The 123,276-nt window shown below is 42.0% G+C and overlaps 5 protein-coding genes across 11 annotated transcripts; all 5 read right to left on the bottom strand.

Moving 5' to 3' along the window:
- Nucleotides 1-2,064: 2,064 nt before the first annotated feature.
- Nucleotides 2,065-7,358, bottom strand: LOC308397493 (potassium voltage-gated channel subfamily V member 2-like). Of its 2 annotated transcripts, XM_080883422.1 has the most exons (3): nucleotides 6,883-7,358; nucleotides 5,801-6,710; nucleotides 2,065-2,903 (listed from the first exon to the last, which is right to left on the bottom strand). In XM_080883422.1, the coding sequence occupies exons 2-3, from the start codon at nucleotides 6,620-6,622 to the stop codon at nucleotides 2,622-2,624; spliced, it is 1,104 nt and encodes a 367-aa protein (XP_080739548.1). In that variant the 5' UTR covers nucleotides 6,623-6,710; nucleotides 6,883-7,358; the 3' UTR covers nucleotides 2,065-2,621. The 2 variants fall into 2 exon arrangements, with proteins under 2 accessions (XP_080739548.1, XP_080739547.1); XM_080883421.1 differs by having other exon boundaries at nucleotides 5,801-7,358.
- Nucleotides 4,035-5,477, bottom strand: LOC308397494 (piggyBac transposable element-derived protein 4-like). The gene is made up of 2 exons (XM_080883423.1): nucleotides 4,767-5,477; nucleotides 4,035-4,677 (listed from the first exon to the last, which is right to left on the bottom strand). The coding sequence occupies exons 1-2, from the start codon at nucleotides 5,229-5,231 to the stop codon at nucleotides 4,138-4,140; spliced, it is 1,005 nt and encodes a 334-aa protein (XP_080739549.1). The 5' UTR covers nucleotides 5,232-5,477; the 3' UTR covers nucleotides 4,035-4,137.
- Nucleotides 7,359-18,785: 11,427 nt separating the features above from the next.
- Nucleotides 18,786-42,220, bottom strand: LOC308397627 (low-density lipoprotein receptor-related protein 8-like). Of its 4 annotated transcripts, none has more exons than XR_013971822.1 (13): nucleotides 42,102-42,220; nucleotides 41,364-41,498; nucleotides 40,084-40,461; nucleotides 36,256-36,375; nucleotides 35,967-36,092; nucleotides 34,552-34,717; nucleotides 28,139-28,354; nucleotides 27,512-27,630; nucleotides 27,163-27,302; nucleotides 26,441-26,582; nucleotides 26,170-26,367; nucleotides 21,404-24,041; nucleotides 18,786-20,287 (listed from the first exon to the last, which is right to left on the bottom strand). XR_013971822.1 is itself a non-coding variant. In XM_080883626.1 (13 exons), the coding sequence occupies exons 1-13, from the start codon at nucleotides 42,157-42,159 to the stop codon at nucleotides 23,712-23,714; spliced, it is 1,998 nt and encodes a 665-aa protein (XP_080739752.1). In that variant the 5' UTR covers nucleotides 42,160-42,220; the 3' UTR covers nucleotides 18,786-23,711. The 4 variants fall into 4 exon arrangements, 3 of the variants coding, with proteins under 3 accessions (XP_080739752.1, XP_080739753.1, XP_080739751.1); XM_080883626.1 differs by having other exon boundaries at nucleotides 18,786-23,750; nucleotides 23,881-24,041; XM_080883627.1 differs by having other exon boundaries at nucleotides 23,881-24,041.
- Nucleotides 42,221-43,726: 1,506 nt separating this feature from the next.
- ndufa7 (NADH:ubiquinone oxidoreductase subunit A7) lies at nucleotides 43,727-45,523 on the bottom strand. Its single transcript, XM_080883628.1, has 4 exons — nucleotides 45,416-45,523; nucleotides 45,124-45,173; nucleotides 44,152-44,289; nucleotides 43,727-43,926 (listed from the first exon to the last, which is right to left on the bottom strand). Exons 1-4 carry the CDS (start codon nucleotides 45,464-45,466, stop codon nucleotides 43,839-43,841), a joined length of 327 nt encoding a protein of 108 aa, XP_080739754.1. The 5' UTR covers nucleotides 45,467-45,523; the 3' UTR covers nucleotides 43,727-43,838.
- Nucleotides 45,524-46,498: 975 nt separating this feature from the next.
- Nucleotides 46,499-83,997, bottom strand: mast3b (microtubule associated serine/threonine kinase 3b). 3 transcript variants are annotated; one of them, XM_080882438.1, is made up of 27 exons: nucleotides 83,675-83,997; nucleotides 81,175-81,264; nucleotides 71,252-71,340; nucleotides 68,703-68,775; nucleotides 66,093-66,171; nucleotides 63,591-63,748; nucleotides 62,191-62,266; nucleotides 61,706-61,915; nucleotides 56,755-56,856; nucleotides 56,404-56,536; nucleotides 56,079-56,158; nucleotides 55,350-55,447; nucleotides 54,849-55,057; nucleotides 54,502-54,640; nucleotides 54,170-54,302; nucleotides 53,899-54,064; nucleotides 53,460-53,561; nucleotides 53,146-53,268; nucleotides 52,790-52,902; nucleotides 52,528-52,694; nucleotides 52,220-52,341; nucleotides 51,925-52,122; nucleotides 51,481-51,707; nucleotides 51,181-51,303; nucleotides 50,946-51,082; nucleotides 50,612-50,796; nucleotides 46,499-50,253 (listed from the first exon to the last, which is right to left on the bottom strand). In XM_080882438.1, exons 1-27 carry the CDS (start codon nucleotides 83,719-83,721, stop codon nucleotides 49,199-49,201), a joined length of 4,434 nt encoding a protein of 1,477 aa, XP_080738564.1. In that variant the 5' UTR covers nucleotides 83,722-83,997; the 3' UTR covers nucleotides 46,499-49,198. The 3 variants fall into 3 exon arrangements, with proteins under 3 accessions (XP_080738564.1, XP_080738563.1, XP_080738565.1); XM_080882437.1 differs by having other exon boundaries at nucleotides 51,925-52,125; nucleotides 83,675-83,996; XM_080882439.1 differs by lacking the exons at nucleotides 81,175-81,264; nucleotides 83,675-83,997 and adding an exon at nucleotides 75,342-75,818 and having other exon boundaries at nucleotides 51,925-52,125.
- Nucleotides 83,998-123,276: the final 39,279 nt, after the last annotated feature.

Genomic DNA, 123,276 nt, shown 5'->3' with positions numbered 1-123,276 from the left:
AGGAAGTTCTTTCTGAAAGCCTGTTCTTCCTCGTTGGAGTGCTGCCATGACCATTATTATGACCATTATTACTCTTCCAGTGACCTTCGTTGTTTAAGCGCTCATGGTCTTAAATTTCCTCTATTTTGCACACAGTTTTTTGACCGGGGCTAGAAGGACTCCAAACGCTTTCAAGGACCTTTTGTACATTTTAAAACTCATTTTCCACGCTGCCAAGCATCAACAATGATAAGTCAAACATCTTCAAGAGTTGAATACTAAAAGTGTTCGCACTCCCTGCTGATTCCTGACAGAAAACACCTGATCCCAAGTTCCCCTTCAAGTTTATGTTTAATCCCAGAGGCTGTCCTACTTTGCTATCCCCACACGTTGAATGATTTTTAATTGAATAATTTTGCAATTTTCAATTGATCGAGCATGTTTGCCTCGCGTGTTCAACCTTTAGCACTTGGGTGAAAAAATTACAAATATTTCAGTTCATATTTACACTGAAATGTACATGTTTACGTGAAGCTTAACAACTAAACATAGAACGTGAACCTCAAGGTTTAGTTGCCATCGGCCTTGGGATTTTTTTTTTAGTCAAGGGTTAAAAGTGCTGAGTTAAGCATAGCATAAAAATACTGCTGAAGTATATGGAAATATAAATGCGGTTATAGTTTCTGCTGTCATGACACTAAAGCAATTTGGAGAAATGAAAGAGAAAGACAGGGAAGGGGAAGAATCTAAAGCTTAATCTTACCAGACTAACTGCATTTCACTGTGAAATATGGATTAAAAAGTCACCAGTGCTAGGACTGAATGTATTATGCTCTGTGTGAGTTTGCAATACCTGATGTAATATGCTGTGTAATCTCTTTTAAAGACTGAAACCATGCACAGCTCAGTTGACTACGAATCTGGAAAAATATGTGGCTGTAAGGTGATATGCAGCTTTTTAGTCACCAGATGTCAACTCGGGTGAATACCTGCTGGAGAATTCGGACCTGTATACTAAACAGCGCACTCCACCAAATGAAGTGATATCTTATGGAATAGTGGGGTCTACCCCTACAGCAGACTATCAAAGTCATTTAAATATAATGGGCAAGTATCAACTTTAAATCTCCCCAATTACATACAGACCAATTGTCTGTATCATCAACTCGGTCCCCTATAACATGTCAAAGTTTCTGGCTTCAATCCTCAATCCGTTAGCAGGCAGCTCTAAACACCATATCCAGAACACCTTGGATTTTTTTGAGAAGGTGTTGTGTTCTGTAAACACACATGGATCAGTGTAATCAGTCTGACTCTCATCATCCATTGGAGCATAAACTGGGTGTCATCAGGACACTACAACACAGAGCAAATTACATCCCCACAGACCGAGTGGCCAGGAAAGCAGAAGAACATCACATCAAGAAGGCCCTGAGTAGGCCCAGCTGAACATTTGTCAAAGCCTTCCCAGCTTTGGCAAAAAGAAAGCTCCAAGGTATCCAGGAGAGAAGGACAACTGCTGCCTAAGCACTTTAGTGATCCCTTGTGTGTCAGGAGTACGGGAACAGCTAGGACGCATTTGAAACTGATCTCACAGCCCATTGCTGTTATATCTTTTACTATTTTACTTGCTATGATTGAGCATGCATCAAGACTTTAAAAAAATGGAATTTCCACAGGACACACAAGGCAAAATAAAAGTAACATATAGAAATGTTTACAGTAAACACTGTTAAGAACTGGGAGCACCGGTCTAATGACAGGAACTGTTGTGAAGTCCTCCCCCCAGACATTAAATGTGAAAATGACCTTTTATTTTCCTGGTACAGAGCTCAGATAAGGCCATATAAACATTTTCTTTTATCAGGCATCAAGCAGTGACATGAGTGTAAAGAAACTGCACAGAAAATGCAACTCTCTTTCAATAAACATCTATTTTAAGGACAGTTTTTAAAAATTGTTGGTAATTTATTACTTAACCTTTGAGGCTAACATACTGCAACATAATAGATGCAAGTTTTGTTGTATTCATTTGTTTTTATTAATCCCAAGTCATTTGGGAACAGAGAGAATACATTTTCCTCTTGGCACATGTCAAAACCTGCTCACATTTTATCCAGAAACGTTTGATTTGACCTTCACCAAAACATCGTGTCAAGGTCGTTATTCCTTAGTACAATTTTGCTTTAGCGGGAAATCTACAGTGTAACCTATATGGTAACCAGAAACCCCTTTTAGCCCTGTTTGGTATGTCGCAGTCGCATGTGACACATACTTAAAAAAGAAGGTGTCATTGGCAGGCATTCATTATTTATAATTCACTGGTGTCAGGTGGAAGATAAGCATCACGATGGATTCACCTGAGGTTAAAATACCTGGGTTGGACATCCAGGCTCCTTTTCAATCGCATGAATTACTTACATACAAGATACATACAAAATGAAAAAGAAACAGTGGTGCATGTGGTAGTTGTGAAACTACCAGGCCTGAAATTGCATCAGTACAAAGAAACTTTCCACTTCCTCTTCCTGCCCTCGTTCACATGTGCTAGGTTTAATTTTTTTGCACCACATTTTAACTTTTGAAGGCAGCTTGAGGCTGCAGCACGTTCACAGTACACAGTGGTCATGTATGAGATGCACTTAGCATGGGGATTGGGCTGTGGTGTCATCTTCTTCAAAGGGATGGAACCATGCATCCATTTTACGCTTGAGTCTCTTCTTAAGCTGAAAGCGGCGCTGGACTGAGGTAGAATTGTAAGCTTGGGTCTTTAGTTTGCTGTAGTAATCAGAGAACTTGTTAAACAGGAAAGAAATCGGCATGCCGTTGAGGATTATCCCAAAAGTAATGCATCCAAAGGCCACGATGCGGCCCAGGATAGTTACAGGAACCACATCCCCGTAGCCCACAGTGGAGATACTGACCTGAGAGAGAAAAGGGGAAACAAAATCCTATGTTCAGTTTCCAGGAATGTTTCCTTTAATCAGAGTTATTTTTGATTCTAAGAATGAATTAAAAGTTTACACTAACAAGTAGTACAGCTGGCCTTGAAAATGTCTGCTGAATCGACACTTACTTGTTTAATTTCACTTCAAAAGCAACACAAAGACATTATCTGAACTGCAGTGCAAGTATAAACATTAAAATGTGTAACTTTATTGGACAGTTCTGTACAATCAGGCTGCTGCTTCCATCAAAACCTACACCCTAGCCTCTTTGTGGCTCTAGCAGGTGTCAAAATACTTAAGAAAAAGCACAGACAGCAGACCACTTCCGTTGACCAGTGTTAGGATTGCCATCTTCTAATTCTTTATGAGAAAACAGTTTGGGCAGGGTTTGCCTTTCATGAAATGACATTTAAGAAATTTATGCAAATAGACTAAAAAAATGCTGAGAAGAATTTAGTTTTTTAAGCCAAACATAAGTACAGATCACTGCATGTTACATTTGTGAAAATCAATTAATTTCTGTGTTTGACTAATAAGTAGTGGAATAATAACCTTTGATCTAGAGAGTATTTACATTTCTAGACAGGTGAAAGTCACACTTGTAGGTGTTAGAACGTTCAACTTATTGCTCAGGGGAAGAGTAGGTAGGTGAAAAAAGACTGCAAAAGGAAATAAGCGGCTGGTTTGGGTTAGGTGCTGTAGTACACATTTCTTTGACACTTAGAGCCCCCGAGAGCAGCCAGTTGGCTTTTCTACCTTTAAAACCTACCTTTAAAACCCGCCTACCAGTCAAATGGCTTTTAGCTAGGCTTTAGCTTCAGCCAAGTGGAAGCTAAATTGGCTAGTCATTCATATGTAAATTAGGTTGTTACCTGAGAATTCTGGAGGGGAGTGGGTGTGTGAGAATGATTGCTAATTTCTAACTGCCAACTGCCTCCTTGTTTGTCCGGGGGAGCTGCTAAAAGCTGTGAATTTCCTTTTGTGTTCGTCTTGATGCATTCTCAATCATCCAGGGAAATAAATCTCCAAAAGTCACCAACTTGGAGTGTTTCAGTTTGCCATCTTAGGGAGAAATCAACAGACATGGGTGTATGTCCTTTGTTGCTGAGATTTATTGATAAAAACAGTACAAAAAACCAACCATTTGTACACATATTTACAAATAATAATAAAAAGTGAGTAAGTACATTTCAACATTTTCAGCAATCACTCACAATCCTGGCACTGCCATGGTATCTCTGCATTTACCACATGTGTATCTGTAGCAGTGAACACATCGCACAGTGGCATGATTGTTCTTGCATTTGTGTTTGACCTGACACATGGCTCTCTTTCCAGGGCTAGGTGTGGAGGGTTGTGTCCAAAGCAACTGTTCTTTTCTTGCCTTCTTCCCAGCTACATGAGAGTGAGCCAACTCTCTTGCAAGCTCCACCAGGAAGTCCACCCGTCTTTCCTTCATCCCGGTGCATGCTTGATACAGCACATGTGCATTCAGTGCTGCCATGTCAATCATGTTATAAAACACGGCAACTGGCCAGCGCCGTGTTCCTCTGCGGACAGTGTACTCCCGAACCATCTGGTCCATCACATCCACGCCACACTTTGTTTTGTTGTAAAGGGAGACAGTGTTTGGCTTCCTTTTGGTAGTGTTATCAGTCTGAACCACGCTGTGCATGCTGCTAAGAATATAGACTGTCTTCTTCCGTTTGGCTGCATACGCCGTCAGCGTGGCAGCAGAGGTTGAAAACACCTAAGAAATAAGATAAATGGTTATTTCCATAGCCCTTTTACACACAATGAAACACATAAACATAGAACCACAAAAGACCTGCAACATACCTGAGTGGTGAATTCATTGCGATCTGTCTGTCTAGTGGATTGAGGAATTTCCCTGCGAATCTTGTTGACTGTGCCGAGGATGGTGGTTTTCCGTCTAAGAAGTTTTTGTGCCAGTGAAAGCGATGTGAAAAAATTGTCCGTGGTAACATTTCTGCCCTTGTCTAGGAATGGTTCCATCAGCCTCATTACTACATTTTCAGAAAGTCTCTCCCCACTGGGACGATTGGGGTCCTTGCCAAGATATGGGAAGACATTGCAAATGTACTTGGATTTTAGGTCGCAAGCCACCCAAAACTTGATCCCAAACTTGTCAGGTTTACTTGCAATATACTGCAGGAAACAACACCGAGTCTTTGATGGGAAAAGCTGTTCATCAACGGTGATATGTAGACCAGGGTTGTAGCACGTGATGCAGTTGGTGACAAATGATCCCCACACACTGGAAATGCAGACTACAGATACCATGGCAGTGCCAGGATTGTGAGTGATTGCTGAAAATGTTGAAATGTACTCACTCACTTTTTATTATTATTTGTAAATATGTGTACAAATGGTTGGTTTTTTGTACTGTTTTTATCAATAAATCTCAGCAACAAAGGACATACACCCATGTCTGTTGATTTCTCCCTAAGATGGCAAACTGAAACACTCCAAGTTGGTGACTTTTGGAGATTTATTTCCCTGGATGATTGAGAATGCATCAAGACGAACACAAAAGGAAGTTCACAGCTTTTAGCAGCTCCCCCACCCCCTCATTCACACACCCCCACTCCCCTCCAGAATTCCCAGATAACAACCTAATTTACATATGAATGACTAGCCAATTTAGCTTCCACTTGGCTGAAGCTAAAGCCTAGCTAAAAGCCATTTGGCTGGAAGGCGGGTTTTTAAAGGTAGAAAGGTAGAAGCCTGGCCGGCTGGTGTTGAACCTTCCTTTTATTAGCGCACATAATAGGCAGATGTTTGCTTAGAAAGAAAAAGTCAAAGGCAGACGTGGAGATGTGGAGTTTATAGCTACAGACAGTGATACTTACTGCTGCCCACCACCAGGCGTACGGGATACTGCTGATGGGAGAGCCTTCGGTTTCCCTTTCTGCTGAATGCAGAAGAGCAGAGAATGTGAAGATTCCCAAGGCGATAAAGAAAAAAATGCAATAGGCCTCCTGGTAGCACCTCCGCAGAGTAAATGCAAAGGCCCTCATGCCGGTCGAGTGGCGGGCTAGCTTCAAAATCCGAAAGATCCGCAGCAACTTGACAATTTTGAGGACGTGGCTGAGCTTACTGACCCGGGCCATGGCCCTGAGGTCTTCTTGTGCACTCACATCCTCGGAGTCAGTAAAGGCTTCAAAGATGATCTGGACAAAATAAGGCATGACTGAAACCATGTCCACAAAGTTAAGTCCGCTCTTCAAAAATAATACAATGTCAGGAGTGGTGATGAGACGAATCAAATACTCAAAGGTGAAGAACACAATGGTGACGATCTCTCCCCACTCCATGTAGGTTTTGTCATCGATTCTGTACGACTGTAGTTCTTCCACAGTGTTGAGACACATTGAAGCGATGGACAAGAGCACGAAAAGGTTAGAGAGCAGAGTGAAAGTCTTCGCAAGAGTTGACGAGTACGGATTCTCCACAATGTTCCACATAGTCATCCGAACGTCCCCAAACATCATGTCCTTGAAATAATCATCATTGTACTTTACCTCGACCTCAGCCATTAGTTCTCTTTCCACCTCCAGGTTCTCCTTCAACTCATCTACCTTCTCCTGAAACACCATCCAACAGCAGAGCTGTGTGTCCTTCAGGCTCAGGCCCCAGTATGCAATTTCTTCCTCAAAGCTGATGGGACACATTTCCACTATGATCCAAAGCACTCCGGTTGCATAGAAATGGCAGATGTGGTGAAAGAAGGCAGGATCCCGGTCAAAGAAGAACTCGTTGCTGCACACAGAGTAGTCATCACAGAGGGTGAGGAGTTTTGCCTGGTCCCGGCAGAGAGCTAAGGAACCTATTCGAGTGTTAGGATATCTAACTGCACACATTCTTGGAATGTAAAACACTTTCCCTCCTACATTTAAGTTCATGTTTTGCTGGGGTTTGGGTGTCTTCTCACCTTTAGGGCAGTCATCTTTAATCCCAGGATAGTCCAGATTCTTCAGTGAGCTCCACGCTTTGGCTGTTTTTTCCTGAGAAAATGGAAATGTTTTATTACCCTTTGTGCACTTTGAGAGAGAGCTGACACTATAGCAGGAGCTCTGCAAACATGTTTGCAGCTGAGCGTTCTCTGAGCAAGCCATATCAGCTGTGGTCCAAGACAGGAAATGCAACAGAACAGAAAGAGGAAAACAACCATTAAAAGAAAGACTCTGAGAAAGGGATGTAATCAACACATGGTAAATCCACAAATATCTGATCCTGCAGCCACTTCTGACATCCCAGGGAAAACGGGGTTTTCCTGTTTGATGGCTCAGCTGTGGCTGATATGGTGACTCCTGGAAGTTAGGGGACAGAAGGAATTTCCTCTGTTTGTTACAGCAAAGACAACACATTGGACTTTACGACCAGAAGATCAGGACAAGCAGCAGGGATTTTATCCATTTAATCTCATTGGGACCTTTCCAGGTGCCTTTAAGTAGTTGTATATTTAGGTGGGAGGGGCATGGAGGGCAGGATTAGTAAACAAAGTTGCTTTAAGGATTTTGAACCTACGCAGGTACGGGGAAAACAAGCAAACCTCACGCAGTAAGGCCTCAGCCAACCAGGAAGTGTAAAATCAGAACCTCCTTGACGTGTAGACAACAATACTAAACACTGCACCACTGTGCCACCCTCAGTGGTCATTTTTTTTTAAATTAATATTGAAATCACAGCATCTAAATTTTATACACATAAAATACAGGATAAAATGAAATGGAATGAATACTACAGAATGTACATAAGGTGCAGTTGCAGTCTGGCAGTGTGAGCAGTGTGACAGTTCAACTGTTTAAGAGGGAGATGGTGAGGGGAAAGAAACTGTTCCTATGTCGGGTGGTCCTGGTCTGCAGGCTTCTGTACTGTCTGCCAGAGGGCAGCAGGTAGAGAAAGTCTGTGTCCAGGGTGTGAGGGGTCTGTGATGATTTTCCCCGTTTCCTGGTTCTTGAGAGGTACAGATCCTGGATGGAGGGCAGGGGGGCGGCGATGATCCTTTCTGCTGCCCGTACAGTCCGCTACAGTCTGCTCCTGTCCTGTTTAGTGGCTGCTCCATACCAGACTGTGATGGAGCACAAGACAGACTCAATGACTGCAGTGTAGAACTGGATAAGCAGCTCCTGTGGAAGACTGTACTTCCCCAGTTGTATCAGGAAGTACATCCTCTGCTGGGTGTTTTTGAGGATGGAGGAGATGTTGGTCTCCCACTTCAGGTCCTGGGAGATGGTGGTACCCAAGAACTTGAAGATCGCCACAATTGACACCGGGCTGTCTGATATGGTTAGGGGGAGCAGTGTTGAAGGATGTCTCCTGAAGTCCACTGTCATCTCTACAGTCTTCAGCACAGATGGCAGAAATGTGGAGTTTTACATAAATAACTTAGAGTTAACCTGACATCAAAACTTCAGTATCTTTGTCTTGAACCCAACAAGGTTTATCAGCCTTAATAAAATGCAGTCCAATTCTTCAATTTCTGCAAAACAAGTAAGTAAAGTTGTATTTATATAGCACCCTTCAAGACAAAAATCACAAAGTGCTTCACAGAAGCTAAAACAAAAATAAAAATCAACCAAAAGCAAGTTTAAAAAGATGAGTTTTTGTAACTAATTAGGTTAATCAAAAACACATCAGTAACACGACTGGGTATAAAAGGAGCATCTTAGAGATGTAGAGTTTATCAGAAACAAATATCAGCAGAGGCTCACCAATCTGCAAAAAAGAACAACAACAAATCAGAGAGCAATTTCAGATTAAGAGAGACTTTGAATATCTCTTTTACAGTGCATACGTACTGTTGTCAATAAGTCCAGAGAATCTGGAGAAATCTCTGTCCACAAGGGACAAGGCTAATACTTGTGATCTTTGGGCCCTCAGGTGGCATTGCATTAAATGAGAGAGATTACTGTCTGTGAACACAGTTCATAGTGCCATTCAGATACAGGTTAAAACTCTATAATGCAAAGAAGAAGCTATCAGTTCTATTTGTATGGCGCCAAATCACAACTACGGTTGACTCAGGGTGCTTTATATTGTAAAGCAAAGACCCTACAAAAATACAGAGAAAACCCAACAATTCAATGAACCCCTGTGAGGAGCCACTTGGTGAGAGTGGAAAGGAAAAACACCCTTTTAACAGGAAGAAACCTCCAGCAGAACCACACTCAGACAGAGTCAACCAACCATTGTCATATACGTGTGCACTTACAGTTAAACTGCACATCAGTCCACTGAAGCAGAAAAAAATCTTCCCACACAAAATGAGCACAATGCAGCACGGTTATCAGGATAGACTGTGGGTGGTTACATTCTCTGCATGCTACACTGATTAGGTTTGAACTAGTTCACTGACTTAGTAAATTATTTATGAATGTAAGTGGATGTGAAACTTAAAACATGCTTTGACTACACTAGGAATAAGTCTCTTCTACATTTGTCATGAGACAGCTGTGTTGCTACCAACACACACTCGTTGGTTAGATAAAAAAGGGTGTGTAAATCCTGTATATGTGTAAGACAGATTGTGTAAAATGTAATCCATTGGTGAATAGTTCACTTGGCTATCTGAAAAAACCCACCCAACCACACACAAAAAAAAAAACAGCTGGGTGTTGCCCTAGATTGATGGCTTATGTGCTGTGTTGTGTTGAGGTGGCTATAAAAATGAGATTACACAAACTGCTGAGGACCTGAAATCCTACATCAGAGCTGCAGGAACTGCTGTCCTCACTTCACAGACACTTAAAGAATAGTTTTAAAATACTGACTTCTAATAAATCCCTCATATTAAAGAGACACTACCAAGCTATTCTGTTTTGCCTCTGCACTCTCTACCACTCACTGTGACACAGAGTAATCTCTCAGCTTAATTAACTAAGCGTGATCTTCTCCTTCTCCTGCTAACCTACTTATCTCACTTCAGTGAACTGATCACAAGATGAAATCTGCAAGGGACAGAGGGGGATTGGGCAGCTTTATCGGAATACTACAAACATAACACAAACTGGAAACATGGAGTTGGTAGTGGTGCAGTGAGTGATGATGTTTCTAAACGTACTGACAGGTGTGTTTGATGTGCTGGCCAACCAGAAGCTTGAAACATACAATTTCACTAAGGTAACAATGTTTCATAAGCGACATCACTTCACAATACTTTCTGCAAGACCTCGAATGGCGTGAGCCTCTTCAGCTGGATGAAGATAAAATAGAAACAGTTCCATCAAAGGTTTTTTTTTATTTAGGCAAGGCAAGGCAAGGCAAGTTTATTTGTATAGCACAATTCAACAACAAGGTGATTCAAAGTGCTTTACAGAGACATTAGAAACAAGAACAAATAAAAAGCATGATTTAAAATTGAATAAAACAAGCAAATAAACTAACTAACTAATTAACAAACAAACAAACAACAGTATATAAAATCAAAACAGATAAAATCAGAACAGTAGATAAAATCAGTAGTTAAATGTAAGTTTTGAAATTTAAGCTTAAAGTGTGGATTTGGTGCTTTATTCAAATGCAGCTGAGAACAGGTGAGTCTTCAACCTGGATTTAAATAAACTGAGTGTTTCAGCTGATCTGAGGCTTTCTGGGAGTTTGTTCCAGATATAAGGAGCATAAAAGCTGAATGCAGCTTCTCCGTGTCTGGTTCTGACTCTGGGAACTGATAAAAGACCGGATCCAGATGACCTGAGGGATCTGGATGGTTCATACTGGGTCAGGAGGTCATTGATGTATTTTGGTCCTAAACCATTCAGAGCTTTATAGGCCAGCATCAGAACTTTAAAGTCTATCCTCTGACGGACAGGCAGCCAGTGTAAGGACCTCAGAGCTGGACTGATGTGGTCCACTTTTTTGGTCTTAGTGAGGACTCGAGCAGCAGAGTTCTGAATGAGCTGTAGTTGTCTGACTGATTTTTTAGGTAGACCTGTAAAGATGCTGTTACAGTAATCAAGCCTACTAAAGATGAATGCATGGACTAGTTTTTCCAGGTCCTGTTGAGACATCAGATCTTTTATCCTTGATATATTCTTGAGGTGATAGTAAGCTGACTTTGTTATTGTCTTAATGTGTTTTTCTAAGTTTAGGTCTGCATCCATCACTACACCCAAATTTCTCGCCTGGTTTGTGGTTTTTAGATGTATAGATTGAAGTTCTCTGGTGACCTGTAATCGTTTTTCTTTGGCGCCAAAGACTATTACCTCAGTTTTGTTTTTGTTTAGCTGGAGAAAATTGTGGCACAACCAGTCATTGATTTCCTCAATGCATTTACCAAGAGCCTGTACAGGGCCTCGGTCTCCTGGTGACATTGTGATATATATTTATGTGTCATCTGCATAGCTGTGATAGTTTATTTTGTTGTTGTTTATAATCTGTGCCAGTGGGAGCATGTAGATGTTAAACAGAAGGGGTCCCAAGATGGAACCTTGGGGAACTCCACATGTGATACTTGTCTGCTCAGATGTGAAGTTACCTATTGATACAAAGTATTTCCTGTTTTCTACGTATGTTTTGAACCAGTTTAGTACAGTTCCTGAAAGACCTGTCCAGTTCTCCAGTCGTTTGAGTAATATGTTGTGGTCAACTGTATCAAATGCTGCACTGAGATCCAGTAAAACTAGGACTGACATTTTTCCACTGTCTGTATTCAGACATATGTCATTAAACACTTTGGTCAGAGCAGTTTCAGTGCTGTGGTTCTGTCTAAAACCTGACTGGAAGGCATCGTAGCAATTATTCTGTTTTAAGAAGTAACTGAGCTGTTGGGAAACTGCTTTTTCAATGATCTTACTTAAAAACGGGAGATTTGAGATCGGCCTGTAGTTGTTCATTTGTGTCTTGTCAAGATTGTCCTTTTTCAGTATAGGTTTGATTACAGCAGTTTTTAGTGATTCTGGAAACACACCTGATAATAAAGAAAAGTTGACGATCTGTAACAGGTCTGACTCTAAAGTCTTTGAGACCTTTTTGAAAAAACTTGTTGGCAGGACATCTAAACAGCAGGAGGAGGAGTTCAGTTGACCTAAGATGTCCTCCAGGTCTTTGCTGTTAATAGGTTGAAACTGTTTCATGGTGTTTAAACAGTTTTTTGGTGGACACAGTACATATCCTGGATCTGCTGTTGATGTACCAATTGCTTGTCTAATTTTTTGGATTTTTTCAGTGAAGAATTTGGCAAAGTCATTGCAGGCCATGGTCGAATGAAGTTCAGCTGCCACTGACACAGGGGGGTTTGTTAGCCTGTCAACTGTAGAAAATAAGACCCGAGCATTATGGCTGTTTTTAGTGATGATGTCAGAGAAGTAGGACCTCCTTGCATTCCTCAGTTGTAAATTATAATTGTGAAGTTTCTCTTTATAAATGTCATAATGAACCTGGAGGTTTGTTTTTCTCCATCTGCGCTCAGCTTTCCTACACTCTCTTTTTTCATTTTTCACCAGTGTGGAGTTTCTCCATGGAGACTTTTTCCTTCCAGAGATAACCTTCACCTTAATGGGAGCAATAGTGTCCATTACATTTAACATGTTAGCATTGAAGCTATTGACGAGCTCATTGACTGACCCTCTGGGCAGGTCAGGTGTTAATGGGAAGACCTGGTTAAAAATTGCACTACTGTGTTCAGTTATACACCGTTTTGTGATCACTGTTGTTGATATATTTGTGTGGGCTGAGATTTTACTTTCAAAGAAAACACAGTAATGATCAGACAGGCCCACATCAGACACAGTAACCTTTGAAATGCTCAGGCCTTTGGAGATCAGTAGGTCAAGAGTGTGTCCTCTATTATGTGTGGCCTCTGTTACATGCTGAGTCAGCCCAAAGTTGCCCAGAGTGTTACTCAGGTCTTTAGTCCCTTTGTCCTGAGGGTTGTCCACATGAATGTTAAAATCCCCAGCAATAATTACACAGTCAAAATCAACACAGATCACAGACAGCAGTTCACTGAGGTCATTAAAAAAGTCTGTGCAGTATTTGGGAGGCCTGTAAACATTAAGAAACACAACTTTGGATGGGGCCTTCAGCTGTAAAGCCACATATTCAAAAGACTGAAAACTTCCAGGAGATAGCTGCTTACATTGAAATGATTCATTAAATAAGACAGCAACCCCTCCTCCTCTCCTGCTCGCCCTGACCTCACTGATAAAACTGTAGTTAGGAGGGGTCGTCTCGATGAGAACAGCTCCACTGTTACTTTGGTCCAACCAAGTTTCAGTTAAAAACATAAAATCAAGGCTGTGCTCAGTGATTAAATCATTAATTAAAAATGTTTTCCCAGCTAGAGATCTAATGTTTAATAAAGCCAACTTAAGTGTTTTAGAGGTATTACTTGTCCCCTCGTGTTTGGGAGCAGTCTGTGGCACACAAGGTATGTTTACTATGTTTAAAGATCTTTTAGAGTGCAGCTCTCTGTGTTTTGACCAGGCCACATGTCTCCTGTCACCTAAAAGTACAGAAATTTTAAAACCTTCTAGTAAACAGGGTCCCAGCTTCTCCTGGGAAAAGTCATCACTGCCATAATCCTCACAGCCCGGACCCTTCACACATCACGCATCAGACTGCGGAGACAGGGCATGAAGAGGAACTAAGGGGGGCGAGGCTGGGCAATGTGACTTCGATTGCTCTGTTGAGGGTGGGGCTCGATGGCGAACCTTTGGCCGCTCTGGTGGGGGGTTTATGGGGGACAAAAAGGGATTGGGACGGGGGGTAGATCTGAGCCCAGCATTGACCCGCTCCATCATCTCCTCAGTGAATTTCAGGTGTGGGGAGGAGGGAGAAAGGGAGGGGGAGGAGGGTGATGGCCTGTCAGGGGTTTGGGGGACTGGGGAAGGTCGTGGTCCCTTGTCCTGGTCGTTGGTGTTGTTGAGAGAGTTGGAGGCAAATAGGGACCCCTCTTCTTGCCTTAGATGTCTCTCCTTTCTGAGGCTCTTCCTCAGATGCCATGGATGTCTCTCCTTTCTGAGGCTCTTCCCGGGTGGGGGCAAATGGAGCTCCTCCTCAAGGTTTCTGCTGGGCTTTGTCTGTTCTTGGAGTACTGTTTGTTCCTCTTTATGAGATAACTCCTCGTTTATCTCAGCCTTGGCACCAAGCACAGATGGATGACGTATGGAATAAAACAAGTTGGAGGTGAACAGTTTCACCCCTGACTTGTTAAAATTAAATCCATTTGCTTTGAACAGATGCCTGCGTTCCCAAAAAATATTAAAGTTGTCGATAAAATGCACTGAGTGGTCAGCACATGCTGATATAAGCCATTTATTCAGTGTAAACAACCTGCTGAATCTCTCGTCTCCTCCTCTGACCGGCGGTACAGGTCCACTGATGAATACAGCTGCATTCAGAGAGTTTACAGTATTTAATAATCCAGTAAAGTCCCGTTTCAGAACCTCCGACTGTTGTTTGGACACATCGTTTGACCCTGTATGCAGAACAATGTTTGTCACAGTTGGATATTCATCTGCAATTTGAAGAATTCTCTCCTTCAGGTTGTTGACCATATCGTTAGGAAAGCAGAGGACTTTAGTGTTCTTACCGCACATCCTTTGTACATCCTTTACGGCAGAGTCACCCACAATCAGAGTTTCAGGCCTAGCCTTTAGCTTTCCCTGTGGCCTTTCACTTTTCAACAGATTTTCAGACCTTATTTCGCTGCTTTTAGATGGATGGTTGTCCGATATAGATCCAGGGTCCTTTGATAGTGGAGCAAATCTGTTCTGCAGTTTCACATTCAGTTGTTTTGGAGGTTTGTTGTTAACCTTCCTATTCACGGTTGTCCAGTCCTGTTTCCTCCCGTATACAGGGGTAGAAGAGCTTCTCTGTCTCGTAGGAAGTGAAGGCCAGTCGGTTTCAGAGATTTCAGCTCGCTGTGCCCTGCCTGTGATACGTCCTCCCCCTTCCAGGAGACATGATTTATGTCTTGGTTTTGCACCAAGACAGTCTAAGGGGGGATTATCACTTGAGGATTTATAATAATGCACAGTCTACTTTCTTGGTCATGTTATCTGTGCTCCTTAGCTGTGTACTAGCTTGCTCATCGCCATTGTTTTGAATCAAAGGCAAGGTTGTTTCATTTCCACACAGTCCATTTACCTCCACGTTTACTTCTAAGCGATGAATTTTTGTCTCCAGTACTGCAATCTTCTGCAGGAGGCTGTGGTAGTCATCTGTGGAGAGGGAAGGCATCTTGTTGCTAGTTAGCCTAGCGGTTAGCACCTTTCCAGGCTATTGAGGCTGCTCGGTGCCCAGACGCTGTAATCAGACTTCAGCTGTGTCTAGGCCACAGACACACGGAGCGCTGAGGATAAGGTAACCATAAAATGTTGCTGTTTCTGTTAAGAACACTCTAGTCCTAATGATCTACAAGTGTCCAGAAGTTATCGCAGGTAAGCTCACACGGAAAAAAGGGAAAAAATCAGCATAAAAATCAATATAAGAAGCAAAGCATTCAAGAGCAAAGAGATGAAGTGTCCACACTCACAAAGGGGAGGAGCAAAAAAGGATAGACTTTAAAGTTCTGATGCTGGCCTATAAAGCTCTGAATGGTTTAGGACCAAAATACATCAATGACCTCCTGACCCAGTATGAACCATCCAGATCCCTCAGGTCATCTGGATCCGGTCTTTTATCAGTTCCCAGAGTCAGAACCAGACACGGAGAAGCTTAAGATTTCAGAATAACTCACGCTCAGTTCATTTTACACTGGTTCCTGTCAGTCTCTGTCCCCCATCTCAAGATATTACTGCTAGGTCTCTCACATGCGCCCGAATAAAGAGATCATATCGTATCTGTTTTAGCTTCTCTCCACTGGTTTCCAGTGAGGTTTAAAATTGATTTCAAGGTCCTCCTGTTTGTATACCACTACAGGATGTATGTCTACAGAATGTGGTCCTGTAGACCTAAAACTAAAGATGACTCACTCACATTTTTGCTCATCCTAGCCTCGGTGCCTTTTTCTGTTTAGCACCTACTAACATGTGCTTTACTTATTTCTTATCTATTCCCTTGCTTTGTTTTTCTCTATTCATTCTAATTTTTGTACAGCATTTCTTTTTTTTTTAATAGATATTCTTTATAAATAAAATTTAAGTCGAGTCATGTTTTACAGTCTTGATACATGCTGGAATTACTGAAAGAGCATCTCAACCTCTGACCTCATTAAAATCGAGAAAAACTCTTAAAGCTGGAGGCAAAAATCAGTTTTTTTCAAGTGTGTAATAAGAAACTACAACGAGATTTTATGAATGATTGTGACGTGTTGATTCCATCTCTAATTTATACATAATGTCTGTGACATCACGAGCCTCATTTTGCTAAAATGCAAATTGTTGTAATGTTACGGACATTAGACACCAACAGTTATTATATTTTCAGTTACTGCCAGTTAATAAGGCAGAACATGCTGCATGCTGCATGAGTGAACGGTAAGAGCGACATTTAAGACAGCAGCCATTTCCACTTATGTTTGGCATGCTAAAGATGAGCTGCCGAAGTTCAGACTGAGCGTCAGAACGGGGAAGATGCTGATCTGCTGTGGTTTTCCCACAAAATCAGCTCTAGGGTTTACAGAGGATGGTCCAAATAAAGAGAAAACATCCATTGAGCGGCAGTTCTCTGAGAATGTTTGCTAATGCCAGAGGTAATAATATAATCAGACTGCTTCAAGCTGCTGGGATGGAAATAGTCACACAGGATGCCACTCCTATGAGTCAATAACAGGAAATTGATGCTATTGTACCACAGAGGCTTTATCTAGTTTCTATTTCTGCTGCAAAATAATAATAATAATAATGATGGATTAGATTTATATAGCGCTTTTCAAGGCACCCAAAGCGCTTTACAATGCCACTATTCATTCACTCTTGCATTCAGTGCTAGGACCAATTCTGTTTACATTATACATGCTTCCCTTAGGCAGCATCATTAGAAGACATAGCATACATTTTCACTGCTATGCCGATGACACCCAGCTCTATCTGTCCATGAAGCCAGATAACACACACCAATTAGTTAAACTGCAGGAATGTCTTAAAGACATAAAGACCTGGATGGCCGCTAACTTTCTGCTTCTTAATTCAGATAAAACTGAGGTTATTGTACTCGGCCCTGAAAATCTTAGAAATATGGTATCTAACCAGATTCTTACTCTGGATGGCATTACCTTGGCCTCCAGTAACACTGTGAGGAACCTTGGAGTCATTTTTGACCAGGACATGTCCTTCAACGCACATATTAAACAAATATGTAAGACTGCTTTCTTCCATTTGCGCAACATCTCTAAAATTAGAAATATCCTGTCTCAGAGTGACGCTGAAAAACTAGTTCATGCATTTATTACTTCCAGGCTGGACGACTGTAATTCATTATTATCAGGATGTCCAAAAAACTCACTGAAAAGCCTTCAGCTGATCCAAAATGCTGCAGCAAGAGTCCTGACAGGGACTAGAAAGAGAGAGCATATTTCTCCTGTTTTGGCTTCCCTTCATTGGCTTCCTGTTAAATCCAGAATTGAATTCAAAATCCTGCTCCTCACATACAAGGTCTTAAATAATCAGGCCCCATCTTATCTTAATGACCTTGTAGTACCATATCACCCTATTAGAGCACTTCGCTCTTGCTCTGCAGGCCTACTTGTTGTTCCTAGAGTATTTAAAAGTAGAATGGGAGGCAGAGCCTTCAGTTTTCAGGCCCCTCTTCTGTGGAACCAGCTTCCAGTTTGGATTCGGGAGACAGACACTATCTCTACTTTTAAGATTAGGCTTAAAACTTTCCTTTTTGCTAAAGCATATAGTTAGGGCTGGACCAGGTGACCCTGAATCCTCCCTTAGTTATGCTGCAATAGACGTAGGCTGCCGGGGGATTCCCATGATGCATTGAGTTTTTCCTTTCCAGTCACCTTTCTCACTCACTATGTATTAATAGACCTCTCTGCATTGAATCATATCTGTTATTAACCTCTGTCTCTCTTCCACAGCATGTCTTTTATCCTGTCTTCCTTCTCTCACCCCTTCTCTCACCGCAGGAGATGGCCCCGCCCCTCCCTGAGCCTGGTTCTGCCAGAGGTTTCTTCCTGTTAAAAGGGAGTTTTTCCTTCCCACTGTCGCCAAAGTGCTTGGTCATAGGGGGTCATATGATTGTTGGGTTTTTCTCTGTATCTATGAAGCGCCTTGAGGCGACTTTTGTTGTGATTTGGCGCTATATAAATAAAATTGAATTGAATTGAATTCACACACTGGTGGAGGCAAGCTACGGCAGTTGGTAGAGTCACTTTGGTGTGAACAAAACAAAAGCATAGATCCATCCTGCTCTGTATCACCAGTTTAGGCTGGTGGTTTTGGTGTAATGGTGTGAGGCAGACCTTCCTGGCACACATTGGACACCTTAGTCCCAACTGAGCATCATTTACAACACCAAAGCCTACCCGAGTATTGTTGCTTCTTATGTTGTAGCTTCTTGGGATGTGCACAAACTGTGTGATGCTGTTGTATCAACATGGATCAAAATCTGAGGAAAGTTTCCAGCACCTTGTTGAATCTGTACCATGAAGAATTAAAGCAGTTCTGAAAGCAACAAGTTGTCCAACTCGGTACTAGCTAGGTGTAACTAATGAAGTGGCCAGCGAGTGTATAGTTAAAAGAGGCAAACATAAACGCACAAACACAGTGAACTCAGGTCTGTTTGGAGTTATTACTTAAAACAGATCATTGCAGTGCAGACAGAGGTGCAGGAGGCTCCTGACATATAGTACAACTGGTGGTTTTTCACAATTGGATTAGCTAACATTTTCATATTTTCCATGCAGAGAGCAATGAAGCCAAAATGCAAAAACATCAAATGTAGGAAAACATAAAATTCTTTATTTGACTCATTTACAGCAATTAACAGAATTATGTAAAGTACAGAGACAGCACTAAAGCAGCTACAATACTACTGCAAAATAAATAAACCCACCAAAATAAATACTAACCATACAAGTCAGCAGTTTGTACCAACAGATATTTTTTTTAAGGTCCAACAGAAAAAACAAATCAAGAGACTGAAATCAGATAAGGCATGTCAACCATTCAACAGCATCAACCATAACCGCATCAACACACAAACAAAAACATGAAGAAACCCCCAAACCAGTTATAGGTTTTCTAACAGTTGGTAATAGACTAAGAAAAAAAGCCCTTTATGTATTTATTTAAGGTCACTTTAAACTGAATTGAGATTCCAAATGATGCCATGAGCTGGGTTAGGAATGTTGAAATATTTAACTCAGCCAGCTTCTGAACTGGTAATAAAACGTGTGCTGCACAAAAGTGGCTGCTAGATAGTTGATGTTATATTGTAGAAAATAGGAAAGCGGTCTAACACTGAGGAAAGCTCTCAAAAGTTTATCGAACTAAGACGAAGAAAAAAAAAGGTGACCATTTAAAAACAAAAAACAAACATCCTGGTAGGGATGGATTTTTTAGATCAATATTTAACTTTCAGCTTTAATCCAGTCTGTGAAAACACACAAGAGTGACCTTCTGCACTTTGTACCCTGCAGGATTCACACCAAGTGTGTAAACAGGACCATGCATACATTTGGTGATGCTCTTTAAAATGTGCCAAACTAAATGTCTATTAAATTAACGCATTTTGCTCGCTTGATTCCTGATTGATGTGAGGAAGTAAAACTTGTAGTACTGCTGGAGTTAAGTTTGGTGAATTGAACACGAGGCAAAAAGTATTCAAAACATTCAGTAAAACGATGCAACTAAACTAAAATACAAATATGAACAAATATTAGTGACTAAATAATTTAATCTGTGAAACCTCATCCTACAGTTTGCTCATTCTCTTTGATCAAAAGTGCAAAACATATCAAAGAAACCAGCAAACTGTGTTGTCAATTATCAGAACGATCTCACTGCCAGTGTCCTTCATACACATATTTTCACCTCGTCTTCAGTTCACATGGAAATGTGAAGACCTTAACAGTTAACCTGATGAACATTTCTTAGACATACTTAAAGAAAAAGAAACTGGATGTGCTTGTTCACCATTAAGTAAATAAACTATGACTTTAACAAAAACAAAGTGAGTTGCGAGAGCTATGTGAAAAATATCCTGAAAAGTGAAGGACTTTCCTCCTCTTCAAATGCAGATATTTATCCCAGATCACAGATTTAAACTTCCAGGGGAGTTGGAACTCTCAGCCGGGCCTGCTTGCAGCCTTGATGTCCTGTCAGCTCTGAGGTCTTTGCCAGGGGTTAAAACACCACCAGGTTCACCGGGAGAAACCCAGTCAGCTGATCACTTGTGTCAAACCTTCACTCACCGTCCAAGTCCCGCTTAAGCAAAGTTTCCTGGCAGCAAAGAAAACACGACTTAGTCAACCTGCTGCATGGGATAAGCCTCTAACTTGTGACTCAAACTGTGTTTCTATATATTATAGGATAAATTCCACATAAACAAACAAAAGAAACTCATTGATGGGACAGCCTGTTTGTTTATATTGTGATTGTGTCAGTTTAAAGTCTAGACAGGAGGAAGAAACTGTAGCTTAACGGATGTATTCTGTAAGCCTTTCAAACAGCCCACATTTGCAGTTCTTTCTAACTATTTTAAAAGCTGAGATGCAAATTAGAAAATCTGAGGTTGCTGGCTTCAAATCTTAATAGTAAGACATGCGTGTGTGCGTGTTTTTCCTGAGGAGGAAACACCTGTTGATTGCGTCGCTTCAGAAGCACGAGGCTGTTTTTTTTAAACTACCAAAAGAGAAAGTTGCTGCACTTACCACAGCTTAATTCAAGGACAACACACACATGAAACATTTAGGAGCAAGGAGCAATATTTAGAAGCACTAGGTTTTTTGTCATCCGTCCCAATTTTACCCTCAAAGAAATCCACTCTTCTTCACCAGAACTGCTTACAGTGGCTTTTTCTTTTATTTTTTTATTTTTATTTTTATTTTTTTATTCTGCAATAAAACCAAAAGTCACATTATGCAACTCTAGGATGTTCATAAGGTCACAATAAACTGTTGTTTATACCAGACGAAGCTAATCTTTAAGGTTCAAAGTGTACTCAAGTGAATGAATGAAATGGATCCATTTGAAAGTGGAATACTGTGTTATTTTCTTTTTTCAAATGTTAAAAATGTCTCACTTCTCAAGATGAAACAGTAAAAAAAATCTGACAAATAAAGCATAAATATACTAATGGTCATGCACAGGAGTAACCTCTGGAGATGATGGGTTGCAGTAATTTCATAATCATTAGTATTTCTGTATACTAATGATAAAGCAACATACTAAACACAACACCATCGCATTAATCTAGCTAAGTGTAAACAGCAGTAAATACTAAATATTCGATGTTGTTGTGCAACACGCAGGACAGACAGCGCACAATGTGTTTTGAAGTAGCAGCCAAGAAAGGTGTAATTTAAGTCTACGAGCAGTAAACACCCGTGTGCATACCTGTGTGGATCAGCGCGCTTGTATTCAAATGGTTTCCACATGTAATGGTCTGCAAGAGGATGTAGCGAGCCATAGCCCCATCCCCCAGGGCATGAAGCAGGCATGGAGGAGATCCAGGCCCCAGACATCCAGAGGCCTTAGAGTGCGAGAGCCCAAGGAGGACCACCGGAGGGGCATCCGTGCCACCCTCATGGGAAGGGCTGAGGATCCCCAGACAAGGCGTCACCCAGTAGCCACCGAGCAGAAGCTAGAGGGGGCTGCACCGGCGTGCCCGCCGGCTCTGCCGGCAGCCAGCTGTGCCAGAGTGAGCCGAGCCGCAGGCCCAGAGGCCGGAGGCCCCCCGCACCCCGGAGGAGGCCTGACCGAGCAACAGGCGCCAGGCCCCGCCAGGTAGCCACCGGGAGTGAGCTGGTACATACCTGAGTGCCCAGCCCTGGACACCAAGAACCACCAATGCACTGACCCCTGAGGGCATCAGTCACCGGCAGGGAGTGTGGTGAGGGGAGATAGGCCTTGGAGGGCCTGGGAGTTCCCAGAGAGGTGGAGTCTAAGACCCAACCTGACATATAGACACAGACAAACTGGCACACACAGACACACACATGCATTCCCACCCTCATGCACACATATACAGTGGCTTGATAAGATTTGACTGACTGTAATGAAATAACTGAAGAAGGATCACCAGGTTTCAATCCACATTAACCCAACCCCTGATCTGTGTATCACTACTGAACGCGGCTCGAGTCAAAGCAGCAAGCAGAGCCCAGCCAAAAACAAACAAATGCATAAATGTATAATGGGGGGGACTCCAATAAATGGGATGATCTTAGCCAGCCTCCTTATAGTGAAAACATTGTTCAGGGCTACTAAAGGCTGAGTCAGGGACCTTATGATAACACATTGTGCTGTTTGACAATCCTGTTTCCTCTAATAAGAGAAGCCTGCACATTAGCCACAATATACTCCCTCACATCTACTAATTCGCTCCTTCGAGCATGCAAAGCAGGCCTCTTTAGACGTTAATGCAAGCCTAAGCTCTACTTCTTTGCTCTCAGACTGCAGGCTTGCTTGTGGTTCTCAGGGCATTTAAAAGTAGCTTTCAGGCCTCCTCTCCTGTGGAACCAGCTCTCTCTTTGATAATCCAGCCCTAACTATGTGCTTTAAGTGACTCTGTTGGAGGTTTCTTCCTGTTAAAAGGGAGTTTTTCCATCCCACTGTCACAAAGTGCTTGCTTATAGGAGGTCATCTGATTTTTGGTCTTCTCTGTAACATTGTAGTCTTGACCTTACAATATAAAGCGCCTTGAGGGGACTGTTGTTGTGATACGGGGCTGTATAGCTAAACTTCAATTGAACTGCTAGATTAGATAGCACCCCTCCGTGAATCGCTACTTTATCGTGGTGGAGGGGTTTGTGTGTCCCAGGGATCCCAGGGGCTATGCTGTCCGGGGGCTTTTGCCCCCTGGTAGGGTCTCCCATGGCAAATTGGTCCTGTGAGGGACCAGACAAAGAGCGATTCAGAAGTACCCTATGAAAAGACCATCGAGGGAACAGTTCACCCTGCCCGGGATAGGGTTACTGGGTCCCCACCCTGGAGCCAGACCCGGGGAGGGTGCTCGAGGGCGAGCGTCTGGTGGCCGGGTGCGCCGAGTGGCAGTTCAGAGTACCCAGCCTTCTTAGAGTCCTTGGGTAGGGTGCTGGAAGGTGCTCCACCTGGAGACTCTGTTGTCCTACTGGAAGACTTCAATGCTCACGTGGGTAACGACAGCGAGACCTAGAGGGGCGTGATTGGGAGGAACGGCCTCCCTGATCTGAACCAGAGCGGTGTTTTGTTATTGGACTTCTGTGCAAATCACAGTTTGGCCATAACAAACACCTTGTTTGAACATAAGAGTGTGCATAAGTGCACGTGGCACCAGGACGCTGTAGGCTGCAGGTCGATGATCGATTTTGTAATCGTATCACCAGAACTGCGACCATATGTTCTGGACACTTGGGTAAAGATCAGGGATGTAAAGCACTGGGGGAAATGCCGGTTTTTGTTTGGCGTTTTCTTTAAGGAATAGTCCAATAAACGCAATGAACAGTTTGTTTTTGTGTGCAGGAAAAAAATGGGAATGACAAAAACATTTGAAAATACGACTTATATGGCTTAACGCACGTGCATGTGGGTCCAGGTTCAGTTTGCAGTTGCATGCTACCTGCCCAATAGCTATGGTTTCCCTTTATTGTTTATTATGTAGTTTCCTTCTTTGGATGTGTTTTTGCAGGATTATTAAATCACTGGGAGCAGTGAAAAAGAAATTTTAAAACATTTTTGCTAGTGAGGGTTGCATCTTATTGTCCTAAAAAAGATAAAACAGAGGGTGTAAGATAGCCATGAAGTGGGAAAACAACATGTAAAGCAGTTAGCTGTATCTCTCACATGTGCACACAAACACAAACTACTGGTTTTACCTTCAAAACTCCTCTCACCTTGACTATACGTGTGTCTGAACCCATTGGTGGCTCTTGAATGACGAGGGGGTCCTGGGATTCCTTCAGGGAGAAGCTCTGCACAGTGAGAGATCTGTAAGGTTGGAATTCTTTCCTCCACCACCATGCAGCCATTCCCAACAGCAGGACACTGAGGAACACTTGGAAACACACACAGGAAATTCATCAGTTTTTTGGAGTTCCAGACATGACATAGAAGCTGAAGTCATGCATGATGTCACTTCTATTACCTCCACTGAGTGGACAAATGGGTGGCTGCATGAATGGAAAAACACTTGTGGAAAAAGCCCTTTGGATTAACAACGCTTCATAAAAACTTGAAAACATTTACTTATGTGTGGTAAATGAAATGCTTCTTATTTTGCTTTTCTACTAAATTTGGGCATTTTTATAAAACAGGTCTCGTTCACGCACATTCATATAAGCATTTTTTGCAAAGATATTCATTTGCAAGCTTGACTTCATACATGTAATCAAGCATTATATTATGACCACACAGGTGATGTGAATAACACTGATTATCTCTTTATTATGGCATCTGGTAGAGGTGGGATATTATCAGGGAACAAGTGAACATTTCGTCATGGTGGCCCGGGTCTGCTGTGGTTAGTATCTATCAAAAGTGGTCCAAGCAAGGAACAATGGTAAAACCAGTGACAGGGTCATGGGCGGCCAAGCCCCATCAATGCACGTAGGAAGCAAAGGCTTCCCCGTGTCGTCCAAACCAACAGATGAGCTACCGTAGCTCGAATTGTCAAAAAAGTTCATGCTGGTTCTGATAGAAAGGTGTCAGAATACACAGTGCATTAGTTAGGTGCATATGAGGCTGCAGAGACACAAACCAGTCACGGTACCCATGCTGACCCCTGTCCACCCTTTCATGGAAACCGTATTGCCTAATGGCTGTGGCTGCTTTCAGCAGGATAATGCACCCTGCCACAAAGCAAAAAATAAAAAATAAAAAAATGTTTCAGCAATGGTTTGAGGAGCACAACAAACAATTTGAGGTTTTGATTTGGTCTCCAAATTCCACTGATCTCAATCCAATCGAGCATCTCTCAGATTTGCTGGACAAGTCTGATCCATGGAGGTCATACCTCGCAACTTACAGGATAAATACAACAAAACAAAATGACACGACCAAGACAAAAACTGTGGTATTTTTAAAATATAATAATAAATGCCAAATCACTCTGTAATTGTGTAACTTTATTAGCAGTGTCCTCCTGAAATGCATCAACAGCATCGAGAGTAGCTCTCTGCCCCTTAATGCTCTCTGGTCGCTATGGTAACGCGTAAATATTTATTTCAAAATAAGACACACAACTACAACACGGGAAAAGACCCAGGGAAAGAGAGTTAACAATAACAAAAAACAAAACAAACAACAAACCCTGAAAACCATAAATTTCACACCCGGGCCTCAACTCTCGCGGCCTGGTACCGGCCTGTGGCGCAGGGGTTGGGGACCGTAGAGTCCATTCCTCGATGGGTCAGGGCTGTTTTGGCAGCAAAACGGGGACCAACACAATATTAGGCAGGTGGTCATAATGTTAGGCCTGATCGGTGCATCTCCCTGTGATGACCAATGGAGACCTGTTGCATGTTTATTGGATTACTAATTACTCTGGTAAACTGTAACTAAAAGAAAATCAATGATCCATTCATTTTTGCACTTTATATAGCCTCTGTAGAAACTATCTACACCCTCACTTATCTTAACTGCACTACTGTATAGCTCTGTGTAAATAATCATTCTGTACATTCAATAATCTTTAATCCTACAACTGTTTACAACTTGCATAGTTCCCATTTCTGTATAGCTGTATATCCCAGATTCTGTAAAGTTATTTATTTCATATTCTGTATAGTTTTTCATATTTATATCCTGTTCATATCCTGTACATAGCTTGTACTCACTACAGCCTGTACATACTTATAGTTATAGAATATTCACAACATACTTCATACCGTGTACATTATAACATACCATAATAGACCCATTTCTGTAATATACTCACATATCTATATTATTGCTAATATATATTGTAATATATCTATATCACTAAAGCACTTCTGGATGGATGCAAACTGCATTTCGTTGCCCTGTACCTGTGCATGTGCAATGACAATAAAGTTGAATTCTATTCTATTCTATTTTATTGACTCTGGTGGAAAAATTTGTGCCGCTACTAATGAAAGACGACCTTTCATGTGCAGTATGGATCTGATTTGTTTAAATGTTTTGAGACTTTGACAGGTTCTTACCAATCAGAGAAAGGATTCCCAAAAATGTAGGATCCGATAAAGCTGTTGCAGGAACTGAACGGGAGATTGCAGGAATTTCCTCTGTTTTGTTTCTTCCTATTTCTGGAGAAACACAGCTGAACTTTGGACCCTGGGTCAGCAAGTCAATGACACACTTGTGATGGCAAACTGCCCTTGGACGTCCACAAACAGAGGGTCCTTAGAAGAAATCAGCAACAGTTATCAGTCTGGGACCTACAGTGTGAAGAAGTCCCTTTTTGATTGGGCATACCTTTCGGTTGGAGAACAGGCTGTATGATGAGCACACCACCTGGCGAGGTGACGTTAGACAGAAGTGCTTGGAGGTCTCTGCCGTTGTGTTTGTTTGCTCGGCAAATGGACCGCGTAACTTCGTCACTCCAATATACAAATCCCTGAAACCCAGTGAGGGAAAGCTTTAGCAGCACACAGCAGAAATCGGGCTTTGCATGCAAGAAGAAAGCTCCATATCTCATCATGAAGTGATTTTCTTGTATACAGTATATCCAGGAAGTATTCACACTTCAATTCAGCAAGTGGTGCAGGCCAAATATTCTCTTTCGTTTTAAGCTGCAGCTGCTGCTGCTGCTGAACTCTTTAACTCAGCTGTGATGAAATTATAAAAGGGGAATGATCAAGCACCGGTGAAATGTGCAAGCAGCATGTCTTCTCAGTGATAGCCAATGGCACAAGTAATAGATCTTTTAGTGGAAATTTAGGCACTTTTGTCGCATGCGTGTTGTGTTAGGAGTATTGTGTGTTGGGTTTTAAGGTGAAAAATGAATTGAATGCACTTTGAATAAGCCTACAAAATAACAAAAAGTGGAAGAAGTGAAGCACTGTAAATCCTTTCTGGATGCACTGCATTTAGTTTCCTTGCATATAGCTGCCTTCAGTATTAAAATGCATTTGTTGTTGCCCCCCGGGTCTGACACAGGATGTCAGGCAGCACAGACCATAATGTAATTCTTGTACCTCGAACACAGACAGTCCAAACGCTCGGTCTAGATAGCCGTTAGACTCCACCACCGTTTTACGCTGACGACCGTCTAGATTTACTCTTGAGATTCTTCTCATTCCCTCATCAAACCAGTACAGCAGCTGCCGAGGCATATCTAAGGGAACGTGCAACATGAATACCAGCACTAAGTGACTCAACATAAATATATTCAAATGCTCCGAACTGAAGGTCTGACTTCTGCCTGAAGTACAGAAAAATGAACTCATGTTGTTCCTAATTTAAGGACGAAGATGTTTTTCCTCTCCTCTGATTTCTCTAAATAATGCCAGTTTGACAGCAATTAATTTGAATGTCAGAACGTACCTAGAGAGATGGCTACAGGCTGGCGTATTGAGGAAGTGACCAGAGCTTTTCTGTCGCAGCCGTCCAAACCGGCACTTTCGATCTTTGGGGAGACACCACAATCTGCCCAGAAAAGCAGCCTGAGAAAATAAAAGCACCCATGTTTTGATCTTCTGTAGCTTTGATTTTTAAGACTTATTTTACCTTTTGGTGATGTCTTTTTTTAATTTAGGAGACAAGCTATTTGCCAACAAATAACACTTCAATAAAGACGAAACAAGCAAAAAGAAATATGCAAAACTAAAGGAAGTGGTTGGACCTACTAGCATAAAGCAAGGAAGAGAATGTATTATTTGAATAATTCAGTGCCTTCAAGCATGACATGGACACAGTCATGCTTAAACACCATTTAAACTGTATTAATGTAGGGTTTTGTAATGTGCTGCCCTTCCCTGGACAAGTAAAGGTGTAAATGTTTAACCAGCTCCAGCGTGACGTGCTGGCTTTTAGCTTCTTTGCTTTGAAATGCAATCATTGCTATTTAACAACCATGATGCAACAGCCCCTTATCACAGGTGAAGCATTTTTTTTTCCTTATCTTGTGCTGTTAACCATTAAAATGAAATGCAAAATCCCAGAGCCTCGTACCCTCGGAGAGGATCCACGGCCACTGCGGAGGGCTTGTCGAGCCCTGCGATGAGCCGACGATGAGCTGAACCATCCAGAAAGGCCACGCTAACCCACCCCATCTCTATACTGGTCCAGTAGAGAAGTTGGTGGATCCAATCCACCACCATGCTGGTTACCGAATCTTGAACTTTCAGCACCAACACAGCTTCCTGTGGCTTTCTATCCAAGGAGATCCTAAAAAAAAACAATGCAAGAGTGAAAATAAGAAGCCCAGACAACACATTAAAAAAACAAAAAAAACAAAAAAAAACCCACCACAACAACCACAACAACGACAGTGTGTTTATTGAAATTTCAGCTCTAACAAATCCAATCAGACTCCATCCATGCCACTGGTGCCATCCCACAACAGGCTAATTCATCAGAACTCGGCCTAAACATTATTTTAGCCACATTAGCAACAGTAATGTTAGTGTTAGCACGTCTCAGACTGATGCATCACCACAGTCACCCCCACCACAGAACAATTCATGACCAACATTTCCTTCCCCTCCACTATCAGGCTGATGTTTCCAGTTCTGTCTCAGTGAAATATTTTAGCAGTTACTCAAAACACTTTTTTAAAATTATTATCTTATATCGTATATCTTATATCGTGGCTCAAGAGTTGGACGTTCGCCTTGTAATTGGAAGGTTGCCGGTTCGAGCCCCGGCTTGGACACTTCACCCGTTGCCTACTGGTGGTGGTCAGAGGGCCCGGTGGCGCCAGTGTCCGGCAGCCTCGCCTCTGTCAGTGCGCCCCAGGGTGGCTGTGGCTACAATGTAGCTTGCCATCACCAGTGTGTGAATGTGTGCGTGAATGGGTGGATGACTGGATATGTAAAGCGCTATATAAATACAGGCCATTTACCATTTACCATTATATATACACACATTTTATTTTTTTCAAGTCAAATTTTTTATTTTACTTTTTAATCCACTACTAGAGGCCAGTACTTGTGCACTTTAACAGCCTTAGCTGTACTTTCTATATAGGAGCAACTGGCATAATTTAGCATTCAAAGATTCTGTGTTGTGATTTTGGAGTTACATAATGAGAAAAGAGAAAAAAAAAAAAAAAAACAAGAACAAAAAATATAGACAAACACAAACAAATATTCACAATATGGAAACGGCACACACACATAAAAAAGGGAATACTATTAAAAAGTGGTATTGTAAAGTGCAGTGGCCTTGTGCATGTCTTCAGGTGTGTGTGCAGGGGGTGTTAGATTTCAGAGCTGTAGGAAAGAAACTGTCCCTATACCTCCTGGGAGACAGAGGGGCAGTTTATTAGCCAGGGGGGTGGAGACCGTGTAATAAGTTCCCTTTCAGTCGATTCACTCGGTACAACACATGTATGGGATATCATGCCCTCGCGTGTCCTGGCTGAAGAGACCTTTATTCACGCCTTTAAGGCAGATGACGTGTGATGACACACGCACAGCCCCACCTGCACTTATAGCCGCTGTCATCACAGTTGTGGAATACGGGAAATATTTTACTGCTACTCATACTTATCATTATTACCATTGGATTAATTCACTTTGCATTAAGACATAATCAAATTAATCATCATTTCATTAAAGCATTTGTTGAAGCTGTTGGCATTACATTGACATTTTTATTACAGGTGCAGCTATAACCATTTTATACACATTGCATTTTGTGCTTATTAAAGAGTTGAAGCTCAGTCAATTAATTAAAGGTTGTAAGCTTTGTTTGGCGCGATGTCCAGACAATCTATTGTGTAAGTGACTTGGAGCTATAGAAGGTTAAAACTGCATACACGCCTACAAAACACATATATTACATATAATCTAGAAACAGGCTTGAGTGAAGGCCTGAATGTATTCAGCTTCTTGTTGTTTTGGTTCTCAACATCGCGAATCGGGACACAGTCATCCCTCAGTTGTTACGTTCTTCACCTCGCTGAGAACACCTCTGCTGAGTTGGGCTAGCTAGCTGCTGCTAGTTAGCTCCGTTGTCTGCTGACTTGAACTTAGCTTAACTGCCCCTGTTGGTGTTAGCCTCCATTGCGCAGTTGGTGCGTGGGCTGCCCGCAGAGCACTAATTTCGAGTTTTAACTGTGCAGCGTTTTGCTTTGCTTTTTAAAATGGACTCCAAACTGAAGCTAGCAAAGCAGAAATCTTCCGTTCTCCCGTCCTCTCTTTGCATGATAGCGACCAGCACGATGCCTGCACTGTCTGCCTGGGGATCGTTCACGCTTAATATGCACCAATGGCCAGACGTGCTTCTGTATCATTTCCACTGGGGGAAATGCACATCCAAATCCAAATAGAGGTAGAGCTCTGTCCAAACAGAGGCTGTCCCACTGGATTATAGAAGCTATCTCACTGGCATACGGCACCAAGGTCTTGCTTTGCCCCACGGGGTGAGAGCTCATTCCACCAGGGGGATGGCAACCTCATGGGCTCTTTTCAAAGGGGTGCCTGTAGGTGATATTTGTGCGGCAGCTAGTTGGGCATCACCGCACACTTTTGTGCGGTTTTATCGGTTGGATGTTACAGCCCCATCGGTGGCTCATACTGTCCTTTCTGCTAGGTCTACCGCTCACTAAGGTGGTGGTGGTCCGATTCCGGTTTGGTGGCTGCTCTGCGGGGAGTGTATATATGTCCCATACCTATATGTTGTACCGAGTGAATCAACTGAAAGAGAACGAATAGTTATGTCTATAACTTCTGTTCCCTGAAGGAGAGGAACGAGGTACAACACAAGGTGGCCCCACTGAGCAGTTTGGCTCGTTGAAGCGCGGCTATCAAACTGAGGAATGACTGTGATGACAGCGGTGAATAAAGGTTTCTTCAGCCAGGGCACACGAGGTCGTGATATCCCATACTTATATGTTGTACCTCGTTCCTCTCCTTCAGGGAACAGAAGTTATAGACATAACTAGAGATGGCACGATACCACTTTTTTATGTCCGATACCGATATCATAAATTTGAATATCTGCCGATACCGATGTGAATCCGATATAGTGTTTTTTAATCAACAAAACTGTTTTTTTAAATATCTTGCTGCATTTTGTATAAGTTCATACTCAAGTTTAAAACAACAACTACACTAAAGCTATTCTGTTATACCTGTATGCAAAAAAAAATATTTCATAGTTCAGCAATACTGATCAATCTAATAAACTTAAACCTACACCATCCTCCCTATTCTGGTATTTTAAAGAGTACCTAGCATAAATATTAAGCAACCTAACTAATAGGGTTCCAACTCCCAGCAACAACAAAAATAAATAAATAAAAAATAGGAAACCACCCCTCACGCGCCACCTCATGATGCTTAATCGACGTAAGCAACCTTAATTTGATGCAGTGTGAAAAAAAATGCACAGAAATCAATTATTTTTCAAGAAATATTAAATAGATTCAACATCTTTCTTCAACAAAATTGCAGACTGCACAGATGGTACCTTCCCAAAGGAAAAAGTACTATAGCTTACTAGGGTATATTAGACTTAATAGTTACTATATACAGTAATTGACTTCTATTCATTTTACATCAAATTAAAACTTTGGGTGTCAGATAATTATTTATTAAAAGCTAGACATTTTAAATGAGAATAAGAAAGAAAAGTATGTCTTTGTGCCCCCTTTTCCCTGTTAATGCCCTATCGGCCCCCCTGGCTAAACTTTGCTAGATCCGCCCCTGCACAGTTACCAGCGTCAGCTACGTAGAAAAAGATCCTGGTGTAGAAAGTAATATTAAATAAATTCTAACAACAGCTGATCAAGCTTAAACGTGCTGCTGTTGTTCAGCCACTGGTTTCCTCTTTCTTGTGCAAAGTGGGCCAAAAGCAAACTAGAGACACGACTCGCGACAGAAAAGCCGATCAGCTGATCATTAAGCAGTTTCATGATTGAAGTAGCAGCAAGAAGAGGCAGTCGCTCCATATATCGTTTGTTAAGCTTAACGCAGGAATGCTTTACAAACATTCAGAGATGGACTTACACACGTGCTTTACTTCTCTCGGGGATAACTTTGTCGGAGATGAAATGCCGGGTTGCTAGCGAAGCTCCAAATGCTATCCAGACCACCGACAGGTCCCGCATGCCACAGCCGCTCTATCACGTGATGCATACTGCTCCGACATGCTAACGTTCTGAGGTGAGTTACGGCGTGTTGCAAGTTTTGTGAGGTGCTTTCGTGATATTTAATGGATCGGATTACATTTTTTATTTTTCTCCGATATCCGATCCAGTAATTTAGGTCAGTATCGGACTGATACCGATACGTAATATCGGATCGGTCCATCTCTAGACATAACTATTCATTACTCCACTAAAAAAAACAAACAAAAAAAAAAAAAACTATGGTAAACGATATATGTCATTGTATCAAGTTTTTTTAAACTAGCTAGCACACAAGCTATACAACATCACTGCATAGGTTGCACCGTAAGGTGAAAACATACGTATACTCTTTGTTTGATCTCTACAGTCAATAACTTCAACAGGAACAACAGGCTACAATCGTGGGAACTGTGACTAACCTTTGCGAAATACAGTATCACTTCTGTTATGTTATGCTGATGATACACAGATCTACTTTGAACTAGCTGATGATTCCACTCTGTCTCTGCACTGCTTTCAAGAGTGCATGTGTGAGGTCAAATCATGGCTTTGTTTCCCTTTGTTTTCATGTGTGGCTAAGGCTACGTCCACACGTACATGGGTATTTTTTTGTATTATCGTTTAAAAAAATAATCCCATCCACACGTAAATGCAGAAATGAAGGAAATGTATTATATCAGTCACACATGGGCAACCATTTATTTTTTAAGAAGCATCCGAGCACTAATCGCTTTATAGGAGAAAGCAATCTGCAAGATAAAGTCTTCACTTATACAACAGTAGTTTCTCAAAACTTAACACTAAGTACATGACATAGGTGATATGTGATTTTCTCTCCATAACTTGAAGAGCTTGTTTGAGATGTGGAATTTGACTCTCTTGTTTGCCTGTGATCAGTCATTTAAATGAATCAGCATAAAGTAAAACTTCCCTTATAGCCGTATCAGCAGACTCATGTCACTCTTTGATGCTTCTCAGAATCACTTTTATTCTGAAATGCTTTGCATAATGAAGGCTGTTGAACTAGAAACATTTCCCCATAAATTGCATTTCCTTATATCAACAACACCGACACACTTGTATGCGGATTATTATCACTGTGTGCCATGAGAGAGAGAAGATATTTGATACTGACACAACTAAATTACCTATTACCCAAATAATCTGGTCAGGTGAAGGTTATTAGCTTTCTGTTGCCCTAATCTGAGTCAAAGCTGTCTAAGAAACACTCTTTGAGAATCAGAACATATATTGTTTGGTTTGAATCTGGAGTTCAGTGACGGCGGTAGTCACACTGATATAGTGGCGCCGCAGCATGTGGCTGTTTTCACCGTCCCATAGCGTTTTTGTGTTTGGGTCACGTTTCAGACCATGATGCTGTACCGTTTCTATTTATACTGCAAGCATTGGTGGACAAGTAAGAGTGTGTGAGCACAGAGTTTATTTTAACACCTAACCAAAATGAGCTATGGGCCACTGCTGACACTGTCATCTCGCTTGAGGGCCATTTTGGTGTTCAGGTAATGCAAAAAACGAAACAAGAAAACACACAGAAATATGTCCTAAAATGCGGGGGGGGGGGGGGGGGGGGGGGGGGGTTGTTTTTTTTTTTTTTACAGACACATGGCAGCACTTCTGCTATCATTTTGTTTGTATTTAACAAAATAAAACTGCAGACATAATTGTACACGTTAGTTTTTGACTCTCTCACTGAACTAACACAGCCAATTACTCAGCGTGTTTGTGCTCTCTGCTCACATTAAATTGCGGTATACAGGCCGCAAGTAGGGATGACATGGCCCGCAAGTTGTGCCCGGGCCACGAGTTTGAAACAACTACCTGACACATTACTGTAGTCCAGTGAATGTGTGTTTATGAAAAGAGACCAGTCAGGTTTGGATACAGATAGGAATATTAAAATCCAGTCTCTCTGCTCTGCAGCTAATCAGTTTTGGTCCACAGACAGGAAACAATTTCCAGATTATCAAAGTACCCTTTTTTATCTGATCAGATCATATTTTGTATATCTTTAATAATAAGGAAGTTGCTAATAATACTTACGAAACTAAAACTGATACTCTGAAAATGGGTATGGGCTATCTCACTTATCCTGCTGCCACACAGATCCACATCAGCGTTAGGGGAAAAAATTTATTAATAAATAATAAATTAAAAACAAAACAAAACAGGTAAACATCCATGTGTATATATTTTTTGGACCTCAGATTTTCTTGCAACTGTCACATGTGACTTTGGAAAGCAGGTCATATTGAAACGTGCTGGTTACCTGTAAATGGAGCCTCTTCCTTGTTGGGCCCAGTACAGTGTGCGATTAGAAATCATGACAGCCAGGGGACCCGGCACATGCGGTGCCAGTTCCATGTACTCAGACCTGCTGATGTTTTTCAGCTGGATCCCTTTGGAACTGGTGAAGACCAGCTGAGCTTCATCTCCTGAAAAGACACACATTATTTACTGTGTACAGCAACCACTTATAAACAGTAGAAATTATTCTGTATTCATCTCCATTTTCATTGTGCTGCTGTAACAAGTGAATTTCCCCTGTCTATGTCTACTTATCTTCAATTTACTCATTCATTTAAACCAGATGTGCCATCACTATTTATTTTTTAATGACTTTTCTAAATGTCCTTGAAGACGTGTGGAAAAAGTGACAATGTCAGCGGGCCTGCTTTAAACTCTTTGACCTTGTTTTTTTTTCCAGTGGCAGCGAATTAAGTTTCAGGGTCATTTTACAATAGTTTGCACAACAGGAACATTGTAAGTCACATAATAACAAAATGGAATGGAAAATGCCATTGACTACGGTAAGTGTATCTATGCTAAAGTTACGGATTTGAGCAATATGTTTGTACAGTTGTGTCAACCTATATAGTGTGACTGAGTCAATATTTGTTAAGGTGTAACCTTTGTGAACGTGACATAAAAGTTTGATTGTACTTACAGATAGTGTTGATAAACGAGAAATACTGGCAACAGCCAACGCTACCCCTCACCCCTCCAGTAAACACGCCTGTGGTATCTATTTGAAAATCCTAGCTGACTTCCTTCTTTTGGACCACAGCACTAACAAGTCTTTGTGCAAAAGATGAATTCAGTCATCCACTTGGGGTTTGCCTATTAGTGGGATCTGAGCCAGACTTCATAAAAAAACAAAAAAACAAAACCAAACACCTTATCTCAGATAAAAAGGAACAAATATAAAAACAAATAGACTTTTTACAGACTAACTCAGTGAATGTGTCTGTGGCTATTCAGCCTACAGTCAAATCGTGTTGGAAAACCATCTTCAGCTGCTCAAAACATCATAAATCGCAGATTATTTGCAAATACTTGCTGCTGGCATTCTTTAACTTGGTATCAAACACTGGAAACTCTGCTCTGACATGATCTGCTCTACGTGTTAGTGTGAAACCAAACGGAAGACGTGACCACTAAGTAGAGACTCGAAGCCAGTTGATAGCCTGCGGTCATCTTTGTGAGCCCTTCTGTGAAAACAGCACTGAAACAGGGCAGAAGAGTTTTCATTTTTACGAATTGCAACTGCGACAACTTTCTATGGTATGATAGTAAATTTAAGGTGGAAGGGGGAACAAAATGTCTAATAAAAACTGTTTAAAAATCTAGCAGCTCCACTGATGGCACACATCTGAAATTGTTGTGAGATAATTTGTTGTTCACCTTCAGCTTTGCACTCTCCAGTTGTTGCATTCGTCCTGTAGCCCTCCTGGCACTCACAGGTAAGGCTGCCGTTATTGTGAAAACACAGCTGATCACATGTGTCCCTCTCTAGGCACACATCCACCTCTAAAGAATCAAAGAGATAATTTACTAGAGTAAATAGTCATAGCTTGCATTGTATTATAATATGTATGTAAGACGAATGGTACAACCCTGACTTATGAATACAAAATAAATAAATCTTCGGGCGGGGTTGTTTTTGCAGCTGCTCCATCAGGCTGCCACTCACCCTCACACTGGCTGTCCCTGACCAGCTTCATGTTGTCGGGGCAGCGGCAAAAGAAACCCATCGGCTGATCCACGCAATGATGAGAACAGCCGCCATTATTGACCAGACACTCGTCCTGATCTGCAACAAGAAGAAAACACACACACACACACACACACACACACACACACACACAAAAAAGAGCACATCAGCAGTGGTTTCACACCAAAAAGCACCCTTTTATCTAGATATGACTAATAATAGTCGGGTAATGCCAGCATGATTAAACTTGCTTAAAATCAGCACAATGTTTAGCACATTCATTTTGCTTTAGTGTCTTCATATGCCAACATTCGCTTACTATTTCTAAACATATCTGAAGCTAACCGAGCAATTTGAAGGAGTCATTAATGAAAATGAGACGCTCGACATTTTATCTCGGCAGCTGAACTTGAGAAAAAGTAAAACATGAGAGTCTGCAACGAGAACATGATAATCCAAACGGGTGTGTCAACCACAGGGGTGGATATCACTCGAGCTGCACTGTGGTTAAAACGTAAAGTAACCACACCAAAACACAATGACCCACTGAGCCTCTACCCAGCTGTTCATGCAGATGATGAGCGACAATTATGAAAAACATTCAGAAGCCACAACTCTCAAACTTCCTCCAAACATTAATATGTGAGACTATGGACTGCACCAGCTTAACTGAGCTGAAGTGCTTCTACCACGAGGCAGCGAAATGAAGTTTACTGAATGCATTTGCAACTCTAATTTCAAAGAAGCATATCGTCAACCTTCTGGAAGTTTTCCAAGACAAACTCACGCGCCCTTCTCTTGAAACTACAACACCCTTGGTGTCCAATTATTGGGCATGCCATCCTCCAAAAATTAAAATTAAAACCCCCCAAACACCTCTCTCTGAGTTCAACCCAGTAAAAAAAATAAACAGTTACATTTTTCTCATTATCTTTTTCTGACTTTTTCACAAGTCGTTGCTGTAACAGATCCTGTGTGAATCATTACCCAGCGCCACTGGTGTGTAAAGAGTAATGTAAAGAGTAACATGAGCAGGTATAAAAAAGAGCATCTTGGAGAGGCAGGGTTTCTCAGAAATAAAGATGGGCAGAGGTTCAACCAGTCTGCAAAACTGTGGACTTTGAATAATGTTCCTCAATGTCCAGCTACAAAGACTCATAACATATCATCAAAAGACTCTCTGGAGAAATTTCTGTGCGCAAGGTACAAGGCTGGAAATCAACACCGGATGGCTGTGATCTTTGTGCATTTAAAAAAAAAAGAAAAAAAAAAAAAAGAAAAAAAAAAAAAGAACAAAAAGAACAAAAAGAACAAAAACACACACACACACACACACACACACACACACACACACACACAAATACAATGTGCCATGATACTTCAAAGGAAATTACTACATGAGCTCAGGAACACTTACAGAAGTCACCGTCTGTGAACATAGCTCACAGTATGATAGACTAAATCTCTATCACACTGATCAAATACAAAAGAAATTTCATCTCCCTGCACATCACTCCTTCAGATACCGTCAGGTTCAGGACTTCATAAACAAAACAAAACAAAACAAAAAAAAAACATACAGAAAAAAAGTACTTTTTAAGACATATCATGTTTTTATAATGTGCTGAATTGATCTATGTTGAACGTGACCAACATTCATTGACATTTCACAGGATATATGGACCCTGTGTCTCTCCTGTTGGAACAGCTGAGTCAGGATAATATCACTGATGCCAGCTTGAACAAACGTTATCATATCCTTGCATAGGTTGCAAGGAAAAACATTTTTATGTCTCAGATAAATGACGAAAACCCCACAGAGACATCTTGGCACAGAATTCTTATTCTTTTCAATCATCTTTGGGGCCTGTACTCCACTACTGGGCACATCTGTCACTACTGGTTTGCTCTTTGTTTTAAGCCTCATCTTAGTATCCAGAGTGTTCCCCGGCTTCTACCCCATGACAGCTGGGATAGCTTCCAGCACATTTTCTCAGTTCCGACATTTTAATGTTGGAAACATCTCAACTTTTGTGGAATTTTTTTGTACACTTAAGGAGGTGCAATAATTCATCAGCACGCCATATTTTATCCCATCACAGAAGCTGAGAAATTTTAGCACCTTGTTATTATATTTGATAACAAACTGAAAGCGCAATTCTGCTGATTAACTCAGCTTTCCCACACACGCATTAGTAAGACGCTTGCGTTGTGTTTAGTCTCCTAACTGTACAGGTGACCAACAACTCAGACACTGATGAAGGTGCAGCAATTTTTATCAACTCTAGTCTGAACAGAGCCTTCAGCTAAAATGTTTGGCTGTTCTAACTTCAGTACACCAACTCTGCAATACAGAGCAGTACAGTGCTGCCCTCTGCTGGATGACGCTGTGACACGTCACCGTTTTGTGACTCAAAACTGTGAGACCTGTCTATCTGTTTGAAAGTTCGGAAATTCTGAAAACCCCTCAGGGAGTAGAGAGATCGTCTGTGTGACAATTTTTCTTTCCGTGACACCAACATTTCAAACATTACACCCACTTTCTGGACATCTGTGTAAAAGCTCTTCCCAGCTACCATCATTCTACCCACCTTCAACTTCAGGCATCAAACGTCACCAGTTACAAGAACATTATCTTGTATTACAGTAGTGTTAACATGCACATTATTAAAAATGAATCAGACGTGATTGCTGCAGGCCTGCACAAATTGGATTAGCCTGTATTCTTTTTGGCTTGTAGAACTCGAGTATCACCATACAATATTTATTCTACTTCCCATTATCATCAGTGTGCAGCAGCATCCAATATGGCTTCATTCTGGGTGGCAGCTGGAACACTAGAGGTCAAACGCATTGGTTAACTTTTAAAACTACAAACTTTATACACTTACCAGCTATATTGTTAGCTAATGCAAATATCTAATCAGCCAATCACATGGCTGATTAGATATTTCAGTGCATCTATGCACAAGGACATGAACCTGCTATGAAAGACAGAAAATATCCAGAGAGCAGCAGTTCTTTAGGAGAAAATGCCTTGCTGATTGGAGACGAATAATTAGACTGCTTCAAGCTGCTGGGAAGGTTGTTAAGGTGTGTACTGGTTAACCTGTCATTCAAGCATTCTTGTGGGATGACACATCCAGGTGCCAGCAGCACCTGGATGTGGAATTGGTCTTAAGAGGTTTGATTTCTGCTGCAAAATTCAGTGGAAATGTGAAACATGAAAGAATGGTAAATGGCCTGTATTTGTATAGTGCTTTACTGCATCAGCCTTGCATCAACAGTTTAGGCTGGTGGTTTTGGTGTAATGGTGTAGACATTATTTTCTTGGTCCACTTTGGGCCTACCTCATGGTCATGATCAGCTATTACAGTATTGTTGCTGACCATGTTCAATCCTTTATGACCACAGTGCATTACCCAGGAAGATATTGTGCCACGTCACAAAGCTCACATCCTCTCAAACAAGTTTCCCCTCAATATGCCCCCAGCAGTCACCAGAATTCAATCCAATAGAGCAACTTTTTACTTTAATATCACATCATGGATACGCTGCAATTATGTGACGCTATCAAGTCAATATGGACCAAAATCTGATCTGCAAAAAATTAGGGTTGTTCTGAAGGCAAAACTGGGTCTAGGTGTTCCTAACAAAAAGGTAGATAGAATCGCATTTTTCTATTCTGCGCTATGCCTTAAAAAAAAAACAAAAAAAAAACCAAGTTCAACAGAGCCACTATAGCTTTGCTACTGACAACTTCAACATTTTATCCAAGGAAGTGGAGCTGCACATCACATCACTCACCGCAGTTTTCCTCGTCGCTGCCGTCAGAGCAGTCTTTTGAGTGGTCACACCTCCAGGCGTGACGGATGCAGTGGCCGTTCTTGCACGGAAACTCTGACGCAGCACATCTCGGTGACGCCTGCGGGAGGGTTTGAGCTAAACCACACAACTCCTCGGTCTCATCACGTCCATCTCTGCAATCAGTCTGCCTGTCGCAGACCCTGTTTCTGGGCAGGCAGGCATCAGACGGCCCACAGGAAAAGAAACCAGCAGTGCAGTTCATGCAGGAAGCCTCGTCGCTCCCATCGGCACAGTCATCCACACCATTGCATAAGAAATCCATTGATATGCACCTTCTGCTCTGGCAGGCAAATTCACCTTTGGTGCACCACACATGGCCTGTGAAGAGTCACAGCTAAAAGTTAAAACTAAAATTCAAGCATGCATGTCTATTGTGCGTGTGTAATTTATCTGAAACAGACAAGAAAACAAGAGCGTGATCCGACATAGTAAATGTGTCTAATGCTCCTAGTTATACTGGATTAACCTGGACTGGATTAGTCTCTTTAAAGTCTCCTGGCCTAACTGATGAACCCTGCATTTCTTAGTAGGACAGTGAGAATAAATTACTCACTTTTTTAGTTTTCCTGGCCAGCAGTCAAACCAAAACCTTTCAGGTTGGACTCACACATCCCCAAGCTCTAAACAAATATTCCAACCTGCTGGCTTCATTCACGTCAGCAAAGTTTATGTTTAACCTAAAATCACACCTAATCCTTTCAGAAGTACTCCCTCCTGCAGGGTTCTGTTTGGCAAACCCGCAGGCTGATGTACGTGATGAACACTAAATCTCTCTGGAATTCGATATCAAAGACTCTCATGACTTCAGCAGGATTAGAAAAACAGAATCTCAAATGGCATATTCCCACGCAGCAAGAGAACAGAAGATAATCTGTTCTGCAAAAGAAGTCCAAAAGGTGCAACAGTATACAATATGCCATAAATCTTGAGTAGGACAATTATTAACAGTGCAGATTTAGATTTATTAACATTATTAAAGTATCAGTCATGCATGGAACATAACATCTCAACTATGCTGCCTTATTAAAATTAAAATAAATAAATGGATAAAATGTTCAATTTTATTTTTAAAAAAATCATATTTAGAAAAAAAGTAAATTCTGCATAAGTTGCTGAGAAAGTTGTCCTAATGTTGTAATAGGCCAAACAGATTACACCATCTGTGTTGCTAAACACAAAGCAATGAGCATGTGTGTGATGAAGCGCATGTGTGCACTCACTGCAGTGGAGTTCGTCCGATCGGTCCTCACAGTCTGCATGTCCATCACACACCTTCAGGGTGGAGATGCATGCGCCATCGCTGCACGTGAATTCTCGCTGCTGGTGACAAGCGGGCACAAAGTGACCTGCAGCGCCTGGAAACGAGGCACATTGAGTGTTTTACTGCTGTGGGAAAGAGCTGATAAATTAATGAATTATTAAAAATAAGAAAGGACTTGTTCATTACATTGCTGACAAAAGAGGTATTTTAATAATATCCAAGAGTACTATATTTAATTTTTAAAAACCCATTCATTAACCTGCTAAAATCAACCGGCAACACGCACATTTTCCAAAAAGTTTCCCCCCAAAAAAATCACATTAAATCAATCACAATGTGACAGGCTCTCGTACCAGGTTTGTTTCGTGCAAATACATCATAATGATTCATTCTGCCCTAACAGACTGTGACTGTGCAAACATCGCATAATATAATTTTGTTTTTAGTGTTTTATGTTGACAGACTCGCGCACGCAACAACCCGAACATAAAACGCCTCGGCTTCTGAAGCACTGTTTGTCTATGGTTTAGTAACAGTAAAAGCATAAACACGTCATGAGTAACAGACCAAGAACAACCCCGCTCGCGCTGCAAGCACGCTTCATTCAAAGTAACAGGCGCTCTGCACGCGCCCCGAAAACGACATGCCGGTTCATTTCACACACACGCAGAAGCAGCTTTTTCTTTCCACAACATACCCCAAATATAGAAGGAGAGACCCACGACCAGAAGAAATACAGCTCCAAGGTGTCCCATGTTCAACGTCCTCCACAGAAACGAGGCAGATGGCGCGCAAATATGACGCAAGAGCCGAGCCTGTCAACCTGTCAGGTCTCCGAGTTGGTACTTGTTTCGTCCGCCGTTCATACTTCGTTTCTTCGTTTAGTTGTGTTATTTTTATGCTCGTGAACTGGCTCGTGTTGAGTAGAAACTGCTGTATGTTTTGTACTTGTTTATCTTTATATCGTCGCAGGTTTTAACATGGAAATGCCTCAAACGGTCCAATTTGCTTTTCCAAGCTTCTCTGCCTTTTTCTGTATATTCAACATGTTTGATTATATTGATAAACAAACTTTAATAGAATTTGTGAAAAGGTTGGTTATATAGAAAATAAAGAAATTACATATATGACTCTGATTAATGTGTCTACATTATAATCAGTCCACGTCTTTGTGGACATTTACAGTATCTTCATGCAGCTGTGATATTTGTTGAGATCTCTCCTCGACGTTCACGTGAAATAACACCTTATAAAGTGCTTCCAGCTGAAATGATGACAAAATCCGTGCTGCTTGTTATGTGAAAAATCTGAAAGATGTGGCTGAATTGGACACAGTGAAAATCTTCTGAATTCTCAGTGTTTCCCTGTGTGTTCACGCAGTCTGCGCGCACACAAAAGACTTAGTGTTAGTTATCTATTTATTTATTTATTTGTTTTTTGCACTGCATTAGATAAGGTCAAAGTAGGGGTTTCAAAAATGACAATGTTCTCATTTGTGTTATTTGTGTGTTATAATCTTTATGAAAAAGTAAAAACAAAATGTAAAAATAAAAATTGGCATATGGATTTGTGAATGCAATAACTCAAGAACGAGGCAACGTATAATTTTCAAATCAATACCATGGTTGCATTTACTGAAACTCTCTGTAAGGTTTAAATCTTAGGGACCTTGACTTCAAGGCTAGAGCTCAACTTTTCTAAAAACAAAAAAACCCAACCAATTATTTAATAAAATCAATTTATTTCCAATTTGTATCAAATTAGGTCTGATTAAAGGACTGATGTGATGGTAAGTTGTCCGCTGCTCCGCTTTGAATATTGTTAAGAACTTGACACAGAGATTACTTAATGGATTTTAAGCAAAATGGTGCCTAAATTCAATGGCATATTTTGGCAGCTGTTTTTTTTTTTTTTGGGGATTTTCACAAGAATTGCTAGTTCTCCTAGAGTTTTGGCCACCCCAACAATCAAGTGATTCCCTATGAGCAAGCAATTAGCGACTCTGGGAAGGAAAAATTCCCTTCTAAGAGGAAGAAACTTCGAAAGAACCAGGCTCAGAAAGAGACAGCATTCTGCCGCGACTGGTAGGGACGGGCCTGTGCCTTTATCCATTTCCAGGTAATGGATTGCCGAAATGTGATTTCCAATATTTAGACTATTGCAAATGGCTCGCCTGTGTACGAGTTTTCATTTTGAGGGACATTGAGCGGTCACTTGGAGAGGATGAGCAGAGCTTCAGCTGGATGTTTAGCTCATCGCTTCCCCCACTTACTCTCACATCTGTTCAGTACACGGTTGACCAAAACAATGAGCAGAAAGAGATAAACATAATATTTTATTCACGTCTTCTATTGTACAAGATACAACCAACACTTGCTGTAGTCAGGGCAGGATGGAGACATAATGTTGACCCTGCAGAGTCTTGTCTTGCTGCTCAGAGGTAGGGCTGGTCTGTGGAGATTGGTGGCTCTTTATATACAGTGCCGGGAGTCACTGGAAGCTTTGAGGTCTCAGCAACTTGACTAAAAAAAAAAAAAAGGAACAACAACAGAGAAAGAAGGGGGAAAAAAAAGACCACAATATTTCAGCTAAAAACTACAAATAGCAAACTTCCATTGTCAGTCACAAGAAGATGTTTTGACAGGTGACATCAAATAGATGGATTACACTATTATTATTATGTATATGGCGCAAAAAACAAACACCTGAACTTGAAATACATGAAAATGCAGTGATCATTAACAAACCTGCCAGCAGTAAGAGCTTTCTGTGAGGACATCACGAGTGTGGGAGGGGCTGATTCTCTCCGTCCATCTCTGCTGTAGTAGTAGTTGTTGGCATACCTGTGGCTCGGGCCTACTGGCAGTTTGGGTGGTGGTTGTGTCCTGTTGGGATGAAGAAAAAAAAAATCTATTTTAACAGACTTTAACAATGTTGGTGACTTCCACATTTGCAGGCAAAATGGAAAATAGGTGCAGTTTACTGAAACGTGCAAAGATACCTGGAAATATAGAATTTAAAACAAAAACAGAGTTTTTGCTTTAAAGTCAATATTTTGTATGACCACCTTTATTCCTCCACACATCAAGAAACTCTTAGTCAAACTTTCTTGTCATTTCTTTATGTAGTCCTCAGGAATAGTTCTCCAGGCTTCTTGAAGCTCTGGAGAACTCTTCTTTGGATGTCGGCTGGCTTTTGTTCTGTTCTCTGTCAACATGATTCCACGCCATCTAAATAATATTGTGGTTCGGGCTTCAGGGAGGCCAATCCAAGCCTGATAGTGTTACATTGTGTGTTTTTCTAACCAGATTTGTTAATACTACATTGGTAGTGTGTTTGGGATCATTGTGAAGCTGTTGCCAGTCAGACACTGGCAGTGATGATGCTTTTTGTGCAATCATAACTCTAGCATTTTTGAGAAAATCTCAAAATACAGCCCCAAACCAGCACAAAGCTTTGATTTTTCTTTTACAGATGGCTGTAGACATTCACTGTGGTACTTCTCTCGTCCATATACATTGACAGCGATTTATACAACAAATTTGAATTCTTCGTTAGTTTTAAGTGGTTTAACAAACAAAATACAAACAAAAACAAAAAGCAAGTCTGGCAACCCACAGAGTCATTGCATCTCTCTGTTAACGGGGTTTTAGTCGTTGTTTCTAATATGTGAACACTTTCATTCGTGAGCGGTACGAGGGTAGCGCCTGTGGTCTTACCTCTTTGCAATCTCCTCATATCGCAGCTGCAGTTTGGCTTGCAGGTCATGCTGAAAAGGAAAAGGAAAGTCAATTTTCGACGAGTGCAAATCCCACACTGGTGAACTTCACCTCCTTCATAGTGTTTAGCTACCCCACAACGCTACTGCTAGCTAACGTCAGTAAGGGTTAGCTGGCTGTTAAACGTTTCCTTTGATAAAGTTTATTGCGACAAATCGTCCGGAGGGCTATTACATCATATTTAGAGCAGAAAACTACTCCGTTTTAAAGTGTGACGAATGTTGTTGCTTACCCCTGATAAAAAATTTCGCAGCCTCTGAATGAATTTAGTAGCAGTAGCCATGTTAGCTGTTGTGAAGGACACGGGTCTTCTTCGTTCCTTTTCCCAGGTTTCTCAACACATTGCTGACACCTGCCGACCAGCAGGGGAAACTGCAGCGTAAAAACGTGCATTTTAGAGACTTTTGTTGTTTTACAATTTATTTATGTACTCCGAGGGCCAAATTAACTTAGATAAAGTGGATGAACACAGACACTCTGTACAACTAATCTTTATCTTCTTTAGTAAAGGCCTGGCAGAGCAGCTCATAATTTTTTTTAAAAATTACAGTATTTTGTCCAATTACTTTTGAGCCTTTAAAAAAACAGGACGTGTGTATAAAAATGACTGTAATTCATTTTTATACACACAATTTTCAAATCCCTGTATTTAAAAGATGATAATCTGCATATTGATTACATCTTGATTTACAGTCCACTGTGATGGTGTACAAATCCCCAACTACAAACATTGGTGTCTTTGTTCAACAAATTTTGGCCCTAACTATTGCTATGCCAGTATGGACAGTAGTAAATTTTGACCGAATTCAAGTATTACCTGCTTGAAACTGCAGAACTCCTACGGATTTTAAAGTAAAACATTTTTGTTACTAGGTTAACCTCTGGACCCTTTATCCTACAAGTGATTGGTCTATCTTGGACAGACATGCATACATTTTTATTGGTATGCATACAATACACAGCTTGATCTATTATCAGTAGGTAAAGTTGTAAAACTTATGAAAAAATTCAAAGTCCAGAATTTATGGCCTCCTTCAGATTTTCCAAAGTGATCTGTGAGCTGGATCAGAGTCCAATTCTAGACCCTGGCCCTTACGTTTGAGACACCTGCCTTAAAGGGAAGCCTTAATAACCTTCACAGTGTAATTTTGCTTCATCACATTTGTCTATTGATGAAGTATTTATATAGTGATATAGTGGAATGGTTGCTTGTAGAATTACAACACCTATACTGATGAAAAGGATTTGAATGGTCTGATCTGGTACATCAATGTAACAATAAGGCAGATAACTGTACGCAACACTCAGAGAAGAATCAAAGGGAAATACAAAGTTTATTTGTTGCACAAGAAAACACAGTAGAGGGCGACATCGCCGGTATACCATGCAGTCAAGTATTACAGCTGTGTGCTTGTCTCATGCAGCATGCACTGGACAGAAGAGTCCACAGGAGAACAAATGCACTTGTACGACACTTTGACCTGCCAAACTTGTTCTTTAAGAGTACGCTCAACAGAGGCTGAAAAATCCCTGTGGTGGACTTCAGCAAAGCATTTTTTTTTAACACATACAAGGTTATTAAAAAGCAACCAAAACATTATCCCTCATCATGTTTACATATTTAAATTGGCTTTTCCTGTATGCAAAAAGAAACCTCTAATGTAAATATATGTTTTATTACTCATCTTTAACACTTTTACTTTTGGTGTAAAGCATTTTTCTCATGCACATAAGAACAAATATGCATGTTTCCATCCATCCCTTTTCCCCCCACCTCCAATTAATTAATATTTAAAGCTTCTTTTTGAAGTCTGAACAACAAGTCCCAATGATCTCGTTCTGCAGGTACATGCAAATATCGAAAATGCTTCTGAGCTTGGTGCCAAACTACTCATTAAGAACAGTGTCTTTAAAACTAAACATAAAAAACAAACGGATATGCAGCTTCTATGAATGTCGTTTCCTTTGAGAGTATCAAAGAGGATAGTTTCATCGTGTACAGCCACAGAATATAAAATGTTTGTACAGTACACAGCATGTTTGTTCATTGTAAACGATTCTGTCAGACTGCAAAAATAACTGAGTGGTCCGTCTGTTTGCGTCACTAACACAACAACATCATCCCGTAAGGTTTTCATCACAAGATTTAAGGTTTTTTTTTTCCCCTCTATGGTTTTTAAGGAAGAAGAGGGGTTGAAGTAACACAACAGCTGTTTAGAAAGAGAAGACTCAGAGTAAAGTTAGTACAAAAGCCAGGAACAGCCACTTACAAAGAGGACGACAACTCTCCAAACGTCATGTCTGTTGTGGAGAAAATGTGATGTGCAGCCAGTCTGTGCAGCTGTCAAATACTGCCTGAATTGAAAAGACAGAATTCCCAAAAACTCCCTCTTGCCAGAAATTGTCTTCGTGCATATTATGTCCTTCAGTACACTTGGAATTATACACACTCTTGTTACCAAAATATACATCAAAATTTGCACAATACAAAGACAAAAAACCAAAAACACTTGTTCAAAGAAGCCCTGATTTCACTGTAAATATGTTTATCTCAGTTTACCTTTCACATTCGGTTACAAAAAACTTATGTCTAAATGTCATTAGTGCACTTTTCCCCTTTGGATGTAAACAGCACTGCACAGCACATGAATTAGGACCAGGGCGTTTACGGATGGTCTCTTTCACATGCACATGTGGGGAAAAAATAATGATTAAAATGGAAAAACGCTACAGCTTCTGGAAAAGGTGAAAACAACAACAACCCCATAACGCACTTGTATGTACTTGTGTTTGCAAAAGTCCAACACGTGTCAGAGTAAGTAAGGAAACCTGGCCAAAAAACGAAAGTCAAATAAAATGAGTGTTTTAAACGCTCCCTTCCATGTTCTGAAGTAAAACGGCGTGCTGTGAGATGAACGCGCCCGATCAAAGAGTTCGACTGATAAACTCACAGCACACAGAAAGGTGGACGTGGATCATCCGGAGCTTCAGGCTCGGCATCTTTTTCCACAATAGCAGTGGAAACGAACAAACAAAAACCCCAAACAAATCTTCCTAGTGACTGAAAATTACAAGTAACATTTCTGCCTTCAATGATATGGCTTAGAGGACATTGCACAAGATGCCATGGCACATAAAAACCCTTCGGCTCCGTATCTTCATAAGAGAAGACAAAGGTGGGTAGTGTCTCACCGCGTTTGCAACATTATTCTCAGCAAGAATAAAAAAAAAAAACAATGCCGTTCCCGTGAATTCACACTGTGAGGAACATGACCAACACAACAAGCTGTGCAAGATTAAAGTACATGAAGGGATAAAGCCATCAAGGAAACATGGACCAAACATCTTCAGAGCCTCTTCTTTGATACGACCGTTTTATTAACAGTTGTTTTTCTCCCCTGCATTCTAGTTTGAGCGTAGTAGCTTCAGTTTTACTCCTTCTAAAGGATGCATCAATACAAATCCATGCAGTACTGTAGCCATCAGCTGCAGAGATAGATCCAATGACGTGTCAGTCATGTTGCTCACAGTGTGAACCAGAGATCGTTTTAGGTTCAGGAAGACCTACAGCAGTACTACAAACACACACAGACACTGAAGAAGAAAAAAAAGCGACCTTGACTCCTCGTACCTTTTGGTCCAACAGTTTTACGCAGCATTAACACTTCTACTCTGTACCAGAATTTATTTAAAAAATAGACAACTTTTGTTTGTTTTTTTAGAAAACAATCCATTCAGAAGACATAAAACCACATTTTATGGATACAAAAATGTTGAGCCTTGGCTGGTCAACCCATGAGAACTTCTTTCTTTTCCCCTGTTACAAACGCATCATGAAATGTAATAAATAAGACCAGAAAGGTCAGCGATGCCTGAAGGCAACTGTTTTTTTTACAAAACAAAATTCAAGTAAAAGTTTCTCCCGCTCTTTCAGCCCGACAACTTTGAGAATGACTTAACATCTTCGTCACCCTTGAAAGACAAGAGCAGGTTTTAGGAGTACAACGGCGAGCTGTCACTTTCTCAGGTGCCCTTTTTGTGTTTGCTCTCTGCACTCTGGTGTCTTCTCTGGTGCAATTTTAGGACCCGTGGAAGTGGTTTCTGCTCCCTGCCTGCAGCTCATGTTGGTGAGAAGACATCCTGTTTGTTCCCGCGGAGATGCTGTGACGTCCACCTCCACCTCGGGCTTCTCACCAGAGTCCTCTCCATCTGAACACGGCTCCCACTCGTCTTGCTCCTCGCTCTCCGTAGAGCCCTGCACAGCTATCTGCGGCACAAGCGTGAACCTCCTCACCACGGGGACGTCCATCTCGATGTCCTGACTGCTTTGGGGTCGTGTCACAGTCCAGGCCGCTCTGTGCTGCGTTTGAGCCCCTGGAGGTGTGCTGCTCCCCGCTGCATTACTGCTGCTTTTCTCCTCTGGCTCGTCGAAGCTCACTTCCTGCACTGCCTCCTGCTTCTTAAAGGAGTCTCTCCGCTCTGACAGGTTCAGCTTCCGCATCACAACCAGCTGCTCTGATCGTTCAATCCTTTGGCTGCTAATGTACGGCCCAAGTCTGCTGTGGTCAACCCCAATGTAAGCGATGCCACAGGCTGCGTCCATCTCTGAGTCGCCCAGCAGGTCAGCCTCACCGTAAAACGGCACTTCCAGCGTGTGCCTGCGGGGGGCTTTTGACTTCTTGTCAGCGTGATATACTCCAGACAGTTTCTCCGCTGACTGCACCCTCTTAAGCAACGGTGAACGAGGCGGCTCTGCACTGCGTGGCCGGACGACATGCCTAACGATGGTGGGGGGAGACAGGGTTTTTCCGTGGTACGTGTGAAGGTTTTTGACGAAGCCTGGCAGAGGAGAGGGCGAGCGCTGTGGGGAAAGCGGCTGATTAGAGGATGAGGAGCTGCTGCAGGCCAGAGGCGAGGGGGGGATGTTGCTGGTGGATTTGCGGCGGCCCACTTTGCTGTAGCGTTGCGGGCTGAGTTTAGAGCCCAGGCCGAGCGTGATGGGCCGGCTGTGTGTGGCGGGAGAGCTTGGAGAGCTGGAGCAAGGCGACGTACTCTGTGGTGAGTTATTCTCTGGAAAGTAGAGGCAGGACTGTTGAAATACTCACACTACAAGCTGCAGTTTGCAGCAGGGCAAACAACACTTTTAAATTTCAATTCTATTTCAGTTCAGTTTTATTTATGTAGCACCAAATCACAATAACAGTCACCTCAAGGTGTTTAATATTTTAAGGTAAAGACCCCACAAAAATACAGAGAAACCTCAACAATCAGACGACTGCCTATCACAAAGCACTTTGGCAACAGTGGGAAGGAAAAACCCCCTTTTAACAGGAAGGATCCTTTAGGCTGAGGGAGGGGCAGCCATCTGGGTATTATAAGACCTTCAGTGTACCTGCAGAATCTCAAATGACTACATTTCCTTAATTACCGTGGCCCTGATGGTCAGGTGCGGGGCTCCGGCAGGGTGTGGAGGGCCCCGGGGAGAGGCTGTGGGTCGGGGAGCCTGGAAGACTCTCACTGGAGGAAACAGAGTGATGAAGACCTGAGGAGAAGCTGCGACTGCAGTGCATCACTGTGCTCTGCTTGGACAGCTTCTTAAAGATGGTCCGTCGCCTAGAAGGGACGATATATAATTCACTGTTGTAGCTTACACTTGAAGGAGAAAGAGCCTCCCAGAGTAAACAGATGATGAGTAACACAGCAGAGCTGCAAAGACAGAGAGAGAGAAAAAAAAGAAACCCAGAACCCAGTCAGATGCTCACCTGTCATAATTATCTCTCCTCTTGCTCTTCTTGCTGCGGCGAGCCATCTTCCCTTTGTGTTTGGTCTTTCGTGCAGGACCGACTTTAATAGAAGTGTTCTCGAGCGCTATGGTCTGAAGGGCCACCTTGTTGCCGCTCTGCACGTTTCGTGAGAATGAAAGAATTTTTACAGACCTTTCAACACAGAAGCAACTTAAAAAGCAAAGTTCAAGTGCCACGCAGCTCCGAGCTGTACCTTCAGCAGCAGTTCGATCATCTCTGTGTGGACCAGGCCTTGGACAGACTCTCCGTTCACGTGGGTGATGAGGTCTCCAGTGCAGAGGCCTGCCTGGTGAGCCGGGCTGCCCTCCTCCACACTCTGTTGCGATGGTGAAGTGAGTGAGTTTCAAACTGAGCATTACATAACAACCTTTTTATATCACTACCTTCTAGTTTTGGATCACCAAAGCAAAGCAAAATATTTGGAACACGCTACAGTTTACAAACACAGGTTTCAGATCTTTGATCTGTTTTAAGGCTTGTGGTTAAAACCTACCGACACCATGTGATGCACGGTGTAGACGTCGCTGTCGCCCATGTACACACGGATGGCCTGCAGGGTGAAGCCGAACTTCTTCCCTGAGGTGTGGATGATGATTGGTGGCCTCAGGCTGCCGGGGCTGAATGACAGATCCCGGTTTGGGGACGAGTCGCGGGATGAGGGGTTGGAAGACAGTGAGCGTGGGGAGATGGGACCGGGGTGGAGGCCACTGGGTGAATCGTCTGAAACAAACACACAGTTTAGAGATAAATAGACTCATAATCTCACATTTTATGACTCAAATTAGAAGGCCAGTTTTAATTCCACAATTAGAAACAAAAACTGCTGTCTATGGATTACATGTTTAGACTATATCTGCAGAGGCTCTCTGTCAAAGCGGAGCAATAAAAACCAAACTGATTCTGCTGGATTTAAAGTAGTTATGATAACCTTCTGCACCTGTAGTGATGATGAGAGACAGGGCTGAGACAGAGGCAGACTTGGGAACCTTTCCTCCGCAGGGAACCCTCTGCCTGTCTGGCGTCTCCAGCTGGTTACCGAAGCGCCGAGGGCCTGCCGTGTCCTTAGGGGATGACTGCTTCCCGCCGGTACTGTTGCTGCGAATCCTGATCCGCCGAAGATTTGACACCACCACCTCTGCTGCGGACAGAAGGTGTTAAGTGTGAATGTTTCTGGCAGAAGCACCTGGACGTGTTATGAAGAGATGTGTTAAAATAAAAAAAAGTGGATTTACCTTCATCATCAGTGGAGAGGGCAAACCGGGGCATCGTCTCCAGGCTGTGAGTGCTGCTCATTACCAGAGGACTGGTGCTTCTGTCAGACTGGGAGGAACTGGAGGAGGCCCGGGGGCGAAGACTAAAAACAGTAAAAGCACACAAAAAAATGTTGAACTCATAGATCAGCTGATTGAGGATCTGTTTTCATGCAGACCCACAAACTCAGCCACCTGTTTATTATATTATGAATACTATGAAACGTGCAAAAATACGAAAAAGAAACAAGAATAAAGAGGAATAGCAGGTGTCCACATCTTCTGTTTACCTGGCCATGCGTCCAGACTGCCTGTGCTCAGCACTGCCATCTGCTGGGCTTGGCGAGGCTCCGAGCCCTGCCGCATCCCCGTGGTCCTCTTTGTCCTCGCTGTGGCTGCGGTCGGAGGAGAAACTCAGGTTGGACGGTGTTGCCAGGTGTTCTGTGCTGCTGTAAACCTTGATGACAAACAGGTGAAAAGGTGTCAGTTAAGATCTGACTTTTCAAATTTTTTGGCACTCTTACAGCAGATTCTTACTGCAGCAGTCTTTACCTTGCTGAAGCGATGAGACCAGGAAGCAAACTGTCGGATTTCCAAGGAAGACTCTTCGTCGTTAGTTTCGTCGTCTTCGTCAGAGGCCAAATGATGATAGCGATCCAAACGAGCTGAATATGGCAAAAAGGGAAGATGCTCTCATTTAAGAGAAAGTCAAACTTCATGGTATAATCCCGAGAAAAACTCATCACTCTGCAGTTTTATCTTAGCTCGCCCGTATTATATTCCAGCTAAATTTAACCTGCATCCCATCTCCAACACCCACAATTATGGACAACGTTTTGCTCTCACTACCATGTGAAGTCAAGATTACACAGAAAAATAAACCACAAAGAGACTCAGCAGGAACTCACTGTCAAAGTAGCTGGTATCATCCTCGGCCTCCAGCTGAGGGATGAACTCGGCTTTCTGTCGGAGGAGTCCGTTCCAGTCCAGCCCCAAGAAGAAGGGGTGCTGCTTCACCTCTGAGGCTCCACCTAAAAACATTCAGTTAAACACTGGATTAGGATCAGGGTGAAACTCCTCTTGCAAACATGTTTACTTCATTCTTAGTTTCACTTTTTTAAAATTATTAAAATGTAATGTCCCCCTTGCTATAAACCTTGTTTTTCTGATTTAGCTGTACAGACCTGTATAAAAGATCCCTGCTGTAATTTATCAGCATTACCTGTTCCCAGCCGGTCCAAAGGGTTCTGCCTCAGCAGGCGGGTGATCAAATCCTGTGCATCAACAGGTAAGGCATCCTCTCCTTCAGGCCAAATGATTTCATCTGACAATCAGAGAAGATAATAAATAAAAGTACAAAATTAAATATTAATTAAAACCAAATTTACAGTCTTACAAAGACATTAAACAGCAAGTCAGAATGTTTGTGTTTGCCAAAGCATAAGCTTGCCCAGGACTGATGTGGTTAAGATTCTGAGAGTGAAGCAAAGTTGTAGACTTCTGTGCCTACGTCACTGCTTGTGTTTTCAATTCAAATAAAAGGAAAAAGAAACTAGTTTAACATAAAGATTTGATCTCAGTGGCTATTCTATGCTGTGATTCTATTTTTTAAACCTGATGCTCGATTTTTAAGTAGAGAATTCATTCATTTCAAGACGTACCACTGACAACTTGTCCAAAAAGCTCTTCGGGAGTGTCTCCAAAAAACGGGACGCAGCCGACCAGAAATTCATAAAGGATGATCCCCATCGCCCACCAGTCCACTGGCTTCCCATAGCCCTGTCTGAGGATCACCTCTGGGGCAATGTACTCTGGAGTCCCACACACCTGAGGAAGTAAACCAGCAAACATCAGTTTGGATCAAGTGCCTCTACAATCACTGCTGTCCAAAAGTGACAGGTGATTCATCTCTTACACCTGAAGTTGTCTCACCTGCTTGTCAACAAACTCTCTTGTGTCTTTCTCTATGTGACCTTCATACAGGTTGGTCGTCATGTTCATCAGGCCGATTTTAGAGAGACCAAAGTCAGTCAGCTTGATGTGGCCCATAGATGTAATCAACAAACTGTTGGGGGAAAGAAGACGTCAGTGTAAGCGGCGCATTTTACAATTTGTCAAGAAAATGAGGATAAGGGCTGAATTACAGAAAAATCAAGACTCTACATGTGCCCGCTCACAGACCCAACTATGTCAACGGATCCTAATGAAAGCAAGAAAAGCAAGACGGAAGAGCTGAGTGAAGGTGATGTTGGAGATGTCCTTACTTGTCAGGTTTAAGATCCCGATGCACGATGCCGTAGTTGTGAAGGTACTCCAGAGCCAGGACCGTCTCAGCAAAATACATCCTGGACATTTCCACAGGCAGTGGGCCCATGTTTTTCAGCAGGTTGGCACAATCTCCACCTTAAAAGAACAGAACACCTTAAAAAACAACTAAAATCCCAGTAACAGCAGTGATCCTAACACACCAACTGTCCGAGGCAGTAATGCACAGACTCTTATTCTCAGACTCTCTGCATTGGCACTCACTGAAACCGGGTCTTGTTTAAGCTAAGCTAAAATGTTAGAGACATAAAACTGTAACAGCCCCCGCAGCCTCTCCCTTCTTTACCTTCTACATACTCCATGACCATGCAGAGGTGACGTCGTGTCTCAAACGAGCAGAACATGGAGACAACAAAGGGGTTCTCAGCAAAAGTTAGGATGTCCCGCTCCACAAACGCCTGCTGGATCTGGTTCCTCAGCACCAGGTTCTGACGGTTTATCTTTTTCATGGCAAAGCGCTGACGGGTCTCCTTGTGGCGAACCAGATACACCGCCCTGCCAAAAACCAAACAAACCTCATTAGCTCAATTACCTGGAAACGGGTAAAAGGCACAGTCACAGTGGCTCACAAAAAAGTGCACAAAAAAGGTTGAAATTGAGGCAAACTGCATCAGAATAACAACAATAAAAACTACTTCCAACTAAATGTATTTTCCGCTTCCTGACACCATTTAATCTTTCATCTTAGCTTTGCGACACTTTGCAAATAAACAAAGTGTCGCAAACAAACAAACATCATTTCTAAGATGAAGCAGTGAAATGCAGTTAAACAGACTTGTGCTCTTACCCATAAGCTCCGTTACTTATGAGTTTGATGGTCTCAAAATCACTCTCAAGAGGTTTCCTTCGAGTTGGAGTCAGCGTCTGTGGGCTCTTATTCTGTGGCTGTTTACGCCCATGTGAAAAATTAAATAAGCAGACAGAAGCAATGCTGTGATTAATGCTGATTGCAGATTAAAAGCCAACTACTACTCCAAATACTAATTACACCTGCAATCTACTTAACCAAAATAACATTGATTTTAAATATTTTTGGCATCCTTTCACAATAAAAAGAGTCACCGTTTCCTGATCCGCTTTAAACACATTCAGCACAGCACGGTGGGCAGATCTGAAGAAGCGTGTGCACTTTTCATCTTTGGTAAATGGACTGATTCTACTTTACCTGAGCACTCAACATTAAATCATCTCCTCTCCCAGTATAAACACACTAAAATATAAATAATGGCTCCTAATAAATGTACAGCAGGGAACAGCGGCAGTGTGAACTCTTCCCTGCCACACACTGTCCAATACTGTACATTTATTAAGATCCATTATTTGAATTTTAGCATATTTCAATACTTGGTTTTTGTATTTATTCTAGTTATTTATACTGTTTTAGCTATTGTTTAATAGCATGCTGCATATACTGAGACCTAAGATGCTGTGTTTAATTTCTAACATGTCAAATGGTTGAATAAAGCTCAGCCTGAGTCTGTAATATTATTTGAACTTATTGAATTAGTCAGTTCACCTCCACAGAAGCATCTGTTTCCACTGACACTGACGCTGAGGGCGAGGGACTGGCATCATACTGTTCAAGCTGTACCATGTCTAGAAATAAAAGAAGAAGAGGCTTTAATTTGGGTTTCCAACATTTCTGCACCGATCACTTAAAAATGCAGTCTGCTCTTCATCTAAGTCAGGACTGTGTATTTGTTGCAGTATCATAAAGCATAATAATAATAATCACCTACCCGGGGCAGCATGTTACTTAACCCATGTCTGAAACAGGCTTTAAAAAAAACATCACATATGAGCCACATCACAGGCTTCGCTCGATAACTGATTAAATTTACCTTCTAATGGGTCGCGTGTGAGGCCCAGCTGGCTGATGATGTACCGCGGGATGTCGGTCTTGATTCCCTGGCCGACTTTGGCGTGGCCTTCTGCCGCTTCGAGTAGGTGGTAAAACTCTTCTGGATCAAACTCCTGTCACCAGCATCCAACAGCAGTGTAATTAATGCAGAGTGTCGGGAAACTGAAAGGCATCCAAGATGCCATTTGATTTACTACTAAAAATCCTAAACAAAGCTATGCGCAGAGCTGTCGGGGTAAGGTTGCCGACTCAGATCAGATTTGTGTTAATAAATGGCTGATTGTTGGAGATGACAAACTTGGTATTCGATTGACAAATTTAGGTAGCTTACCAGACATTCGAGGAGCCGAGCCGGTCGAGAGATTATGATGAGGATCTTTCTGACTAGCTGGGTGATGACGGTTACCTCTTCACTTTCAGAGCGCTCGTAGGCCTGGAAAACACAAGGAGCCATCAGGAGACTCAACTCAACAGATTTCCAGTTTCAGAGAGGGACTGCAGACGGTTTGGGTCTGAGCGGCAAAAACATGGCTTACATTTATGATAAAGTTTGACCAGTTATTTGTGTGAACATGAGGCGACTGTGATTAAAATGGCTTTAATTTAAAAATGTTAAAATCGCTGAACGAGCGTCTACATTTTAGTCACAACTTGATCTCTGTGCTTTTAATCCACCGTGGAGGTGCACAAAAGCAAAAACTGTGTCACTGTCATTTAATATTGAGAAACTGCATGTGCCAAAAGGATCATCAGGGATTATACAGTGGGGCAAAAAAGTATTTAGTCAGCCACCGATTGTGCAAGTGCCCCCACCTAAAATGATGACAGAGGTCAGTAATTTGCACCAGAGGTACACTTCAACTGTGAGAGACAGAATGTGAAAAAAAAATCCATGAATCCACATGGTAGGATTTGTAAAGAATTTATTCGTAAATCAGGGTGGAAAATAAGTATTTGGTCAATAACAAAAATACAACTCAGTACTTTGTAACATAACCTTTGTTGGCAATAACAGAGGTCAAACGTTTACTATAGGTCTTTACCAGGTTTGCACACACAGTAGCTGGTATTTTGGCCCATTCCTCCATGCAGATCTTCTCGAGAGCAGTGATGTTTTGGGCTGTCGCCGAGCAACACGGACTTTCAACTCCCGCCACAGATTTTCTATGGGGTTGAGGTCTGGAGACTGGCTAGGCCACTCCAGGACTTTCAAATGCTTCTTACGGAGCCACTCCTTTGTTGCCCGGGCGGTGTGTTTTGGATCATTGTCATGTTGGAAGACCCAGCCTCGTTTCATCTTCAAAGTTCTCACTGATGGAAGGAGGTTTTGGCTCAAAATCTCACGATACATGGCCCCATTCATTCTGTCCTTAACACGGATCAGTCGTCCTGTCCCCTTGGCAGAAAAACAGCCCCATAGCATGATGTTTCCACCCCCATGCTTCACAGTAGGTATGGTGTTCTTGGGATGCAACTCAGTATTCTTCTTCCTCCAAACACGACGAGTTGAGTTTATACCAAAAAGTTCTACTTTGGTTTCATCTGACCACATGACATTCTCCCAATCCTCTGCTGTATCATCCATGTGCTCTCTGGCAAACTTCAGACGGGCCTGGACATGCACTGGCTTCAGCAGCGGAACACGTCTGGCACTGCGGGATTTGATTCCCTGCCGTTGTAGTGTGTTACTGATGGTGACCTTTGTTACTTTGGTCCCAGCTCTCTGCAGGTCATTCACCAGGTCCCCCCGTGTGGTTCTGGGATCTTTGCTCACCGTTCTCATGATCATTTTGACCCCACGGGATGAGATCTTGCGTGGAGCCCCAGATCGAGGGAGATTATCAGTGGTCTTGTATGTCTTCCATTTTCTGATGATTGCTCCCACAGTTGATTTTTTCACACCAAGCTGCTTGCCTATTGTAGATTCACTCTTCCCAGTCTGGTGCAGGTCTACAATACTTTTCCTGGTGTCCTTCGAAAGCTCTTTGGTCTTGGCCATGGCGGAGTTTGGAGTCTGACTGTTTGAGGCTGTGGACAGGTGTCTTTTATACAGATGATGAGTTCAAACAGGTGCCATTCATACAGGTAACGAGTGGGGGACAGGAAAGCTTCTTACAGAAGACGTTACAGGTCTGTGAGAGCCAGAGATTTTCCTTGTTTGAGGTGACCAAATACTTATTTTCCACCCTAATTTACGAATAAATTCTTTACTTTCTTTACCATGTGGATTCATGGATTTTTTTTTTTCACATTCTGTCTCTCACAGTTGCAGTGTACCTCTGGTGCAAATTACTGACCTCTGTCATCATTTTAAGTGGGGGAACTTGCACAATCGGTGGCTGACTAAATACTTTTTTGCCCCACTGTATGTCTAAGGGAACCCTAACTGATCCAACAGGCAAGTACAGTTTATCACTATTAGCACCATTTCATCCACCCCTGAAAAAAAAGCTATAAAAAAAAGAGAAATACAAGAGCACTGCTTTATGGGGAAACAGTGAAATAAAAATAAATATAAAATTCTAAGGAAGTGGATAGGGCTTTAACAAAAACATGAAAACAGGTGCCGCCTGATAGAATTACATCAGAAATGACGCCACTTCAAACGAAGAGCAATTATCAGAATAATCCGCGGTGGGTGGGCGGAGTCTTCGTGAGTCATTTTCAGTTTCTTCTATAATAACAGAGAAACACCCTGTTCTGGTGACGATACAGCAGCACAGCACACTGTGTATTTGTGATCCAGTCATATGAGAGCTAATTGAAGCTTCCTGCACGACAAGACTATTACTAATCTCAGCCACCTGTCAAATATGAGGATACAGACTCAAGAAAGTGGCCCTAAAGGAAATGTTGCTACTACACCCGTCTACCAGCATTTCTGAAACATGAGATACTCTTTCACAATCTGCCAAGCTTCCTGTGGCTGTGATCGTCATTTCTGTCTACACTTAGGTTTGTGTGGATTATATTTTAACCTTCTGGTAGTGAGTGTAGTAATGTGTAAGTTAAGAAAGACAGCAGTTACTCAAACCTTACGGTCACAGGCTTTCTCCTGCCTGCTCTAAACTCTTGTTAAAGCTTTTCTGTTGTACGTAACTGTGATACAGGCCATGTCTGTGCCTGAAATCACTGCCTAGTGCTATCCATATTTACAGTGAGTACTGCTATACCGTACAAAGTGCAGTATCCCCACAGTTCCTCGTGATCAACACTGACGAACAAAAGAACAGATCGATGAGAAGACAAAGAAAAGTGGATTTTAAGACAAATGTACACAAAAATATTTAGCCAATAAACAGACATTATTTTTGCTACTTAACAGCTGAGCTGAAAGGGGAGGCTCTGACACAGAATCAGAGGATCAACAGTTAGCCCAGAACAGGCCTAAATGGGGGTAAATGGTAAAAGTTTTACGTATTTCCCGGAATGAAGAGGAATATCTTCATCAGATAATTAATGATGCTATCAAAAAGTGTTTTTGTTACTGTGCCCTATGACCTCCTTCTATGCCGGACAGAAATCCTACTGTCTAGCACCTGGTCAGCCCTCTCAGGATTCTTTAACTGTTGTCAGAATCAGATGTAAATGTGCTGAAGGTGCTTTCAGCTACTGTGGTCCTGTTCTTTGGAACAAGCTGCCTGCTGACCTGAGATCAATTACAACTGTGTACAAATTCAAAAACAGACTTAAAACCTTTTCATTCACCCAGCCTTACAGGTGTTGTTGCTTTGTTGTTGTTTGTTGTTTTTATTTTGTTTTCACTGCCTTAAGGTATCATTTTTATGTTTTTGTCTTCTTCTTGAATTTACATGTAATCAAATGTAATCAATAAAATTGCTACTACTACAACACGTTTTTTTGGCAAACTGGAAAGCTCTCCGGGTGGTTCAAAAAGGTCGTCCAGGAAATCGCTTCCTTACTGCAGGAACTTCAAACACCCGCTGTCTCAGAAAAGCCCCCAAAATTTTGCATGACTCATCACACCCAAATTATAATTAGTGTAAAGTGCTCTCATCAGGCAAGATAATAAAATCAAGGACAAATAGACTAGAAAAACATTTTGTACCCCACAGCCAATAAAGCATTAAATGCAGTTTAAGCATAGTTTGTAATTGTTATGATGGGACCAGAGCACAATCACAAACCCGAAGAAGTCCAGATATGGGAAATAGAGAGCAGTGAATGATTATTAATAATTGTTACTAAAATAGGCTATAGTCTTTATGTTTATATCCTTGCTCTCATTCCCCTTTATTGTATCTGTAACATGCAACTTCTGCCGGTGCTGTGCTACTGGAAACTGAATTTCCCGGAGGAACACACCCGAGGGATTAATAAAGTTTCATCTAATCTCTAACCTCTAATCTAGTCCAGAGCACTGTTCAGGTGTTTCTTTCACAAAGCTACTTTTTGTGCATTGCTTCCTGTAATGTACAAGATTTTTATAACAAATTAATAAAAAATGTGTCACTTTTCAGGCAACACCGCAGCCGTGTATCCACGTGGAGGGCTGGAGCCTGCGCAGCTGTCACAGGGTGAGACGCGGGACACCCCTTGGACATGTCCCCAGCCTGTCACAGGGCCCCCTGCATATACTGCATGACAAAGACCCAGAGAAAACTTTCTGGAAAAAACTGTTGCCCTTTTTAACAAAGTGGCCTTGGCACACAAATCAAGTCGTGCGTGTGTGTGCGTAAATATATGACATTTGCTCCACTGTGCGGGAACAGACTTATCAGTTCAGCTGGAAGTACAGAGAGTTAGCCGTGCCTGCTGTCTGAAAGCACGCAGAGAAACACGGGAAGAGGTTGCTATAGAAACTAACACAACATGCATAAGACCTGTGACAAAAGTGCCTCTCAGCATCACTGAAAATTTCCACTAAGAGATCTATTGTGTGTGCCGTTGGCTATCACTGGAGAGGCATGCCTGATTGCACATTTCACCGGGGCTCGATCAATCCTCTTTCAAAACGTCATCACACCCGAATTAAAGAGTTCAGCATCAGTTCATCAGCTGCTGCTTAAAACCAGAGAGAGCATTTGGCCTGCACCGCTTCTCTCATCAGTCCTGCAAAACCTCCAGTGTAACTGGAAAGCATTCACAGGTCTTTACTTGTTCCACATTTTGTCATGTGACAGCTTTGTTCCAAAATGGATTCAGTTAATTAATGACAAAATACTGGTGGTGGCCAGTTACCCCTCAGCTTCCTAGAAGATACACCTCAGCAGTGTGGATGCCTTTCAGATGCACCCTATGTCAGATTGAGGGATTCTCACCTCGTGTAGCAGCTTGTCTAGCTTCTCCTGCAGCTCAACAAAGTAACGAGAGGTAACCAGGCCGTTCTGGGACTTATCCAGACAGTCTCTGACCAGCTCCACCAACTGGTGCTGGATGAAGCCCAACACCCCGTCAGCCAGCCGGAGGGAGCTGTCTGGAGAGTAATGTGTGACAATCTCCAACAAGCGCTCCTCCATCTGGGCTGTGGCCTGCAGGGAGCACACAAACACAGAGTTAGAACAATTAAACGAGCACTGATAATCATTTTTTAACCCCTCTCTACAGCAAATTAAAAAGAATTTCTCCAAATGTTGAAAAGTGGGCTTTAAAAGCTTGTTTAAAAGCATTTCTCCTTATTGAAACAAAACCAAAACCCAAAAAGGCTTCAGGACGCTCCACACAACAACAGGAGAAATGCAAAGTGTGTTTTTGGTTTGAATATGTCTTCGTTGAGAATGCAAAGTTACAGATATCCTGTACGTACCTTTGGAAAACGTTCTCTGTAAACATGGTTCATCATGACTATCTCATTATCGAAGGAAACACTTGATCGGCCCGGGCTACGAAAAAGCAAAACACAACAAATTAGTACATTGCAACTGATCAACACAGAGACATTTATTATTATTACTACTACACAGTTCATTGCATTTCTCTTCTAAGCTATTAAATGGCGATGAAGAGTGGTTATGTCATCGAGGCCATCGCAGTTCCCTCGAAATGGCCAGCAGTCAGTTTAGTTCAATCCAACCAACACACACACGTCGGCTCTTAACTAATAGCCTGAGTGTGACTGAACGAGGGTTTTGAGGTCAGCATCAACGATACTTTTGATGTCAGCCTGCGAGACAACATTCAGGTTTGGTGGCTCTTAAGCTGCTTAAGCTCCAATCAAGGTGGATTTCACTGTCAGGTTTTGATGTTTCACTTTAAGATGCTTCCGTACCGGCAGCAGCAGAGGTTTCTTCTAGCCAAAACTGTGTGAATCATCGACATCAAATAATTAGTCACTCGCTGCAGCACCACTCCAGCATTGAGGCCAAAGGGAAGGTGTATTTTTACAGAGAAATCTTGCTTGATGAAGCTTCAAACAGAACAGATGGAGGGAAAACCTATCACTTGCAAACAGACTCCCAGAATCTTTTTTTTCTTCTTCTTGTCATAAAAGACGCCTCTGTTTTACTGGATGGCTTCTGCCCAACACACACTGCTGCAAAGCTCGCTGCAGTTCGCCGCATCAGACACCCACCACCCTCGACTACAGTTCAGCAGCTATGAGACGATGATCCCCGAGGCGCTCTGTTAGCTAGCACGCCCACGCGCGGCACACCATGGTGCCAGAACACAGAGCACTCAGGCACTGCACAAACAGCACGGAGCAGAGCCAACAGACAAAAGTTGTCAAAAACGCACCGCTTTGCAGTCAGATCTCCACCTGCCTGCCGGCCAACGGGCATGTGCGATCAATCTGAGGCAGCTGAGGTGCCAAAACTGGCGCTTGAAGGCGTCTTCAAATCTGACAGTCTATAAATGATACAACAGCGCTCGTGTTCTGTAGTCGCTGTCCAAAGTTAATCTGAAATGTAGGTAGTTAATCCTTTCGGACGGATTACTGCATTTAATCTGTGTGAAACATTACATGTTTTTAATTTGATGGTAGAACAAGAAACAATCTGAACAAAACAGACAGGAGGCTGTGAGAGGTTCTCCCATCTCCGTGTGGATCCTTCCGTCGGTGTCAGAAGGTCGTCTTAAAATAGTGATCCTGTCATTACTTTACACTTTATGTTTTCAGTAACTGAATAAATAACTAAAAATGGCTACCCTAAACAAAGTTTAATTGCACGTTTTTTTAGTTTGTTCAGTTCTGTGTCAATTATCCACCTGAGGCTCCGAGACCGCGGTCGTACCACCGGCGAGGGCCGTCCGTCCTCGTCTGTTATGCTGTCTGTGCTGCGGAAGTGCTTGAAGATGAAGTGAGGCTCGTCTTGTGTCGGCTGGTAGGGAAGCTGGTGGAGACGCTCCTGGGACGAGGAGGAGGACTGCGCACACAGAAAGAAATTAATCAAATGTCTTGAAGGATGTTCAATCATCAAGGTAAACAAACCCCAGAAAGTTGATTCTGTTCATCTACATGTTGCGGTTTCAGTGGGAGAAACGTTTTATCACTCAGCCAAGTGACTTGCAGCTGACTGCAGGTTTCCCCAACCTTATAAACATAAACACTACATAGTGACCGAAACTGGCACCATTGACTAACAATGGGTCGTGAGGTCAGTTTCATCATCATTAATATGCAAATTGTCATGAGCTGAAGTTTCTCCCGCTGAAAACTCTGCGTTCAGATGAAAAGAATCAAGTTTCTTGGAATCCATCAAATAAGAAAAATACATCTATTTTCACATTTAATACTGAGCTTCTTTTGAGGCTGATTTAACCAAAACAACGAGCAGTATCTCTTCAGCCCTTCTGAGCTACTTGTTTTGACATTTGAATAAATGTTAAAGTATCCAAATCTTTACTTCCGACCCATCATTTTGTGCAGTGCTTCTAAAGAGTGGGAAAATATTTAAATGAACTCAAAAATGACTTAAGACTGAAAATCCCTGAGAAAGGATCTTCACCTCAACACTACAAAAGCCCAACAGCTTCCCAAACTGGCAAAGATTTGCTGCTGTGTTCACGATTAGTAAGTGCAAGCTAAGCCAGCTTTACATGTTGCAATACGCAGCATCGGCCCTGTAACCACTGCGGGCTGCTTTCGCAAAAGAAGAAAAACAACTAATGTTGCAATTTGCCGGTCTGCTTTTCAGGTGGCATCACTCAACAAGGTAGGCTGCTAAGACTGAAGATCACAAACGGGTTCAGGCAAGTCGGGCAAAGCAAAGGACAACAGCAAACTGAAATTGGTTCTGCATTGTGAGCCTGACTTAAAGGATCATCGAAGGGGAAAAAATAAAATTAAAGCTAAGCTCGTCTTACTAGGCAAGCACAGGCCTACGCATGTGCTGCGTTCTGGCTTCACTCGGGTTTCAAACCCTGCTCTCCCATGAGAAGGTGCTCTTTTCCTTTGCAGTACTGTGATTTTCTGCTTGGACAATCTTTATTCTTTATATTTTACTGGCTCTACAACAGACTGACGACCTGTCCGAGGTGTACCCTGCCTCTTGCACTATGATAGCTAAAATAGGCTCCAGACCACCTGCAACCCTGAACTGGATACTGATGGATGGATGGATGGATGGATGCACTACTTCAGTGAGAGTAACTGAATCTGGAAAGATCTGTGATATGCTATGAAACATAAGAGTCTAGTTTCTTTTCAGACCAGCTGAAAAACAACACACTGAAAGGTTATAATTGTTTAAAAGACATAACGAATGAACTCAGTGATGTAAAATAATTCCACATAGCATCTTTCAGATCAGAATATTCCACTTATGCATTCTCATAAAATAGATCAGGCACCTGTGAAGATTTGCCCGAAATCCAAATTCACAATGTATATGAATTTAGGTGACCAAAAAACCAAAAGCCTACAGAGGCATTATTATTATTATTTGCAGTCATCTTCCATGTCTACCGAGGCAGAGAGTAACATCTTTTCAAGCAAAATAGGGGACGGTGTCTGTTGCCGGCAATCTGTTTCATTTTGCGGTCCATGTGTCGTGAACAGAACGGGGCCAGAGGGACAGCATCTGCGAAGTCTCTTTCTAAAGCCTCAGTATAAAGAGGGCAGCGGGGGCCACTGAAGAGCCCTTTTGTCCCCACTGACCTCTGGGGCTATGCCCGGGTCGGCCCAATAAACCTCCTTATTAGAGCTTCACACAGCAGACTTTCAAAGACTTGGCAGACTGCCGCCATTACGGACTGTTCATCTGACTGCCGTCTGGTGACATCATCCAGTAAATACAATTATGGCTTTATTCTGCAATAAGACAATTCGCAGTCTTTTAAAAACATCTGGTTGAATCACTGTGACATCCTGTTGCTCAAAAATGCTGTTTAAAGCTACCAAACACTAATGTCTCAGTGTACTGTTAATGTGATGTTATGATGTTTTGTGTTTTTAATAAAGGCTGTCAAAAAAAATAAAAAGTTCCTGAAATTATTTAAATTTCCTTCCCCTCCTCTCCTCATTAATATGCATCCACGCAGACTGTGTGTGTGTGTTACTTCTTACACCGAGTTCCACAGACTTGGAGAATGACTCACTGAAGCAGACGATGGAGGAAAACAATTAGCGGTTTGTCATCATCAGTCTTGGCATTCACTGTCCCTTATTGCATAAACCAATGTGCTATTTGGGCTGAGTGAGGTGTTAGAATCGCCTGGCTGCCATGTTGTGACCGGGGGACGATGGCGCCATTTTTCCGGGTGTCTTACCGAGACGGTGGAGCTCGGCGGATTGGTTCCATAGCCAGACGAAGGGAGGGACGCCAGGGACCATCGTCGGCCCTCGGCTCTGAGGGAAGCAGACATGCACGTTACATAAGCCTCAGCGGCATAGGCATTAGTTAGCATTTCATAGCATTTCATATGTGAAACCTGTTACATAACAGACAACGGAGGTGTCCTGTGACTACATGAGCATGAAATTTATGTCTTTTCCCCCCCACATATATATATCTAAAAATATAAATGCCCATTTCTCCCTCCCTCCCTCACTTTCTCTCATCACTTGATTTCAATAATCAAGCAATAAGAATTTATGAAGGACAAATATTTTTTGTGTAAAACACACGACAGAAAAGTTTAGACATAAAGACAGGGTGCAAGAATTGGAGAAGAAGCTACCTGTCCGCGCGAGCCAAGTGGCTGCGATCACGACAGCAACGGAAAGAAGGACAAGAAAAAAAAGAAAACAAGAAAGAGAAAAGCAGAGAAGTGAGTTTCAGTGAGTTTTAAGAGTCTTGCACAAATGAACCTGTGACCTCTGGCATTCGGCTGAGGGATTAGTACTGACAATGTTGCCTTCCTTGCCACTTTTCATTTGTCCAGATACAAAGAGTGGAGAGCAAACTAAATTAATTTGAGGATGTGTGTTACATAACAGGAAGAGCCCTTCACTTCAAAGCTGGAAAGAACGAACCTGCAGATTGGACTGTACAGCTGCAAAAAAGGGTGGCGGTGGGAGTATGTTTATGTTATTTGGCATTTGCACGCAGAGAAATGATGCAAGGACTGCACTAAACTTTCACACAGATTGTATGGAGAATCAAGTGCAGCTGCATAGGCTGAGTGGCAAACTTCAAGAGCAGGGCTTTTCCTGCTTAGGCAGAGAGTTTTAGCCTGAGCCAAAGGAAAATCACCAGCATCAACACGCTTTAGTTTATCAAATCACACAAAAATACTGCAAAGGCGTCTGTCGTATAACGTAGCAGAAACTCGTTGCCTTTTTCCCCCCTTAAGAAAAAAAGCATACAACCCTGACAAATAGTGTTAAATAGATCGGGACAGATTTAGTAAATTAATAAAAAGCTTTGACTGCCACAAAAACAACAACAGCAGACGGATTATACTCATGAATCTCTTCTTCCACTAAAGGGTCTCATTAAATGGTGACAACAGGACAACCAGAGCTTCACGCAGTAACAAAAAGAGTTCTCTTCATGGCTGTGAGTCTATTTTATTGCAGCACAGTGACGGTTAGGAATAGATATATGACACAGGATGAGATAATAAGAAAAGTATCGCACAACAATTTATTATCGGCATGAATTTAGAGTCAAGTCTAAGTTCAGCTTATCAAGATAAGTCGAGGGCCATTCCTGTGTATATGAAATTTTTTTTTTTTAAAAAGACATTAACTGACCTTTAATTTGACTGGCTTTTTATACAACAGGAGGAAATCTAAATATTTAATGAATAAATATTTACCTAGTGCCTGTTATTTTGTTGGCAAGCTATGATGTGTTCTCAGAGCAGTCCACAGCACCTGAACCTGCTTATAAGTTTTTAATGACTGTTCTCGGGTGTCTTTAAGGTACTGCCTCACTTGTCGGCTACGCACGCCTGGAGCGAGACAAGCATGTTGCCATGGGAACCGGGCTGAATGATGCGTGAGTAAGGGGGGGTACCCTCCATCTGACTTCACTCATCCTGCCGAGGAGTCTGCAGCGTTAAGGATGGTGGGGAGCGCTCCCGGCTGAGTCAGCCTCAGTCACCTTTCTGCCGTTTTCCTCTCGCTGCTTTTATGAAGGCCGTGATCCTGTGTTAGCTTTTTTTTTTAGTCATTTTTTTAAGTGTGTACTTTTCTGATTTGGATTCACAGTAATAAATCACAAAGACGTAACGCGAAACAATGGCCCAGGTGATTCAGAGATCAAAAAACGACTACCTAACTCAATTCAGTTTTATTTATATAGTACCAATTCAAATCAACAGCTGCCTCAGAGGACATATCGTCAGGGGAGACAATGTAAAGACCCTCAAATATTAGTAAGAAACCCCAACAACTACACGACCCCCTACGTGTAGTGGGAAAGAAAAGCTTTCTTTTAAGAAGAAGAAAACTTTGACAGGTGGTTTCTTCTTCTTAAAAGGGGAAAACCAGACTAAAGTTGACTTGACTGATGTGCTAGCACCATTAACTTCGACCACTGTTGACCCTTGACATCATCCTCTACCAGCACAATCCCAACAACCTTCACTGTAAGAGTTGCCAGTTCCAGGAACTTCAAAAATACATCATAAAGCGATTGATTTTAATTATATCTTTAAAAATACTCACTTGTTGTTGTGCTGATTTTACTTTGTATACAAGTGTAATATGATGGATTTTATGGTTCAAACTTTTAATCGAATGACACATGACCTTTTTACTTTTAAGTTTCATTGCAGTATTTCTGCCACATTCAACATGTGGCTTTCTCTTAACAGCAGTGATGCTGATTAATGTCCATCATCCAACAGAATACAAGCATGATTAAAAACGGCAATAAAGCAAACACTAAACTCCAGGGGAACAATTTTTAAGAAGCATTGCCGACATACCTTCGGGCAAATGGAAAGTTGAGGAAGGCACTGGTCGACACATTTCGTGGACTGTCTAAAGGACTGCTGGCGGCTGAAAGACATAAAAACATAAATGAAAGTTAGCACTGTAATAACATACGAGAAAATGGAACGGAAAACAGATAACATCATGTTTATGCAGTAACCTATCATCAGTGCAAAACTAGCACGAATGGTCCAACATATCATTTTGATATTACTTTTTCAAATGTTGCTTCCAGTCTACTAAGGCTCTCGATTCATGGAGAAGCCTCATCCTGCTTGGCTTTGTTTGAGTCTGCAGATTTGGGTACACTAGAGACCATAGTGTGTTTACATGCGAGTGTTGAGTGCCCAATTAGAGTGCGACTGCACTCCATTATTAGCTCATCCTTAGCGTGATTGAGTTCAAAAGGAAGCACAGCTACATACTGCTGTTATGAGGATACGAACGTTATTTTTTCCTGCTGCTTCATTGCATTCAGGGGCTTTAGAGCATCTGCTGCTGATTTCGAAAGCAGGAGGGCAAAATCAAGCATTTCAGTATCTCCTGTCCCTTAACTATGTTACAAGTTCATGAAAATTGCTATTTTATGGCCTTCAAACTGAGTTATCTTTGGTATTTTTCATAAATTCATCTAAAGAAATTAGAACATATTGTGTTTCTTACAAGGCAGCTCGTAACAAAGTGTTAAAGATACAACTTAAAACTAGTTCTTCACTAAGTTCTCTGTTATTTGTAGACTCAACAGTGATTCTTCTTTTTTTCTTTTTTTTAGAAGACAAGACGAGAATTCAACCCTGGCAAACAGCAGCCCCCATCTGTCTATCTGTGATGTTAGGCTGAAAATAATTAAGGTGGGAAGCAATACAGATGCCAGCTGGGTGAACAAATGCTGTTCTGCAGCACTTGATGTAGAAAATTAACGGTTGTAGTCAGTATTTTTCAGACTTGTAGACTAGTCGACTAGTCTGAAATACAAACAAATAAGTGGTCGGCAGTCTTTCACGACAGAACTTAGAAAACACGCCGATATGGAACATATCGAAGAAAAACACGAGGTCATTTTAAATTTGAGCAGCAACACATCACCAAAAGTTTGGAGGGGGCCATATTTACCACTTTTGGTTGCTTTTCATTTGTGTAGGAAAGCTTAGGGACCTTTAGGGAGTTGTGTTTGTTATTTTTGGCAATGCTCACTGCTGAAGCAAATAAATGGTTGCTTAGCACTTTAAAAGATACTACTGTTTGTGTTCTTTCTTGGGTGGTGCGTGAGTGGGGCCAATTTCTTGTTGCGTTCAATACACGCCTAGACTAAGAACGTAACAGTAGCATCTGCTCTTCTTTTAACAACAGTGTGAAACCGTCTGGGAACTGAGAACACCAGCTGTTGGACTTTTGGGAGAGCAATGTTGTCCAGTTCTTGTCTGATACAGGATTATGTTTGCTCAACAGTCTTGACTCTTGTTCAGTGTATTTTTCATCTCATGATGCACAAAATATTTTCCAGTGATGAAAGGTCTGGACTGCAGGCCGGTCAGTTCAGCACCCAGCTCTTGTACTATGAAAAGCAAGTGGTTGTAGGAGAAAGATGTACTCTGGATGAAAGCAAACGTTGATTTAAAACTTGTTAATACTTTTTAAGACTGATGGTGCCTTTCCATGGATTTCTAAAATAATTTCAAATTATGATTTATCTGATCACAAAACAGCTTTCCACTTTGGCCCAAACCATTTTAAATGAGCTTTGTCCCAAAGAAGACAGTGTTGTTTCTCAATCGTGTTCACATATGGCTTTGCCCATGTAGGGATTTCCATGACAGAATCATGCCTGTTTTTAAAGCAGTGCTGGCTCAGGGCCAGAAAATCGCAGGAATCTAATATTGATTTTTTTACCTTTGCCTTACACACAGAAATTTCTCCAGATTCTTTGACTCTTTTGACAATATTATGTACTGTAGATGATGATATATTTGAAAGTCTATGTAATTTTAGGTTGAGGAACATTATTAAGAAATTCTTTCACAATTTCTAGATGCGTTTTTTGCCAAATGATGAACCTCTGCCCATCTTTGTTTCAGGGAAACTTTAAGATGCTCTTTTTATACCCAATCGTGTTACTTGCCAATTACCCTAATTAGTTACAAAATGTTCCTCCAGCTGCTTCATATTAGTACCACTCACTTTTCCAGCCTTATGTTGCTGCTGTCCCAGCTCTTTTAAAATACGTCACTGCCATCAAATTCAAAATAAGCTCTGATTTTTTGCCACGAAACAGTAAAATGTCTCACTCTAAAAATCTGATATTTTCTATGTTCTAATGTGTTTTTGAGAAATGCAGATCATTGCATTATGAATTTATATACATTTTACGCAGCACTTTTTTGGGATTGGGGTCGTACAACTCTGAACATCCTTCTTCTCAACGCTGGTAAGGTGAGATGGAAACAAGCAAAGCAAACGCTTCTATAGCAACAGTTCATTCTTTCATCGGTTTGACTGGCCGGTGCAGTGCCGAGATTTTGGAAAACACTGAAACAGGTCTTACCAGTTTGGAGTGAAAGTGGAGAGAGCGGCCGGGAAAGCGTAGGCGACGGCGTCCCGACACCGAGGCTCTTCCTGTTGCTGCTGCGACAGCTGGAGCACAAACAGCAAAAAGAGAAACCTCAACAGCCTGTCACAGTCAAAACATATCACTTATCTGCATCTGCCATCACAATTTATATACAAGTGTTTCTGTAGTAGTTTGAATACTAAGTGACTGCTGTATTCTGCAGATGAAAATAACCTAACATTGGCCTCAGTAGGGTAATCTGTGCCCTGCAGGTGTAGCAGCATGCTGACAAATTAGTTGCAGTGTTACGTTCATGATCAGTGAATAACAAAGCTTTATTTTTTCTCATTATGTCCTCAACAAGGTCCCTTTAAAACCTGCAACATTCTCACTTTTAAAATAATGACAGCAGCTCCACACCTTAACACAGAGCACTGTATGAAACACACTGATAATACCAGCAGCTCTTTTAACTGACGGGAAGAACGATATGGCAATGCCAGAAAATAATAACCTGTTGGTTTCCTTCAAAGTGAGCGTAATCGCTGCTGCCCTGACTTCTTCCACCTATAATTACAGGTCTGAGTCATCTGAGTCTTCCAGTGTTTCGGATTGGCTTTAAGTATGTGTGTTGAGCAGCAGCTTGTCGACACAAAAGGCTCATGACAGTGTAACTCTGAGGAGATTAAGCAGACACTTGACCTCTATCGTAGCAGACCGTTATCCTCCAAGCTGTGACGGTTGAAAAAACACAGAGTAACACCAAAACATGTCTGTTTTGTGTGCACACTGGAAGGAGAAATGGGGGTAAATGGTGCTGTGGAGATAGGACATGGATGTAGAGTGTGCAATCCTCATATAACTACGTATTATTAAACAAAACAAACATAGCGATATTCCTGAAAAACACGTCAAAATTTGTTGTCGGTGTTTACCATCTTTAGGATGTCCTTACATTATTAATTTCATTTCAGTATTTTTTTTACTGTTTCTTGCAATCGCCTGTTTGTTTTAAAGGCAGGAATTTCCATCGTTAATTAGCAAAAAAGACCTTTTTCAGACATTGCTGCAAATCTACTGCAGGGTGCCAGCCTATCACAGGGCTAACTCACTGCGACATTCACGCTCACCATCACACCCACGCCTAATTTAGGATCATCAGCTGACCTAACATGCGTGGCTTGTGACTGTGGTGGGAAGCCAGAGTAAAACCATGTCGACATGGGACCAACATGCTAAGACCTGCACTTTAGGTCATCTGAAGATCATTAATTTTCTGGACCCATATACCTTCAGCCTGAGGCTTAATTTTTTACTGGTTTAAACACAACCAATAAACAACACTGTGTTTGGCGATTCTTGACCAAATGGGTCTGAAAATGATCTACTGTACTGTCTTTTGCGCAAGATTAGAAGGGTGTTTAGCATTCTGTTTAGTCATATGTTGCATCTGTTCGTTTTATTAGTATTTCTCAAGATTATATGAGAGAAAGAAACTAAAGAAAGTAGATCCCTTTTTAAACAATAAGTTTCCAATATTTAAATGCTAATACTAGTAGCAATGCTGTCAGACAAGTAAATAATAAACAGAATACCAATGTATCACCACAATTCACAGGTTACTGCACAGAAAATAACAAATGTGACCTTGATCTATACCACAGTTTGATAGAAGACCCGTTTGATGATCAATTGTGACCAATGCTGTAGGAGAACTAGCAAGTCTTGAAAATTGTAGACGGACGATTGACGCCTTGCAATGAAATTAGCTCCACAGTTCTTCAGCTGAATGACCTATTATCATTTTTTTCTTTCAGCTGCTCCCTTCAGAGGTCACCACAGCGGATCATCTGCCTCCCTCTCACCCTCTTCTGTCGCATCAACCCTCTGCATGTCCTCCATCCCTACATCCATGAGCCTCCTCTGAGGTCTTCCTTTTTTCCTTCTTCCTGGCAACTCCATCTCCAACATCCTTAGTCAAATAATTCCACTAGCCCTCCTCTGCAGATGTCCAAAACCGTCTCAACCTTGCCTCTCTGTCTGTCAACCTGAACTGTCCCTCTGATACCGATCTTCTCCATCTTTAGCTCTGCTTGTCTTCCTGTCAGTGCCACCATCTTCAAACAGTCCTCAAATTCAAATTCATACTCCAATGGATGCATTACAGAGCATCTTTGTGACCTCTACACTTCTCCATCAGCACCCTCAGAGCAAACGTGCTCTTTTTCAGCATGAAGCCATAGTGCTGCTTCTCTTCTTATCTACCTTTAATGACTCTTTCACCATATCTTGATAGTATGGCTGATAGTGTTACTACAGTCCTGCACATCATTCTAGAAAATTGGTATCAATACACTTCTTCTCAGTTACCCAGGCATCCTCTTGCTCTCCAAGATTGTAATTACCAGCCTGGTTAAAAATGCCACTGCCCTCTCTCCTGGAAATCTGCATACCTCTACAGGTATGCCAGCTGGACATGCTTACATAACCACCTTTTCACTCTTAATCTTCCTTCACTGCTGCCCTCACTTCTCCTCACTAATCTTCTTCACTTCCTTATTCACTTGCTTTCCTCGATCTGTCCTCAATCTCTCAGTTCCTTCATTCATTAGGCCCTCTAAGTACTCCTAACTTCTCTGCACACTCCATTCACTCGTTATTACATTTCCATTCCGGTCCTTTAATCACCCTAACCTGCTGCACATCCTTTCAAGCTCAATAGCTCGTGTTAACCTAATACTATTGATGAGCTAATTCTTTCTTTACTTTATTATTTTTTTTCCTCTTTCCTTTCTTAACACTTACCAAAAATACAGCATTCATAGCCCAATACAGATGAGCGTTAAGAACCACAGCTTGCGTTTTTTATGTGTTTTGTTTTTTTTCTCTGCCCACTGGAATTTAACTCAACCAGTGAGATAATTTCCGCCTTCAGAGCACCTCTGCCTTGAGACGCGTTTACGTAACTACAACTGTAATCTGCAGGCAAATGCATGACACACCAGCATGACAGATCAAGAGAGAAAACTCATGAGAGCCACAATCCAAAAAGGATGCCCTTCTGTCACCGGACTCAAGCCTGAAGGGGGGGGTGTGCACGCTGACCGCAGCCGCGGGCCCAGCTTGGTCAACAGATGTCCACCACTGTGTGTGTGTTTGAGAAGGAAAAAGGAGGGAATGCTAAATAATCCCCTAAAAGGAGGAAATTCGACATTTCAAAGTTGCTGGTCCAAGCACTCCGTTCCAAATTTATGATGCAGATAAAATGAAGCAAATACCTTCTGATGTTTTAGAGTCCACAAGATGAATTGAGAAAAATCACCTGATTAAATAACTTCTGGATGCACTGATAAAAAAAATCTCAATATCTAAGATGTCCAGCTGCACATTTAAAGTATTTGATAGCCAGAGGGGCTTTTTCAGACTGTGCCCTGCACGTTCTGGAGAGCATATCAATCACTGGATGACACTAATCACTAGTGATCCTGTGTGACATCCTGCACAAGGAAGTTAACAGGTGCAGACCTTATCTCCAGTCAGCCAACAGTAAACACAATACATTACACCTAAATATGACTTCCAGGCAGTCATTATAACCCTAATCCCAAATCCAACGTGCAGCACACCAATCTAAACAGGGATCCGCACATATAATTTTATTATTTAGTCTATCCACACAGCTTTATGTGCCAGCTGCAAAGTGCATCCACTGACAAACACATGCAGACCTGCTGTCATGCTACATCCAATTTCAACAAAGGAAACTGCACACCGCGCCTATTATTTTAAGCTCCTGCCTCTGAGAATATTGGCTTTATAGCAAATATTATCTGCAAACAGCTTCAGATACGATGTTTTCTTCATAACCACAAAAACAAAAGAGTAACAGAGAGCAAACACTGGATTAACGTTCAAGCGATCGGGTTGCTGCTCTGAAGCAGCAGCTAGCTCGTGTTGTTAAACGTAAACGGAGACGTTTGAGTGAGTTAGGATAGACTAATGTAATCCTATGTGGTAGCTTTTAAAGACTAAATAGCTATGTGGGCTAGTTTCAACCTCCGGTATGTCAACTTCTGATAAGTACCTCTTCGAGCGCTTCAGTAGCGACACCGAAACAAAAGGGGACTTGCTCTGGCTCGGCACCGCAGACCAGTGAATCGGATCCGACATGCTGGAGGATTTTCTTGCATAACCCCTCGTTTAAAGTTTATGCTGGTTTCAAAAAACACAAGCTCGACTTGATGTGAAATCCGCTCCCCCTCCAGCTGCTGCTGCTAATACTGCTTCTCTCCCCACCATCGTCTCTGCTTCTTCTTCTTCGTCTTCTTCTTTTCGGCGGTTCCGTTTGTATTCAAGCCGGAGTCAAACCGCCTCGTGCCGTCCCAACATCTCCGGAGCAGCCGTTACATCCTCCGGTCTGACGGAAAGCGCTACACCCGGGACATCACGTCCTTCGCGGCTTGTCGGTTAAGCGATACCGCTGAAAACAGCCTCTCAGCCCGCGGTACTTTGTCCACACAGTGTCCGCTCGCTGCGTGTCTCTGCGCGTGAGGAAGCTGGAGACAAGTGCTGCGTTCAAGCGCCGCTCGTTACGTTCGCTACGCACTGCCGCAAAAGTCTGCTCAAGTTTTAGGGCTTTTTAACTGACTTGTGTTTTTGTCGCTTCTCTTATGTTAGCTAATTCTTACAAAACAGTTTAAAATGGACAGTGGCAATCCCCTAAAAGCCTGACAAACAGTTCTGAGTCCAGTTATATTCTCATATGCAATGGTTTAAAAATGTATGTATATTGTATTCATATTAATTTTTGTGTGCAGCACTCGATTTAACAGCTCTTTTCCATATCTCCACTCTGTTCTCATCCATAAAGTGCTTTAAAACCTGAACATTATGACTAACAGCTGGATCTTCTAGTTTCAGTGCAGCTAGCCAAACAAGGAAGAGCCAATTGCTGCTAAACATACAGTTAAAGTGGACAGTATAGCCTTGATTACTTAACATGAAACTCATTGTTGGAGCCAAAGACCACACAACACACTGATTTTTAGTTTTAGTGTCTTTATTTCCCCCTGAGTTATTGGTTCTGTTAATAATTAGCTAACATAAATAAATGTAAATCTATCAGCACAAGGTGGCGTTAATCATGTTCTAAAAGGTTCAACTTTAAGCACTTAAATCCAGCTACACAAATAGTTGTTTTGGTATTTGCACAACTGATTGCTATTTCTGCCCAATAAATGTGACTGGGTATCAAAAACTGTGAGTGCACGTGGTGTAGTGTTTGATTTTAGTTTAATAGATAATCCTCAATGAGCCCCACATTCAAATATGCAACCATACTGTACCTCCTGATGAATAATACTTCATTTATGTGCGCTGTGGGTATATATATTTGTATTTGTGTGTACTGTAGTTAGGCTGTTGTGGGGCAGGTATATTGTCATCAGTGTCAACAGAGCTGTCTTTCAGTTTCAGTGCTTTCACGTGTATTGGACAATAGACAACTAGAATAGAAGCAGCTTTGCCTAAACTTGGGATCTGTTAATGTCCTAATTATTCTGATTCCGTACCAATAATAACACTTCACTTTAGCCAGGACATGCACAAAAAGATAACATAAAAGATAACATTGATGGCAATATTTTAGTGTGCACTGGATCTGGCTAAGTAATTTCCCAGAGTGGAAGCAAAGGTATTAATTTCAGTTATAGTCAGAAACCCAGCCCCGATTTGTTGGTCCCAGTGCTGACTACAAATGAGACTTGCTGGCCTGTAAGGGGGTTTCTGTCTATCTGTCTTTGCTAAAGATGCAAAAGTAATATTATTTGTAAGACTGAAAGTGTGAGTCATGTAAAGATACCAAATAAATACAACATTCCTGTAGCAGATTAATAAAATAAAGCTTTCAGTCATGCTGTTTTCTGTATGATTAATGACCCTGGGATTTTGAAACAGAGGTGGGGGAGAAGTGTTGGTTTGCCATAACTGCAGCTAAAGACTCTAACAGACGGTGCTGCAGCTCAGATTACAAAAGCAGAGCAAAGAAAAAAAACTGACACCACTGAAGACTGGGAGTACAAATCCAAACCACGCTGACTCCTACCACGCAAACGTGCTAGAAACCTGCTAAAAGCTGTTTTTTTCTACTTTCTATCTTGACTATTTATAACCTACATTAGCCTGAGACAGCCACTCTTTTCATATAGGCTTCAGATAGGTCAAAACGTAGCTTGAATTCTTTTAGTATGTATGATTATACCTCTCTGTGTGGAAGGGTTATAATCATATAACTGCAAAATTAACATAATATTGAAAAAATAGTCGCGTAAACCTGTGTGTAAACGAGACAGGACAATATGCAGATATCAACAATCCCCCTTTTAAAATCATTTAATCATAATAATTAGCAATGAACTGGAAAATGAATCTAATTTTTTTTTGTTCTCCTGTTTAAAATAGTTTATTTTTTCTGTATTTCTTTAATAACCTGGTGTACTGCCATGTAAACAATAACAACAGTGCAAGATCATTGTTACGTTTTTAAGTTTCCATAGTCTTGTCCAAATAGACCAAGAATAATTAAAACGTGTAATATAGAGAGAGAGCAGCCTTTATATGTTTTATGATTAGTTGTGCTGCAAACCTGCAAACTATCCTTTTATGATGTAATACGAGTAAACTTACAGATGCTGCTTGCATTCATACCTTAGGGATAATTTCCTACAAAACGTGAAAGCAGCATAAGATGTTGCTGGGGTATACCATTAGGAGCCTGGTAGAGGGAAGTTCCAGATAAACTTATTGAATAGTGGTACATTCCACTGCACAAACTACATCCAGTACTTGTGCACTTACTCTTGGCTTAGTACGCACGCGTACACACACACATACACACACACAGACAGATAGATAGATAGATAGATAGATAGATAGATAGATAGATAGATAGATAGATAGATAGATAGATAGATAGATAGATAGATAGATAGATAGATCTGCAACTTTTTGTTTCTCTAGTTATACTGCAGCACATCTATTTAAAGTCATCATTAGAAGTTTGCATGTACAACAGTTATTTCCCGACTGTTTTTGTAGTTAGTTATTTTTTACCTGACCTTAAAACTTCATTATGTATAAGATTAGAAGTGTCAAGTTAGAGTCTCAGACCAACCAGGCCTAAAAATAAAACCTTCTTACACCTCTGCACATAATAATAACGTTACTCTTTAAAACGTAATCTCGTCATCTCTATGACCCAAAAACTAACTGAAATCTTTCTTTTATTGTAAGCTAACTGTAACCAAGCACCTTACCTTGACAAAAAGAGGCATGTCTGTGTCTGAACCTATCTGATAACAAAGATAGAATATTGCATATTTTCAGGCTTGGTCATTTCTGCACTTTCCATCACAGCAGCTTTAAGTGGAATTTTATAGATATTTTCAGTGAAATTACTTTGTTACCACTGACATACCATTCATGACTGTTAGTGTCTCTATGCACATTATTTCCCACACAGTCAGGCCATTTTTCATTAAAGGCTTTAACATAAAGTCATGTGAAAAACAGAGTTTTTACAGGATTCTGAGCAGTCGTGTCTAAGCATACCTTCATGTGCTGTGATAGGAATTAAAAGGGTAAGGACAACCGATCATCAGCAAATGTAAACATCACCTCTATAAAAGCAGACATTTGTCAGTTTGCCGGTCTGGAGCATTTAAGTGTGTATGGACAAAGTGCCACATTCTTCCAGGAGTGGGCGTCCAGGCAAATTCACCTCAGGGTAAGACAGTGAAATGCTCGGAAGAAGCTGCTTTCACTTGCTCCCTTACTCACAAGGGGTCACCACAGCAAACAGAATGTCTATAGGGTCATTTTCGAAAAACTCACAGCCGATCAGGTTACAGTAAGTATTTACAAGTGAAAACATTCAAGATATCTGCAAGTCTACCCAGCAAATTCACCCCAAGGTCAGACTATGCAATGCAAACTGCAAAAAACTCAAAAGCTACAACTCAAACTCTACAGGCCTTAGTTAGTGTGTTAGACGTTAAAGTCAATAACAGTGCAATTAGCAAAACACAAAACAAGTATAACTTGTTTGTGATGGTTGCCAGGAGAAAGCCTTTTCTCTATCAAAAGAACATGGCAGTACAGCTTAGGGTTTACAAAGGCATCATGTTTGGCAAAAATCAAACACAGCACATCAGCACAAACACCTCACATCAATTATCAAGCATGGTGGAGGAGGAGTGATGATGTGGGCTTGTTTTGAAGCCACAAGGCCTGGGCACATTGCAGTCATCGTATACCAAAGTATTCTAGAATCAAATGTGAGGCCATGTGGATGAGAGCTATGGCCAGAAATGGATAATTCAATGGGGCGAGCCAAGCACAGCAACAAATCTATAACAGAATGGCTGAAAAAGAAAAGAATCGAGGCGTTAACGATTTGGTTATATGCTGGCTATTTATGCACAGACCTTAAGAGAGCTACGCTAAAACGCCTGCAAACTTCAGTGAGCTGAAGCCACGCTGTAAAGAAAGGTAGACCAAAATTCCTCCACGATGATGTGAGAGACTGATGAAATCATGATTGCTTCAAGTTATTGCTGCTAAAGCTAATGAATAATTTTCACATGAAAAACTCTCTCTTTCACGTGACTCTACCAGATAGCTGGAATTTTTCGGTCCTGTTTCCAAACCTTTGGCACTTTATGTTATTTAATCTAATTTGAACTGGTTTCCAGTCAAATTTTAAATAAACTTCCATCTACCCTGACACAAAGAAACTCTGACGTGATTTACTTTTTTTGAGTCATCAAACAGGTTTTATTGGATATACAGCTCATACCGGGTGGCTACTTAGGGTGTGGCAGCTTAACATAATTTGTTCTTGTCTGTAGTTTAGGTTTAGGATTTGGCTATGCTGCCAAAAGATTAGAATGGGTAATACTGAAAATGAATCCTACGCCAGGCAAAAGGCATGTTGTCTTCTCACATTTTTTTTCCTTCAAGCCAAACTGCAGCACAATCACAGTATCTGATCCAAGGGTTGATGTTGGGAAATAAGAAATTTGCATACAAATACAGAATCTGATGCAAGAGAATGAGCATGTGCCTGGGTGGTGAAACAAATGCAAAACGGTGTTAAAAACACGAAGCCAGCAAATATGGAGCCGGTCATGCTGTGGAATCAGACTATGTCCATGTGCAAATGAATGCATGTTTTTTTGCATCCCTAGAAAAACTGTGCTCATTTTTCAGGAGAGCAAATGAGATTCATTACTGCTCAGTGTGTGGTGTGACAGCCTAGCGGTGCTCACACATCCAGAAACATGCTGGATGCAGCCGCCTCTGTTTGCAGTGTTGCCTTCCTCCACAGCACCCAGCACCGTTGCCAAGCAACCCACTAAGACTTAGAGACAACTAATAAACGACACATCTTCACTGGTGAAACAGAAGCACCTTCACATGCCAAAAAACAACAACAAGACAACAAAGAGCACACGACTCAAATGATATTTCTGACTTTTTCTGATCTCGTTTTTTTTCTCAAATAGGAAAAGCAACAGAAAAAAACACACCCAGATTGTGTTATTGTCATGTATATAAATGAGCAAATTATGATTTTTTTATGTCATATCGATCCAGTCAGGAATGATTTGGTGCATTTTTATGCACTATTCTGAAATAATAGTGCATAAAAGGATCAAAAGCAACCAAATAATAAGAGCTGTATTATTCTGAAATAAATGAAATTTAATTACACTTGCTGGCCCATGTTAACAGTAACATTAACATTACCTGTTCAGCAAATTGTCAGGGTTTTTTTTGTTTCTTTGTTTTTTAATTTAATTTAAAAATGGATAGGTTTAGTCCTTAGGAAGAGTTTACGTGTGACCTGGCTCTCTTACCTCCAGGGATGAAGGGTTTGTAGGGGGCTGCAGGGGCTGCATGGGCTGCATGGGCTCAGGAGGGTGGGGCTCTGGCATGTGGGTGACAAACTGTAAGAGCAAGACATGGTCACGTGCATTAGTGAGCTGGCTCAGCAACTTGGCCCGTCAGGTGTCTGTCATCATCAGTCAGTGCTGGAGCTTTGGCGCAAGGTTAGAGGCCGATGCCCGCCTCTCTCCAGCTGACATCACCACTGGGGCTGCCAAAGCCGATGCCCATCTGATAGCGCTGTTTATTTACAGGCTCGCTGGGTGCATCCCTGGATGCATCTGATTAGCCGGCTACTGATCTCGTGTGAGCTCTTACACAACAGGAAGTCAGCAGCTGCTTGTCAACACACCAGACAGGAAATTTCAGCATCCAACACACATTTATTGAACATGTAGCGCAATCTTTAACAGTGTTAGGAGATGCCTAAGATCAGATAAATCGAGGTTTGACTTCCTGAAATCAAAAACAACAATGCACTTGTAGTTCTTGCACACCCAAACCTGCACAGCACTGTCTCTAATGAATCTCAGCTACTACTTCACATCTTAATGCACGGTCGAGATAAGCAGGCCGAGCTTGCTCCAAAATCTGCATCTGTCTAACACTGACATAATGCGTGAAGTAATTCTCTCTCAGATTTAAGCTCTGCCTTCGGGGTTCCACAAAGCTGCTATTGTCTCAGTTCTGCAGAAGCTTCTCAGTGCTAAACACGGCCCTGGCTACCACAGCACTAATGAACATGTTGTCATAGTAATGCAGGGCGGACGGTAGGAAAAACAACTCCTCGCACAAAGACTGATCATTCTGTAGTGCCTCCTCATAATTAAGCAACATATGCGAGTCGTTCCACTGCATTTCATTTTGGCACGTCTTCTCCTTAAGACCCTTTAAAGAAAAGCCCCGAGTGGTGTTTGAGTGAATAATCTGTCAATTCCATACTGCATTTCAATTTTATCTCCAATCTTGTCCAGAGTGGAAAACAGAGCGGAAAATCTCAGACTGACTCATTTCAGATTTTCCTAAATGTTCAGGGAGGCTCTGATATTCAGACCGGCGGTAGCTACAAATCATCAGATAACATCCATTGGCTGTCCTTAAAAACTACAATCCAATTACAACTGTGCTCAGACCTAATGGCTTCTTATTATTCCACGTTATTCATATTTTACCTCATAAGATCCAAAGTGTCACTACGACTACAAATCTGGCTAAATACTCGAAGAGCACAATTCACCATAACAAAATCTATCTGAATGCCAGGAAAGTGTTACTTTTCACATTTGCACTTCCAGTAGTGGTTTGATTCAGCGGGTGCCATCATTAAGACCCTGAGACCCTCCCTGCTTGCGAAGCGTGAAACCTCCTCTGTATCTCAGAAGCTAAGGAGTGCCTAAAAATGAAATGAAACCAACGCATGCTCAGCCGAGATGGTCCACAGAGGAGGCAGATGGATGCATGGATCAGAGGATGATGAGGATGCGAGAAGGGAGCTCCTACGCCTTATGGATCAGCATCCCAGTGGGCAGCAGCAGCAGCAGGAACCCCCACCCCTCCCGCTCCCTAACCCCCTCCCTTTTCTCAATGCAAAAAAAAGGCTATATTCACTCAGAAGGAAGGGTGGGTGGACATAAGACTGCAGTCATGGGCTTTGATAGAGACAAAAATTACAGGTTAGCCAGCGTCTGTCCTGCTAAATAAAACACTGTCAGTGTGTGTTGTTCCTGTGGAAAGGCCACGATGTGATTCATGCAGGATTTGTGGACTGAGCTTTAAAAAAAGAGACAATAGAGAAGGAAAAAAACAGAAAGTCATATGAAATTAAACATTTGGTGAGATTAAAGGATTGGGAACCTGGATGAAGTCATTTCACGGACAAAATATGTCAACGCCATCACAAGTTTAGTGTTGTTTTCACTAGTTTGGCTTTACAAATTTAACCAGTCGTAAATTGAGCAAACACGGATCCAGTTCAAGGTTGGACAGCTTGATTTCTCCACTTCAGCTCAGTTTAAAGATTAACGCGCAGGGTGGGGGATCTGCCAATTTTAAGCCTGTGTCTTCCTGAGAGCACTGATGATGTTTCTAAAGACATAAAGGCTGCTGGTGAGACACCTGTTGACTCCTGAAGTCTCCAAAGCGCATCGTCTTCAAAATATGAGAATAAACCGAAGCCGTTACCAAGACAATGAGAATGCTATCACCCAGAGAGAGATTATTTTTACATCTTTCGTGCTCAGGTGGCTGTTTAACTTCACTGCGCAGCAGATAGCTGAAGGTTTGAATTAAAGCCACGGCGCATCTAAAACTCTGTTGACACCACGAGCGCGTTGTACACGAGCGCGTGAACGCTCCTATTTCTCACCTACTGCAACTTCAAATTCAGCAGCCACACAGGACAGCTAGTGGTTTCACATCTGCAGCACAGCACGAAAACATTTTGTTTGTTTGTTTGAAAAAAGCAGAACTTACTCCAGAGTCAGAGAGGGGATCTTCAGTTTATCTCGTCTCGACTTCATTCTTCCTGAGCACCGAGCTGGGGCTTCACTTACCACAGCGCAGCAGCGCTCGGTCTCGCAGCCGGCTTCCAGCCACTCATCGCCGCCGTGGGGGACTAAAAATAACCCCTTTAACCAAGTATCGTTTCCCGGCGGCTTCAGCGGATTCCGGGTTGATTCTCCTTAGCAACAGATACAATAAAAGAACTTAAAAAAAGACAGTTACTGCCAGTTTTGCGCTTTTTGTTTGTTTGTTCCCCCCGTGCGTCTTTCAAGAGCACCGGAGAGCGAGCGACTGCCACAAAGCCGAGGGAACGATGGGTCACCGCTTACCTCCATGTGACTGGTGGGAAGGGAGGGAAGGGAGGAAAGCGAGGGGGAAGGGGGGTGGCCAAATCAATTTGGGCGGTGGGTGACAGCCATGTCAGAGTCGAGGTTGGGTGAGGACGAGAAATTCATGTCGAGAAGGAGGTTTTATTCACAAACCCGATGAGTCTGAATGCGCCCCGAGGTTTGGTCATTTCGTGTATCTTTGTATTTATTTAGGTGCGTTACGCGTTTTTTCACATTTCTATGCATCATATGGCATTAAAAAACAACCTAATACAAGCGTTTCTTTTTTTTTTTACTGTCAACTCTGGAACCACGAACACTGGCAGGCTGCTGGTTGTGATGGAACTGGGGAATACCTCTGCCGGAGACCGTAACAGCTGCCGCACACCAAGATGCGCGCTTCTATTCGTGGAAGCACCGTGCACGCGCATGCGGGGACTGTCTTGCTGTTACGAGCCTTTATGTTGTGCGGATGTGTGGCAGCTGTGGCCACACCGGTCACTGAGGTGGACACGCAAAGCCCACACCTAGTTGCTACTATGCACAGATCTGATGCCCCTGCTGCCGGTTATAACAGATTTTGAGTGCACATAGACTTAAAAAAAAAAATCACACTTAATAATAAGCCAGTTATGGATGGTGGCCCCTAGAGACAAAGCACGTGCAAAATCCAAAACACGTGCAAACGCCAAAACACATGCAAACTACAAAACACATGCAAACTACAAATCACAACGGAAGTGCTCCAGGACGCTAGGGGCAGTGTTGAGCTGTGTTTGTTACCTAGTAACTACACAAGCCAGGAAGTACCAATGACCGGATTTGGGGTCTGCAGCCATAAAGGCCGCACAGTGTTGCCAACTTAGCGACTTTGTCGCTAGTTTTCAGACCCCTTTCAGACCCCTTAAAAAAGACGCGAAAGCGCGTATCGCTTTTACTCTCAACAAGCAGCGGGTGCTCTAACGCAGTCAGTTCTTCTTTTACTCTTATGCTGTTTTGTGGATCACAAGGTTTAAAACTACTTATAAACACACACACAAAGTAACTCCACCAGAGTGCCTATTTTGGGTCACTTTTGCCGGTCCAAGCCCGGATAAAGGAGCAGGGTTGGAATTGTGACATTAAAAAAAACAATAATTGCTAAAAGAAATGTAATTTGTAGTTCTAAATAAACTCTAAATGCATTTAGGACGTTTTTTACTCACTTTATGTCTCTTCCACGATGCTATTTCTCTCCAACAACATAGGTTACAATTAGATTAGCATGACCAATTATGCAAATTAGGTGATGACGTCATTTAGCGACTTCTAGCGACTTTTAGGACAACCAATAGCGATTTTCCTTACTGAGGAGTTGGCAACACCGAGGCCGCATTTTAAGGTTACGATTACGTCACAGCGACACGACAAAGGCTGTCCCAATTCAAAGGCTGCTCGAAATGCGGCCAAATGTTTTTATAATGAAGAACATTTTAAAAAATTACTGTTGGCCAAATGTCGGGAAAGTTATGTGACATTAGCAATGTTTGTACTAACTTGGTTTTAAAGCCTTTACTTCAAAATATACGCCGTTCAATAGTTGACCTTAATCTTACAGAGAATGTGATGATTTTATGGATAAATAAAGTCAGTCATATATCCACAAACACAACAAGCTGAAAGTCAGTGATGCTGCTCGGTTTGCAGTCCTGAATATCACGGCACAAGCAGGATTCACTGCACTGTTAATGTTAGCTATGTTATATTTCTGCCTCTGTTCGGTGGTGTCGAGCCAAACGGACTTTAACGTGTGTTTGAACGAGCTGACGGTTCACTCGTTAAGCTGAAAGAAAGATGCTTTAATCACAGGAGTCACACATGTGTCCACTGTACCAGCTGGGAACTCTTCTTGCACTCGTAATAACACAAACGCTAAATCCTCCTGTTTGTAGCAGTGTATACACCTGAGACTGTCACCTGTCTGTCTGTCCTGCACTTCCTCTCTGTTTCTTTCTCTCTGATTGTGGAATAAAAGTATGAACATGTATTTATAAGTTACACTTGTGTTTGAATTAGAGCTGGGCGATAGAACGATAACGATATGTATCGCGATATAACTTTTACTCGATAGAGAAATTAAGCTATCGCGATAGACCTCGTCGCTCTTGTCCTCTTAAAAAAAAAAAAAAAAAAAAAAGATCAGCCAATCCAAATTAAGTAGCGCAGAGCCGAACCAATCACAGCCGCAGCGTCACGTCGCGTGACTTGTTACGTACAGCACAAGTGCCAAGCCGCACGTGTGTTTGTTTGGGAAGCAGCCAGCGGGTAATGGAGGAAATGAGTGTGCCGACTAGAAAAATCAACCGAGCGTGACCGAAGAGAAAACAGATGATGGTTCCAACGCCGGAGAGATTGTCGAACGGAAGAGCCATAGAAGTTCCGTAGTGTGAAGGTATTTCGGCTATTTCAAGTCTGACAAAAAACAGAGTAGCGTGCACTGTAAATGTGCCGAAAGCAAGTCTGGAAATACAATGAACTGGTGCATGCGTCACACTGTGCGCCACGTTATTGTTTCGGTGAAATGAATTTCTACAATACTGTTAATTCTACTCTCTGCAGTGTTTAAATGCTTACATATACACACAGTTACTGTCCCTCCACACATACGACTCGGTTCTGCTTCTATGCCCCAGCTTTGTTTACTTTTTCCCACCGAGGCTTCTAGACTTCTGATTGGCCAACATTTCTGCACGGTTAGGAATCTAGCGCCACCTGCTGCTTTGGCATGTTCATAGCAGCGTTTTCCTTCATTTCTGCCTTTATGTGTGGACGGGATTATTTTTTAAAACGAAAACGGAAAATCTCAGTTTTCAAAAATACCCGTGTACGTGTGGACGTAGCCTCAGTCTCTGACTGGAAGCGCTAATTCGTCATTCGGCTTTTGTCAGACTAAAGTAACTGTTAAAACTGTTTGAAAAGCTAAGCTATACAACAAGGAGAGATTGAGAATTTCCTTTTAGTTCTCAGTTTATTTGATATTGACAAAAGTTAGTCAGTTTTGTCTGTTCTTCTGTAACACAAACTAAGATTTATTTTTAGAATTAATATTTTGTTTCTAAGTGGAATTGACAATTTAGTCTGTTTCGTTTGTTCTATTTTGAAACTTAAACGCTTTAGCGGCTGCCTTTTGTGTAGTTTGCAATATTTGCCTTTATTTATCTGAAAAAGTCTCATGTTCCTTAAGTACATCTACCCTGTTGAACTTATTATGGGAAATAAATATTTAAATAAAAACAAGCTGCTGATTATTTCACATTTTACTTGTGAGCAACGGCACATTTAAATCTTACAAATATAGTTATTTGGCTTATATCGTGATAGATATCGTTATCGCCTGAAATGAAAAAAACATATCGTGATATGAAAAAATCTCATATCGCCCAGCTCTAGTTTGAATCCTGCGTGACATCCATGTGTGACACATTTGATTTCCATGTGTGACAACTGCAAGTGTCCAGAGTGAGGACAGACTGAGGGACCCACTGCTGCACATCATCTGTGAGGCTTTGCACCCCTGATGATCCACCAGGACAAACTCAGCAGTGTGTGAGGAAGAGGAGGAGGAAGAGCCAGCAGCAGCTGACAGATGGAGAGAATAGACAGACTGTTCCCTGTTTGTGAAGGACTGCTAGGAAAGTTTAACATAACTAATTGTCTGTCCTGAATCAGTCTTATTAGGTAATGTTCAAATAATTTTATCATTCCAGTGTTTTCAGTGTGGGAGAAAGTACTCAGGGCCTTCAAGTTACACACTATGAAAGGCAGCAACAAGTTTAATGTTCAGAAAAATAAAGTATGTATCAGCAGCAGAATGGACCTAAAAATAAATGTTTGTTTCAGTTCTATGAAGCTTTGAGTATTTTGGATCAGTAGCACTGCTGTGTTTGTTGCATCATATTGCTGTAATTGTTTATATGCTTTATATATTCTGAGGTAAGTTGATCTATAGTGTTACATCATATTCTATAAGGATGTTATGTGTTTGTAGACTTTCTGCCCAGTTTGACCCATTTAGCAGAAGTCAGCCTGTTTAAGGCTCTGATATCTATTCTGTTTGACTTAAAGCAGTTATGACATAGTGTGATTTTCTCACCCAATAAAGGAATATTTCATATATCAGTCTACTCTTCATTTGATCAGAAACAGTTATCACAGCTTGTACATTTTCTTTTTATAAATATATGTAAGCAATGAGCCAAATTTAGTAATGCCAACATACTGAAGGAACAACATTTGTCTCTTATATATGATACACCTATATATGCACTGTCAATATACATGTTGAACCAGCTGCAGACGTCAGAGTAACAACTGACTGACCCCCACATAAAGTTTGTTACAGTAGTCCACAGGGGAAGAAGTGAAAACATGGATCACGGTTTCAAAGTGCTGCCTAGAAAGAAAAGATTTCACTCTTGCCAGTCACCTTAAATGATAAAAACTGGAGTGGTCCAACTTAAAACCAAGGGCAGTAACAACAGGTTTAAAATAACCTTCCAAATCAAAAGAAGAGGACTCACAGGGGCCACTGGGTCCAAACACCAACAAATCTGTTTTCTTTTCATTGAAATTTAAAAAGTTTAGAGCCAACCAAGCTTTAATGTCATCTAGGCATGTCAAGAGAGGTTGATAGGTTTGTAGCATAAACCTATTCGCTGGAACGTTAAGACAATATAATTACACTGCAAGCAAGACGCAAGTAGGCAAACTTCTTCATGGTACTCGTGCACGGGAGAGAACCAGACAAACGCCGTTCCTTCGCTTGACCCCAGTAGCTCTCGTCCGTCCTCCCGTAACACTGTCCTTTTATTGAGGTTACATGAATATGCATAGGTTCATTAACATACGACGTCTACATACAAACAAAGAGTACCTTGCCTGTGTGTGTGTGTGTGTGTGTGTGTGTGTGTGTGTGTGTGTGTGTGTGTGTGTGTGTGTGTGTGTTGCTGATCAAAGGGTCAAACATCCTTGGTCAGGAAGAGGGTAGACTAGACCCCCCCCGGTGAGGAAGTCCAGCAGTTCATCTAAACAGAAAAGCACTTAGACTAGAACAGACGTAGCTACGTTAATCCTACCATAAAACAATTAAAACAAGATGCGACCTCTTCCCGTGCTCCCAGGATGTAGGTGTGCATTCTAGTGTGGAATGCACACCAAGCCTCTGTAGCCTGTTAAAGATCACACAACTTATCACTACACAATTGATTATACACCTCTAAGCATCTATGGTTAAATATTTCTAAGCATAAATAACAATCAACAATACAAACTCTAACATTCCCCCGTTTTTGACCTTTATGCTAGAAAGTTCCCAGTTATGCATACCTCATGTCTGACAGTTTCAATGCAAACATTTTTTTACTCAGCATATGTCAAATCACCCTAAATTATTGCAAAGATACACAGTTTAATAAATGTATTAGCAGTTACCCCATTCATTGAGCTCATCTCATGGCAAACTGCATCTTACGAGCAACCAAAGAAATTGTTAATTTAATAGTGAAACTAAGAAAGTAACATTTTCAAAAACATCTCAGCTTGGTGATGCTTCCTCCGGGTGTGCAAATCACATGTCTCTCTGCAGAGTGGTTTGAGTTCTGCAGGGCGTCATGAATGTCTCTTCTAGTTGTTTCGTTGTCCATAGGACCAGAGTCCAAATGTATGTAGAATAAACATTCAAACATACCAGTTAGTTTTGTTGTTTGTCAACATGGGTCTCAGCTATTTCCAAAGCTGCAGACCTCTCAGCACTCTAGTTTTATGGCCTCCCATCACCTCACTTCAGGCCTTCATCCTGCGAGGGGGATATTTATGACTCCTTCATTGTCCACGCTCTGCAGAGAAACACCTCTGTGGAAAGGGTGCAGGGTTCAGTTGTCTTACTGCTGTTATGATCCCAGCAGCCTTCAGAGTGTCATCGTATGCACAATATAGTGGCACAGCATTAGGTGATGTTCATAGGAAACTGCTGTCATCACCACCATAGCTTCTGGTTCCTGTGCTTTCACAGAATCATGATGTCATCCCCGAACTCCTTCTGCGCTGTCGATGGAGCTTGGCACGCTCCCCTCATCCCACGAGTTTTCATGTTCCAACGCTGCTGAAGGTTTAAGGCAGAGCACGTCGTACACCTTAGTTGTCTTCCTCAGCGTCAATATTGAATCTTTCATTTTATTTAAAATCTCCTGGAAGCTCAGTAGCACAGCTCTCTGTGTGATGTCTGCTGTGCTGAAGATGATCTCTGATCCTCCTGAAGCCTCTCTCCTGGCCTCAGCTCCCATCTTGTGGACGATCCTCTCCTCTATTTTGCAGGCAGTTTCATGGTCCTTGCTGTGGCTCCAAGGTCTGATCTCATGATGGGCCCCAACCAGCTTGACCTTTGACCTCAACCACTGCCTGGCTGTCAGCTATGCCTGGAATGGTTCACGCTTCTCACTGGGCCTCTGAAGATTTCTCAGGAGATTACTGCTGCACCTGTATTTCCTTGCTAAGAAGAAAAACTTCTATTTGGAGAGCATGTCAACAATCATCAAACCACATTCTTTAGTTCAGTGAACTTCACTTATAGGCCATCAAAGCCTCATCTGAACATGGATGCACCACTTGCATAGGTTTAATACTTGTAAATAAATGGCTAATCACACAAATCACTGCAACAATAATAGTAAACATTGTTTAATGTTAATCCTTGCACTCCACCTCTTGACGCATGGACATTCCCATGCGTCAACTCACCAAACCTGGATCCCTGTCTTAAAGAAAAAGATTAGCTAGAACATGTCCCAGGCAACATCAGGGCACCTCCTCCGGAGTAGCTCCGTAACCCTGCAATAAAAGATGTTAGCGTGTGTTGCATATTAAGTTTGCTTAACACCTGGCTCTCCCAGGAGCCTGCATACACACCATCACGGCCAGGAAAGCAAAATCTGGAAGTGAAATCAAACTTCATACCTGTAAACAATTGTATCATAAGAGTAATAAGCATTCAACATCAGCAAGACAAGTGTCATGTGCAGGTTTTCTCAAATCAGTAACTACAACTATTACCCTAATTCACCTCAGACATGGATTATCCCATGTACTCTGTTAACATTAATGTAATCAGTGACTTCTCTTAAGCAAAGTCACTCCACTCATATATTATTATTATGGGTTCAAAAGTGGCCAGCAAATGAGCCCATAATAAACTATTCCATAATTACCGTAATCTCTTATTTGTTTTACTCATGTCACTTGTCCGCTTCAGCTGAATCTTCTAAATGCAGTCTCAGAAAAACAAACATTAGCAATACACATTGACCATCCTGGTGGGCAGGCGTCGGCCATCCACATTCCAGAGGTGCCATAAAACACCATAAAGTTAACACTCGCTGTGGAAAAAGTAACACTGGTCTCATCACAGTATGTCTCAAACTATATTAATTTCTCCATCAACATATAGCCTGTAACTACAGTTTTCTTCACACATAAACCCAGAAATCATGTAGTAGAGAAACATTAGCCAGTATTCCTATAAATCACATGATCAAACACATGAAGAACCGTAATGCTGTAAAAACGAAAATGCAAATGTTAGCGCTTGCGCAGGCGTATGCATACTTTGTCACAGTTATCTCTGTGAGCACACAAGCTAGTGAATGACACACACATAGTAAATTCACAGACACAGAAAATGGCATTTAAAATGTTAAATCATCACGCAACCTCGAGTGTTGCTGTCATCTTTCTGCTCCTGTAAAGGGAAGCACACACAGACTCATCTGCACCCCTGCCAGGCGGGGGTCAACTTCACACAGTCGTGTTACATCAGTAAAGTCTTGTCAGCTTTTGTCAGCTTTTACCAGTCAGTCAGTTTTGTTTTCCTTTCACTCACTCATTCATGCATTCATTCTTTCTTTCTTTGCTGATAGTGGAACCTATCGTCGCATTTAGTTTCCACTCTCAGCAAAATGACGTCATTTCAAAAAGAAAAAGAACTTTTAGATGGGATTACCTCGCTGAATCCTTTTTTTTTTTTTTTTTTTTTTTTCACAATAGCTGGTGGTCTGCAAAATCACCGCTCTCACTCACAATCAGAGGCAATCACTTTTGCACAGTGCACAAAAACACTGTGATGTCAGACACATTCACACTCACTTTGTCAGCTGCATAAATAAATCATATGGCTGGAGATATGTGCCATGGTGATCCATAGGCATGATCACACGTTTATTTAATTATTTCCAACCCAACAAAACAAATAAACAAAAACATGATGCTGATGCTATGAACACTCCACACACAAGAGTCAAGATTCAGGAAAACTGCTCATGGAAACGCTGCACACTCCAGTTATCACAGTTAACATAGTGCTGTTTCCCTCTCTTAGAGTAGTTCTCAGACAGCTCTCGATCTGATAATGTGTAGCCTGCTCATCAGCTCAGAAGAGAAAAAAAAAACTGCAACGCAACATCACACAGTAGTTGCTCTGCCCACAGCGGCAAAGTCTTACACTTTCATATTCAATTCAGCTTCTCCATCATGTACTTTTAGATGTTTCATACAGGGTTGAGCATATTAGTTGTTTTCACAGATGTGCTCTATATCTCAACAATGGCTCATAATAAGACGACAGTCTTCCACACAGGTCAAGTGCCTCTATGCACTTCATTAGTTTAAATATTTATCTATATCACTTCACCTCACATGTCATTGTACTGAATTTAAGCAACCACAAGCTTAATGTAGATTACTTTTAACAACTATCCACCTCAATTACGTCCATGGTCTGGCACACAGGCTGTTAACATTTTGTGTCAGGAAGGGGTGGGGGGAAAGCCACCCACCAGAGCACAGCTGCTGATGTGGGCTGGCCTTTTCCACACACTCCTGGTTGCTTAGGAAACCCATGATAACAACAACAGCTGCTGACGTCACACACCACGCGGTCTGCTCCGCACACACAACAACAACAACGAGACGACGACGAAAATGACAATAACACAAAATAGGCCTACTCCGGACTCACACCGGACCGCTCGGGACCCTAACCCAGCTGTGGGACGCTCACCCACTCGCGCGACAAAACCCAATGAAGGGACGCTCGGGACACACACCCAGGGCGATTTCAAAACCGGACACACACCGGACGCTTGGGACCCTTGGGCGATTTAACCAAAACTTCTTTTTCGGGACACAAACCCAGTTATCGCTCCACAAAGCAGCGAACTTCTCAACGCCTCACACAGTGGCGGAGACTGCACAATGACACGGTTATAGAGTCGGCCTCTTTAAACTTACTTGGCATTGCTTAGAGTGTAATATCAGCCCGAATCCCGCCGACCGTCATTCATCGAGGAGAAAAGACAGACCGCGAATCCACAGGAACTTCCTGGCTGACGTAAGTCTTTCAGCGTGCCTCTCCTCCCCTCGGTGAATGCGATTCCAGGGCTCCGGCATCGAAGGACCAATTAATGATAGGTTTGTAGCATAAACCTATTCGCTGGAACGTTAAGACAATATAATTACACTGCAAGCAAGACGCAAGTAGGCAAACTTCTTCATGGTACTCGTGCACGGGAGAGAACCAGACAAACGCCGTTCCTTTGCTTGACCCCAGTAGCTCTCGTCCGTCCTCCCGTAACACTGTCCTTTTATTGAGGTTACATGAATATGCATAGGTTCATTAACATACGACGTCTACATACAAACAAAGAGTACCTTGCCTGTGTGTGTGTGTGTGTGTGTGTGTGTGTGTGTGTGTGTGTGTGTGTGTGTGTGTGTGTGTGTGTGTGTGTGTGTGTGTTGCTGATCAAAGGGTCAAACATCCTTGGTCAGGAAGAGGGTAGACTAGACCCCCCCCGGTGAGGAAGTCCAGCAGTTCATCTAAACAGAAAAGCACTTAGACTAGAACAGACGTAGCTATGTTAATCCTACCATAAAACAATTAAAACAAGATGCGACCTCTTCCCGTGCTCCCAGGATGTAGGTGTGCATTCTAGTGTGGAATGCACACCAAGCCTCTGTAGCCTGTTAAAGATCACACAACTTATCACTACACAATTGATTATACACCTCTAAGCATCTATGGTTAAATATTTCTAAGCATAAATAACAATCAACAATACAAACTCTAACAGAGGTTTTATTCAGATGCCATCCTTCTGCTTCAGTGGCAAATAAATTTGGCAGTCATTCCTATATACTTGTCTTTGAGTGAAGATTTAAGGTGATAAGACATGTAAATAACTACCACTTGAATCTGTACTGAAGCTCAGTATTTGACACAGTTCATGTTCACTGCTGTAATAGCTAATAATGATTAATATAATAATAACTATAATATTGGCCATATTATATTTACATTACCAAAGTGATATGACTTTAGTCTCATGAACAACATTAGCTAATTGTTATTTACTAACTAATCTTAAATGACTGTTCAGTACAGAAATGAAGCCCAAAAATATGTTTTACTGTCCTGTGGTCTCAGCCTCAGATACTTATTAAATCACACAAAGCTCTTGTAGAAACAAACAAACAAATGAACAAAATATGTTCTCCTTCATTTCTGTCAAACAAAGTTGTATGACACGTTTCCAGCGGTTAGTATCATGGTTGCTAGGCAACCTGGGAATTGCGATGGAGACTAGACTAGCCCATGTGTTTGCAACAAACTTGCCGTTTATTTTGCAAATCGAGCTCAACACTGCCCCTAACGTCCTGGGGCCCGTTCTTCGTACCTCGCTAAGTAAGTTAGCTGGATTTGATTGTTGACGATTTCGCCTGATCTTGGATCGTTCGGTTCCCCGAAGCTCATCCGGGACTTGCTGTCATAGCAACAGAGCCGTAAGCGTAAACAGGATTAGATCGCGGCCACGCAGGTATGTCCGCTTCATTTATACGAAAGCAACAGCGATATTCCACCACTGTTTCACCATAAATAAATAACATCAATGTAACTAAAGATAATGCAGCACCTGATCCATTTATTGATTTCACACATACATACAGGTCATTTCCTAAAAAAAGGGAAATGTACTATTAACATTCTATCACATGTATGTGATTATTACAGATGTAATTCATATTTCAGAGTAGCAATTGCAAATTACTTTGTGTAATCAAGATGAGAGACCACGGCTATAAAAGCGAAGGTGGATTTGGGAAGCCTGTTGCAGCCATGTCCTGTCCGTATACGCGAGCAGCCCATTGCGGAAGGTGCAAGATTGATAAGGAGAGTTTTCAGAATCCAGCGTATATTGCGGGACAGACAGGATCCTTTAGCTCAGCGCGACAGTGTGCTCATAGAGAGATATCGATTTTCCCGTGAGGATATTATTTACTTAACCAACTTGTTGACGAGGGGGTGCAGGACCACCACCTGTCTTTTTTTTGCTCTGCCCTTTTCTTGGTTGCTGTTATAAACAAACAGATTATTCCAGGATCTCTTTCCAAGAGACGAAAAGCAATATAAGTGATAAATATTACCATTCTGTAGAATATTCTTATATTTCACTTTTACCTGTTCCCATGTTCTAGTGGGTCCTGTTGTGGCTCTAATGTGAAAGGGGATATAATATAACATATTATAATATAATATAATGTAATATAATATTGGATAATATAGTGTGATATGATAAATCTACCCTACCGCCTACTGGTGTTGGCCAGAGGGGCCGATGGCGCGATATGGCAGCCTGGCTTCTGTCAGTCTGCCCCAGGGCAGCTGTGGCTACAACTGTAGCTGCCTCCACCAGTGTGTGAATGTGAGAGTGACTGAATAGTGGCATTGTCATGTGCTTTGGGTGCCTTGAAAAGCGCTATATCAATCCACTCCATTATTATTGTTATTATTAAATTACTTACGAGTTTAATTTGTCAGCAACTTTCTGCCAGCCCTCTCTCCTTGCTTTTGCAGCCTTTGCAGTGTTCCCTTGCGTTCTGATTAAACTCTGAAACTCCTGAAATCCCTCACTCAAGAGTTCTTGCTCTGCTGCCGAAAAATACCGAGCCGAGCGCGCTCCGTCGACATTTTCGCCGACCAATCAGAGGGTTGCCGATCAATGTTTCCACTATCGATGCGTAGCCCCTTTTACGACACCCAGTGATGTCACATTACTGCGTCCAGCTGTACTAATCGTCAACAGCAGGTGTGTTCGGGGAACCGGATTAGCGAGCTCACGGTTAGCGCGATGGTTTGGTCTTGGATGTGTCATTTGATCTTGGATGTAGTAAGCGACGTACGAAGAACGGGCCCCTGGGCCCTATTTCAGGAAGCCGGTTTAGAAAACTCAGAGTGAAAAACGATACGCAGGGTTGAGTAACCCCGAACTGTCCAACTCGGAATATTCGGTTTCAGAAAGGCTGATAACAATTAGTTCAATCAACGCGGAGTTGCTTTAACCCCAAGTGAAGCGCGTGGACAAGGATACATAAAGCCCTGATAAGCGGAGCACAGATTAAGCGAGTCACCATGGAGACGGAGGGAAAGAAGGCGCGGTCAATGTATTTTACAGCGCTTGAGGCCGAAATTCTGATGGCAGCATATGCCGATAACATGCAAATTCCGCGGAAAAAAGTAACACAGCCACAGCTGCAAAAGAAAGGGAGCATGCATGGCAAAACATAGCCGACAGAGTCAATGCGTGAGTGTTAATATAAACATTGATCTAGGGATTTCCACCCATTTAACACATTATTTTATCATATGTTATTTTATTTGTTATTTTATACATTTTGTGATGTGATGTGAGCGCAGGTGCAACCCAACAGGCCCCAAACGTGCCTGGCAGCAAGTAAAAATGAAATATAAAAATATAGTCCAAACAGGTGAGGTGTAATTGTATTATGAGCCACAGTGCTTGGTCTGTTTGTCCGATGTAAATCAATTGCAGTTAGAGGCTACATTAATTTTCTTTCTGTAAGCACTTATTGAAATTATCTGAGCACATTACAAGTACATATTTGCTTACTCTGTATGCTCAAATGTGGCCCGTTATAGCCAACAGAAAAAAAGCGGAGGCCCGAAAAACAGGTGGGGGTCCTCCACCACCACCACTCACAGAGGCTGAGCAGTTGGCCCTCAGCCAAAACAGTGGGCGCCCTGTGGCCGAAGGCATCTCTGTGGGGACATCCTCTGAGTCAATAACCCCGCAAGACACAAGTGCCTACATAGGGGGTAAATTCAAAATAATACATGATGTGCATACATCCTTTCTTCACAGTCACCTTTGCAGTGCTACTTATTCATTTGATAAACTCTTTACCATAATGGATTATTTTGTAGTGAAGTTATTTTCCTACTGATTTTGCCTTCCCTCAGTCTTGGTTGTCTTTGAGAGCATAATGACAATGAAGTGTAAGGTGATTGGTATGTTTGTTAATTGCCATTTGGTCCCTTGTAAGTTTAAGTGACCTGTATAAACCTCATATTCTATCAGTTGATGGTGGTGGTGTACTGCATCTGGTGCAGCCTCCTGTTGAGCCAGACCAACATGCAGTTGTGAGTAATACTCCACAGATTATATGAGTTTACAGTAGAACAGTAATGTTGTTTTTTTCTTTACTACAGGAAAATAATGAAGAAACATTGACAGCTGTTACGGAGGAGGAAGCAACAGAGACACTTTATGAGGTTTACATCTTTTAATACTTTGTGTACAGGAAATACAGGCGACCAATAAAGCCAGTTGAACAAAAAATCTGTTTATTCTTCTTTCAACATGTTGAGGTGATGGGTCAAAGGAAATGATTGTGACATATGGTGTCTCTGACTGCTCTTCCATCTTGTATGTCCGTGGGAGGGTCAGGATGTTCATGGTTTGGATCACTGCTGATGTTTGGTTCAGAAGGACAGTGTTCTCCTCTAATTGTGGCAATGTTGTGAAGAATCACACATGCCACAATAATGTCACATGCCCTTTCTGGGGTGACCCTGAGTCTTTGCAGGCACTGGAACCGGGCCTTAAGCATTCCGATAGTCATTTCAATTCTGGCTCTTGTCCTGCAATTAGCCAGATTATATCGCTGCTGTGGGCCCGGTTCAGGGTCAGGGTAAGGGGTAAGCAAATAGGGTAAACATGGATACCCCCTATCACCAAGCAAGTAGCCAGTGAGCTCTCCTAAGACAGAAGGATACACTTCAGTTCAAATGTCCCTGAAGCAATTGGTCTTTATATATTTTAAAGTATTCTCAACTCACCATGTCCAAATTTTGTGCTCAGTGTACATTCACGGAATATTTGTGAGTCATGGACAGAGCCTGGCCGCTTGGCTTCCACATTTGTGATAATGTTGGCAGCATCATATATGATCTTCACAGTGCAGAGAACACAAATTAGCATCCATTACTATAATGAAATGATTTGTTAGTTTGAAATGCTACAGGGAACTATGTACCTGTACATTAATGCTGTGGAAAGACTTCCTGTTCACATAGTCTCCTTCATTTACTGAAGGAGCAATGATTGGAATGTGAGTGCCATCTGTACAGCCAATCACGCCTGGGAACCCTGAAAATAAATGTAAAATTTAAGTAGTAGTCCAAGTATCACCACATCATAAATTAAGTTTTGGTCATCCTGATACCTGCAATTTTGTGGAATCCCTCTTTGATAAATCTTGTGGGTCTATGACCGGGGAACACAAACGAGTGCAGGAGACGTTTCAGTGCAACTGTAACATTCCTGACTGCCCGACAGACGGTAGCCTTGGAAACGTGCTCAGCGTCACCAATATTATACAGAAAGCTCCCGTTTGCAAAAAACCGAAGTGCAATACAAATAATATGTAATGAACTGAGAGCATGTCCGCGATGTGTCACATGAGCAATATATGGCCTGAGGATGTTATCCAAATAACTTATAGATTGTGCTGAGAAACGGTAACGTTCGCACAGAAAATCATCAGGAAATGATAAAATGTCCAAACGCGCTCTGATCACTCTCTCCCGGCGGAGAGCTCTGCGGAGAATTTGGGCTTCACGATCTACTGGCTCTTCAAGGAAGGGGCACGCCATGTCCGACACTTCCTACTGTCAGGTTTCCGACAAAGAGGCGGGGACAGTCAGGGTTAGTTGTAGTAAACCTGCTAGGGGGCAGGTTAGCTTCACGGAGTGTGTCGTCATAGTGACTCACTGAGGCTTCATCTAAACTCGCTTTGTGAAACCGAAAACCCAGAGTTTTCGTTAACTCAGGGTATACTTACTCAGTTTTTCCACTAAACCGGCTTCCTGAAACAGGGCCCTGGAGCACTTCCGTTGTGTTTTGGAGTTTGCATGTGTTTTGGATTTTGTACATGTTTTGGATTTTGCATGTGTTTTGGAGTTTGTACGTGTTTTGGATTTTGTACGTGTTTTGGAGTTTGTACATGCTTTGTCTCTAGGGGCCACCGTAGTTATGTAACCGGACTTAACTTAAAGATATAGTGCACCATAAAAATCAGACAGCAGTTCAAATCCTAGATGCTCTCAGTTCACTTTTAAACTCTCATTCCAGGAATAATAATGAATCATTATAATTTTAACAGCCTCCAAAGGTGACGCACAGGTGATAAGTGGTAGTTGATGGCAACAAAACCTTTAAAGATCAGGGCCCTATTTCAGGAAGCCGGTTTAGTGCAAACTCTGAGTAAGTAAACCCTGAGTTAACGAAAACTCTGGGTTTTCGGTTTCACAAAGCGAGTTTAGATTAATTCCGAGCGAGTTACTATGACGACACACTCCGTGAAGCTAACCTGCCCCCTAGCAGGTTTACTTCAACTAACCCTGACTTTCTCCGCCTCTTTGTCGGAAACCTGACTGTAGGAAGTGTCAGACATGGCGTGCCCCTTCCTTGAAGAGCCAGTAGATGTTGAAGCCCAAATTCTCCGCAGAGCTCTCCGCCGGGAGAGAGTGATTAGAGCGCGTTCTGACATTTTATCATTTCCTGATGATTTCCTGTGTGAACGTTACCATTTTTCAGCACAATCTATAATTTATTTGAATAACATCCTCAGGCCTAATATTGCTCATGTGACACATCGCGGACATCCTCTCAGTTCTGTACATATTATTTGTATTTCACTTCGGTTTTTTGCAAACGGGAGCTTTCTGTATAATATTGGTGACGCTGAGCACGTTTCCAAGGCTACCGTCTGTCGGGCAGTCAGGAATGTTACAGTTGCACTGAAACGTCTCGTGTACTCGTTTGTGGTGTTCCCCGGTCATAGACCCACAAGATTTATCAAAGAGGGATGCCACAAAATTGCAGGTATCAGGATGAACAAAACTTAATCCATGATGTGGTGATACTTGAACTACTACTTAAATTTTACATTTATTTTTACGGTTCCCAGGCGTGATTGGCTGTATAGATGGCACTCACATTCCAATCATTGCTCCTTCAGTAAATGAAGGAGACTATGTGAACAGGAAGTCTTTCCACAGCATTAATGTACAGGTACATAGCTCCCTGTAGCATTTCAAACTAACAAATTATTTCATTATAGTAATGGATGCCAATTTGTGTTCTCTGCACTGTGAAGATCATATGTGATGCTGCCAACATTATCACAAATGTGGAAGCCAACTGCTCAGCCTCTGTGAGTGGTGGTGGTGGAGGACCCCCACCTGTTTTTCGGGCCTCCGCTTTTTTTCTGTTGGCTATAACGGGTCACATTTGAGCATACAGAGTAAGCAAATATGTACTTGTAATGTGCTCAGATAATTTCAATAAGTGCTTACAGAGGGGAAATTAATGTAGCCTCTAACTGCAATTGATTTACATCGGACAAACAGACCAAGCACTATGGCTCATAATACAATTACACCTTACCTGTTTGGACTATATTTTTATATTTCTTTTTTTTTTTTTTTTTTTTTTTACTTGCTGCCAGGAACGTTTGTTAAATGGGTGGAAATCCCTAGATCAATGTTTAAATTAACACTCACGCATTGACTCTGTCGGCTATGTTTTGCCATGCATGCTCCCTTTCTTTTGCAGCTGAGGCTGTGTTACTTTTTTCCGCAAAATTTGCATGTTATCGGCATATGCTGCCATCAGAATTTCGGCCTCAAGCGCTGTAAAATACATTGACCGCGCCTTCTTTCCCTCCGTCTCCATGGTGACTCGCTTAATCTGTGCTCCACTAATCAGGGCTTTATGTATCCTCGTGCGCGCGTTTAACTTGGGGTTAAAGCAACTCCACGTTGATTGAACTAATTGTTATCAGCCTTTCTGAAACCGAATATTCCGAGTTGGACAGTTCGGGGTTACTCAACCCTGAGTATCGTTTTTCACTCTGAGTTTTCTAAACTGGCTTCCTGAAATAGGGCCCAGGCACAGAGCCTTTGACAGTACAGGAGATCCAAAGGCACTCTTAGGCCTGAAGAGGGCAGCACGATGTGCCAAGCAGCTACTTTAGCACAAGCTTAGAACGTTTGTCGATATTTCAGAAAGCCTCTTGCAAATCTTATTTAATTGTGTAACATATCGTGCCAAATCTAGCTTTTTCTATTAGTGTGTGTGTGTGTTTGTGTGTGTGTGTTTAGGGAGGGCATGCATTACAGGCTGACCAGGAGTCTAAGAATTTAAAAAAAAAAAAAAAAAAAGAACCCTGATTTCGATAAATAGTGGGAATATTCTTCAAGGGTTTCTTCATTTGTTTATTTCATTTTGTTTTCAGGCATTTTCCTTCTGAAACCTTCATAGATCTGCCTCTGAGCCTTTCTTGCCTTTCTTGTTTCCCTGTGAAACAGAAAATTGCAGAAAGGACACAATTATTTATGGATATCAGGAGGTCTGTGTGTGTGCTTTTATTAATTCAAGTCAAAAGATGACAAATTCATGACACATTTATGATTTAAGACATTTGACAACTTGAAAGATTTAGACCCCCCCCCCCCCCCCCCCCCCAAAAAAAAAAACCAAAAAAAAAAAACCAAAAAAATATGTGGGAGGAACAAAAACTTGTAGGATAAAAATTTATAACCACAGTGGAAGACAAATAAAAGGACTGAGCAAAGAGTAATGAGATTTTACTGCATCATCTCTCCAGGTCAACAGTTTGCAGTTCTTATTTTTTATGATGGTGCTGTTGTAGAAAGATGAAATAAAACAGGAAAACAAAAATAATTACCGTTACAAGAAATTTAAGTTCTTCTGGCCTGAACTCTAAAACCCCATTAAGTCATTGTATTGAGTGCCTTACAACATCAAGCAGCTTTGTTTACCACCTGGTATCTACTACAGAAACTGTTCCTGACATCCCCATAAATACATCACCTGTCTACCAGAACCTTTTCTGTATTTTACACATTTTCTTCATGTAGAAAAACTGAGACATGCTATATAAGATATATCATGGATTAGATATGTCATTAAAAAGCTTTACATTAACAGAAAGCTTCACTCATCCAGACCCACTTAAGAGCGGGCAGTACACGTCATCTTTTTCCTCGATTTCAGCCAGCAGGAGTTGGCCATGGATTTTAAAAGCTGCCATTACCCTCTCCAGTCTATAGGCACACTTTTTAGTATCACAGATAACAAAAGTCACAAAAAACCCCATTATAACAGACCAAACAAAAACAACAACAACAAAAAAAACCCTCACTTATGGACATCAACCTAACCCACACACTACCCACCAGAGATGGGCAGTAACGCGTTACTGTAATCTGATTAATTTTTTCGAGTAACGAGTAAAGTAAGGGATTACTATTGCAAAAACGGTAATTACCGTTACTTTCCCGTAGGAATGCTGCGTTACTGTGTTACTAAAACCGTGATTTTTTGCGAGAATGTCTCATGACAGTGACGTAAGCGAGTGCGCCGTTAGTGACAACAGCCGTGTGCAGATCAACAGTGGATCACATTTCGATTGTGGGAGAGAGTATGAGCGTGCAGCGTTTAAAGCGTGGAAGTACTGACCTTACTTTGAGTTTGATTCCATAAAAAGTGACAAAAACATTAGCGTCCATCGTGCGTGGGAAGAAAACTTCTTTTTACAGCGAAAAAACCCCCTAAACTTCCAAACAAACACCGAGTGCGCAACGACGTAATGGGAAATTCACAGAGAAACTCACGGATTCTTCAACTGACCGCGGCACACCTGCACCAGGGTAAACCTCCGCCTACCGCAGTCCTGCTTTACAGGTGAAAATAGAGCAACAGGACCGCTGAGTCTTTGACTTTATTTATGTTCTGCTGTGTTTTACTTGCATCTATTTGAAAGAGTGAGTGTAAACACAAAAAATATTTTACTTTATGTGCTGGAATGTGTGGAATATAGTTTTAAATGTTAAACTAATTTATTCAACTCAGAGAATGTTGCATATAATTACATTTTTGCTTGATGCATAAAGTTAAAAGATTAAAACTAATAAAACAAGTTAAAAAAAAGAGACTTTTCCATTTGATTACATTTTGTATGATGGATTATGTAGAAAAAGTAGAATTGGGCTGAAAGATCTATCGCTTTATTACCTCTTTAGGTTGTAAATCGTGTTTTTAAAAAGTAACTAAGTAACTAAGTAATTAATTACTTTTGAAAATAAGTAATCAGTAAAGTAATGGGATTACTTTTTGGGGTAAGTAATCAGTAATTAGTTACTGATTACTTTTTTCAAGTAACTTGACCAACACTGCTACCCACTGCTTCCTACCTTCCTGGGAGGCCTCCACATGCAGCTGTGTGTGATCAGAGGGACACTGGGGGGTCTCTTGCCTGAGTACTCAGACCCCCCCCCCACTTCCACTGTTGCCCCTGAGGCTGTCCCCCGAAAGGTCATGAGTTCGCCACGAAGGCGATCAATCATTATCTGCTGGTTCACCAGTTGTTCTGTCTAAACATTTGCACAGAGGTGCACATTTAAAGAACAAATGATAACACAGCAGACATGCATTAAATTCATCTTTTAATTTTTTTCCCGTAAATAAAATATACTGATTTCTGCATCACAGAGCAGCTCTTTATTGCACTGTTCTCCTCCTCAACTGTATGCGTAATCGCTGCTTTTCTTCCTCTAACAACATAAGGTGAGTTTTCCTCTCTTGAGGGAGTTTCTCGAGTTCCTCTTTTACCCGTCTCAGTTCTGCATCTTTCTGCTGCAACAGTTGCTTGTCTATGTGGAGAGCTTCCTAAGCATACAAAAGAGAAACTGGATAGGATAGCCAGCCTATAAAATTGTACAACTTGGCTTTTGTCTATGTAAACAGTTTGATCCAGTTGAGCCATGCTGCGTTTATTCACATCATCTTCTCATAAGCTCTCAGAGGATAAGATGTTCCAGACGAAATGTTGACAACTTGTAACGGAAACAAAGGAATAACCAATGATATACCCATGGCTTTACTTCTTTCTACAGCCTCAAATCTAAACGGGATGCAGTCATTCTTAGTTTACATTAGCTATGTCTGTGGTTTTTAAAAAAAATCCATATTAGACTTCAGTTCTTTAACGGCAATTCCATCAGCAGTTTGAAATGATTTCAGTCTGAATACACTTCTCCTATTCTGAATAGCAGGTGTCACAGAACATGGAGTGTTCAGGTAACAGGACCCCAAAGCAGACTCAGCACACCGCAGCTCAGAACTATGTACACGTTTTTATTGAACTGAAGAATCTTTTAACAACGTTAAGGAAACTGAAAAATAAAGCCCACGCCACGGGGGGAAACGAGGAGCGTGGAGCCCAGGAGCACAGTAATCGGGACCGTGGGGAAACTGCAACAGAAAGGGGAGACAGAGTTAACAGCACGCAGATTGTCAAGAAATGAACAGCTAGACTTCATAAGTAGCCGAGGCTTACAAGTAGAGCAGGACTGTGGAGCTTGGAGGGGAGAGGTGCCCATGAAGGGAATCCTAGGGAGGGAGGCAGTCAGGCAGGATGACAGGCAGGCCACAGGCTTCCACGCCGAATGCTGGTCACACTGGGAGGAGACTTACAGACTGGCGAGGAGAAGCCGTCAGAGCTGGCTGAAGTAGTCCTCCGGTGATTGCCTCAGATGAGACGCAGGTGATTTGGAGGCGGCCCAGCCCGAGGGTGTGGCCACCGCAGCCTCCCACGGCTCCCTGGATGCTGAGCCACAGGCCGTGACAGCAGGTATCTAAGAGGGTACAGTAATATATCATGTATTCTAATTTTTGCCTCATAACTTTTGCACTGTCCACTCCTGCTGTGACAAAACAAATTTCCCACGTGTGGGACTAATAAAGGTTATCTTATCTTATCTTATCTTATATAAATAAAACACCAAGCTCATTTGTTGTTGTTTAATGTGTCAGGCATGTCCACATGTTGGAGACACTAACCATCTTTTACACTTCAAGGCAACCAAATAAAAATCTCAGAGTTTTTTTTGCTTTACTTTTTATCAATTGATTGTAATCAAAGTGTTTGCGATCTCTTAATGGCAACATCCCTTTTAAAATCTTTTATAGTTACCTGGCATTTTTTTTAGCTCTTCTCTGAGGTTTAATGGAGCAAAATGGTCTCCCTCCTCCTTTGAACACTCCATACGAGTTGGAGGTGAGTGACTGACAGCTCTGAGTCTCTCCTGCAGCCGCTGCCTGAAAGAAGGACTTGGACGGTTCTGAATGTATCGGGCAGTAGATGCAAACTTGAGGACGCCCAGGGTCTCAGCTACAAAGTGGTGGGAGGGGCTTACACACGCCACCATTAGCGTGTGGGCGCTGCCTCCTAATGAGTCACGAAGGAGTCGAGTGATCTTGGCATTACGGTATGGTACGTGTGCACTGCCGGAGTTGTTACTGTGCCGATTTTGACTTCGGTCTGAAAGTGCACGGATAACGTTGCCCAGTGCAAACAGGCCTGTGTTGATATGAGCAAACTCTTTCAGTTGTGTCCCGGTGTTCTCAGTTTTTCTAGCACATTCCGAGCCTGCCAGGTCAACCAGACAGAGCTTAGAGGAGCAGACAGACTTAAAGGAAGAGTTCTTGCTGTTGTGGCAGGATAACACGACCTGAAGGGTGAGGATGGTATGAGAGCGACTGGAGCGCTCGTTCATTCCTGTGGTGCTGGTGTGCCGCAAAGCATTTCCCATCTTTACAATGCTGAGCAGCTCCTCTGCCAGTGTTGGGAAGGTTACTTTTAAAATGTATTCCATTACAGAATACAGAATACATGCCCCAAAATGTATTCTGTAATGTATTCCGTTACGTTACTCAATGACAGTAACGTATTCGGAATACTTTGGATTACTTAATATATTATCATGCTTTTTACAACAACGTGAATGTACTATTGCTGTGTGATTTATTACTATTACTGAATGTCCGCGACTCCGAACCGTAGTAAAGGGACCTCTGACTAATACCGGTGCGTCGCCCCACAGCCGGAGATTAGGACTTCGGAACTGCCGGCTGTGGTGAGTGGAAAAGACGCTCCGTCTGTTTCACCAGTTCATATGACTGTTTATACCGGGGCTGTGTTCGTTGAGTCAGCTGCTCAGCCGGTAGCTCGGTTAGCTGCCCAGCAGTCGCTAACTCAGTCAGCCGCTCAATCATCACCTCCATTACAGTCACAGTCAGACCCAGTAGACACAGTCCATAGCCCAGTCAATAGCTCAGTTGGCAAGAGATTCATCAGCCTTATTATCAGTTAAGCCAGCCACTCCACCACCTGTTACTACTTCGCTACCTGTAGCTCAGTTGCCACCAGTTCAGCAGCCTGTCCACTCATTTACCCAGCCTGTATCCTCACAGCCTCGTTACAAGCAGGGAACACACTCCACACAAACTTTTGCTGGTTCATTTAAGCTGGCCATCTCAGAGACCGTTGCTCCCTCTAGGGCCTCCCCAGAGGCTGGGTGTCAGTCACCAGCCAACTCTGGACCCCTAGAGGTCAAGACGCCAGCACCAGCAGCCTCACCGGAGAACTCACCAGAACAGTCTCGGCTCTCAGCACCCCCTGAGAGTTCAAGTGAGTTCACCCGTCCGCCTCAGTCCTCTGCTGAGTGTATTGGGGAGCACTTTCAGCCCTCTGAGGACTGTATCCCACTGTTGCTGCCTGAGTCTAGCCACTGTGCTGCTCAGTCCCAGCCAGTGTCCACACTGGCAGAGGTCTCCGTACCTGCTGCTTCAGAGACTGGTTCCACTGGAGGGCCTGAGGAGCCCGTCCGGTCTCAAGTCATGTTAGCTGGGGGTTCAGGTGAACCCAGCCACCGTCCCGCCTCGTCGGCTGGAGGGCCTGAGGAGCCCGTCCAGTCTCACGTCATGTTAGCTGGGGGTTCAGGTGAACCCAGCCAGCGTCCTGCCTCGTCGGCTGGAGGGCCTGAGGAGCCCGGCCAGCCTCACGTCATGTTAGCTGGGGGTTCAGGTGAACCCAGCCAGCGTCCTGCCTCGTCGGCTGGAGGGCCTGAGGAGCCCGGCCAGCCTCAAGTGTCGTCTGCTGGGGGTTTAGGAGAACCCAGCCAGCCTCAAGTGTCGGCTGCTGGAGGGCCCGTGGAGCCCGTCCAGCCTCAAGCCACGTCTGCTGGAGGGCCCGAGGAGCCCGTCCAGCCTCATACCACGTCTGCTGGAGGGCCCGAGGAGCCCGTCCAGCCTCATGCCACGTCTGCTGGAGGGCCCGAGGAGCTCACCCAGCACCACGCCTCGTTAGCTGTGGGTCCTGGAGGACCCAGCCAGCACATCTCCACATCACCTCCTGCAGCATCACCGCCGTCAGGTTCCGCAGCCGTCCCGCTGCCGTCAGGTTCCGCAGCCGTCCCGCTGCCGTCATCCACGCCTGGTCCGGCCTCCGCGTCTTCATCATCTTCGCCTGGTCCAGCCTCCGCGCCTTCATCATCTTCGCCTGGTCCAGCCTCAGCTCCGCCCTCGTCTGGTCCTGCCTCGTCTGGTCCTGCCTCGTCTGGTCCTGTGGTTGCCACGCCGCCGTCGGTGCCAGCTCGACCCGTTCCGCCTCGCCTCTGCCGGCTGTTTTCCGAGCCTCTAAGATGGCATCATGGCCTTCGGGGACGGCCTCCGGAAAGAGTTCGTCGCCGCCGCTGGCATCGCGGCCGTCCTCCGGACCTGCTCGGTGGCCGCCGCTACCTTCCAAGAGGTCGGCCTCCAGAACTGTTTGCCCGTTGCCGTGTGCACGGTCTGCCTCCTGAACTGTTTGCCCGTCGTTGCCGTGTGCACGGTCGGTCCCCAGAACTGTTTGCCCGTCGCCACCGTGTGCATGGTCGGCCCCCTGACTGTGTTATGGACTAGTGAACAGTCGTGTTTTGGTTCTGGACTTTCGTGCTCCTGGTTTTTTGTGTTTCGGGCCCTCCTTCCTGGGCCCCCTCCGCCCGCCCTGGCTTGGTGCTTGTGCTTTTTGTTTGGGGCTGTCGGGAGCCAGCCCTTTGAGGGGGGGTACTGTCACGGGTCTGGGTCCGTTGGACCCAGTATGTGGAGTTTCATGTTTTTGTTATTCCATGTTTGAGGTTATTATGTTTTGGTTTTAGTTTGCATCAGGGATTGTTTTCTTGTTCTCTTGTTGTGTTTATGATGACGATTATGATGTTTATTATTTGAGTTTCATGTTTAACGATTTGTTCTCGGTTGTATCTCACGTTTAGTTTAGTTCAGGTTCCATGTGTCATTCTGTCTGTCTCTCAGTGTCAGGTCTGCATCTTGGTGTGGTGTTCTCATTTCCTGTTTTATTGTGAAGGTCTGGGTCTCATGTGAGTGTGTTCAGTTTTACCTCTGTCTCGTCTTGTTGATCATTCCCAGCTGTGTCCACCACCTGTGTGTAATTCCCCTGTGTTTCTCTGGGTGTATTTAAGTCATGTCCTCCGTTATTGTAGTTGCTGGTCCGTCTGTGTATTCCACCCTGCCTCATCTGCGTTTCTACCATGTCTCACCCGTGTGTTCTCCCTGCTGTCCGCCGTTAGTCTCTTCTGGTCGTTCTCGTTAAGGTTTGTGCTCTGTAGTTTAGTTGATCCCAGTATAGTTTAGTTCTAGCTCCATTTGCCGCTTGTATTTACTTTCATGTTCAATAAACCACCTTTACACCTTCACGACTGCCTGCATTTGGATCCTCCTTCATTTCCTCCACACGGCTCACCTCACTCGCCGTGACATTTACCCCTGGCCTCTCTTATATATTTATCAGAGAATGACAAAATTCTACCCCAATCTTCTTTAGAAATTGCACAACTCAAATCTCTCTGCCATATAATCCTCAAGTTTTCACATATCTCTTTTTTTGGATTGTTAAACAGTTTGTAGAAAACAGCTGCTCTATGTGCTGTACTGGACAATTCTAAAAACTCCACCATATTTGAGCTTTGAGTAAATTTTCCTTTGGTAATACAATCCCTAATTTGTAAATATTTCCAAAAATTATTTTCTCTTATCAAACCATATTTTTGGGTTATTTCAGCGAATGACATAAACACTCCCCCTGAGTAAAGATCACTTATCCTGTGTATGCCTTTGACAAGCCATACTTCCAGAACACTGTTTTTCGCCCAATCTGTACAGCGGTGTTGTTCCATAGCGAGGTATAAGGTTGTCTTAAATGAGATGCTCCACACATCTTGTGCACCTCTACCCAGACAGCTTTAGAATACCCGAGCACTGGGTTATTATGAAAGTCTTGTCCATTAATTGCTGAGCCCTGTGAGAGAACATCCAAGGGTGTAAAAGGGCTCACTAGTTCCTGTTCGATCTTCATCCAGCTCAGCTCAGAGTCCGAACCTGTCCAGTGCTTGGCCAGTCTTGACATTTCAAAAGCTAAATTAAACAACTTCACATTTGGGAGGGCCATTCCCCCAATGTCTTTAGAGGCCCACATTTTCTTTATATTCACTCTTGGCTTCTTGTTATTCCACAAAAAATCTTTAATTAACTTCTCAAATTGACTAAATATGTGTAAAGGAATTCTTACAGGTAACATCATGGAAACATAATTGAACTGTGGGGCCACCATCATTTTAATCACATTAATTTTACCCCATAGTGTAAGATTCAATTTACCCCATTTATCCAGATTTGTTTTTATCTTTAGGAGGAGAGGTTCCATATTTGAAAGCATAATATCCTCCAGTTTGGGTTTTAATAATATTCCTAAATACTTCATACCTGAAGGTAAGTACTTAAAATTGAATGGAGTAATGTCATCTAGAATGACATGATGCTGATAGTGGCATGCCTTCCGATTTGTACCAGTTTATCTTATAACCTGACAACCTTGAAAATGACTCAACACATGTGAGTAGCGCTGGTAGAAACTGCATGGGATCCATTAGTACTGCTAAGATGTCATCAGCATATAGAAATAACTTGTGCTCCATACCCCCTGCATGAACACCTCTGACATCCCTGTTAGCTCGAATAGCCAAGGCCAGTGGTTCCAGAAATATTGTGAAAAGCAGCGGGGACAAAGAACACCCTTGCCGGGTCCCGCGAATGAGATGGAAAAACTCTGACACCAATCCATTTGTCAAAACTGCTGCCCTTGGACTTGCATATACAGTTTTGACCCAATTACAAAATCCAGGCCCAAACCCGAACCTTGCAAGGGTTGTCATAAGGAAGCCCCATTCTACCCGATCAAAAGCCTTCTCAGCATCCAGTGAGAAGGCCGCAACCGGGGCTAGACTAGATTTGCTTTTGTGCATGAGATGAAGAAGTCTTCTAATGTTATCACCTGAGGACCTATTCTTAATAAAGCCAACCTGATCACCATTGATGATATCTGGTAATATTTGATCCAGGCAGAAGGCCAAAACCTTCGTCAAAATTTTGCAATCGACGCCCAAAAGGCTTACTGGCCAGTAATTTGATGGGTCCAATAGATCCCTATCCTTTTTAGGAATAAGGGAGATTAGTGCCTCATTAAATGTATTCGGTAAGGAACCTATTTCTAATGCCTCAAGGTAAACTTTATGCAAGACTGGAGCTAAAATATCAATATATTTCTTATAATAGTATAATATAAAAGTAAGGCGCTATATAAATACAGGCCATAATACTCAATCGGGAAGCCATCCAAGCCTGGCGATTTCCCATTTTTCATTGATGAGATCGCAGCTCTGACCTCTTCTTCAGTTATAGGCGCATCCAGCCTTGTTTTCTGTTCCTCAGAAAGAGTAGGTAATTGTAGACCTGAAAAAAATGTCTTCACCTCCCCCTCATTAAGTGCACCAGCAGAGGTATACAAATCTTAATAAAATGATTTGAAAATTGAATTTATTTCTTTTGATGAGGTTACCACTTGGCTGTCTTTCTTAATCATAGATATCGTGGGTGGCTGTAGCTCAGGTGGCAGAGCAGGTCAGCCACTAATCAGAAAGTTGGTGGTTCGATCCCAGGCTGCCTCCTGGCTGCAAGCCAAATATCCTTGGGCAAGATACTAACCCCGTGTTTGCCTACTGGTGGTGGTCAGAGGGCCCGGTGGCGCCAGTGTCCCTCACTGGGGCAGCTGTGGCTACAATGTAGCTTGCCATCGCCAGTGTGTGAATGGGTGAATGATTGAATGTAGTGTGAAGCGCTTTGGGGTCCTTAGGGACTAGAAAAGCGCTATACAAATGCAGGCCATATATTATTTAAATTATCTTGCTGCTTCAGTTGCCTTGCCAATAGTCTACCATTCTTTTCGCCACCTTCATAAAATTTTGTTTTAAGCCTAAATAAGGCATATTCTGCCTTTTTGTTATAAATGTCATTCAGCTGGTATTTTAATTTACATATAGTCTGGTATTTATAATTTGAGTATTGTCTTGCTAAATCCTTCTCCAATTCTCGTATTTCTTTATCTAAGGTTTTTTCCCATTCTAGATCACTTTTCTTAACTTTTGTTGCATATGCAATTATCTTTCCTCTTATATATGCTTTAGACGCTTCCCAAACTGTGGCTACTTTATCTGTGGAACCCATATTGATTTCAAAGAAAATTTTAAGATCCTTTGTTAACTCCTCACTAAAACTTTTGTTCTGCAACAACATCGTGTTAAGCCTCCAGCGACCCCTCTTTGTTCTATCTGTGTTTAAATCAATTTGCAACTCTACCGTGGCATGATCACTAATGGCAATGGCACCAATCTCACAGTCGACAACTGAATCGACCAAAGACTTTGATATTAAAGCGAAATCTATCCTCGAATATGTTTTATGACAATTGGAGTAAAATGTATATTCCCTTGAACTAGGATTAACTAACCTCCAAATGTCTACTAGGCAAAGATCCTCTGTCAGTAAATGAACAGCCTCTCTGTCCCTGGGTGTAGACCTACCCCTGGGTTTCTAGTGATGGGATTTCCGGCTCTTTTTAGAGAACTGGCTCTTTCGGTTCGGCTCACTAAAAAGAGCCGGCTCTTTCGGCTCCGAACCGGCTCTTCAGGTTGTTTTGTTGCTTTAATTAATTTATTATTAACAACAATATAAAATTATGCACAAAAGGAATTACTAATGTAAAAAAAAAAGTGGTTTTATTTATATATGTTTATATATAAATATATGCGGTGGCTCCTAGAGACAAAGCACGTACAAACTCCAAAACACATTTCTAGCATGAACTGAACTTCCAAAACGGAGCTACCTAGATCACTTAAATTACACAATTGAAAGCATGAAAGCATATGTGTATTGTTTGTGTATTTATACACAAGCATTCATATATAGTCAAATAATAATTTAAAAAATGTTCATTTACCTGTTATTACCACACACCAAATCCGGTCGTTGGTACTTGCTGGCTTGTGTAGCTGTAACGCTTCCAGCTCTTCATAAATCACAGACGCTCAGAAAGGTTGGCTTTTCACAGTTTATTCCTGCAGAAGACATAAAACACACTCAACAGGTGTCTTCTGATGGTATCAGCAATTGTAGCTCCCTCACAGTGCAAACGCGCACTGTGTTTACAGACTTACAATTAACTTTTTAATAAAGAAAAGATGGAAAATAATAATTTCTCCCATTTTACAGTCTGTCACACTGAATTTGTATACAAAAAGAAATCTTATGAATAATAAAATACATTTCACAATCGTATAAAACAAAATAACAGGATAACAGAAGTATCACGGACTAAACATTTCCCTCTAGTGGACAAATTAACAATAGCGCATTACATTTTCACTTGCTTGTGCTGTATAGACAAAATGACTGTTAACAAGCTCACGTACCTGCAGAAGACATAAAACACACTCAACAGGTATCTTCTGATGGTATCAGCAATTGTAGCTCCTACAATGTAAAACAACATCACAAAAAGCACAGAAAAACAGTAAATCCAAACACATTTCGTGCTATGCGCAGCAACCACTAGGGGGCTAACAAAAGCTTACTGCCAAAGAGCATAAATACGGCAGAAACACTGTTTAACAGCAACCAGCCTTTGTTTCGGTTACACAGAAACTTTTTAATATCAATATGAACCTATGTTCATATTGATATGTGAGGAGCGGAAGCCTTATGCTGGGCTTACACTTTGCGATTTTTGGCCCATTTTGAGCCGATTTTTGAGTCGTGCGACCGTTTTGGCGATCGGCCCGATTTTGGCCTTCATCGTGCGTCGTGCATCGTGTAGTATACGTGGGGTAACGAGACGCGATTAACACCTCACGACGAGCTCCCGATCATCAATCGCTTGGTCGTGAGGATTTCGTGAGGGTGTCACCGCAGTTTGTCACACTGCGCACGCGCAAACACAAATGTCAGCGGAAAAGACGGCGCAGCACGGCAGTGCAGCGTGTGATCTGACACAAGCGATTCGGGATGGGTACCGGTGTCCGGTGCCATGATGGCACTGGTTCTGACATAAACGGTAGTAACCAGACCGAAAAGCAGCGCACATTTCGGTGCTTTATTTCGGTGCTTTTTTTTCCTGAGCTGTGATACACTTCTAGCCAATAATTTTACGTTTCCGAGGATAGTAGGCGGGTCCGGGTACGTGCGTTCTTTTAGAGCAGAGCTACAGATTAAAAATGCCCAAGGCGAAGCGGTCAAAAGTCTGGCTGTACTTCACAGCAAAATATGCAAACTCAGCAGCCTGCAACAAGTGCTTTAAGCTGATACTGTGATACTGTCAAAGGAGGTAACACCTCAAATCCGATGAAACAGCTGGCGACGCATAGCGTTTTTTTAAAAGCCCAGAAATGCGCCGTATGATAGCTTGCTGCGAGACCTCACACCGAGCACATCTACTGTGCGTGGGTTGCCTGTTATCGGACCCAGAGTTAGCAATATCCCCCAAAAACCCCGAAGAGGAGAGTCCTGGCCCCTAGCCCTGTCAGTGTAGCAGAAATGATGACGGATGATGACGGCAGCAGCAGCCGTTCTTCTCTGCGTGAGTAGCTTAATGTTGTTCGTGTGTAATTTACGTTGAGTAGGCTAACCACGTTATTACATTAATGCATGTAAGGTGAACTAGCAAACATCATCATAGCTACATCCGGCTGTCTTCTTGTTTGATGGCAGATACTCCCTTCACCCTGGCCAAAAAGGCTAAAATGACCAAAGAAAAAGTGGAAAACAGTTAAACATGAGAGGTTTTGGACAAAGTTTGTGTTTTTTCCATTGATTAAGCACTGCTTCCAGCCAAGAGTGATACCATATATGCCCCATAGCTGCAGAAAAGGCTAACATTGTTATCTTTTTACAAAAAACCAGCTGAACATCAGAGGTTTTTGGACCAATTTTGTGTTCTGTTTTGGAGTTTTTACGTGTTTTTTATGTGTTTTGGAGTTTGTACGTGTTTTGGAGTTTGTACGTGCCACAGGGTTCGTACGTAATTTGAAGTTTGTACGTGCTTTGTCTCTAGGGGCCACCGTAAATATACTTTTATTTATTCACTCCACATAAAATGTAATAAATAAATCATATAATACAAAAACCAACTATTCACATTTCAACTTTTAACTATTTCAATTTTCAGCTTTTTCCTTTTACAAATTTAAAGTGAAACAACACAAAACACTGCAAACCACAACACAATTAAATATAAATTATAATATGATAACAAAAAGAACATGCACATTCTCTGTCATATGGACCTGCATGAATAAACTTTTTGAATCCTTTATCATCTGCAACTGAAAATAGTTGTGGATGATTACTATACCTTTCTAATTTGACTTGTTGTCCCTGGCTCTCTTTCTCTCCCTCCTGCTCTGTTCCTGTGATACTGGTGTAACTACCGCCCCTCCCCCTTCTGCCCAGCGTAAAGCACAAGGCTCATGTGCTGAGTGAAGCGGAAAAAAATTGCGAGAGAGAGAGAGAGGGTGAGAGAAAGAAAAAAACCTGACGGCTCGCAATAAGGAGCCGGCTCGCGTCGTTCACGTCAAAGATCCGGCTCTAAGAGCCATTTCGTTCGCGACCGACCCATCACTACGATCCGCCTATTTGCCTTTACGTTTCAAGTGGGTGGGGTGCCAGCTTCACTCTGCTTTTATGTTCACTTTCACAGACACGGCGCATTTACACAGAGGGGATATAGCCTACTGGCTCTGTGAGCACGTGGCCACGTCGAGACCGTCCACATAAATCACAGTGTTGAGCGTCTCTAATTGGCTCCTCGGGTATGCGCGCACGTGCGGGCTTAAGTGGAGAGGAGGCGGGGGCGGGGAGGGAGGGGTAGTTTTACAGCCTGACTAAAGGTAGAATATCCTACCACGGGTAGTGTTTGTGTGCTAGTGTGTGCTTAAAAATCGATTCTCCTGCTGCTGTAGGTGGATGTACGAAGTGCCGTCCAGTAAGAACATCTAAAGGTGGAGGTTTAGCTGCTTCAACTGGTCACACCTAAGCTCCATCAGTGATGCCATCAAAATCAGAGTCCAATCCACACCAGCTCCACCATCATCACTCACATTTCCACACAAAACCTGTTAGACTGAGCAGTGTGCTACCTGTTTACTGTTCGATTACCATAAGACAAGCATGCACGTGTTTTTGAAACTTTGCAGTTCATAGTGATTCTGGTTGATTTGTTTGATGTTTGGCCTTTTTATTTTTATTTTTTTTGAAGAAAACAAGAAATTATGTTGTATATTTTTTTGGTAAATTGAGGTATCGTTCAGTTCATCGTTCATTTTGTTTGTAACAGTGTGTGTCTACTGTTTGGTGTTTGGCCAGCAGTGTTCAGTAACAGTAAAACTGCAGCAAATCAACGAGATGAGCTCACTACAGCTCAGGAAGCTCACGGATTCAGGCAGTAGTTCGCTTGTGGGATAGCAAAAAGCAAGGAAAGCACTCACCTGTAAATCTCCCACACCTTGATAATGACTCTTCATAGATAGATCGATAGATAATGTATTTATCCCCAAGCAGAAATCAAATATCCAGCAGCTCAATTTAAAAACAAACATCTCTCCAGTCATAAATCAACAGATTACCTCCTATCTCCCAAAATGACTCAAAAAATGATGGGTTTATTATTTCACCTATTTAGCTTTGTGCATGGTCTGTGACATCATCTTCAAGCCCTGCAAGGGACTTTAAATGTGGCGTATGGATGATGCAAATCCAAACTAGAAAGGTGGATGTTGGTGGGTTTTGGAGCTATTGTGTGGAAAGGTGTAAATGTACCATTGTTGACACTTTGGAGAGCCTGTGGCGTGCGTGTAGTGGTGGTGGTGGGGTTCCCGTTCTCGATTGCTTGGTAATTGTTTTGTTAAAGCAGCGTTTAATAACAGAGTCAGTTTCCATCAGAGTCAGTTACCATGGAGATGAGGGCTTTCCTGCTCTTCCATTCTGTGCGCCTCCTCCCATCACTGCTGTGTGAGATTCAGCTTAGCAAAATTAATGCCGTAAATGATTGCAAGGTGCCTCTTAATACATATTCTTATGTCATTCACACACATGCGGAGCGATGCAGTAAACTTTCAAGGGCATTATTTGTTAATATTAAAGCGAATACGGCTGTTTCTTCAAACACATACGAGCACATCTTTCCACAGACCCCCACTGAGGCTTTTTGTTGTAGCTCTCATCCAGAATCTCACCCACATATATCGAAGGCTTCACTAACAAGAGCGAGGACTCGCTGTGCACCCGAACCAGTGAAACGTGAGGCAAGGCTTTGCTTCAGTCAGCAAAACTGCATGGGAGGAGCAAAGAAGACGGGGCTGTTTAACTGCACGAAACAAAAACAAAAATAGCTTAAATAAGATGATTAATGCAAATATTATTTGGTTAAATACATTATGCAGACATTTCTTGTGGATCAAAGAATAACAAAGGCATGAAGCAGGGACAACAAGCAACCTGTTTCTCAAAATATAGAACTGAAACAGGTGGTTAGTGTTTACCCTCATACATTTGATTGGAAAATCAGAGCTTCCACAGGAGTAAATGTCTTATTGTGGCCAGACTTGGACTCAGTTATCTGAAGAGGATTCCCATGATGACCTAATAAAGGCTCCAGCAAAACCTGAGGTCTTCATTTATTTCCTCACTGACTCTATTACAAAGCCCCTCAAACACTGCAGATACAAAGTGAGCCATGGTTTAGTGCACTGCAAGTCAATTTGCACACACTAATGATATGTTAAAATGTACCATTACCGTAATTGAGGCCATGCAATATAAACAAATAAACTTGCATTCCTATTGCTGGGTGACAGCAACAGAGGCGTGTAACAGGACATGATGTGGTGTAAGAGGAAACATTTTCAAAATGCTGTGATGCAGGAAGTAATACCACAGGGGATTGGCGAGGTGTGTGTCTTGAGTGTTTCTGTGAAAGTGTATGTGAGGAGCGGGGGAGAAAGAGCAGTGGGTTATCACGTGTCAAGCAAATTTTGTAGGGACTATTGAGTCCACAAGATGGCGCATAAATGCAATAATGAGGGTGAAATAACTACATTAGTGTCTGCAACTGTAGTCAGTATTGCACGCTCTCTTTGGGGCTGGAAGTCGTTGTTGTGATTGCTCTCACTGACCCTTGATGGAGATGATTGATATAAGAGTCAAATCAGCAAACTCCTTCAGCAAAACAATCATACGTAAACTAGATTTTATCTAGTTTCATGACAACATGATGCACTGAGGACTTCTCCACTCACCTCATTCATTCCCCACATGATCATACAGCACTGCAGCACGTCTTTCTCCAGAATGCTTCAAGGTTTTATCTTACAGTATAAAGCATTGTCAGTTGACTATTGTTTTGATTTAACACTACATAAATAAACCCAAATTAAACTGGACCTGAATTATCCACAAACATACATTTGTCTGTGTTGTACAGGATTTTATAGAAAACCTTTGCTGGAAAGTTGCTGCATGAATAAATTAATGAATAAGTTCTTTCAGTAATATGCACCTATAACAGTGATATATTTACATATGTAAATTTGTTTTTTCCAGCAGAAAGCAATGAAGGGTGAGTTCAGTTTCCCACTAGTGATGGAGCATCTCCAACAGAAGTATGTGGTGATATTTAAACCTAACAAACAGAATTTTATGCAAATGAAAAGAAATGTGAACAGTACAGTTCACTGCAGTACAATTGGAGAATAAAGGTTTTTGCATAATCTTAATGTAAAAATCCACCACTAAGCAGATACAGGACAACTTTACCACGAAGTAAAACTCTCTACAGGAGCGTTACGCTCTGTCGCAGGTAGAATTGTATTTATTTTTAGGTTTTTAATGAACAGTTATCACCACTAGGGGCTCCAGTGTGTTAGCCTATTGTACTTGTAAAAATACACACAGTGATTTTATGGAAATGATACTTCCATGTCAAACTGCCCCTTATCACATTATACTATTGTCTTGCCGATGCTCCTTTTTTTTAAAAGCAAACCACTGAAAAACTTTTATTGCAAATGAGGAACAAAGCAAATGTTTGCCTTATTTCACTCTGAGATTAGGTCTGGGAAGTTTTTTTTTTATTAAAAAAGAAAAAGCAGCTGCCATAGGACAGAAGCAGGGTGCAGTCTAGACAGGCTGCCAGTCTGTGGCAGGGTTAACACAGAGACACACACAAACATGCACACCTGTGAAATGGTGAAAAACAACAGTCATCACACGCAAGTCACATCTGCACTGAAAAACTATGTGTGTAGGCCATAAATAAAAGGATCAAAAGCAATAAAAATGTACCTCACTTGAGTTCTTTTAAGGACAGGCTTATGGCTACGTTCCAAAACACACTCAGCTATTAAGAGATTTGGCGAAGGGCTGCAGCTATCCGACAGAAAATGCATTAAAATTTGCGCCCCTCACAACTGAGTCATCAGCTTGGAGACTAATCCACAAGGTCTGTCTTTGCCTGTGGAGATGCCACATGAAGAGCGAACAGGAGCTGCAAGTCGACGCCCAACTCCATCAACCACTGAAACATCCAACAAACAAAATCCCCCCTTGCAGTCTTCAAATTGTTACTTCAAAGCCCCCAACTTCCTCTTCTGTGGTTAAAGTGTTACAGTGTGTGTGTGTGTGTGTGTGTAATGTATCAAGGCCAGATTTTTAACACCTACAGTAATGAGGAAACTAATACGAGTTAATCGTGTAACATCAACTTTATAGTAAGTTTCGTTAGTGGTGGAACAGTCTCTATATCGTCATTTTTATTCAACAACGCACATTCATTAACATGAGCGTTTAAAAATGTGCAGTTGGTGTCTGTGTACAGCCGGCAGGTCGTTCAATCACAGACACTTCTTGGTAAATTCACTCTAATCAGATGAACTTTCAAAAAAACAAGTCTGGTGTTCAATAAAGATCAAACCTGCAGACAGCTGTGGTTACAGCGGTTGGTGTTTGAGCTCCAGCTGCTCACGGTGAACTATTGTAAACTATTGTTTGCTTCTTGAAATATGTTTTATTAGGCCATTCTTTGCAGTCTGTTAGTGGTAATGTGCGATAATTCACAATCACAGTCACGCACAGGGAAGCTGGCATGCACGTGGACCTAAAACGATGGCTCCTTTTATTTGAAATAACATTGTGTTTATTCAATCGTGAATACATGTAGTTGGTGAGAAACATGCAAATGTGCATTTATCTTCTAATCTGCAGATGTCTGTGGACATGCAGGATACTGAGTGTTGTTTCTTAGAAGAAAAGTTGCTGCTGGAATTCTTAGAAGTTCAGATGTTTTTTGATGTCGCGTTGAGCACTCCTGAACCTGTTCATACAAGATGAATGTTGCAAAACAGCAGAAAACAAGAAAAATACATTTATGTGTAATGAAAAGTGAAAAAAGAGTGCTGTTTGTTTTTCCGTGTTCTAAATTTAAACTTTAATTTGTCCTCTAAGAGAAACAGGATGTAAGAGTCTATGTTCTCCCCCAGAATATGAAGGAAACTATTTACTCTTCCTGACTTTACCCACATCATGTGAGTGACATCCTCCTCACAGTCTGCACCACATGTCCATGAACCCCTTTGAAGTCTTCCGTTACGGGAGGCGCTTATGATACTGAAGCTAGATAAATTGGTGTTGGTGTAAGTTCCTGTCTACAGTTTCCTCCAGGCAGGCACAGAAGCTGTCACTTGTGTAGAAGTGTAGAGTTTAGGCTTTACATCACAGGGGCAGCTGAAAAAAACGCACACACAGAAAGGTCAAAGCCCAAGCGCCGTCGCAAGAGGCCTCCGAGCAGCCTAACGCTTCCATCATGGGTGAAAACACCATCACGAAGCCTCTCGGGCTAGTTTTTATCATCACAGCTCACATGGTGTTCAACGGTAAGCCGTCTCATTCGTAACTGTTTTACTCCGTGACGTGTGAGAGGTTTTGTGTCCTGGCAGCGCATGATGAACTTGACTGTCTGTTACATTTATTGCTCCCTGATTCCTCTGACAGTTAGTTAATGCACTGAATATTTTGTATGTAACTCGTTGTAGTAGGTCTCTAACGACAACTCAGTTTCCCCCACTCAATTACCATTACTGAATCATAATTGGGGAGTTCCACAAAGCTCTGGTTTTGTGACTCAACTTTATTTGTCGGTAACCCTGTTTCCACAAGTGGTTTGTTCTAAGTTTTGCTGCGGTATCTGTTAGAGTTTTATCACAGACGAGCGATATTAAAACAGGGAACTGGGTGTTTCAAAAATGTTGAAAACACTGACACATTCTGGATAAAACACTGTGTGCTTCTGTCTGAGGTGAAAAAGGCATTGCAGCAAATTAAAGTTAGTCTGAGGCATTGTGAATTTAACCCTGGCTCATAATGTGTACGTTCTGATGTTAAACAAATATAGCAATCACACTTTTATGATGCCAAAAACAAGCGATCGTACTAATACCACATGCAAGCCCTCAAATCATTATGGAGACATCCGCAGGTGCTTCACACATGTTTAGAGAAAAAACTTGAAAAATAACTTAACTTAAAATAGATATATAACATAGATACACAGATAGAAAACGCTGATTTGGGCTGATTAATTTGGAAAAAGACAACGCAGTAGCTCCAGTCCCCCCGCCGTTCTGAACTTAATAAACAGAAGAGAATAGAAGGATAGTGTATAATAGAATATATTTGAACTTTATTTGTTTCCGTTACTGTTTTTAGTAGGTGTCCAAACACCTAGACTCCTGTTTAAATATAAGTACTTGCTATTTAAAGGTTTCTAATCAACAAATCACATAGTTTCTACAGAAGAGAGACTTTCAAACAGAGGAGATGACACATCTAAGAAAAGTTACTTATCTCATTTCTATATGTGAGCTAACACTGAACATTAGACACAGATGGCAGCTAGATAAATCAGGTAAATCAGTCTGAACTTCGCCTTGGTGCTGTTGCTGGTGGCTATATGGCTGTGTAGACTGATCCAGCACTGCTGGCATTTTACTGTGGCGGCTTAGCCTAGTTTAAACACTACCCTGTAGTTTTACTGTCAGTGATGGAAAGTAACTGTGGAACTTGCACTGAGGTAGTGAGCAGAAGGGAAAAGTGACCCGCCTGTTTCCTTTGTGGAGAGGATCAGTCGTCCTGTGCTGCTTCTGTGGCTTTTAGGTTTTTGAGGATTAAACCAACTGATGTCTCTAACACAGAATATGTCACATGGACTATTCTGTTTTCACTACTGCTTTCTATCCAGCTACCCACAGCTTACACTGTATACTGAAGAGCATCAGTTTAAAATACTATAGGATCACAAAGCGGGGTATGATCATGTGTTGATGAGTGGAGACTGATGCATCATTATGGATTTATTAAATTTAAATTGAATAACAGTAAAAGCATTAGAAAGCATTAAAAACATCAAACTAATTTCTCCACTAATCATAAGATAAGATAAGATAGAACTTTATTAATCCCTCGGGTGGGTTCCTCTGGGAAATTCGGTTTCCAAAAGCACAGCACCGACAGAAGTTACAGTTACAGAATGTTTTATATATGTATATATATATATATATATATATATATATATATATATATATATATATATATATATATATATATATATATAACATTCGGTTTCCAAAAGCACAGCACCGACAGAAGTTACAGTTGCAGAATGTTATATATATATATATATATATATATATATATATATATATATATATATATATATATATATATATATATATATATAGATATATATATAGATATATATATATATATATATATATATAGATATATATATAGATATATAGATATATATATATATATATATATATATATATATATATATATATATACACACACACACACACACACACATATAAATACAGAGACGAATATAAGTAAATTATACGAAGGGGATAAATAGAATAGATAGGAATAAAAATAAAAATACAAGTGAATTGCACATTTCAAGTATTGAGGTCTATTGCACCATTGACAATTTACAAAAGTATTGCACAAAGGTATTGCACAGTGAGGTGAAGAAGCACTACAGCTCAGTGTTTATAATGCAAATCTGCTCTTCTGTCTCCATACAGACCCCAGCCATGCACAAGTCATCGGGATCTTTGGCAGCAACATCACCCTTCAATTTACATTTAATGTTAGCATTAATGAAAACAGTCAAATTGGAATTTATATAACAGGCGAGAAAAAGATTGACGATTTTAAAAGTGGGAAAGGTTCCTTTGTTATTTGCCCCCAAAACAATTCTGTCTTTTACCACATCATAAATCTCACTCTAAACCACACTAACACCTACTGGGCCAGTTTATTTGGGGGCAACCTAAGAAAAAGTAATGAAGTGAAGCTGACTGTTGAAGAAAGGAACATAAGCTGTACAGGTAAGGACATTTGTTATGATTATAAGCTGCACATAATGAAAACGACTTTAACACACAGTAGAGCAATATCAAGAGCAGACTAAAGTGAAGTATGTTTCCATTAT

This window comes from Rhamphochromis sp. 'chilingali' (genome assembly GCF_963969265.1).
Source record: "Rhamphochromis sp. 'chilingali' genome assembly, chromosome: 5".
Lineage (NCBI taxonomy): Eukaryota > Metazoa > Chordata > Actinopteri > Cichliformes > Cichlidae > Rhamphochromis > Rhamphochromis sp. 'chilingali'.
Note: the sequence above shows the minus strand (reverse complement) of the source record. Positions and strands in the feature narration are given on the sequence as shown.

Coding starts and splice junctions, on each gene's coding strand:
- LOC308397627 (XM_080883625.1), bottom strand. CDS start 42,159: ATGGGACACCTTGGAGCTGTATTTCTTCTGGTCGTGGGTCTCTCCTTC. Junction 40,462..41,363: donor ATCGGACGAACTCCACTGCA/GTGAGTGCACAC, acceptor GACTCTTCACAG/GCCATGTGTGGTGCACCAAA. Junction 36,376..40,083: donor CAGCGACGAGGAAAACTGCG/GTGAGTGATGTG, acceptor TTCTTGTTGCAG/ATCAGGACGAGTGTCTGGTC.
- LOC308397494 (XM_080883423.1), bottom strand. CDS start 5,231: ATGGTATCTGTAGTCTGCATTTCCAGTGTGTGGGGATCATTTGTCACC. Junction 4,678..4,766: donor GCAATGAATTCACCACTCAG/GTATGTTGCAGG, acceptor CTTATTTCTTAG/GTGTTTTCAACCTCTGCTGC.
- LOC308397493 (XM_080883421.1), bottom strand. CDS start 7,318: ATGTGTTGTCTTTGCTGTAACAAACAGAGGAAATTCCTTCTGTCCCCT. Junction 2,904..5,800: donor ACGCCTGGTGGTGGGCAGCA/GTAAGTATCACT, acceptor TTTCTCTCTCAG/GTCAGTATCTCCACTGTGGG.
- mast3b (XM_080882437.1), bottom strand. CDS start 83,721: ATGAAGTCGAGACGAGATAAACTGAAGATCCCCTCTCTGACTCTGGA. Junction 56,159..56,403: donor CACACGCGACCCATTAGAAG/GTAAATTTAATC, acceptor TTTTATTTCTAG/ACATGGTACAGCTTGAACAG. Junction 55,058..55,349: donor ATAAGTAACGGAGCTTATGG/GTAAGAGCACAA, acceptor GGTTTTTGGCAG/GGCGGTGTATCTGGTTCGCC.
- ndufa7 (XM_080883628.1), bottom strand. CDS start 45,466: ATGGCTACTGCTACTAAATTCATTCAGAGGCTGCGAAATTTTTTATCA. Junction 45,174..45,415: donor TGCGAAATTTTTTATCAGGG/GTAAGCAACAAC, acceptor TTTCCTTTTCAG/CATGACCTGCAAGCCAAACT. Junction 44,290..45,123: donor TATGAGGAGATTGCAAAGAG/GTAAGACCACAG, acceptor TCATCCCAACAG/GACACAACCACCACCCAAAC.